The following is a 123,667-nucleotide window of genomic DNA, read 5'->3' as shown; positions in this document are numbered from 1 at the left end:
GCTCCCACAGGCTGCGCTTCAAGGGCAGTATTTAAAATTAAATGCCCATGCACCTGTGGTCCGCCTCTTCTTGGGAGAGGGGGATTTGAGGCGAGACTTCCGCCTTTCAAGGCGGACAGTAAACGCCTTGGTCGAGGCTTTGAGGTGTGGCAAGGACCACGGATGGGGAGACGCCCTGGAGGTTGTGGTCTTCCTCTACTGGCTGGCCAGTGCCACCTCGTATCGGGTGGTATCGGAGGCCTTTGATATCCCCACCACCGCAGTCCACGATATTGTGCATGGGGTGGCAGACAGCATCATGGCCATCTATGCAAGGGTGGTCCATTTTCCTGCTGCAGATGAGCTGGAGGGCATTGGGGAAGGCTTTGCCCACCTTGCTGGCTCCTGTGCCTTCTGCCGTGTTGTTGGCTGCATCGACGGGACGCACATCAGGATAAAGCCACCTGCAGCAAACAAGGATGATTACCTGAACAGGTATGCTGCATACAGTTACAGTTGCAAGTTCTATTTAATCCCATCTTAATTAGGGCTGCAACTAACGATTATTTTTATTATGATTAATCTGAAGATTATTTCAATAATTAATCGATTAGTTGTTTGGTCAATAAAATGTTAAAAAATGTTGAAAAATATCAATCAGTGTTTCCCAAACCACACGATGACGTCCTCAAATGTATTGTTTTGTCCACAAACCAAAGAGATACTCAGTTTATTGTCATAAAGGAACAAAGAAACCAGAAATATTCACATTTAAGAAGCTAGAATCAGAGAATTTGGACTTCTTTTTTCTACTCAAACCGACTCTTTGAGTATCAAAATAGTTGACGATTAATTTAATAATCGATTATTGTTCAATGTATCGATTAATTGTTGCAGCTCTAATCTTAATGTAAACTATTTAGTGATTTTTTTAAATTGTTTTTTTTACACAGGAAGCTTTTTCACTCGATCCAGCTTCAGGCAGTCTGTGATCACAAGGGTTTCTTCCTGAACACATTCACCGGTATGGATGGTAAATCAATATTTAACAGGTTGATAATAGGCCTAATTACTTTGATCTGGATTACATTGATATGTGATTTTAAATTTTTTTTGAGGAATATGGATTGCTTTTATTTGTGATTTAAAAAGGTCTGTATCAGAAGTGTTTACAATCAAGTACTCATTTTCTGTTTTTTTCACGACCACAACTTACAGGCCTACCTGGTGCAGTCCACGATGCACGGGTGCTGCGGTGGAGCTCCATGTATTTCCGACAGCTCTACCCTCCTCCGGGCTGGATCATCCTTGGGGATGGGGGTTATCCCTGCCTGGCGGCACCCATCTCCCTCATAACCCCGTACAGGGAGCCGGTGCAGAATCCTGTGCAGGCCAGGTACAACCGGCATCACTCCAGGGCCAGATGTGTGGTGGAGAGGGCATTTGGGATGAAATCTAATCTATGTAATGTGTGCTGTTTTTAATTTAATTGTTTTTATTTATTGAACTATTACTTGTCTATGATGCTATGTGAAGCCCTGTGAAGACAAACTGTAAAAAAAAAAATGCTATACAAATAGAATAGCACTGCCTCGCCAGGATGTTTTTGTCACTAACTGTAAGTTAAGGAATTTTTGGAAATGTACCTGAGGCTTAATAGTAACCATTCTCAAAACAGTATTAGCAACTAGGCAATTAATGTCATGCATGTTCTCCCAAAATCTTTTTTTTTTTTTAACAATGTGCCTCATCCACCTTCATTGTGAATAAAAATATAACATACAATAACATTTATGCAAGATGTCATACTGTTATATGAATATGTTTTCTGGGATGATATAATTTGAACACCAGTGACACTAGAAACAAATATACCGGTAATCTGACGAATGCAATTTATTTTTGAAAAACCCTCTCCAACATCAACATCAGGGGCTTTTCCCTTCTCTCCTCCCTTTCTGCATTTTCTTTCTCTCTCCGCTCAGTCCACTCTCTACATTCTCTCTCCCTCTTCTCTCTCCACCTGCTCTCTCTCCTTCCTCTCCTCTCTCTCCACCTGCTCTCTCTCCTTCCTCTCCTCTCTCTCCAGCTGCTCCCTCTCCTTCCTCTCCTCTCTCTCCAGCTGCTCTCTCTCCCTCTTCTCTTCTCTCTCTAATCGCTCTCTCTCCTTCCTCTCCTCTCTCTCCAGCGCTTCTCTTTCTCGTCTTTCCTCCCTCTCTATGTACATCCTCTCCCTCTCCTCATCTTTCTCTGCAACCTGGGAGACCAGTTGAAGCCACTCTTTCTCTTGGCCACTGGTGGCTCTGAGGTGGCTTCCCCAGAGGGAGGAGAGGCCACTACCACATCCTGGCTGGATGAGTCAATTAAGACCGGAGGCACAATGCTGGGCCTCCGGCCCAAAAACTCATCCATTAAACTGAACCACTTCCAGGATGCGGCAGTGGCCTCTCCTCCCCCTGTACTTACTCCTTCCACTGAAAAGGCTGTCGTTGGCTGCGCACCACAGAATCAGCCGCTCCGTGTCCTGCTCTGTCCCTAATTAAAAAGAAATTAAAAAAATGATATGTAACGTTAGATTAGTGTTTTGTTGTTTTCTGATCACTCGCGTACACCAAATTAAGAAGTAGAAAATTTAAATCCAGCGCATTGCATTGTGGGAAACAGTAGGCAGAGTAGACTGGTCGGATGCATACTGGAAATACCAGTACGACATCCGGGAACTTTTCGCATACTGCAGATTTTGCTTTTGTTTGCATACTGCATACTACATACTACATTTTGGCCAAATCAGTACGTACTAGCAGTATAGTAACCGCATACTATACTGAATTCGAATACAGCCTATGACTCATGCCAAGATCTCCACCCTTTTTTTGGTCTCTCGTGGCTTCCGTAGTACTAGGATCCCAACCTCCTTGAATTGACTTACTTCCTGCACAAAGTGTCATTCTGCCTGCTATGCTCAATTTCTAAAATATAATAATAATAATTCAGATCATACATATTTAAAGAGCATGTTTACCTCCCAAAAAAAGTTAAATAGCATTAACATTGATTCATGTTATAATTTTCTTTTAACTAATTAATTAATTAATTAATTTTCTCATTAGAATATAGAAAAGATTATAGTCTAGACGGATTTCAGAAAAAAGGCCTTCTATAAGAAGTAAGGAGCATTTATGGGTACAAGTCGGGAACCGGCCTACCTTACATATTTCAAGGGTGCTGAGTCCAAAAAAAACGGTACCTGAGCGAAATTTTGAGTTTTTGACCTTCTAATTTGCATATCAAAATGGCCGCCAAATTGCCCATCTCGCACAGTCATTGGACCATTTCCCCCTAGTTTTTTTTGTAAGTAGGCAATCAAGATGAGGAAATTAAGTTTCTAGATCGATAGTCAAGGGTCAAACAAGGATATAGTGGAGGCTCAGTGCCCTTTTTATGTATATTATTCTGCCCTCCCTGAATGTGATGTGTTTAGTTTGGCAGATAGCTAACAGTTCTTCAATGAGAGGCAAAGTTTTCTTTCTTCCAAGGATTTATTGTCACTCCCAGTTGAAGTTTACTGTAAAACTGAAATACATACAACAAAGATTACATTAATATATCTTCAAGTAACAAATATGTCCAACCAACACAGTTTAAACAGCATTTACACTTACAGTAAAGCTATTAACATTCCCATTATAACAGCTAGGAAAAAGTCCGCTAGCTCAATGCTAACATACAATGCAAAACGCCATAGACAGGCTAACAAAACTAGCATCGTCACAGCGGCAAAAAGATAAAACGGCCGCCGTCGTACACCAATAGAGTTACAGTTACAAAGTTACAGTAACACACTCAACTACATAATACTCATATGTTCTCTTAACTTTTAAGGTGAAATTAAGCATTATTTGTGTCATTTTTTAAGGCCGACATAAATATTCAATTAAAGTTACTCTGAAATTTTTTTTTTTGCAAATTAAGCATTTGTTCTCTAAATTCTAAGACGGGAAAAACCCAGGTGAATAGGGAAAAATATTCAAAAAGAGACCACCATGAAATGTACCAAGTTGAATATTTAGATCAGTACATAGCATGGTTAGTCCCATCTCTGAGGACCCTTTGCCTGAGGTGAATTAACAGCAAAGAGGATCGTAACAGTTTCACACGCTTTGGTAAGTTTCCTGTTTTTTTTATTTTTTTAGACAAAAAATGTCAATATTCCTTAGTTATTGATTGAGCTTGTTAACCCTATTTATCCAAAATGATACTTTTTCAACCATAGTGGGTCAAAATTGTGTATTTCAATGATATTGAGATGGCTAGCAACTGGGAGAAAACTAGCTAACAGTTAGCTAACAGTTTTGGAGGGGAAAAAACAGCTAGCTAGTTTTTTTTTCTTCCAGTTGTGCCCTAAAGATGACCACCTCTGTTGATACAAGTTTATTTCTTATAATTCCAACCCAAACATAGCCCTGTGGCAGCATAAATCCCCCTACTTTCTAGCTAGCTAGCTAGCTAACAAGCTATCATAGGGCAATGGATGCTGGGGAGTGACTGCTGTGACAGGGCTAGATTTGGGGTAAGGAATTATCAAAAATACACTTGTGTCAACAGAGGTGGTATATCCTCAAAGGGCCATACCAGTTATGAAACATTCATGTAGCATTCCTTCATTTTCCAATCTACAGCTGGGATGGAGCCATTCAAAAGGAGGCTTTCACATGTCTGAAGCATTGGGAGTGTAATCTGTGACTTTTATTGTCTTTAAGAGAACACATTTTCTTTAACATTTTAATTTAGATCTTCTAAAGTAAATTTAATGTTATCTTTTTTGTTTAAGCAACAAGGGGAGTCTTAGTAATGCATCTGACCAAGGATTAGCAAAAGCTAGGCATGCTGCCAGAACCAGGAGAAATCTAAATGACTCAAAGAACAGTGTTTTGATTGATCGTGTTGAAGATGTATTGGACTCCACTGCAGACCAGAGTGTTGTATGGCATAAAATGTGCTATTCCCACTTCACTGATAAAAGCAAATTAGAACGTTTGCAAAAGACAGTGGGTTCTGAACATGCAGGTAGCAGCAGACAAACTCCACAAGAACATGCCTCTGAACTTGCAGGTAGCAGCAGACAAACTGCACAAGCACATGACTCTGAACATGCAGGTAGCAGCAGACAAACTGCAGAAGCACAGCCTTGCAGTAGCAGGCGTTCACTGCGAATGCAAATGGATCCAGTAGATTGGAGTTTATGCCTGTTCTGCCAAACAGATGTTTTGAAGAAACCATTGAGATCAGTAATGACAACAAAACTGAGTGATCAAATTATTCAAGCTTCTTCTTTAGACCATAACATTTATGTTCGGCTGGCTGGAGTGATTGATCTAATTGCAGCTGAGGCAAAATATCACTTACCATGTTTAAGAGCATTCATCAGATCTACGGACAAGACAAAGCAGGCAATACAAGAACACTCTGGAAACTCAGACTACCCAGACCTTGCGATGACATGGCTATGCAAAGAGCTGCAAGGGGCAGCAGATAAAGGACATGTACTTCTTCTCGATGATGTCTGGGAACGGTATAAGGTACTCAGTGAAAAATCATCAACCACAATTCCACTCTCTTACTGCAGTAGAAGGGCAACATTTCGTGAAAAGTTGCAGTCACAGCTGGGTGACATCTTCAACTTTTTTCAACCTCTTGATAGGTGTCCATCCGAGCGAAAAACCATACTAATTCCGACAAAGTACGCAAATACGGTGGCAAATACAGCAGTGTTGGAAATGATTGATGAGGATGAGAGTGAGAAAACATTGCCTCATTATGTGCCTACAGATGACAGTTTCTTATCACTTGTACATGTAGCGCTGAAAATTCGTCAAGAGTTGATAGAAACCCCAGGCCATAAAGGTTTCTCTGTAAGTGAGGATGACGCTATTGCATGTGTCCCAGATAGTTTATATATGCTACTGAGACTAATCGTTGGTGGTCAAGAGGCATTTGAAAATGACAATTCTGAAAAGAATGAAGACCTTCTCCGTAGAAAAGTGCTGAGCATAGCACAGGACCTGATTTACTGTGTCAGTCGCGGCAGAAAATGGACACCTAAACATATCGGACTGGCTACTACACTACATCAGGCTACACGATCAAAACAGCTGGTAGAGTTATTCAACAAGGCCGGCCACTGTTTGAACTATGAGCAGGTGATGAAGGTAGACAATGCCTTAGCTGAGAGTACCTTAAAATCTATGGACCCAGCAACCGGTGCCATTATTCCACCAAACATGGTAGCAAATCAATTCATCCACTTCACTGCTGACAACATTGACATCCTTGATGAGTCCTTAGATGGAAAGAACACCTTTCATGCAACCCAAATGGCAGCCTGGCAACGGGGAAAAAAAGATATAGAACTTGACATGCTGAAGCCCTCCACTAGCCGTACACTGGTTGTGCCAGATGTCCTGGAGAACCTGCACCACGTCAATGTGCATTCTGCCACAAGCAAGCCAGTATTCACATCACATGTTAACAAGACCTGGTTTACCAAACCTAAAGGAGACAGTGAGTGTGTGAAACAAGCACAAGCAACAGACATGGCTTTCTTCCTGCGACGTCAGGATTCTGAACCCAAACCTTCTTGGACCGTTTTCAATCAGTCAGTCTCGTCAAAGGAACCAGAGCAGACAGCAGTAGGATATTTGCCAATAGTCCTTGCTCCAGCTCATGAGTATGATACGCTCAATACAGTTGTGAAGAGGTGCATGGCAATATCATCACATTTTGGCCAGGAGCATACAGTCATAACAGTGGACCAAGCTCTTTACTGCAAGCTCATGGAACTGAAGTGGTGTGTTGAGGAATATCAGGGCAAGTTAATCCCTCGGCTTGGTGGACTTCATATTGCAATGAACTTCCTAAAGACTATCGGAGATCACATGGCTGGGTCTGGTCTAGCTGAAGTGTGGCTGGAGAGTGGATTGCTGGGGGAGGGTGCTGTCATGCTTGTCATGTCAGGGAAAGCATACAACAAGGGTATGAGAGCTCACAAACTGACCTTGCAGGCCCTATGGCAGCTTTTGTTGCCAACATTCCTCGCGTTTGCTGCAGAATCAAACAAGGAATGCCATGATGAGATCTCTGCTATGGCTGCTGATGAAAATCCTGAAATTATTCCTCAGTTGATAACATATCTGAAGCAGGAACAGTTTGACAGTCTCCTCAAAGATTTCATCGCAAGTAAATCTGAAGATGTCAACTTTGTCTTCTGGTGGAACTACATGGATATGGTCTCAACACTGTTGCAGTTTACACGAGCTCAGCGTGATGGACTCTGGGAGCTTCATCTTCACTCCTTCAGCTGGATGTTGCCGTACTTCATGCGATATGACCACCTGAACTACGCAAGATGGGGGCCAGTGTATATTGCTGAGATGCACCAACTCCCAGAACCTGTACTATCTGAGTTCCAAAGAGGCAACTTTGTTGTGAAGCGGTCCGATCAACGATTCAACCAGGTCGATCCAGACCAAGCAATGGAGTGGATCAACGGAACAGGGAAAGAAGGAGGGGGGATCATTGGCATTACTAAGACACCTTCAGCCCTTTCCAGATGGACACTCTCCTACAACATGAGGTCCCCCATGTAGCAGAAGAGACACATTTGATGTTCAGCAACACATCTGAGAAAACCTACGTCCACAATGAAGCTACCAAATCCCGTGAAAAGAGAGACAACAGAGACGAAATGGCATTGGTTTTAGTCTTCAAAGGATTCAAGGTGTTTGATTCAGTCTCCTCAGACTCATTGCAAAATCTCGCCACGAAAGACATTGCCACAGAGGCTATCCAAAGCTCATTACTTTCTGCCAAAGACCTAGGACAAGAAAAAGTGAATTCATTCATTGAGAAAAGGATGATTGTTCCTGAGGACAAAGATAAACCAGAGGTCCCAATCCATGCAACCCTACATAAGAGCAAAGCTAAAACATTTGCATCTCTGTATGAAGTGGCCAAAAATCCTAAAATCAAAGACAACAGAACTGTCATAAAGGCTGACCGAAAACATTCTCAAACGCCTTGTTACGGCCTATGAGGCAGGTCGTCCAGTTGACTTACCAGCTGTCCTAAAACACGAGCTTCTGCCAGTTCCCATATCCCTTGCTGAAATGAATGGGACACTTCGCACTGGAAACAAGTCTGTATTAGTAAATAAGTTAACTGAAGACATAGTCTGTCCTGAGGCTATTGAACTTCCCGACATGTCATCTTGTCTCATCATAGATGGACAGGCACTTGTGGTTGCCCTTGGAAAGCCAGACAAAGCAGTAACATTTGGGGATTTGGCTGACACATTTGTCAGAGCAGTGTTGAAAGCAGGATGTTACTATAAAAGGATAGACGTTGTGTTTGACAGATACAGAGAAGAGACCATCAAGGGTGCTACCAGGACACGACGCACAAAAGCAGCTCAACCAATCAGACGACTTGTTGAGGGTCGTGATGTGCCTCTTCCAAAAAACTGGACCAATTTCCTGTCCCTCCCTGACAACAAAGCTGATCTTGCCAATCTACTCTCTGAAGAACTATGTGCTCAGGCACCGGATGATAAAGAGATAGTAGTTGCTGGTGGGTTCAGAGACGAAGAGATGGAGGTTAGGTTATCAAAAGCAACAACCAACCTGACTCATCTGAGAGCCACACACGAAGAGGCAGATACCCGATTGGTATTACATGCAGTGCACTGCCAGTCAGACACAGTAGTCGTGTCATCTAGAGACACTGATGTACTTGTGATTCTGGTTTCCCATTTCCCACACGTAGCATGTAAAAAACTCTGGCTGTTGTCTGGTACCACAAGGAAGCCACAATATATACCAATTGATGCTGTTTTTAACAAACTGCCAAAGGATTCAGCACCAAGCCTTGTAGCATTTCATGCACTAACTGGTTGTGATACCACATCATACATTGCAAGTCACACCAAAAGTACATCATGGAAAGTCTGGAAAATGCACCATCAATTGCTCAGCAACCTCGGAATTGGTGATCTCACGGAGGAGACTCAAAGATCTTCAGAGGCTTTTGTCTGCAGAATATATGATGTGCATAAAACAGACTCTGTTGATGCAGCAAGGCATATACTTTTCTCCAGGACAGGTAAACCAGAAGCAATGCTGCCGACAAGCGATGCGCTCCACTTCCATCTGCTGAGAGTACACTACCAGGCAATGGTTTGGAGAAATGCTCACTATGCCACACCTGAGCTTCCTTCACCCTTGGACATGGGATGGAAAGATGGTGATTCAGGACTACAGCCCATTCTTATGTCACAGAATCCAATACCTGAAAGTTGCCTGGAAATGATCAGGTGTGCCTGTAAAAAACAATGCACAACACGCCAGTGCAAATGCCGAAAATCGGGGCTGTTATGCACTGCAATGTATACATGTCAGATTGATGACCAATGTCCTTGTTTAAATGTGGAGTTGTAGTCCTCAAGCATACAAAGGCAAGGGGTAACCAAAGAACTTGGAAAAGGACTGCAGAAAGAAATACTAATCAAAATGAAATTCCAAAGACAAATGGCACACAAGCAAACTAGAAAGGTATAAAAACAATTTACCAAAACAAGTGACCTATGGAACTTACAGAAGAAGACAGATGAAAGCAAAGCAATTAAGCTAGAAACATGAAAGAAAATATAGAGAAACAAGATGTGATCTGTAGAACTGTTCAAGGGAGGTTTCATGTTTTTTTTCCCCTATTCACTTGGGTTTTTCGATGTTTGAATTAAGAGCATTATGCTTTGTTTGCATAAAACAATGAATTCTCAGACAACTTGCAATGGTGTTTTTCTTAGTTATTATGTAATATGGAATACATCACATATCATATATACACTGGGAACATTTAAGAGTGATATTGATTGAATATTTATGTCGGCCTTAAAAAATTACATAAATAATGCTTAATTTCACCTTAAAAGTTGGTATTTTGCACATAAAAAAGGCACTGAGCCTCCACTATATCCTTGCTCTGACCCTAGACTATAGATCTAGACACTTAATTTCCTCATCTTTGATCGCCTACTTACAAAAAAACTTGGGGAAAATGGTCCAACGACTGAGCAAGATAGGCAATTTGGCGGCCATTTTGATATGCAAATTAGAAGGTCAAAAACTCAAGATTTTGCTCGGGGACCGTTTTTTTTGGATTCAGCACCCTTGAAATATGTAAAGTAGGCCGGTTGCCGACTTGTACCCATAAATACTCCTTACATTCACTTTTTGGGTACATCCCGTCTAGTCTATTATGCTTAAAACTGATTTGGAACCATAAGACTACAAGATATGGATAAGAACAGTGGTTCAATCAATCAATCAATCAAACTTTATTTCTATAGCACATTTCATACAAATCAATGTAACACAATGTGCTTTATACATAGCGACAACATGAATACAAGACAAGTGCAGAAATTCTGTGCAATTTTACAAAGAACCAGCGCATGCAGCTTTTACAAATCTTACAATATACAGAACAGACACATGCATGTGCACGCACAGACACACACATACACATACACATACACACATACACACACACACAGAAACTTAGTCATAAACTTTAGAAAAAAGGAAGGTTTTTAACCTGCTTTTAAAAATGCTCAGTGTAGGAGCGTCTCTCAGGTCCTCAGGCAGGGTGTTCCATTTACTTGGGGCATAGATACAGAAGGCAGCCTCCCCTGCTCTAGAGTTAGTATGAGGGATGGTTAAAAGACCGCTGCCGGTGGACCTGAGAGTTCTTGCTGGTTCATATCTGATGAGCATGTCTTTTATATACTGAGGTGCGAGGCCATTTAGAGCTTTATATACAAGTAGCAGAATCTTAAAATCAATTCTAGTTTTGACGGGGAGCCAATGTAGGGATCTAAGAACAGGTGTAATGTGTTCGAACTTTTTTGTTCCAGTGAGAACGCGTGCAGCCGCATTTTGAATTAACTGTAATCGCTGTACAGCTGATTTTGGGAGGCCAGTAAATAGACCATTACAGTAGTCTAGTCTACTTGTTATGAATGCATGAATTAATTTTTCAGAGTCTGCTTTTGACAGGAAGCCTCTTAATTTTGAAATATTTTTTAAATGATAAAAAGCGGATTTTGTGATGTGATTGATATGGCTCTTAAAGTTTAGATCACTGTCTATGATTACACCCAGATTTCTGGCTTCACTTTTGCTCTCCAGGGACAGAGAACTGAGATGAGCTGCAATTCTCTGTCTCTGAGCCTTTGCACCAAAGATGAGTAGTTCTGTTTTATCTTTGTTCAGTTGTAAAAAGTTCTGTGACATCCACAGGTTGATGTCCTCAATACACTGAGTTAGGGAGTGAATGGGATGTAGGTCATCTGGAGATATAGATAGGTACAGTTGTGAATCATCTGCATAATTATGGTAATTTATGTTGTGTTTCTTTATAACATGTGCGAGTGGGAGCATGTAAAGATTAAATAATAATGGTCCAAGAATCGAGCCTTGTGGTACTCCACACATAACACCTACTTTGTCTGAGACAAAGTCTCCAATGGACACGAAGGACTGCCTGTCCTGTAAGTAAGTTCTGAACCAGTTTAGAACTGGGCCAGATAGGCCAACCCATTGTTCTAGTCTCTCTAATAAGATATCATGGTCAACAGTGTCAAAGGCAGCACTGAGATCCAGGAGCACAAGGACAGATAGTTTATTAGAATCTGTGTTTATATGCAGATCATTCACAACTTTGATAAGTGCTGTTTCTGTGCTATGGTGAGGTCGAAAACCAGATTGATAAAAGTCTAGTAGGCTGTTTGATGTTAGATAGTTGTTAAGCTGGAAGTAAACTGCTTTTTCAAGTATTTTGCTGAGGAATGGTAAGTTGGAGATGGGCCTATAGTTAGCAATAACTGTTGCATCAAGATTGCTCTTTTTCAGAAGTGGTGTAATAACAGCTGTTTTAAGTGCTGCAGGAAATATACCTGATTGAAGAGAGCAGTTAACAATGTTTAATACTTCATGTGCTAAGCAGCTAAAAACAGTTTTAAAGAATTTGGTAGGGAGAGGGTCCAAGCAGCAGGTGGAGGACCTGAGCTGCCCAACGATATCGTCTAGTTTTTTTTGGTCTAACAGGTTCTCAACCTTTTTTGGGCCAGTGCCCCACTATCCATTATCGAGGTCCCTTACTTACTCCCCATCAAATAAAATGTAGGCGACGTCTCTTCCCTGAATTGTTGATGATTAAACTGTTTAGAATTATGGTTATTATGATTATTACTCTTGCAATTATTTATCAAAATAAATTGTGTTTTTCTTATTATATTTTTTATATATATTTATATAATATTCTTATATTGTTATTATTCTGTATCATATCATCAGAAAGCATTAAAAAGCATGTAATTAAATGCCACATAGTCCAGGTCCAACGTTCACTTTTTCATAAAAGCATCAAACTTACTAGAGTTTTACAGTTTTGGGCCTGCACATTGTCAGAGATAGAGCCATCGCAAAAACACCACGTGGTGGCCATTTTACATTCCACCATATCTGAATTATGTATTTTGCATCATATCTCCTGACCTAAACATGACAACACAGGAAAGGGGATGTCTACTCTTATGTTTTGATGGTCAAGAATTACAATGATACCATAAACAACAACATCATAAATTGTTCAGGTGAAGAGGTCATGGTGAATTCTTTTACACTGTGAGGAAGAACCTAGAGACCATCTTGCAATGGGAACACACCAGCCGTGATGCCCATTAACATGTTGACCCATGAGTGCTTAGTAGTTGTTACTACATTATTACATGAATACGCAGTAATCATGGGTCAGACCACACCCATCTTCCAATTCAGCCTTCATTTTGATCTCAACTACACACCTGTAAAGTTTCATGACTGCATCATGCGCAGTTATGGTGCTCACATGATCACACTGACAAAAATGTGTTCACAGACAGAAAGACACATCACCTGGCAAAGTACTCAAACTCAAAACAGCTTCTGTGGCTGGTTCCCACTACAGTAGGTATCACCAGGACCACATTTTGCCATGATGACACACACACACACACACACAAACATTCACACATAGACTGCCAAGGTGAAAACATAACCTGTCATGTAATCACAGTATCTGAGAACCTTCGACAGACTATAATAATATCATGCCTGCATGTATTCACCCCCAGTATTGTTAATACTGTTTTTAAACACACCTGTTTGCAAAATGCATAGCAATGAGTTAATGTATCTATTTGTGGCTATGAAAGATTATTATATATTAGGGATGGGCATTTCAAGCAGAACTACTATTCAATAATCACAGGGAACTAATCGATTATTTTTCGACTAATCCTCAGAGCCAAAATGAACGACCTGGAGGGCCGCTCCCGCAGACTCAACCTCAGGATTGTCGGAATTAAAGAAGGGGAAGAAAAGGGCAGCCCGACTGATTTCGTCTCAAAGTTGATCCCGGAGCTACTCGGCCAAGACAGCTTCAGCAGGCCTGTGAAAATTGATCGAGCCCACTGGAGCCTGAGACCCAAGCCGCAGCCTAACGAACGGCCGTGAGTCATCATCGCCAAGGTCCACAACGAGCAGGAAGTGATCAACATCCTTTGGCTCAGTCGTCAACATGCTCCCCTGTACTACCTGGGCGAGAGGGTTTCCATATTCCCGGACTACACGGCGAAGGTATCGTCACAGCGGCAGGCTTTCAACAACGTGAAGAGGCGGCTAACTGAAGCAGGTGCTAAATGCTTTCTGCGCTTCCCAGCCAAGCTACTTGTCGACCATAACAACACATCTAAGACATTTGTCTCAGTAGCTGATGCTGAACAGTTTGCCAACACCTTAGACTTAGCAGACAAATCCTAGCTCTTGGTACATATTATCTTCCTGGCCTTGCCATCTTTTTAGGCAACTACATTACCAATGATCAGATTTGACAGTATACCATTCAAACCTGTATTGGTGGAGTGTTAATGGTTTCAAAACGCTTTTGCACTGGGAAGCGGACACTTAACCTTTTTTACTTATAATGGAGCACCTTTTATGCACTCTGTCTCTTGATACTAAAACATCCATGGTCATGCCACACGCACAGACATCCCCTGTGTGAGGTAGCTTCTTTCTTAAGTTGACATGGCCCATGGCGGGACAAAGTGGGATTATGTATTTACTTTTTCTACCTTTCGTTCGTACTAGATCAGTGTTAAATATTAAACAGTACAATGTTTGTATCTGAAGAACAGTTTATAAGGTAATACTGCATTTACCCAGGTACATACAGTACACGCTGGGTCACTTTACTTTAATATCCTTGGGACTTAATACTGGCTGACCAGCCCAATGGGTACACTTTTTTCTTTTCTTTTTGTTAATTGAATTAATTAATTAACCTATTCACTTATTTCTCGTCTCCTTTTTTTAAGTTGTATGTTCATGTGCTGCTCCAGCTGTACCACCTTCCCGGGTAACCTACCAACTGTTAGATCTGAAAATTCCCTTCATTACCTGTATGATTCTGATAGTGCAGTGTTAACTAGTGTTGTAGTCAAGACCACACCAACTGAGACCAAGACATTACCGAGACCAGAGAGTACCGAGACCAAGACAAGGCCAAGACATTTGGAGGTCGAGACTGAGACAAGACCAAGACTTTTAGAGGTCGAGACCAAGACAAGACCATATATATCAGAGGAAAATCATAACAAAACATCAAAATGTGAGTTTTCTTCTTTTAGCTGGGGGCAATCTTTACACTACCAATGATTTGAAGTTATTAGCTGTTTTTGAGAGGGTCCTTCTTCACTCTTATCACTAAGGCATGGACAAAAAGCCTATCAGAAGTGGTCTTGACCGGTCTTGTTCAAAAAACCCGAGTCCGCCCAGTCCAAGACCGAGTAATTCCAAGACAAGACCAAGAACCTCAAAAAATGGTCTTGAGACCGATCTCGGGTACTACAACACTAGTGTTAACATTAGTTTACATGTTGGAGATGCACGTGGCGCTTAGTTTAAGTGGGTTTTTCAGCGTGCAGTTTGGCTGGCTCTGTTACCCGGCAGCCTCCTTGTTAACTAGTGGGATGTACCGCTTGGTTCTTTTAGCGAGCCTGAGCGTTTTGGGGTTTTATATGTTTTCCTTTTGTGGCCAAACCATGGGGGGCAAGAGAGTCGAGTTGCCAGACAACGCCACCTGGGGAATTACACCCCAGGAAATACGATCACCACTCTTACTAGAAGGTTACACACAGATTCGTAACACCACTTAATTTAAAGAGGACATGAGAGACGGACTTCCAAATACACAAAATGTATTGATTAAAGAAAAGTATATATATACTAAATTTAAAAGAACACAAAGATGTCAGAGACACAACCTGAGTGTCAAAATAACAAGCACTATAAACGGCAGTAAAACAAAAGGATAAACAAATAGCAGGCACAGGGCTAAGGCTTAGCTGGGCGGACAGACTAAAACAAGGAGACACAAATCAAACCAAAGAAGACCACTGCAAACCACCATGTGCCACACCAAATTCAGGGGAGTGAGAGGGGAACCACCACCGGGGGAGTCTGCCGCGCAATACACCTGCTCCTGTCCTGAAAAAGAAAGAAAGAAAATTATAATACCGTTTTTAGTGGGACACTCAGGCAAATGAATTATACAGTTAAAACCAGTCATACAAAACCACACGACACTCACACCAACAGACAAAGAAATAAACCTAATAACTAATAGAATAACTAATTTGTTAAATACGAAAAAAAACAAATACGAATCTATCAGAAAAAACAAAAGATGATAATGAACAACAGAAACCAAAACTCAGCTGGGGGCAGGGACCAGGCGTAATATTCCCTTTAACTAAAGAAAACGAACCCAACAGCTGAGTAAACTAAATAAATGAACGAAAATATTCAACCCAAAAGAATAACCCAAATAAGCAAACAGAAAGAAATTAATCAAGTAGGCCAATAAGCGTTGTGGTGGTACAGGAGGTCCGAAACTGCGTGGGCACACAGTGGGATTATTGTGCCCCTTTAATCGAGATGTGACCACGCAGCAGCAGAAGAAACGTTGGCGGACACGGAGCGACCGCACCAGAGCTGGGGGCCGTGGACAGTCGTCCTTTACGATGCCCCGCTGGCAGCCCACGTCAGAGCCGTGCCGCGCAGCCCCACACAGAGTGCAGGGAGGAGGAGGGAACCAGCTATGGCCTGAACAGCTACAGCCGGACAGAGAGCAGGAAACTCAGCAAAATGTTCAAGCTAGCGGGTGTTAGTCGTAAAGGAGCAGGCTTACCTGAGTGAAGAGATGCCGGTGATTGGCTGTAACGTTACACGTGATTGCGGCATGCAGGAAGTGGTTGACTGCAAGACGAGCGGACCGACCATCCTCCTCTCAGCACCTAAGTCCGCGGACAGGCAGGGCTCTACAGTGCGAGCATTTCACTCGCATTTGCCCCTTAAAACTGTATGTGCGAACCGTGAAAATGATTTTGGCGTAGTGTGCGAGCAAAAGTCACAAGTTACCATGACAACCACAAGTTACCAGCCCTTTTCACACAGTCGCCGCATTATCGCTGCAGCGGCGGTTCGCCAATTCTCCGCTGTCGGTTGTTCACACAGAGCCGAGCAGCTCCGGCGTAAAGGACGAACCAGAGTGCAATTCACACAGCAAGCCGGCACCGAGGTCGGGAGGGCTGACCGGCGCGGTGATTTTTTTAACCGCGACAAACAGTTGGTGAGTCAAAGTTTTTTCGGCCAGACATGTGACGAGAGTCGGTCGGACAGACAGGAGGACGGAGGCTTATCCTCATATAAGTTGCCAAAGACACGACCAGTTACTACCTTACAGTGGTTTGGTCATGTGACGTTGCTTTGTGGGACATTTCTCTGTTGAGTGATGGACCTGTTTAGTTATCAGACAGTGAACACCAAAACCATTGTTTTGCAAATACTGCAGGGGCCATTAGCTGAAAAAAAATGTTTTGTGTTGCCTTCAATGAAAAAAATGAAATCAAACACTGTAAATCAAAAAAATTATTTTGTGCTGCCTGAAATGAAAAAAAAAAGAACATTGACTTGCAAGTTTTCTTTTGCACTGGAAATTATTCGTTGTTTATTTTTTTCTGTAAGAAAACTGCTTGGAGTGGAAAAATACTAAAGCTGAAAAATCAAACTCAAGATTTGTAGCCTACTTTAATGTGTTATGTAATATTCTTTTTGTTAGAATTGATATTATAAAATTGGTATCGAAAAAAGTATCGTTCAGGAACCGGTATCGAAGTGAAGGTATCGGTATTGGTACCAGTATCGAAAATTTTTGATTGATACCCAGCCCTACAGGTGAGGTTAACGGAGTGGAGGTGGAGCAACAGTCAACCGGCCACACTTTGTTTCTCCCTTGTTGTTGATGTTACTTGTCACACTGCCAGCCCTTTGTATGTCATATGTCAACTTTCACTTTTTGTCCCTCTCTTTAAACCCATGTTTATCACTCACTCAAGTCAGGAATGAGCCCAGTACCGGTTCACCCAATACGCACACTACGCATGTTGCGTAGGGCCCCGCAAACTAATAGAGGCCCCGTGGAAAAAAAACAAACAAAAAAAATGTGACGATGTGACCATCCATTGCGCACGTGTCCCGGATTCCCAGCGCATCAGCCTAGCAAGACAGCGTTTAGCACGCCACGATGAAGTGGAGTTATCCCTTGGGGAATGAAAAAAGGAGGAGGAAACAGCATGACAATGAACTGCAGGAACAGCAGTCAGGTAACTCTCCTCTCCGGGTGGGAGGGACTAGTGGGAGGGACTAGTCTAGTCTGTGTTTGACCTACATTAACAGGGTGGTGAGCCCTGGGTGAACCCCGGTCTCCGTGTGCATCTTGCTGGCTTCTATAATTTTAGTTGTAGTGTAGTTACAACTGCACTTATATAAAATGGAAAGTAATGGATAAATATTGACTAAGATTGAATTTTGTTTGCTTGGATGAATGGTGAGTTATTTCAAACATTAACATGTTTACATGCCCAACATTTAAGACTGTATGATTGTTTGTTTACACATTTAGTTTGATTTGATTTGTTCTGATTTGGTCTGAATTTATTCTTAGTTAGACCAACAGGTGGCGACAGTGCAATATATTTAAAGGGGGGGTGAGTGGAAGCACTGGGTGTCAGGTGCGACTGTTGAACATTTTTGGAGTTCAGTTAGGAGGGCCCCTTAGCAGAATTTTGCCTAGGGCCCCATGGAGGTCTGAACCGGCTCTGAATGAGCCACATCACTTTTACCTCTTGGAATTGTAGGGGTATGGGCAAAGCCCTCAAACGGGGCAAAGTATTTTCACATTTAAGTTCCCTGTCGTCTGACATTGTTTTTTTACAGGAGACCCATATCACACCTTCAGAGCAGAGGCGCTTGAGAGCCATGTGGGTGTCCCAGGTGTACCAGTCCACCTTTTCCTCCAAGGCAAGGGGGGTTGCCATTCTTGTCAGTAGAACTATTCCATTTGTTTTTAAATCCCGGACTACTGACCAGGGTGGGAGGTTCATTCTTGTTACTGGCACGGTCAACTCACTTCCTATAGCTTTCTTAAATATTTACGCCCCTAATTTCGACTCCCCCAAATTTTTCTGTGAGGTATTTAACCTTGTTACTGAATATAATAACCATAACATTATTGTTGGCAGGGATTTTAATTGTTACTTTGATGCTCTGCTGGACAGATCCTCCTCGAAAGGAGCCCCATTGTTGAAATCTGTCCCCATTCTCAATAATCTTGCAAAATCACTGGGCCTGGTGGACATCTGGAGACATCAGCACCCTTTAGAGAGGCAATATTTTTATATTTTTTATATTTTTTTCCCCTCTGCATGGTAGTTTTACCAGAATTGATTATCTGTTGGTTGACTCTAGACTAATTTCAAAAGTAATAAATACCACGTACCACAGTATTTTAGTTTCGACTTCAATCTCCATGCTCCTCATTATAATTGGAAACTCAACCCTTCTCTATACTCAGAGAATCCTTTCAGTAGCTACATCTCAGCCAATATTGCAGATTTCCTGCACATAAATGACAATGGCGCCGTCTCAGACTCTACTCTCTGGGAGTCCTTTAAAGTCGTTATACGAGGCCACATCATCTCGGAGCAGTCATCTTGTAAAAGGGCCAGGCTGAAGCGTTTAACGGACATTGAGACCAAGCTATTAGAATTGGAGGACTCTTATCGAACCACAGGCTCTGAAGACCAGTGTTGTGTTAGAGTACTCTAATTACTTTTTTTGTGTAACGTAATGCGTTAGTTTCGTGCGTCAAGCAATCAGTAACTTCGTTATTTTTTTTTTAAAAGTGATCCGTTATTTTAAGAATTTCTCCGGATAAGGAAAGGAAAATCCCAACTGCAGCCTGCTTTTTGGCAGACAGTACTGTGCCACCTGCGGATGTGTCAGCGGAGGCGCAGCACTGTGATGCGCCTGTGCCCTGCTGCTGACCTACGTTACCTGTGTGCGTGTGTGTGTGTGTGTGTGAGTGTTTTTGAACCCCCGGCAAGATGGCAGAGAGGACAGCTTTTGCATCGTGGAAGTACGCACATTATTTTCAATTCGCCAGCGAAAAGGACAAGAACATGTAACAACGGTAAAATGCACACTCTGCGTTGGTGAAAAGCTTCTGTCGACCGCAAAAAATTCCACTTCAAATTTAAAAAAACATCTTGTATCTAAGCACCACTCTATCACCCTGGTAGCAAAGCCTGCTGAGGAGGAGGACGACGACGGTGGTGCACCAGCTTCAAAGCAACAGCAGCTGAGTTTTAGCTCAGCTAAAACTGTCCCTACCAGTGAAATTCACAAGCTTGTGGCCGGTTATGTGGTTGAGGAGATGCTTCCAATTACGACTGTTGAGTCTCCATCTTTCCGTAAATTAATAAGTAAAATCCCAAGTCAGTGCCTGACCGACAAACCTTTGCAAGCTATCTAGACAAATCCTACCTAGATATGGAGAAAGAACTGAAAAAAACATTTGAAGATCTGGAATATGTTTCTACCACGGCAGACTTGTGGACAGCTAATAGTAAGAGCTTCATTGGAATGACGGCACACTGGATACATCCCTCCACTCTGAAGCGGGAGAAAGCTGCAATCACATGTAGGCGGGTGAGAGGACGGCACATGTATAACGTAATTGCCGGGGAGATTGAACAAATTCATATGTCATATGGCCTTGGTGGGAAAGTGACAGCCACGGTCACTGACGATGGATCTAATTTTGTCAAGGCGTTCCAGGTGTTTCACAAAACAGCTTTGGACTCAGAAACAGAGGAGGAGGAAGATCGGAGTGAAAGTGTCACTTTCGAGGATATAAACAATGTACTGTCCAGCTCTGATGGTGATGACATGATAAGTCTCCCTCCACACCACAGATGCGCGCCTCACACGCTGAATCTGATATCCACCACTGACATAGAAAAATGGCTGTCTTCCAACAGTGACACAAGAGCAGTATACAGGAGTGCCATCACTAAATGTTCTGCACTCTGGACCAAAGCGAGCAGATCAACATTAGCATCAGAAACTGTGGAGAAATTCAGCAGGAGAAAGCTGCTGGTTCCCGCGACGACCAGAAGGAACTCTTTTTATGAGGCTTTGTGCAGGGTCATAGACATCCCTATCACTGACCTGCATAACTTATGCACCCAACTGGGCATCAGGTGCATTACTGACAGGGAGTACCAGTTTATTAAAGAGTACTGCGTGCTTCTCAAACCGCTGGCCATGGCCCTGGATATTCTTCAAGGGGAGGAGAACTGCTTTCATGGAGCTATCCTGCCGACACTGAAGGCCCTGATGGCTAAAACACTGAATTTAAAAGACAGTCTCATATCATAACAAGCTTTACTAAAAACATTGATAAGATTTACACTGCAGGTTTTAAACTAATTTCGATATGCTGTCAGAACTGGCTCAGTTCTCTGACAAACGCAAGAGGAGAAGATGCCGGCAATCATATTTATTTAACAGAGACTAACAAAAAAAAAAATACAACCTATATCTGTAGTGAGAACGATCAGTGGTGTGTGTGGGGGTGCATGGCTGTGTATGGGTGTTGGATGTAAACTAAAACAACAAGGACAATAACAGGTGAGCTGCAGGATGCCAGGCTGGGAATGGAGAGAGAGAGAGAGAGATAGCGTTCTCCACATGGCTTTTAAGGACATGGCCTCGCCTTCTCCAGGACGCACACCGGAGACCCATGATGAATCAACATGCGAGGAACAGAAGGGAGAGCGAGGGGGGCACACCACACACACACACACACATCCAAACAACCACACAAACAACCACTTGGGGTTGTCACCCCCCCTTAAGACGGAACTCCAAAGGGGAACCGTCATAACAAACCCACAAGCTACATTAGGGTGGCTGGGCCAGTTTCATGTTAACCGTTTACAGTTGTAACAATACACTAAGTCACATGAACCATCACATGAACAATTCCCACTGCAAAAACCAACCTAACTCACCCAGTCATCCCAGAACTCTGCAACCTGGTACCGGGGAAGCCTATTTAAGAGACTGAGAGGAAGATGGAAGAGCAGGAGCGTAGAAGCAGGGAAAAAAGTTACAGATCACAAACACACATAGGTTCAAACGATGCACAACTGACCCAATACCCCATCTCTAAGGCAAAGGCGCCCTAGACAAAGCATCTGCCAGGATATTATCTGCAAAAAGAGAGACCACCTGACCAGTCTCTAATTTGGAGTTTAGAGGGAACCCAAGAATGTCAAAGGGTTGTGGTCTGTATAAACAATTAAAGGTGCCGTCCCACCTACGTACACCTCAAAATGCTGTAAGGCCAAAATGAGTGCCAAAGCTTCCTTTTCTATGACTGAATAGTTGGCCTGATGTCGGTTCAACTTTCTTGAGAAAAAACAGACTGGTCTCAACAACCCCTCGTCCCCTCCCTGGAGCAGGACGGCACCGGCCCCGACCTGGCTGGCATCTACCTGCAAGACAAACTGTCTGTCAAACTGGGGAGCAGCCAACATAGGACAGGAACAGAGTAAAGACTTTACATTATCAACGGCCTGCTGGCACTCACTAGACCACACAAACTTAGCTCCAGCCTTCAGTAACTCTGTCAGAGGAAATACAACAGTAGAAAAGTTTCTGCAGAAACTTCTATAATATCCAACTAGACCCAAAAACCGCTGGAGTTCTTTCTTTGTAGTCGGCTGTGGGAACTCAGACACAGCTTGCACCTTGGCCTGAACAGGAACAACATTACCCTGACCAACCACACGCCCCAAGTAAGTAACAGTGGCTCTAGCAAACTCACATTTGGCCAAGTTTACTGTCAACTGCGCCTCTGCCAACCTCTCAAACACATCTTTCACTCCCTGCAAATGTGAATGCCATGTGTCACTATACACAACCAGATCATCTAAATACACCGAACAGCCCTTTAACCCATGCACAACTCAGTTCATAAGCCGCTGAAAAGTGGCCGGAGCGTTCTTTAAACCAAAGGGCATAACGGTGTATAAGTAGAGGCCTGCAGGAGTGACAAATGCAGCAATCTCTCTCGCGCGCTCTGACAAGGGCAACTGCCAATAGCCCTTGAGCAGGTCTATACAATCGTCCATGCGCGGCAATGGAAATGAATCGGACTTGGTGACAGAATTAACCTTCCTCATATCTGTGCAAAATCGCAGAGTCTTATCGTATTTAGGCACCAACACACAAGGAGACGCCCAGCTGGACGCAGACGGAACGGCAATGTCATTTTTCAGCATGTAGTCATTCTCAGTGTTTAAATGCCCAAGCTTCAGGACCCATGCGGTAAAACCGCTGTCTGATCGGCCGCGCTTCCCCCACATCAATATCATGTACAATCCAGGAGGTACGAGAGGGAACGTCACCAAAAAGCTGCAGAAACCTACGGATCAGCTCTACCAACTCGACACGCTGCTCCTCAGGCAGGTGTGCCAACAGGGAATGCAGATTACGCAAAGACTCAGAGTTCTTCAACATACCACTCAACAAACTGTCATCAGGCTCGGGAACGCCGTCTGTCTCCTGCGCCACACTACAGGTGTCCATGGAGAGCGCTGGACCAACTTCACCTTTTACATCCTCACCATGCCCCGAACGCTGGTAATATGGCTTTAGCAGGTCCACATGATATAACTGGGACAACTTCCTTCGACCTGGTGTAGCAACAAGGTAGTTAACATCAGAAACTTTTTTAGACACAGTATACGGGCCAACAAATTTAGCCTGAAATGGCGACGTGACCAGCGGTGTCAGCGCAAGGACCTGGTCCCCAGGACTATACTCATGGCGCACCGTACCCCGGTCATACTGGGCTTTCATTTTCACTTGAGCCTGCCCAGCCTGTCGATCAGGTTTCGGGGCGCCTCGGCCGGAACCAATCCACCTTTAAGCGCTGCCAACGATCCACGCACCGAGTGCCCAAAAACTAATTCGTTCGGACTGAAGCCCGTGCTCTCCTGCACAGCCTCCCGCGCCGCCAACATCAACCAGGGGAGCCCCTCCTCCCAGTCCCGATCCAACTCTGTAGCGTCTGATGGAAACGTTCTAACGCGCCCTGACTTTGCGCATGATACGCAGTGGACTGGTTGTGGCTCACCCCCAGCGATTTCAACACTTCTGCAAACATATGGGAGGAAAAACTGGAACCCTGGTCACTTTGTATGACCTTGGGTATCCTGAACACTGAAATAAACTGTGCGAGTGCTTTAACTACCGCTTTGGTGGTGATGGTACAAAGCGGATAAGCCGCTGGGTAACGAGTACACTGACACATAACAGTCAATAGATACTTACAACCGGACTTGGCACTAGGCAACGGCCCCACACAGTCTATGATCAGATATTGAAACGGTTCACTCACCACAGAGATGGGCTGCAACGGCACCGGCTTTACGCGCTGGTTGGGTTTCCCCGTCAGCTGGCAGACGTGACATGTTTTAATATACGCCCCCACCTCTTTTTTGGCCCGCGGCCAGAAAAAATATTTAAGCACCGACAGATACGTTTTACGCACCCCAAAATGACCACTTTCATCATGTGCAGTTCTCAAGACCTGGGAACGAAAATCCTGAGGCACCACTACCTGAAACACAGGCGCTCCCACAACATCCTCATCACAAGGTAACCACTTGTGGACCAAAATCCCCTCTTGCACAAAATAGCCCTGGGCTACATCGCCAACCTGGTGACACGGCACAACCTGATCCCACAGTGAGGACAACAAAATATCAGATTTCTGAGCCTTAATCCACTCCTCTCTTGACACAAGTGGAGGCAAATCAGGCAGCGTAACCGGTTCCACTGAGGCCGCAGCCTCTGATGGCACAGACGCACATTTACTCTGAGCGCGCGTCATGGCACAAACAGGAAAAACTTCCAGCGCCGAACTGTCAGGCGCCACCTCTAATGGTTCGGACACCACCACAGGTGGCGGGGGACCACTGGGCCAAACCCGGCCACCACAGATATCATTTCCTAGAATCATTGACATGCCTGGCAAAGGCAACTCAGGCCGCACACCCACAGAAAACAGACCTTTAGCCAGATCACAATCCAACACCACATCATGCCGTGGCACAGGGACGAAGCCAAGCTCCATCCCCCGCATCACAATGAAATCTCCAGACTGCGTATCAGAGGAAAAAGGGAGCACAGACTGCACAATGAAAGAATGTCGGGCCCCTGTATCACGCAACACTCTCACACGAACACATTCAGCACTGCCCACCAAGGACACGTGTGCCTCTATGATGAAAGGCTCAAACCCAGACCTGTCACTGATGGTCACCTCCACCGCCTTTTCCTCCCGCGCACTTGCACACAACATAGCAGGGCCTGGGGAAGGCACAGCATTTTTACGCCTGAGCACAGGACACTGGTCCTTCCAATGACCCTCCCCACGGCAAAAATTGCACACGTTTGAACGCCCTGGGCGCACCGAGACTGGCGCGCTACGGGCCAGAACAGGTTTAGAAAAAGGGCTGCGCGTAAACCTACTGTCATCCACTACACGTTCGCGCACCTCAGCAAAACCAGACTTGTGCGTCAGCAAGAAATCATCGGCTGCTCTAAACGCAGTAGCTGGCTCTCTTTCATTTAAGTAGGCGGCTACGCGCTGAGGAGCAACATTTTTAAACTGCTCCATGATTATTAGTTCACACAGACCCTCAAATGAATTTACCTTTTCCGCGGAGCACCAGCGGTGAAAATGAGTAGTTAAATCGCGCACAAATTCCACATTCGTTTGTTTATCAACCTTCACCCACTGTCTAAACCTCTGACGATATGCCTCTGGGACGAGTTCATATGCCTTGAGGACGGCTGACTTCACCATTTCATAAGTCAGACCCTCCTGCGCGCACACAGCCGAGTACGCCTCCTGCGCCTTGCCAGTGAGGACGCACTGAAGCAGGAGAACCCTATCCACATCTGACCACTGCCTGGCCTCTGCCACGCGCTCAAACAACGTGAAAAACGTATCAGGATCCCGCTCGTTAAACTTTGGCACAAGGCACAGACTCGTAGTCAAGTCTCTGCCCTCACGCTCGGTGACAGACCCCGACTCACCGGACGCGCCAGGCCCCCTACCATCGCGGTCCCAAACCCTCAGCTTTGTCTGTTCCAGCTCTAATTGCAACTGCAAAAGGTCTCTCTGCCATACTGCCCTTTCCCTCTGTTGCTCAAACGTGAGCCTCTCAGCCTGCTCTACCAATGCTGACTCTGGCCTCAGTGCCGCTGCAGCACCTGGCTCTTTCTGCAACACCCCTCTTTCAAATAATGACAACAACACAAACATCTTCAACTCATCTTGAAGTATTCCCTCTTGCAACACAATATCATAGTGTTTAGCAATTTCGACCAACTCATCTTTCCTACACGAGTCCAAAAACACAGCACAGGGCGCATCATAAAAAGCTGACAAACCATCCATATTCACCTTAGAGCCGGATCCACACCGCTAGCGCACTTGAGCAACCAAAGCCCCCCAGAGCGTTCCCCTCACTGCCTACCCAAAATCTAGCTAACCTCAACCCTGGTCTTCATGCGGTTCTGCAGCGGGTCGATTAAGCACGAAACCAGCGGGACCACCACAGGCGACCCCATGGAGTGCCCCCGAGATGGTTGCTTGCGCAACTAACACTAGCCGCTCCCCACAACACTACACGAAAAAAAAACAAACAGACACGATCTCAAAGGAGAAAGTGCCCTACAGCCTAACGGGAACCTCCAGAAAATGCGCAACCAGTGTATCACCTAACCCTCCATAGGTGAACAAAAAACCTCTCTACCCTGCAACATCAACTCCAAACAAAATCACGTAACCGAGATGCGGACGAGCCCCCATTTGTCAGAACTGGCTCAGTTCCCTGACAAACAAACGCAAGAGGAGAAGATGCCGGCAATCATATTTATTTAACAGAGACTAACAAAAACAAAATACAACCTATATCTGTAGTGAGAACAATCAGTGGTGTGTGTGGGGGTGCATGGCTGTGTATGGGTGTTGGATGTAAACTAAAACAACGAGGACAATAACAGGTGAGCTGCAGGATGCCAGGCTGGGAATGGAGAGAGAGAGAGATAGTGTTCTCCACATGGCTTTTAAGGACATGGCCCCGCCCTCTCCAGGACGCACACCGGAGACCCATGATGAATCAACCTGCGAGGAACAGAAGGGAGAGCGAGGGGGGCACACCACACACACACACACATCCAAACAACCACACAAACAACCACTTGGGGTTGTCACAATGCCTGTATCTTGCAGGCCATAAAGACACGCTTGAGCTTTCAAACCACCAAGAGCTTTAATGACACTTGGCACCCCTTCTTAGAGTTTGTTGGCTATATTTAAAAACTATAATGCAGAAAAACATGCTTGGGGTAATTTAAAATTGGTGTAATGACATAGTTAGCCGGCGCGATCTGCTCTGTGCAGCTCGTTGCGGCTTCTGTAAAAAATAGACCAGGCAGCCAGAACGTAAAGCAGCCATGCACGGCTTGACTTCACTGTGCGCCGGAGCTGATCGCGGCCGCCTGTGATTTGTAACACACTATCTGCTAATAGCGGATGGAGAGTGATGGCAGGTTAACAAGGGGTAAGCTTTTTGGTAATTTTACTAGCAAGGGGTACGGCATCCCCCCTCATCCCCCCTCAAATCGCCTACTGTCTATAAACATAGAATTAAGAAATCCAAGAAAGGCCTAGTCAAGTAGTATTTTGCTAAAGATGACTGGGAAAATGTTAAAGAATTATGTTGTAAATCAGCAGATTCAATTTCAGTGGAGGGTTCTATTGAGGAATGTGCATCAAAAGTCTCTCACCTAATATGAAATGCAGCAATGAATAGTATACCAGCCAAATCAAGAGGAGGGAAAAGGAAGGTGGTCGCATGGTAGATTGATAAATGTACAGAAGCTGTTAAAGAAAGAAATAACACAGAGAATGTTAAGGAATATTTAAAAACAAGAGAATCTAATTAATTATCAAAAGATAAAGGCTCTAGCTTGCAGAACAATAAAGAATAGTAAACGATCACATGGAGGAATTATTGCTCTAATATAGGAAGGGAAGTCAAAATAGGAGACCTATAATAACTTCAACTTTATTGAACCAAACTTTATTGTAATGTGGCGTCTGTGGCTTGGACCCAAAATGCAGAGACAGGGAGCGTGGAGGCGGTGGTTGAAACAAAAATACAGTTTATTTAGACCTCGGAGGGTTCTTTGAGGGAAGTACAGAGAACTGGGTCTGACTGGTCGGCAGGCAGGCAGGCAGGTGGAAGCTCAGGAAGCCGGGGCGAAGAGGCGCTGGAGTCTTCTGCCACGATAGAGAAACAAAAAATTTACCTTTCGCAAAAACCCGGCCCCAAACGGTCATTGTCCAATCATACATCCTAGCAACCGTTACTATGTAAACAAGGTCCGACAAGCAAAATGGTGAAGCGATGTGCCTATGGCATATGTAAATCGGACAGTAGGTACCCCAAGAGTTTGGCTGGGGGAGTCGTGTTCTTTCCTTTTCCAAAGCCGAAAACACAACAGGAGCGGTGCCTACGATGGATCAAACAGTGTGGAAGGCCCCACTCCCAGCTTAACGTCACGAAAATAAACAAGCATACATACGTCTGCTCCAAGGTAAGGCTAAGCTAGGCTAACGCCATAGTGATAGCTAGCTAGCTAGCTAACAAAACTGGATATCAAAGTTATGGTAACTATTAGCAAATATTGTATATTACTAGTATATCATTGCCAGAACGTTACCCTCTAAGTTTAGCTAGCCCTAGCGTTAGGTAACGTACGTTTCGTCAGTTTACATCAAAGTTGAACATAGCGTCCCAACAGGCAATTTAAACTTATTTTGTTTTCATCTTTCATGTAGCATTTTGTGAATGGACAGCCTACTCCTGAGTATCCCAACCCTTTACTTGCTATACAAGTGCCGAACCAGACTAGGGAGCAGCTCGGAGGCTGTCGAAAGCCACCCCAAAAACGGTAAGCCTAAATTACATGCCAATAACATTTGATTTGAAGTGCAGTATATAACTCTATATTCAACCTGTTAGTACATGTCATATAGCCTAACGTTACTGTTACTGTAAATAAGAACATGTTCTTGACTCGCTGGTTAAATAAAGGTTGATGATGATGATATACAATATACAATGTAATAGAAATAAGGTACTGTAAATTCATGTCCAAAAAATGTATACAGATGCAGATTAAGTGTGCAAGATGCCTCTGGCTCCACCTCCAGCACTGATGATGCAGGAGAGACTCGACAGTATATTGTTGACAGTGGTGAGTGATAAACCATTTTTCAAATTAATACTGGTGTAACAGGAGTGGAATAGCCTGCCCAATCCCATTACCTCTGTATTGTGTTGAATGATAGAATAGGCAGCAAGATGTTTCAGACAGTGGATCAGTTCCTTTATTGGCACTTTCATTCTCTGTTCAGAGGTCAAAACAAACATACAGCAATCCCAGACGCAAGAGAACAAAATAAGAGTCCCTGTATGTAAGAGGATAACTGATTTATCTCACTGGCATGTAACATAGTAGTCAAAGAAAAATACATCAAGCTTGCTCTTCATCTCTTCCCATTTTGCAACATCAAAGTGTATTCTTTCTAGGTGGTAATCTTCTTCACATTTAACAAAAAAATCACACCATGACATACCTGTGAGCCCAAGCTGCCCCATTATTTGATAATGGTGGGCATGACACTCTTTTAGTTTATAGCTTCCATCTGCCTGCTTGCAAAGGTAGGGACACTCTGTGAAGCTGTTCTTGGAAGGGCACTTAATTTCTAAAAGCCCATAGCTTGGGCTTTCACTCCCTACTCTCTCTATCACCTTACGGTCAGGTGAAGTACCAAGGTGTGGGGCATCAGGATTTACAACAAAACCACATGGATACACTAGATTACCTGTGAGCTTCGTGTACTGTGTTGCTGCTATGGGCTCTTGTTCTACACCTCTTTTCATGGCCTTAGTTTGTACTGATGCTGCACTCTTTAAGCTTGTAGCAAGTTTTTCATGGTCAGCTCTCCTAGAGCAGATTCTTTTAAAAGAGGTTGATGTGATTCGGGCAGACCTTGCATGGAACCACAAGTTGTTTGTGCTCTGTTCTCTGGTTTCCTGTTCCAGAGCTATAGAATCAGGCAAAGACATTTTCAGTTCTGTGTAACAACGCATGGCTCTTTCATTCAGAACTGTGCAGAAGCTGGTGGGTTGGGATGGCAGAGGAAAGTTGGGCAGGTCATCTGGTTGGCTGACAGGACTTACTCCAGGGTCAACAGAAAACTCTCTAATTTGGCCAACAAGTGGCAGCTGTAAAAAAGTGACAAAGATAAAGGATTATCAATAACATGCAAACATTTTTTCTTTACAGAGAGTCCTGAGCACCCCCACTTCCTGGATGCCAGCTAGAAAGGGAGCCTGAGGAGGAGCAGAGCACTGAAAAGGAGAAGAAATTAGAAGAAGAAAACAACAACATGAAATTGAAATTGTCTTTAAAGGAAACTGAAATAGAAAGGCTGAAAGCACAAATTAGCACACTTAAAAAGAAAACTCTAACACCTGAACTCCTTGAAAGCAGTGAAATCCCTAAAATGTTGGAATACAGTACTGGGTTTACATATGATCGATTCAACCAACTGTGCACAATATTTGGCATCCCAAATGATCCACACACCACTCAAATAAATGTGCCCCTAAACTACAAGCGCAATGATTGGCAAGTTGCTGAGATGCGCCTCCGTAGCCAGTTGCTGTTTGTTTTAATGAAACTCCGCAACAACGAAGACCTAAAGAGCCGTGCCTTTAGATTTAATATAAACATGCAAACAGCAAGTAATATTTTCAATTCCTGGATTCATTATATGTTTGATGTATTAGGTGAATTACCAATTTGGCCTCACAGAGATGTCATTGCACAAAACATGCCAGAAATCTACAAAGCAGACTACCCGTCCACATTTGCAATATTAGATTGTACAGAGCTGAAAATGGAAAGGCCAACGTCACTGGTGTTGCAAAGCCAGAGCTTTTCAAACTACAAAAGCACAAACACACTAAAATCGCTAGTTGCCTGTGACCCCCGTGGTGCTGTGATTTTTTCATCTGCCCTCTTCACAGGATCCATGTCCGACAAGGAGATAGTCAGACAGTGTGGTATCATCCCGCTACTAGAGCAACTTATAGACAGTGGCTATTTGCAAAGAGGGGATGGCATAATGGCTGATAAGGGCTTCTTGATCGAGGAAGAGATGCAAGCAGTCGGACTGCATTTAAACCTGCCACCGTTTTCAAGATCTAAGAGGCAATTGCCAGCTGGAGATGTGCTGGTGACAAAGTGCATTGCAAAGCACAGGGTGCACGTAGAGAGGGCCATCGCTAAAATAAAAAAGTTTAAGATAGTGTCAGACAAAATTCCTAATACAAGGTTAGGGATCATAAATAACATCTGGTATGTGGTGAGCATGCTTTCAAACTTCCAGCCACACATACTTAAGTAAGGGACAGTCTGGGACAGTCATAGCATCACATGGCAACAAATACAAAGTATTACTACATGACATTACTACTGCTTTAACCTGTTATTTTTACTCACCACTGTGGAGCATTTTGTAAGCCTGAGCTGTGGAAGGTGCTATAGAAATACAGATTTCTGGGTACTATGTGGCTCAATCCTTGTTTCATGTTTTTATGTGTAGGCCTATATAATATGTCAGCCCAGTGATGATTCTTTTTTTACATTGTAAGCACCATTTAGAATTTGTAAATGTCCAATTTTAATGAAACTTTAATAAACCTGTGGGGAAAAATCTTATCTACAACAGCAAATAGTGCTACTTGATTCTGACTGGCTTGCTTGAATCTTCTATAGTTCATCTCACCTGGTGGTTGAGACCGCACCCCACTGCATACTTCCTGCCTCCAACTTCTACCTTAGGTGCAGTTTCATCAGCAATGTAGCTTATGGGTGCATCTGACATCTCCCTGAGTAGACCATACACTCCTGTCCCTAACTCTTTCCTTTAACAAATACATTCAGAGGTGAGTATTATTGTCTATCATGTTACACAGTACACAGGAATATATTCATTACAGTGTGACTGATGGTGTTGCTGTAGAGTACATGGAAAGTAAAATACTTACTTATTGTGGATATTAGAGGTGGGTGCAATTCATCGATGTGGCGATGCATCGCGATGCGTCACGTGACGATTCGGCATCGATTAATTAACGTCGATGCCTTGCTAGGTCCGCGCATTTAGACAGAAGGCGGCAAATTGGCGGTCTGTTTTGGTCTGCCAATTTGACGCCTCTAAGGGTACACTTACTGCCGCCTCCATTGCTATCTAAATCCGAGGCGTCAATGTGCCGGCAATTGCGGGACATGGGCGGAGGTGTCGATAACGTGCACTGTTGTGCGACCCGCAGCCGGGAGTTTTAAAACCAGGAAACAGCTGATCACAGCAGTCAGTTCATCACTTCATCCGCGGATGTCAAGATGAGCAACTGGAAAGCCGCTGAGATCCGGGAGATGCTACCGTCTCCTCGGTCTCTGTAGCTGACAGCTAGCGGACACAACCAAACAGCTAGTAGCTGCTGACTGTCAGCTGTTGTGTAGCGGCAAGCTACGAACGGTCGCTACTTTCAAATCAAAACCCCCCCGCTAAGAACCCAGTTCTAAAATCCAATGGGGTGCAATGTAAAGCTCTTATTTTGAAAACAACTTTGTTGTCACTGATCACTGCCCAACTTCGTGCTTTACGCCACGTCACGTCACATGTTTACGCCTCATTAAATCCAGGGCTTGACTGTTTTCAGTGTTTTACGTCAATAGAGGGGGCTCTCCTGCAAGTGGAGCTTTCCCTGGTCAAAGTTAAGTAGGTCAAAGTGCAAATGTTTACATAGTCATAAAATAAAATATTTTGTGTCTTTGAAAAATACAAGTCAAATGTTCAAAAAACCTTGTTATTTACTTTATGAGTGTAGTTTTAGAGGAACTGAGTTAATTGATAGGCTATTTATTTACAAATATAGCCACAGATGAAGACAAAATCAATCTTGTATGGAAAAAATCATTACAAATTGCAATAATCGAAGAATCGTGGCCAATAATCGAATCGAAGCTCCCATAATCGGAATCGAATCGTGAGGCACCCTTGTTGGAACACCCCTAGTGGATATAGCTGGACATGATGGGTTTCCGCTTGCGGTTGACTTTGGCCTTGGCTACCACCACACTGCTCACAGGTTGTCCAGTTATTTTTTTACCCCTGGCTTTGTGCCACTGCTGGGGCTGGCTTGTGGAGGAGATGTCATCACTTCTGGCACGGCACAGGTCCAGGGTGTGCATAAGGCCCACAATATGAGAGCAAAAACCTGGTGAACTGATTTAAGCCAGAAGTAGCATTAGGGGTTTGTTTTGGAAATGCTATTTGCAGTGACTATGAATTGCTTTTGTCAACCATCCTTATGACACAATGTTACTAGCTAGTTACTGCTACTGCAATATTAGAGTGCCTTGACATATAACCTTACATCCATGGACCTAGTGTAACAAGCTAGACTCTGATGACGTTACTTGTTAGCTAGCTTCTTGCTAGCTAGGATAGTTGAAAGGATGTTGACTAGCTATCTAACTTTACCGGAGCTGTAACTTGTTAGCAACTATCATATTAATTTAAATATTTCAGCCAACATCCTCCTGAAGCATACAAGTGTCCCGAACTTACCCGGCAGTGCAAGAGCATGACTGGTCCACAAGGCTGTGCTCGTTGCATTTGAGGTAGAGATCATGGGGTTTCTCCGATTTTGCCATTGACTGGTATGCTTTCGCCTCGACAGTCGTATCTCCTTCGTTGTTTATTTTAATATTTTGAATGTATCCCTCCGCTGCATACTGTAACCCCTTTTGCCTCGATCTGGAGGATATCGCACAGGTATTGCTCCAAAAAGAGTCACTGACACGCACCGGTATATTTCTCCCCGCCATGACACTGTGTTGACACGCCGTCGGCGTCAAGAAGCTTGTCGGGCTAGCAATGGTAACTAAGGGGGGCGGGGCTTTTGCGAAAGGTCAATAAGGATATGTCCGAAAACACACTTGGAGGTTCGTAGAACGCAGACGAATAGAAAACAGTAACACTTAGTAATCAGCCGTCAATGTGAATATTGTAACTGGTGGAACAATCTGGCGCCGGAGTGGAGATGAGACCGGGGTTATATAGCAGGGGGTGATGAATGGAATGATCTGCAGGTGCGCCTCTCCGCTGCTTGCCGACACTGCTGCCACGCCCACCTGTCCAGACACACAGGAGCAGGTGAGGAGAAAGGGAGGGGGAAGACAGTCAAGGGGGGAAAGAAAACACAAATAAGCCCGACTGCCCTGGTCGGACCATGACATTCATGAATGTTTTTTGTGACAAAGTAGTTTGTGTTTTCCTCATTCCATTACAGACAAATGAGAGCTGTGGAAATCATTGGAACTCAAGACTGCCATGATATATAGTACATGCTCTTTACAAGTGCACGTAAACTTTTGACCGCATATCCCCTCAATGAATGTTAGCATTCAAAAAATAATACCTGATAACATGTCCGTTTAGACAGCAGAAATGATGGCGGTCATCATAGGGCTGCAGTGGGTGGAGGAAGTTAGACAAGACAGAATGTTTTTTTGTTTTGTTTCGGTAGCAGTCCAGCCAAGGAGAAGCTAGGGCAATACTAAAGAAATACTGAAATAAATGGCAAATTAGATGGGATAGGGATAGTAGCCAAAGGAAATATTACAGCATACAGAAAACTGTAAATTTGCACAGGGTGTGTCCAGAAGAAAGAGAAAGGAGGAGACAGTTCTATAAGGTTTGACAACACAGGGCTCAATAAAATATTGTTTTTGATAGGGAAAAGTGTATCAGATGAATGTTTGAATGTAAAATTACAGAAAATGGCGAGCATGCACTGTAAAAAAAATATAAGAAAGGATAAGATAGGGCAGGAAGCCGTTGCAGAATATTTGAGGGATATTTAAAAGAATTTAGGGATTTTTGTTTATGCTTTGTTTTCTGTTTTAATTTATGTAGTAATTTAATCTACTCTATGATGTAAAGTATTGCCATATATCCCCATGCTACATACTCCGGTACAGTAGGTGGCGTTATGCACCATAAAAGTCATAGTTGCAACCCGTCATACAACCAAAGAAGAAGAAGCTCGCAAGTGGAACACAACATTGAACATAAAATATAGCTGTCAGCGATTCAGCGAAGGGAAAACAGAATGAAGTAAACACAGTAAGTTAACCTCAATTTATGGACACAGCGACCGGAGACAAGGACGCTGGAAGACTTTGTTAAGCAACTGTAGTTTTATTTTCAATGACATGGCATTTTATTTTTAGTTTGCAAGTATTTTATCTGAGATAACGCTACTTCTAACTTTGTGACGACCCTGTATGTGACGCTAGCTTGCACGTTAAAGTTACTTTGGCTGATTGCTGTAAAATAGCAATATAGCTACTACGGCTTTATTTGGCTATATGCCCATCCGTTTACAGTCCGCAATGGATCAGAATAGTCCTTGAAAACTAGATTCTAGAAAACGGAAGATTAGTTGGCTAGCATGTGGCTATAATAACTGATTTATCACACTGGTTTAAATACAGCAGTTCAATTAAGAGTAATGATTGACAATTAGATGTCACCCTTTCAGAGAGACTAACAAGCTAAAGTCCCTATTTAGATGCTGTTTCATGTACCAAACAATATAATCACATTGCCTCAATGGGCTTTATAATCTGTACAGTGAATGACATCCTCTGTCGTTAGATCCTCGATTCGATTACAGTGAGGAAAACTTGTTCATGTCAACTGCTTTCATATCAGATATCAGATGAGGTTGCACAATCGGTGCAGGGAGAGGAAGGGAGAAGCAGCAGCAGCAGCAGCAGCAGCAGCACTGTGTTGCAGGTAGGCTGTGCAGAGATGGGTAGAGAAGCCAAAAATTGTACTCAACGTTACTCTATACGCTATTGTAGCTAACGTTAGCTAACTAATATGTTAAACCAGGCGCTTAGCCATCTCTGTTTAAAACATGTGTGCAGCGCACTGATCACACAAGGGAGAGAGGAGGTGAAAAGAGACAAGACTGTTACCTGTTGTATACTGGCCTCAGGCTGTACGATCGCTAAAACGCCAACGACCAGTGAGTAACGAGTTTGAAAGTAGCCTCTAACTTCATGAACGCAGCTCAGACCAACATGGTGCCTCAGCACGGTGACCAAGCTTTGATAAATACACCGGATCCGCGCATCCTCACGTATTTCAGCCGGGTCGCTACCGGAGCTAAATAAAAAAAGATTAATAATAATAATTTAAAAAAAGCCCGGCGCGGTGGAGCTGAGAAGAACAGCGGAGTTTCCTCTACTACAGCTGAACAGCTGACATGTGGTCAAGACGTACAGACCTGTCACAGTCTTTTCACAGTCCCATTTCATTATTATAAACTTCAACCTCAGAGCTCTCTGTCCTCAGACTGACCTCACCTGTCCTGAACATCACACAGGGACAACATGGAGCCATGGAGCTGCTTGTGTGATTGGTTACTGAGTTGTATTAATGTTTACATCAGGCTGCAACAAAACACTTTATGATACTGTGATTTAAGTAGTTAAATACAGTTTATCATCATAGTGTAGTGGTAGGAAAGACCATTTCATCTGTATGTATCAAATATTGTGTTGGTCAAGAACAAGTTACTGCTTGTGTCTGTTGATTTAAAAAAAATCAGACACACTGCACATCCACAGTTCTACACACACATTGCCATCATATGCATCACAGTCAGTATTGCACATTAGTGTCCATTATTAAGTGCTCATAGTGTGGAGTTATTGCATGTGCATGGGCTGTGTTTAAATGGTTACAGTGTGTTGTTTAGAGTGGTGATGGCTTAAGGGTAGAAATTGTTTCGGAATCAGGTGGTGCATGTTTTTATTGACCGATTGCGCCTTCCTGAGGGCAGTAGTTAAAATGGCATGGGGGAATGAGTCCTTTAGAATGTTGTGTGTCTTCTTCAGACAGCGGGAGGTGAAGATGTCATCCAGGACAAGCAGCTGTTGGTTTGTGATTTTCACAAGTGATTTGTGTCTGACTGACTGTCAGTCTGTAACCGACACTGTCTATGGTGCTGAAAGCTCAAGCAGGTTGATGTCTGTCTGAGTCAGTAGCTACCATGTCTTTGTTACAACATAAACATTAAATGGACACAGACAGTCTATAATTAACATGGTAGCTACATGGCTTAGACATGGTAGCCACTGACACTGACAGTGACCTGTGTGTGTGTGTGTGTGTGTGTGTGTGTGTGTGTGTGTGTGTGTGTGTGTGTGTGTCAGAGGGGGTGATCTGTGGCATTGTCTTCTGCAGAAATATTTAGTGTGACTGGCATGTTTAAATAATGGAATAAATGCAATGTTTAAATAACTATCACAAGGGCCCATCGAGAATGCTCCGCCCTCTCTGTGCTGAGACCCACGCTCCGCCACTGGCAGTATGGCTAATGGCAAAAAAGTAGGCTAGGGATAAATGGAAATGGCATGATTTAAGCTCTACGCAGGCAGAAATCGAGCGCACTATGCACGCAGAAATTTGCCATTCCTACTTGTGTCCCCCCCACTTCTGAAACTAAAGTTTCGCCCTTGAAAATCACAGTTTACAAATTGCAGTGGCAGAATATCTGATACAAATTATAATGTATGTAAAGTGTGTAGATCCAAGAGACGACTGAGCAGGCAGAGGCATCGCCAAGTGGTGCCGGACCCACATGACCTCCTCTCTATGGTGGTAACCTGGAAGAGGGGAGGCCACACAAGATAATTAGCAGTAAAACAGAGATGATCAAAGTGAAGAGTCATCAAATTTGACAGAAATACAGATATAAGGAGATAGTAAAACAGAGGAGAGCAAAGACCCAGCAGAGCCCAGGGTATGATGATCCATATCCGTCAATATGTGAGACAGCAGGAGCCAGGAGAGGTAGATGGTCCCAGGGGCCTGTGGTCCATCAGAAGGGAGCCTGAATGAAAAGAGAGGAGGAGGAGGAGGAGGAGGAGGAGGAGAAGAAAGCTGTAGAGAGTGAGAGAGCGATCTTGGTAATTTATTTGATGTGCTGCTCGAAAGAGAGGGTAGGATCAGATGTAACGGCATGTAAGAGTTACCATCACTTGATCAAAGTGGTGTCTCTGTCAAGTGGGGCCAATGACCAACATCTCAGTTTTATCTGTATTCAGGAGCAGGAAGTTTTCTGACATCCACTTCTTCCCAGCATACAAGCATGTCTCTAATTTTGTGATTTGAGATTTATTATCAGCTTTAATGGCCCCTACAGCTGAGTATCGTCTGCATGGCAGTGGAAATGTATTCCATAACTCTGAATTATTATATTATGAGAAACGCATTTGTTCTTTCTGATAGGTAAGACTTTAGCCAAGCGCAAGCCAGGCCAGAGATGCCGAATTGACTTTCAAGTCGCTCTGATGGTATGCCATGATCTATGGTATCCATTGCAGCGCTGAGATCCAGTAACAGAAGCACTGAGGTAGACTTTGAGTCCATAGTGAGTAGGATGTCATTCACCACTTTAGTAAATGCAGTTTTGGTGGAATGACAGGCTCTGGAAGCTGATTGAAAACGTTCCAGAAGATTTTTATTAAGCAGGTAGCCTGAAAGTTGCTGAGACACAACTCTTTCCAAGTCTTTAGAGAAGAAGGGAAGGTTGGATACTTCTATAACTATTAAGAGACCCTGGGTCAAGATGTGGTTTCTTCGGAAGAGGCTTAACCACAGGAGACTTAAAACTAGTAGGGACAACACCGGTCATGAGTAATAACAATATTTCACATTGTGGGTCCCAGTGCTGGCAATAGATCCTTAAACAGTTTTGCCAGAAGGGGCCCAGGACACAGGTAGTAGGTTTTGAGGTTGAGACAAGTTTAGACAATGTCTCGAGAGATACTTTCAAAACTGTTAAGAACTGAGACTAACTGTGAATCAGCTTAAGGTTGGCTGGGCGATAAATCGATATTATATTTGTGGAGTTTGTGGTTTAGGAAGATTTTTAAAAATGAAAATCGGTTTTCTCTTTAACTTCCTCTGCCGCCGCTCCCCATGGGCTCACGTAGTTCATAGTGGGTCCCCCCTCCCCCCCGGATCTAATTCCCACAGAGAGACAAACACAACAACATGGCAGCAAGCAAAGAGTTTGTTCCCAAAAAAGGCACAGTCTTGTCAGTAGTTTGGAACTGGTCTAGTTTTGTGGCGTCAGACCTCGAACAAACCACGGTCCACTGCAAAGTTTGTTTAAAGGCTGTTGCAACATCAACCAGTTTATTTCAGCATCTCAAACAGAAGAATGCAGCAGAGTGGGACACATGTTGTTCAATACGAGATGCACAAGACCGCAGCAGCCAATAAACACTTGCTTAAAAGCAGCCAACACGAGCAAAATCATTTTCTCATTGTATTTTGTATGACAAGAACTGGGCCCAGTGGGCAGCTTTTATGGATGCAGTTATGTTGCATATCGCTAAAGATGATGGTGATGATGATGGAAGATGGTGCCCACATACAGTGGAAAAGCCGGGGGTTTATCCACAAGGGCTGGGTATTGTTAAGAATCTCACGATTCAATTCGATTTCGATTCGTTAGGTCACGATTCGATTTCGATTCGATATTGATTGAAATGCTTCGATATAGATTCAGTATTAAGTAGAAATACACAAGTAAGAGTACCAGAATTTTTAAAAAAATAATTATTTATTTAGTTTCATGCCTTATGAGCAGCCATGGTATAACTCAAATTTAACTTAAATTATGTATTTCTTTCTGCTTGGAAACTGTAAATATATAACTCATAGCATTTTGGGCCAAAAAACAAACATCTGAAAATATAACATCAGCACAATAATACCAGTATGGTATACAAAAGTAAAATATATATATATTAGAGCTTAGATCAGGCCCAAAAAGTCAAGCCCGACCCTACCCGAGCCCGTGCACGTTTTGTCCGAGCCCGGCCCCGGCCACATTAACTGTAATTATGAGCCCGAGCCTGATTTAAACCCGACAATTTTTTAATATACGTGGTGTAACAATCAGAGTTATTCAATGTAGCACCACTAGGTGGTGCCTCCTTTTGTTTAGTGGTTAATGTAACCTGTATGATGAAGAAGAGTAGGTGTCAGGGTTTTCCCTGGGTTTTTAGAGGTCTTAGGGGGGTGGGCAGCTGAAGCAGCGGGGTTAGCGTTCCTCGGCCTTACATTTTTTTAAAAAGCTTTTTTTTTACCAAAGACTGTGCAATTTCACATAATTTTGACCACTATCATTACTATAGGTAACTGCTAATTCCTTTTGACCAGGAAAAAGAAAAAAGTTTGTATTTAAATAAATTTAAATTAAATTATTATTCCAATTCAAATAATGATTAATTCTTTGGTAGATTATTTTCACTTGGTATATTTGTATTGCCCTTTACAGTAACATAACGGGTGTAGCTGTCAGGTCACCTCCAATTTCTACCTGCTTCTCTGTGTGACATATCGCCCTTTAAGAAATCATAATATTGCTGCTGTGTTTTAAACATCACTGTTTCAGATTGAGAGGTCTAATGTGGAGTTATAGAGTTGGGTGGAGGTGTGTGGGCAAATCTATGCTTTCTGTCACGCTCCCTCACTTCATTAGCTCCCTACCTCACTTGACCGCAGCTATGCTAGCTAAAGTAACAGCATACTATAGAAACTTGCTAACGCAGCAACGCCTTTTTATATTTTAACATTTCAAATTGCATTTACGTTTTTTATAACTAACAGTAAAGCAGAATAAAGCTATAGTAGTGCCCCATCGAAAGGACCAAGCAGTAGCTGACGTTATCAGCCTGTTCCTCTCCTCAGCGGTGGAGCTGCTGCTGTCAGAGACACAGGTAGCAGGGGAAAGTAATAACCATAACCGATGGTTTCGGTATATTTTCGGTTATTTGCCCAGCCTTAAAGGATAACTACCGTTTTTTACAACCTGGACCTTATTTCTAGCAAAATGCGTTATATAGAGGCTGCGCTTCGGTGCCCGGATCACTCGCATTATATGGATATACCGGCGCTACACTGGATCTAATTTCGTCCGAACGACTTCAAATGACACCAAAGTTATCTGGGTGAGTAAATGATAATATATTTTGCTAGAAATAAGGTTTTTTGCTAGAAATAAGGTTCTGATGACAGACGTTTTCTGGTACTCTGTTAAATGCTTTTCACTCCGTGTTGTTGTGGCTCGCACTGGCACGCGAACTCGCCTCCCTCCGTCCCGCCCACACACACACACACACACACACATACACAGACACAGACCCAGACACACACGCCAGGTGAACGAAAACTTTTCTGAAAACAGATAGGTGTAAACGGGGTTTTTTTTAAACAGAGAAGGTGAAATGTCCGTTTTTGGAAATACCCGGCAACGTGTAAAGATCAATGGGACGCAATGCGGCTCTTATTTATTTATTTATTTATTTATTTATTTTTTTATAACTTTTATTTATCAATTGTCAGGCATGAAATACATAGGTACATACAAATAGTATTATTTCTTTTTCTTTTTTACATTCAAGAACATAAATGAACATAAATGAACAATTAACGATTAATGGTGGCTGAGGTGATTTCCATAGCAACAGAATTCTTTTGCGGGCAATAAGAGAGGCAAAAGCAATAACGTTGTTTTGGATACCTGTGGTACGAAGGTTGTCTGGAGGTTTGCCAAATATAGCAATATGTGGAGTCGGAGTTAAATTTATGTCTAGTATATCTGAAATTGTTTTGAAAAATCGTAGCCAAAATTCAGACAACCTGGGGCATGTCCAGAACATATGGGTAAGGTTGCATGGAGTCTGAGAGCATCTGTTACATTTGTCATCAAATTTGTCCGGGTAAAGTTTTGACAATTTTTCTTTACTGTAGTGTAGTCTGTGAAATACTTTAAATTGTATTAATGAAAGTCTGGCACAGCTGGATGACGAATTAACGGCCCCTATAGCTCCCTCCCAGAAAGTCTCAGAGAAGCTCAGCTGGAGTTCTGACTCCCAGTTCATCTTAGTCTTATGTGAAAGGGATTCGCTGGATGGAGATAATAAGTTATAAAAGTAGGAGATGTGGCCCTTTAGCAGGGCCTTGGCTTTAAGAGCCAAGTCCATTCCGTTGGGAGTCGGTATCTGTGGAAATGAAGTTGTGTGCGTCTTCGCAAAGTGACGCATTTGAAAGTACCGGAAAAAATCTGATTTATTAAGATTAAAGTTAGAAATTAATTGATTAAAACTTGCAAAAATACCATTGATGTATAAGTCGCCCAGACTACGAAGTCCCTTGTTTTCTAAGACAGAGAATCTTGGATCAGTCCTTGCTGGGATAAACAAATGATTGTTGCAAATCGGGGATGCCAAAGGGAGGGTGAGCCATCCAAAGTGGCGTCTTATTTGCGACCAAATTTTTAATGTTCCAATAACAACTGGGTTAGAAGAAAGACTAGACGGGGAAGACTGCAAGGTACTACATGCTACAGCGCGTAGCGACGAGGAGCAGGAGGCCGCTTCACTCTGGCACCAACTAGTTTGAGGGGACGTGTACCAAGATAGTATTTTATGCATGTTGGATGCCCAGTAATAACCAATTAGATTAGGTAGACCCAGTCCCCCAGCTGATCTATCTCTATAGAGAAGTGAGCGACTAGCTCTTGGTCGTTTGCCAGCCCAAATGAAAGATGAAATAATGTCGTTTATAACTGTAAAAAATGATTTGGGAAGAAAAATGGGCAAACATTGGAAAACGTAAAGATATCTTGGTAATACATTCATTTTTATAATTTGGATCCTACCGGCTAGGGACAACGGTAAGTAGTTCCATCTTTGTAGATCAGACTTGACTTTCGTTGTTAGTAGAGTAAGATTTTGCTCTCGTATTGTTCGTAAGGAACGTGTAATTGCAATGCCAAGATATTTAAATCCTGTGCTGGCTTTTTTAAAAGGTATAGTCGATGGGGGTATGTCGGCGGCCAATTGGTTGATTGGGAAGTATTCGCTTTTGGAAATGTTAAGTTTATATCCAGATAAACGACCGAAGGAGTTTAATATTGTCAGAATGCGTGGAATATTTGATAAGGGATCACTAACATAGAGAAGCAGATCGTCTGCGTATAACGACACCTGATGTTTTATGCCCCATCTATTAATCCCTCCGAATCCCTCCACCAGTTTTAAAGCTACTGAAAGTGGTTCAATCGCGAGCGCAAATAATAGTGGGGATAGCGGGCACCCCTGTCTTGTTCCCCGAAAAAGTGGGAACGGAGCGGAGCGTTGGTTGTTTGTGCAGACCGAGGCACAGGGAGAGGAGTAGAGTAATCTGACCCATGAAATGAAATTGTTATCAAAACCAAACTGTCTCAGGGAAAAGAGAAGATAGGCCCACTCCACCCTGTCGAAGGCTTTCTCGGCGTCGAGGGATATTATGGCCTCTGGGACGTTAGAGGGAGATGGAGAGAGGATGACGCCGAGAAGCCTTCTTATGTTAGAATATGAGTGTCTTCCCCTTATAAATCCCGTCTGGTCTTCTGAAATAATCAAAGGCATAACAGATTCCAATCGCCGAGCTAGGATTTTAGCGAGTATTTTAACATCTACCGGGAGGAGCGATATTGGTCGATAGGATGCGCAGCTAAGTGGGTCTTTACCCTTTTTAAAAATTAGGGAGATGGAAGCTTGCATGAGTGTGGGTGGTAAAGTACCTTGTTCGAGTGAGTGGTTAAACATTTCAAGCAGTAGTGGAGCTAGTTGATCTGAGAATTTTTTATAAAAATCGACCGGGTATCCGTCTGGACCTGGTGATTTACCACTGTTCATTGACTGTATTGCTTCTTTAATTTCTGAAAGTGTAAGGGCGGCGTCTAATTTCAAGTTATTTTCGGGTGAGACTTTAGGTAAGTCCAATTTTTCAAAAAAGTTGATTAATTGGCTTTCGTCTGTGAGGGATTCTGAGGTATAAAGATGGGAAAAAAAAGATCCAAAGGCGTCGTTTATTTTGTCTGGGTCCGAAGTTACCGAACCTGTATCATCAGTAATCTGAGTAATTTGGTTTGATGCTGTTTTTGCCTTCAATTGCTGTGCAAGGAGACTACCAGCTTTGTCCCCATGCTCGTATACTAACCCTCGGGAGCGAAGGAGAAGTTGTTCAGCCTCGGAAGTAAGAAGGAGATCAAGTTCTGTTTGGAGTCTTATTCTCTCTTTATATAGATCAGGTGTATTTGTGGATGAGAGGGAATTATCCACATCCGTGATAGCCTCTTTCAACTCTTTTTGCCGGGATCTGCGTATTTTATTAGCATGAGACGTGAAAGAAATAATTTTGCCCCTTATGTAGGCTTTTAGGGTGTCCCATAAAATGGACGGGGAGGTTTCATTATTTTTATTAGTTTCACAGAAAAAGGTAATCGATTCAGAAATATGCTTACAAAAATTTGCCTCCGCCAACAAGAGAGGATTTAGCCTCCAATATCTGAATCCCTTTGGCTTCATGTTAAAGTGAAGGTCTAAAATTACTGTGGCGTGGTCTGATACTGTTATAGGTAAATACTGGGTGGAGACAATCTCTGGGATGAGCTTTTTATCTACCAGAAAGTAATCTATACGCGAGAACGAGCGATGTGCATGAGAGAAAAAAGAGTATTGTTTCGCGGAGGGATGTGAAAATCGCCAAGGGTCGACCAGTCCATACTGATTCATAAATGTGGAAAAAGCCTGAGACATTTTCATAGACGTGGATGATCGCGAGCTGGACTTATCCAATGTTGGATCAATCACACAGTTCATGTCTCCTCCCATAATTAAAAGGTGGGAATCTAAATTTGGAATGGTAGTAAACAGTGAGCTCACAAATTTATGGTCATCCCAATTGGGAGCATAAACTGATACCAGAATTACCTGTTTTTCGTATAGTGTACCTGTGGCTATAACGTATCGACCATTTGGATCTGTAATTACTTTATCTGAGGTGAAGTGAACGTTTTTCCGTATTAGTATAGCTGTGCCCCTTGTTTTTACATTGAACTTAGAATGAAAAGTTTGGTCAATCCAAGGCCTATTTAATTTCCTCTGGTCAGAGTTGCATAAATGTGTTTCCTGGAGAAACATTATGTCGGCATTCAAGTTTTTAATGTGTGTCATAACTTTTGTACGGTTGATTGCAGCGTTGAGCCCCCCAGTGTTTAGTGAAATTATCCTCACAGCCTGTCCGCCAGCGGCGCCCCCCTTGGTTACACTAGCCATGGTTCGGTGTCCAGCAGTAAAATTGTCAGGTCGGTCTCGAGGAGCAAGCAGCAACAAGTGAGTGGAATCCTCTGTACAGAGATAGCACAATGGAAAATGGATGCACACATAGCACAAAACTCAAAGTAGACAAAATCGAGTGAGAACATTTCCCCCCATCCCTCTTCCCCAATCAACAAAACTAAACCCGAACTGTCATACTTCCCTTTCTGCGTCTTGTCTTCTCTTCTTCACTTGTCTCAGCTTTGCAGCTTAAAGAGATCAGTTAGCACCCCAATAGTAAAAAAAGAAAAAATATAGATCCCAAACACACTTTCATGACATTTGTGCAGTTTGATTTGAATGCCCATAGTAATTCAAAAGTATCTTAATGATAAAAACAAAAAATTAAAAAGAGTTCGTTTTAAAGTTGAAATGAAATACAGGGCATTGGTCACTTAGAGTTATATTTTAAGTGATAAGTGAGGTTAATCACCTATTCCTTATAATAACAGGTTTTAATTATGTAATGTCTTTCCAAACTTTTTATATCAAAAATATGAAATATAATGATATGAGATAAGATAAAACAGGTTATTTATTATTTAACTAGTCACGAATTGAAATCAAGTGTAACCAGCTTCTGAACCAGCTGGGATAGCGTCAATGCTAGAATAACATAGCATTTAGGCTAAATAGTAAACATTCGGCCTGGGCCCTAGCACGTCTGAATAGTCCTCAAGTCCCATTAAACTCAACAGAATAATAAACATAGTATGTTATCCTTAAAAAAACAAAAAAATAATCAAAACAATAAGTGCTAGGGCTCTCCAGGCTACCGTCTTCATTTAAAGACTTGCCAAAACAAAATCAGCTCCTCTTGTGAGGAAACTAGATTAGCATTACTCACATTAGCCACGGGAGAAACAGCTAATAAGCTAAGCTAATCAGGCCTCGGGGCTTGTTGGTATTTAGCCGCGAAGGAGGTAGCTTCCTCGGGTGATGAGAATCTCTTCTTCGCGCCGGTCTCCAGAGTAATCTGTAGGCGGGCCGGGAAGAGAAGCGTTGGCCGGAGAGCTAGGTTGTAAAGTTCGGCCATCACCGTCCGGTACTTAGCTCGTTCTTCGGCGACTTCAGGCGTGTAGTCCTCAAAGATCTGGATTGGTGACCCTCGGTACTGGAGCTTCCCTCGCCTCTTACGAGCCTCTCGAATGATCACCTCCTTGGTCTGGTAGCGATGAAGGCGAATTATTACCGGTCTGGGCCGAAAGCCTGGCGGTGGTTTAGCGGTGAGCGCTCTATGGGCTCGGTCCAGCTCGGGGAGGGACTGAAGAATCTGGTCGCCGAGTACTTCGGTCAGAAGCTCGGCAAAAAAGCTTGTGGGCCTGGGTCCTTCTATTGACTCTGGGAGGCCAATGATCCTGACGTTGTTTCTGCGGCTACGGCTTTCGAGGTCAATAGTTTTAGCTGTTAGCTTGGTGTTGCTATTTGCTAGTGCTACACACCTCTCCTCCAGGGCTTGAATTCGTTGATCTTGCACTTCAGCGTGGGATTCCAGTGAGTCCATTCGCTGACCGTGGTCTGTAATCTTTGTCTGTATTTTGTCGAGCCTTGATTCCAGGGTCGCGAATGTAGCTTTGAAATCGGTTGCAATGCTAGCTCTGTGCTCTTCTAGCATGTTAGCTATGCGCTCTTCTAGCCTGGTAGCTATGCTAGTTAGCACATTGCTATCGTCTGTCGAAGAGGCGGCTGCGTCTGTTTCTGTTTCTTCCATTTCTTCCATTATAGGTTCTTTCTTCTTTCTTGGCATTCGTCTCATGTGTTTGGGGCTCAGTTAAAAGCACTTTTAGTTTTAGTTGGGTGGGGTTTTTTAAGGAAAAAGTAAGTTTTCAAAGTTGTCGCTGCTGGAGACTGAGACAACGCTGCCTTCACATGCTCACCCAAACCGGAAGTCCTCTTATTTATTTTTGCTCACCTGCTCAATTTTTTCGCTTAGGCGGGAGGCAAAAATGCTTGGGCGCTGCGCCTAAGCCGTATAATGGCAGGGAAAACCCTGGGTGTACTTCCGCTCCCCGTGAGAAAGGATACTGCCGACAGAGCGAAGACTCCCCATTTTATTTTGTCTTTATTTCGTAAAGTGTTGGTGCAAGAACCTCGGCCTGTGTTCGTTTGCATGTATGCCTGTAACATTAGTGCCGTAGAGACCTGGCATGGTGTGGTCAGTATTATGAATAAAAGTGCCGTGCTGCCTGCCATCTCTTGAGTAACCGGAGCTACCTGCACTAAAGTGGACCATCACCTTCCCCTTCACCAGGCCACATTACAGTGGGCTGTTACAACTGACGCTCTCAACTCCGAGGTGTTTGAACTACAGAAGTCTGTTTACAATTATCTTAATGAATAATGCAACAAGGACGAAGCATGTACACTACGTTGTTTGTTTATTCAGAACGGAATGGATTGCAAATGAAAAAAGTAATGATTAAAAAAAAAAAAAAACACAAATGCTTGATCAAGGGCCCGGCCCGGCCCGGCCCGGCCCAGCCCGAGGATAGTGGCAGGAGCCATGGGTTGCTGCAGAACGTCTGCATGGTGTCGGCTCAGGTGGTTTCGCAGGTTTGTCGTGTTGCTACAGTATTTCAGAACCGCCTGGCAAAGTTTGCACAACACCTTACTTTTATTTATTTCCTGTGTTCCAGGATTACACGGGAATACAAAATGAATCCACACATCTGCTTTCAGGTTTGAAGGCGCTGGCTTAACGCTGCTGCTACTCACTACGGTCGCCATATTGTTATGGTTTGGTCTAGTGCGGCCCCCGTCCGTACAGTGCCAATCACACGAGGGTGTTGCTCACAGCGCCCCCACTAGCCAGGGGCTTGAATCGATTAAGAAGATTGCTGAATCGATATTGAATTGCAGGGAAAGGAATCACAATGCATTGCTGAATCGATATTTTTACCCACCGCTATTATCCACATGCTGAAAACTTCCAACCCCAGGTATGTGCTACGAAGCCTCAACAGGGCATGCCTCAAGCCAGAGGTAGTAGACAGGCTTGTCTTCCTTGCCAAAAAAAAAAAAGAAAAGTTCAAACTTTCAAACTCTCATTGTGAACAAGCAAATTCGGAGAATTGGCGAGCCTCCGCTGCGGAGATAATGCAGAGTCTCTGTGTCAAAAGGGCTAATGTTGCAAAAGGAGACAAGACCCAGGCAATTTTTCACTGAGTGTCGCTATGATTGCCGGGCTGAAATGACGAGAAGTAAAAACATTTGTGTCGCCAGTACAAGGACAGGCTAATGAAGCTTCAAATGTAATAAGAAAGTGGTCTGACACTGCAGAAGAGACAGAAGCGACATTCAGGATTGATGAATCTAATCCATGGGAGAGGATCAAGTCCAGAGTGTTACCACTGGAATGAGTAGGTTCATGAACAAGATGAATGAAGCCAGAAATATCAAGAAGTGCCAGAAAAGCTTTACTTAGACGGTCAGAAGGCTTTTTTAAGTGGATATTAAAATCCCTAATAATTAGGGCCCGAGCAGGAAACCTGTTGCTCCCTATTGCTTTTGGAATGATTTTTTTTTATTTGTCCAAAATGGTCGCATTTTTCACTGCCTGAACATGGATGAAAATGTGATTTTATTTGGCAAACACATTAGGCTTGGCGAAAAATGTGATAATCTATGGTCGTCGTGAACTTCCACCACTAGGTGGCGCTATAATCAAGGAAAGTGCATTTTGGCTTATAACTCCAATATACTTTGTCGCACATTCAAAAACCTTACATCCATGTGTTCCCTGAATTGCGTTGAATCTTGTGATATAGACCACGCCCATTTCCGGTTACCTAATTTTTTCACAAATTCACAAAATTTCGGAAAACTACTTTTGCTAACTCCTCCCAGGCAATTTCACCAATTTGCATTAGAGATGCACCGATCGATCGGCAACCGATCGCAATCGGCCGATAATGCCCCTATCGGTTTTGATCGGAGTTCTCAAAATAGATCAAAGCAGGCCGATCAGATAACGTTTCAATATAGAGACAGTGCATTGACTGCATGCATTCCCACTTCTCAGACCCAGGTCTCCTAAGGGGGCGTGGCAGTCTCTACATTGAAAGTCGGGCAGGCGAGGTGGGAGGGGGAGAGAAAAAAAAAGCATCAACACTGAAAATGGCGTCGCCGGTATGGGAATTTTACAATGTGTCCGAAAAGGACAACAAATTTGCAGTTTGCAAGGTGTGTGCAAAGGAGATACCTCGAGGAGGAGTGCTACAAAAGAATTTCAACACAACGAACCTAATAAGACATTTGAAAGTTTCTCACATCGCGGAGTATACGGAGTTTTCGAAGTTGGCTGCTGCTAAGTCAGCGAAAGAAAAGGAGCGTGCAGCAACCCAGACGTCACTAACTCAGCTGACTGTAACAGAGACATATAAACGACAGCAACGACAGCAAGAAAAAGAAAGAACTAAATAAAAAGGTAATGGAATTCATATGCCTTGATCATCAACCGCTTTCGGTTGTAGAAGACATGGGGTTCACACGCCTCGTTAACTGCTTGGATCCACGGTACACGCTGCCTAGTCGTAAATATTTCACTGATGTATGCCTACCGGAGCTATACCAAACTATATACAGTCACATCCAAAGCCTTATGACGGACGACAAGATCGTGTCAATCGGCTATTATTTAATTATATTAATAGTTGCACATATGTCAGTGTACATAGTTCTTATTCTCATTTGTATGACATATTTATTTTATTTTTCAACAAAAAAGATGTAGCTAAACTCCAAATTGTGTCTCTAAGAAAGAGCCTCTAGAGAGAGTAAAATGTTTATTGTTGGTGCACATAATCCATTTTTTATTTTAAGATATAATTACTTTTTCCACAGGAAAACTAAGGTTTATAGTTTACAACTTGTATTGACTCTAAGAGAGTGAAATGTTTACTGTTGTCTGTGTTGGTGCACTGCACATGTTGTGTGTTGTTGTTGTACACAATTATTGCCACAAGAAAGCTTAAGCTATTAAGCTACAGTTACTATGTAAGCTTAGTCCAAGTTGTCTCTAAGAGTCTCAGCCTGCAATAAAACAGTGGTCAATTCATGATTCTTTCTCATCTCCTAATTTTTATACTTAATAATACAATGTCAATGTTGTGAAGAAGAATCATTAATTAAATATATGAAAGTTACACAAGACAGCAATATAGAAGAATTTATGGATTTGACGCTGTGATCGGTGATCGGCAATATCGGGATCGGCAGATACTGCTTTCGGTGATCGGTGATCGGTGATCGGCCCCAAAAATCCTTATCGGTGCATCTCTAATTTGCATGAAACTTTGCTCACAGCATCTGTGGAGCCTCCTGACAAAAAGTTGTAAAAAGAATTTTGATATTCCAAAGAATACTCAAGTTACTATATAACAACTTACGTACATTTTGTTCCAAAGAGACAGTCTTGCATATCTTGCTGAAATACGGTCCCATTACCACAAACCCTTTGCTAATTGTGTTCCATGGCCCGATGATGGTTTGTGCAAAATTTGGTGCAAATCGGCCAATAGGTGGCGCTTTTATTGCTAAATGACGAAAGAACCGCTTGACTGCATTCACTTTTGATTTTAAATTCAGGCTTTCTCCAACAGAGGGCAGTGCTGGCTGGCCAATGGATACAAAACTCTATTTAAGAGTCTGTAGGGTCACACAGTGTAGTCCTCTCATTATTTGTTCTTTATGTATATTGCAGGGAGTTCTTCGGACTTCAGCGTACATTTTTTAATACTGACAGCAGCATGCCCTGACGCGCATGGACTGCAAGGGTCCGTTCATCGCTGCTTGCAGCTTTAATTAAGATCTTATCTGAACGAGTAACAAGATCTGCAATAAATTCTTCCAAATTCTTCTAAGAATTAGGAGTAAGGCCCTGGAGGATAGGTTACCACCAGGTGACAGCCAGTTCCCTGGACAAGGCCATTACTACTTGATGAAGATGGTTTTAAAACCAGAGCCTCAAATGAAGTAAATTTAATATCCTGGTTGGAGGTTGATATAAAAATAGATTTATAGATTAGAGCAACCCCTCCACCCTATTTAGAGGCCCAAGCAACATGGGCATAGTTATAGTCAGGAGGGGAGTCTTAGTTAAATGGCAGAAAAATATTTGGTTTCAGCCATGTTGCACATAGGCCAGTCATGTCCAGCTTATACTCAGTAATCAAATCATTAATCAGTAAGGTTTTAGTGGACAGTGATCTAATATTAATGAAGCCAAATTTGAGGATTTTGAGCTCATTGGAGCGGCAGCTTCCGGTGACAGGCCGTTCAATGGAGCTTATGGTAGATAATGTGTTAACTGGAACAAGGTACCTTTTAGTAATAGTATGTTTTGGTGGCCTATGCAGGTAGGGGTGACGGGATGCAGTAGTGATTAACTTTGGTATTTTGTTATTAGGGCCCGAGCACGAATCTCGTGCGAGGACCTATTGTAAGGATTGTTTATTATTATTCTCCTTCTTCTTTCCACTCGACTGCATATTTGGCAGCCTGAACATACCCCAAAACTCACCAAACCCGGAACATACGTCACATGTGCGCTCCCACATCAGAATTCAACATGATTGGGGGTGGTTGTGGCCAGGGGACTCCATAGCGGCACCTAACGTTGCTGTGGAATTTTTGCCACAACAGGAAGTCGGCCATCTTGAATGGCGTGCAGCGAATTTCATTTTTCCGACGCATTTTTCGGGACTTTAGGATGTTCGCAGACTCACCAGATTTGGCCCATAGCTCCTTACCCATGAGTACGTTAATTCGATACCACAACTGCCTTCATGCACAGCACGACAGCTCAGTAGCGCCCCCTGACACCCCCCTTATGGCTTTTCCCATTAATTTTTTAAAATTTCTATGCCTCGTACTTTTTTTAACTTGTCCTACAGATTTAACGCCACAGACTTCACACTGACTAAATATCATCTTTAGACCTTGATGATGACACCTTGTCAAAAGCTTTCGCCTCGGATATACCTGGTGGGTGTGGCGGTGCGGTTCATTTCGATGACCCCCCTTATGGCTTTTCCCATTCTGTACTGACCCGATTTGTCTATGCCTCGTACTTTAACTAACTCGTCCTACAGATTTAACACCACAGACTTTCACATTCACTCAGTAGCATCCTTATGCCTTCAACAGCCTGCGTTGTGCTTGGTGGGAGTGGCGGTGTGGTCAATTTCGATCCTTCGCCATCACGCAGGAAGTTCTTATAACATAAGCATACAATGGCCAATCTGCACCAAATTGGTCACACATGTAGATGGGTTGTCCCTGAATAGGTCTATGCATCAATACTGTGTTAAGTGAAAAGATGGCTCTAAAGCGCCCCCTGGAATATTTCAAACTTGAAGCCCTGCCTCCTACATGCACATACATGAACGAAATTCGGTACACTTACATGTATCATGACCAGACATAAAAAAAACCCTCTTGGACCCATACCCTCAGTCGAACAGGAAGTCTGCCATTTTGGTTCAAAGTTGAGATTTCGCCGCCACTTTCACCCATTTCTAAGCCTCATACATTAATTATCTTGTCCTACAGATTTAACGCCACAGACTTCACAGTCACTAAGTCTCATCCTCATACCTTGATGATGAAAAGTTGTAAAAAAGCTTTCGCCTACGTGATTCCTGGTGGGCGTAGCAGTGCGGTCAATTTCGATCCTTCGCCATAAGCAGGAAGTCCTTATAACTTCTACACATAATTTCCCATCTTCACCAAATTGGTCACACATGTAGAGGGGCTGGCCCTAAATACGTCTACATATCGATACTGTGTTAAGTGAAAAGATGGCTCCAAGCCCCGCCTCCTACATGCACGTACATGAACGAAATTCGGTATACATATGTATCATGACCAGACGCACAAAATACCCCTAGGCACCGAAACCCTCAATCCAACAGGAAGTCGGCCATTTTGGTTCACAGCGGCCATTTTGTCAAACTTGAAGCCCCGCCTCCTACATGCACATACACTAACGAATTTGGGCACGCATGACCAAACCACAAAAAAGCCTCTTGGACCCATAACCTCAGTCCAACGGGAAGTTTGCCATTTTGGTTCAAAGTTGAGATTTTGCCGCCATTTCCACTCAGTTCTATGGCTTGCACTTTAATTAACTTGCCCTGCAGTTTAACGCCACAGACTTCACAGTCACTAAGACTCATCCTCATACCTTGATGATGAAAAGTTGTAAAGAGCTTTTGCCTACGTTACTCCTGGTGGGCATGGCGGTCTGATCTTTCAATGCTTGGCCATTGTAAGAGCCATGTCAATGTATGGTGTGTGTTGGACACAAACTGTCCACTAGGTGGCTATGTTGTGCTGTGGGTCACATGCACCTATTTAGGTAGGAACCTTTCCATGGTAGCACACACTGGACACAGGAAGTCTCATATCAATCAATCAGACGTCATTTATATCGCACATTTCATACAAATACAATGTAGCACAAAGAGCTTCACACAATAAAAGCAAACAAAACGAAACAGAAGTGAAACCAAAAGACACACACACACACTTTCTCTCACACATAAAACATACATACATTTCTTTTTTTCTTCTTTTTCCAATCTGTTTATTGAATTTTTGCAGACATAACAGCATAGCATATCAGATACAATGTTGGTATGATGTCTGTAGTGACAAGCACAACTTCGTAAATATTTTAGCCAATCTGGCATTAGTGAAATGAACTTTATGAATCACCTTGCACTGTAAAAGGCCGTGCCTCGCGCATATAGAAGAGGAATGGACCAGAGTTAAGATATCGCTCCACTGACTGTCAGATATCTTTAAACCCAAATCATGCTCCCATGAGCCTTTCAACGTCGCAGTATTTGTTGGATTTAAGGAGTCAATTTTACTATATAAAATGGATATTAGTCGTTTCTGCTCGAAGTCCAGGGTAATAAATTCATCAATTTCTGAGTCAGGGGGGCGGTTGGGGAAATGTGGAAACTGTTTTTGAATTAAATGTCTTATTTGAAAGAAACGGAAAAGATGGTTGTTGGGCAAATTGTATTTTGCTGACAGGGATGAAAAAGAAGAAAAAACCCCATTCTCATACAGGTCAGCCAGTGTTCTAAGGCCATTGGTAGCCCATTGGCGGAAGGCTGGGTCGGAGCCAGAGGGGGGAAATAGGTGATTATTCAGAATCGGCGCACAGGTCGATGCCCTATGTAATCCATATTGTTTCCTAAATTGAAGCCAGATCTTGATGGTATTAGTAACAACTGGGTTCTGTGAGATCTTGGGAGTTGTAATGGGCAGTTGCGAGCAAATAACTGAATGTAACGAGCATAGCGAGGATGACATTTCTATATGAGCCCAGGGTGGACCAGATTCAGGTGATTCACATTTGACCCAGTAAAGGAGTTTATTAATATTGCAGGCCCAAAAGTAATAGCGAAAATTTGGGAGTGCTAACCCTCCTTGTGATTTAGGAAGTTGGAGGATTGATTTCCTGAGGCGGGCGGGGTTGTTGCCCCAAATGAAAGCGTTCAGATGCTGATCGAGTTTGGTGAAAAAGGATTTATTAATGCAGAACGGGATATGTTGAAAAAGATATAGAAATTTTGGCAGAATGACCATTTTAATAAGATTAACACGACCTACAAGAGATGGGGGCAAGGAAGCCCATCTGGACATATCTAGTTTACACTTATCCAATAGTGGTAAAAAGTTTTTGGAAAATAGATCTTTGAATGAGCTAGTCACAATTACTCCCTAAGTATTTGAATCCCTCTTCAGCAATTTTGAAAGGAAACTTATTTTTGGGGAGCGCTCTTGCCAATTGGTTTATGCAGAGCAACTCACTTTTTTGGATATTCAATTTGTACCCTGATACACTGCCAAGTTGTTCTAGAATTGACAGTATTGGAGGTAGGGAAGATGCTGGGTTTGAGATGTATAAGAGGAGGTCATCAGCGTAAAGGGAAAGTTTATGGACCTGACCAAACCGACTAATGCCCTGAAATGTATCCTGGCTCCTGAGCCAGATGGCTAAGGGCTCAATGGCTATGTTGAACAATAAGGGGGAAAGCGGGCAGCCCTGGCGTGTCCCGCGCTGTAGAGAGAAAGACGGGGAATGCAGGCCATTAGTGTTCACAGATGCAGAGGGGCAGGCATATAATAAATAAATCCAGGAGATAAATTTAGAGTGAAAGCCAAATTTTTCTAAAATAAAAAACAGGTATCCCCACTCCTCCCTATCAAAGGCCTTCTCCGCATCGAGTGCCACTATAACTTCGGGAGTATTAGATGTAGGCGTAGAGCTAGAACTTTGGCAAGTATTTTACAATCAACGTTTAAAAGCGAGATTGGTCTATAGCTACTGCATAAGGTAGGATCTTTATCCTTCTTCAAAAGCAAAGAGATGGAAGCCACAGACAGCGTTGCTGGCGGTTGGCCTATGCAGTAGGAATCATTGAACACCCTCACCAAAATCGGAACCAAAGATGCGGAGAAGGCCTTATAAAATTCAACCGTGAAGCCGTCAGGGCCAGGTGACCTCTCGTTTTGCATTGATTTGATTGCGTCCTGTATCTCGAGAGTGGAGATTGGGTTTCCCAATTCCCTGGACATAGTTTCATCAATTTGAGGATAATTTAGGGAATCTAGGGGATTGGGGGTCATCGTGGAGATTGGGGGGTATTCAGAGGTATATAAGTCCATGTAAAATTTAGCAAAGGACTTGTTGATTTCAGTTGGGTCAACAATGTAGCCACCACTGGGTGATTTAATTCTGGGTATCAGCCTGGATGCACTGACTGCTCGGGCCTGTTGCGCTAATAGCCTCCCAGCCTTGTCACCCTGTTCGAAGAAATGTTGTCTATATTGTCGCAACTGTCTCTCTATTACGTGTGTCTTAAGTTGGTCGTGTTCTGAATGTAGGAGAAGTCGTTTTTTGTAAAGCGTAGGAGAGGGTGAGGCAGAGTAAACTTCATCAATTTCCCCAAGTTCGTCTGTAATTTCCTTCAACCTCGCCCTTTCAGCCCTTCTCACTTGAGAGATATAGGAAATCACCTGTCCCCTGACAGTGGCTTTCAGTGCCTCCCACAAGGTTCCACTACTAACATCAGGGGTATCATTGAATTCAATATAAAAGCGAATTTGTTCAGCAACAAAATCTTTAAACTTATTGTCTGCGAGCATTTGAGAATTAAACCTCCAGAACGAGGGGGGAGATATAGCAGCAGGAAAAACAATGTCCACTGAGGTAGGCGCGTGATCAGAGGTAGCTATTGGGTGATAGTCACAAGAACTCACACAGTGTAATAGTTTATCAATCAGAAAAAAATCTATTTGTGAGAACGTGTGGTGCACATGTGAAAAAAAAGAAAAAGCTTTACTGTGGGGGTTATTAAGTCTCCATGGATCTGAAATTCCCAATCTGGAAGCGCAATTCATCAACACGCCGGCAGATTTGGATTGCTTAGACTGCGTGGAGGAAGATCTGTCGAGGTTTGGATCTTTTTTTTTTTTTTTAAATCTGTTTATTGAGTTCTGTCAACACATATTCACTTTTTTGTTCAACATACACAGAACCCCTTTTTCCCTTTTTTTTACTGAACTACCTTAACAACAGGAACACACAAATACAGCAGGATAGCAGGACTAACAAACAAACAAACAAACAAAAAAAAGTAATAATAAATAAATAATATAAATAATATACATATATATACACACACCACCAGATGTACATTCAAGGTACCATGATATGCTGTAGCCAGCTCCATTGTCATTAACCAGATAGGGCAAAGATTCAGATTGGAGGGGTCCACCGTGTCCAATACTGGTTGCCAGATCTTAATAAATCCGTCCACATTGTCATGAATGGTGTAGGTCAGTCTTTCCAAAGGGAGTATTCTCAGTACCTCCTTATACCAATCGTCCAGTGAGGGGGTGTCCTTAGAAATCCAGAGCTTGAGAATGGTCTTTCTCGCTGCATACAAGAGTATTCCAATCAGTTTAGCATTAGGGTTGTTTCGTGCACTGTCCACCCTAGCTGCCAAAATACACTGAAGAGGTGACAGCTGACAGTCATACCCAATCAGGGAAGACACTTCGTCTCTCACTTCTCTCCAGAAAGATTGTATCTTTGCACATGTCCAGAACATATGTACATATGTACCTGTTTCAGAGTTGCATTTAATACATATAGACGAATTTAGGCCAAGTCGGCCCCTCAACCATGGTGTACAATGAAGCCTGTGTAATATTTTAAATTGTCTCTCTCTATCAATATTACAGCACAGAATCTTATGTGTGTTTTCTATAACCGATGCCCATACGTTGTCCGTTATTTCACATTCTAAGTCAGTCTGCCACTGCCTTCGAATATGGTCAGTAAAGTAGTTCAGATGTAAACCAAAGGTTTCATAAATGTGAGAAATAAATCTCTTTGGCATGGTTTGGTTGAGGAGGTCTTCCAAGAACGACGTGGTTACAGCATGTACGTTTTTTGATAGATAATGCCTTATTTGCAGATATCGAAAAAAATGAGACTGTTGCAAAGAATATTTACTCTTCAAGCCCTCAAATGATTGCATTATTCCTCCTTCATAGAGTTTTGCAAGCCGATCTAGACCATTCTCCTGCCAAAGTCTAAACACTATATCTTGGCGTGAGGGGGGGAAATCTGGATTTCTCCATATTGGAGCCAGGAGTGAAAAATGCTTTTTAAGTTTAAAACCAGCCTTAATCTTATTCCATGTATTCAGTGTATTCAAAACAATGAAGTTATTTTGAACCTCCAATTTCACTTTCTTATGGTTTACGAAGGGGCAATCTTTCAGTGAAAGTATGCCACAGTTTTTAGACTCCATATCAATCCATGTATTTGTAGCTTCCGGGTTCACCCATTCATATATGTACCGCATTTGTGCTGCCCAATAATATAGTCGCATGTTTGGAACTCCAAGGCCCCCTTGGTCTTTGCTTCTCTGTAACTTATTTATCTTCATTCTGACCTTTTTACCCTGCCAAATGAATCTTGTAAACATCCTGTCCAAATCTATGAAAAAGCTATTGGGGATTGAGTTTGGCAACATCTGTAGGGGATACAACAGCCTGGGCAATATATTCATTTTGAGCACGCTTATCCTACCTAACCAGGAAACAGGTAGGGTTCCCCATCTATATAGATCCTCCTTAATTCGTGTTATGATAGGTTGAAGATTAAGTTTGACCAATTTCCTAAGAGAGGGGCCAATCCTCATTCCAAGGTATGTTATTTCCTTGGTTGACCAGTGAAAAGGAAAGCTATTGGGTGGGGCTGAGCCTATCAATGCACCAATAGGCATGGCTACAGTTTTAGATAAGTTCACCTTAAAACCTGATATGTGTCCAAATTTTTGTAGGCAGTCGACCAGGCATGGAATTGTGCTGTCTATGTCCACTAAGTACAAAAGGACGTCATCCGCATAAAGCGAAATTTTATGTACTGTGCCTTTAACATTAAAGCCCTTGATCAACGAGGTAGTTCTTATGAGTTCTGCCAAAGGCTCAATAGCTAATGCGAACAGGAGAGGGCTCAATGGGCATCCCTGGCGGGTACCACGCTGCAATGGGAAAGAATCTGAGCAAAAAGAGTTAGTAATAACGGCCGCTTTCGGGGATCGATACAGTAGTTTCACCCAATCAATAAATTCTGTCCCTATTTTAAATTTCTCCATAGTATAAAAGAGAAAGGGCCATTCGACCCTGTCAAAGGCTTTTAAAGAGTCCAAAGATACTACCAGGCCCTGTACACCATTATCACTGGCTAACTGTATTATATTCAGGAGCCTTCTGATATTATTAGAGGAGCTCCTCCCTTTAATAAAGCCTGTTTGATCAGGTTTAACTAATATTGATATCAATGGTTCAAGTCTCAAAGTCAAAACTTTAGCTAGTATCTTTGCATCTACATTAATGAGTGATACGGGCCTATAAGAGGCTGGGTCTTCAGGGTCCTTGTCCTTTTTCAGGATCAGACAGATGTTGGCTAGTGACATTGTTTCTGGTAGACGGCGCGTAATGTTGAAACTGTGGTCGTAAGTCCTGGCTAGGTAGGGAGTGATCTTACTTTTAAAGGCTTTAAACCATTCCACCGGGAACCCATCAGGGCCCGGGGATTTCCCACTGCACATTACAGCCATTGCCTCTAATATTTCCTTCTCCTGGATGGCTTTCCCCAGAAATTTCTGATGTTCTTCAGTTAATGTTGGTAATTTAATTTTGGAGAAGAAATTGTCGAGTTCCTCTTTAGTGCTATTATTGTCCGATTTATATAATGACTTATAAAATGATACAAAGACAGAGCTAATGGCTTTCTTGTCAAAATGCCTTTTCCCTTCTGAATCTCTGATCCCTGCTATAGTGTTGTTACTCTGCTTTTGGTTTAGTAGGCGTGCCAGGTATTTGCTAGGTTTGTTTCCATACTCATACAGTCGTTGTCTCTGATAAAATAATGACCTTGACACTTTCTCGTCCAAGACTGAATTCAATGCCGCTCTAATCGTTTGCATTTTAATAAGGATTGCTTTAGTAGGCCTAGATTTATGATCTGACTCTGCTGTCTTTAAGTCTCGTTCCAGTTCGTTTTGTCTGAGCAGCAGTGTTTTTTTTCGATGCGACATATATGACATTGTGAATCCCCGGAGATAAGCTTTTGCAGACTCCCAAAGAAATTCAGGGTTCGTATCACTATTATCATTCATCTCAAAAAATGAATTTATCTCTGTTTCCATCCTTTTTTTAAAGTCCTTATCACTAAGTAGATATGACGGGAATCGCCACCTCTGTGTTCCAGGTGTAGCTTCATTTATGATTATTTCTAGGAAGACTGGAGCATGGTCACTCATATGTATAGACCCTGTGCTGCATGTAATCACTTGCCCCATAATCTGTGGAGGTATAGTAAAATAATCAATTCGAGAATAGGAGTTGTGTGGATTAGAATAAAACGTAAAATCTTTGACTGATGGGTTAAGGGTTCTCCATACATCTGTCAGATCGATATCCTCTAACATTTTAAGTAGTGAGACACCCGTGCTCAATTTTCTATGTGTATCTACTGGAGACCTATCTAATTTGTTGTCCAAACAGCAATTAAAATCCCCGCCCAACACTGTAAAAGAGCATTTGTATTCCTCCAGTTCCGCTGCCACCCTGGTCCAAAATGAGGGGGGTGGTGAATTGGGGGCATATATATTCATCATAGTAACACGTGTACCATGGATAGTGCCATGGATCAGGACAAATCTACCCTCAGGGTCTTTTTTACATGTATTAAGTATGAATGGGGTGGTCCTATGTATCAAGATAGCGACTCCTCTACTATTGGAGGAAAATGATGAATAATAAGCCTGGCTTACCCAATCCCGCTTTAGTTTCATATGCTCTTTATCCACTAAGTGAGTTTCTTGTAAAAAGGCTATCTGCACCTTATCTTTTTTGAGAAAGGTTAATATTTTCTTCCGCTTGATTGGATGATGAATCCCCTTCACATTGTAAGTACAGAACCTGATGCTATTTATACCTGACATTTACTACTCTTCTTTGTTGTTATAGAAAACCCCTGTCCTGACATCAATTTGGCCAAACCCAACCTCAGCCCACCCAGTACAAATGAATATCCCTTTCCGGTGGTGCTAGATAAGAACCAGTGATTAAACAAAACCAATAACAAGAAAAAAAAAAAAAAAACATAAACACATACATACCTGCTGTAACCTTGACATTAACATCACCATCATTAACTTGTCTGTGGGGCACATGTGAAACCTTTTGGTCTCTAATATAGACATCAAACTACAAACTACACAAACACTTGTATGATAGAACAGAGCTCCCGGGCTCTATGTTAAATGTACACATATTACCGAGATAGCGGTTATTCAGTATACACACATCACTAATGTTTCAATTTTTGTTTATAACCTATGGCATTGGTTCAGCAGCAGCCCTTTGCTCTCTATGGGTTAACTCCTGACAAATGAAAATGTGCCATGAAATCTAGAATGAATCCTCATTGCCAGTGAGCCTTTCCTTATTACCCCTAATATTAAAGATTAATTAACCAAAAGAGCAGTGGAGTCATTATTTCCTTAAACACAACATAGTAGCATTACTTAATATTAATGCCAGCAAACTTAACCTCAAAATAGACTATTCCACTGAATTGAAACATCAACCATGAAATCTACGTATACCTTATAGGCACAAACCATAACTGGACTCATTTGACTTAGATGTGAATCACCCTGGATTTGTCCATCATGTCTTGTCCTTACGCAGCTCTTCAACATACCTCTTGGCCTCTGCTGCGGTCTTGAATAGTTGAGCCTTGTTATCATGAGTGATGCGCAGCATCGCGGGGAAGAGCATCCTGTAGGGGATCTCCAGTGCTCGGAAAGACTGCTTTACCTCCAGAAACTCGCGCCGCTTCTTTTCCACCGCAGGTGAAAAATCCTCAAAGAGATGTATGCGGCTCCCGGAGACGGCGATTTCCCCCATGTTACGTGCCCGCTGCATGACCAGTTGTTTATCCGCGTAGTTGTGGAGCCGAATGTAGACAATCCTCGGTCTCGTCGACTCCGTCCGGAGTTGTGCGGGACTGCGGTGGCACCTGTCCATCTTGATCCGGTCGTTTTTCACCGTGAGGTTCAGGACTCCTGGTAACCAGGTCTCGAAGAAGTCCTTGGCGTTGTCTCCTTCCGTGCGTTCTGGCAGGTTGATGATCTTTATGTTGTTACGTCTGGACCGGTTCTCCTGATCCTCCAGCCTGTTGATAGCCTCACTCAGGTGCGCCTCGGTGTGCTCAAGTTTAGCTAGCAGCTGCGTCACTGTGTTTTTGTCCAATAATCACGCAGCGACATTACTCTTTCAGTGGTGCCGTTTTGGCAGTATTAAACTATCTCTGAAATGTTAAAAAAACATGCTCAGTCCGGGAGCTCCGTCTTCGCGCTCCTACCCTCTTCGCATCACGTGACCCCTCATCGAGGTTTGGATCTTGAACCAAGTTGAAATCCCCGCCTATGATTATATGGTGGCTATCAGTGTTAGGGATTTTGTAAGAAAAAATGTATGAAAAATTGTTCATCATCCCAGTTGGATGCATAAATGGAAGCTAAAACTACCGGTGTATTTTGTAACATGCCCGACACTATAACAAAGCAACCGTTAGTGTCAAATATAGTATTTGTCGGCTCAAACAAAACCCTCCTACGGATGATGATGGCAGGCCCCCTGGCTTTCTCAGAGAATTTGGAGTGAAATAAATGGCCCATCCATGCCCTTTTAATACGGAGAGTGTCCGATGTTTTGAGATGAGTTTCCTGGAGGAACATAATCCCCTTTAAAGATGTTGCAGACGTGTCAGGACCTTACCAACTTTGGTGACATTATTCATGCCTTTGGTATTCCATGAGATCAGATGAACACCTCTATCTGTTGTCATTCCTGCCTTGTTCATCAGGGAAGATGGTGATGGTGCATTGACCTGGCATTGTGTAGCGGCTTATATACAGCGGGGAGAGAGGGAGCGGGAGAGGAGGAACAGTACAGAGAGAGAAAGAGAAAGAGGAGAAAAAAAAAAAAAAAGAAAGAAAGAGAAAACACAAAACACAGCCCCAACACAAATTATCACAGTGACAGTACCTAAGAAAATACCCGAGACGAATAGCATACTGAGCTCTGAGGCTCTGAACTTACTTCTAATCTTATCTTCCGGGGTCTCTTTCCCATCTTGAAATGGTTAACCTCCTAAAACAATGTAGTATGAACAGCCGGGCACAAAAATTGACAAGTTAACAAGGGGAAACAGGCCCTGAGAAAAGCCTTGGTAACTTAAGGCTAATATAGTCAAGTGAATATTATCAAAATGATCTACAAGTGCAAAACCTTAACCACCAGGTATGAGGTAGAACAAACAAACAGTGATAATCACACTCTCCACATGTGAAACTTAACATTCAAACACTAACAAATAGCTCGGCGGTTGAGGACATAAGTGGTTTAGTTGCAATGGCACGGAAAAGAAAGAGAATAGAAGAGAGCAATAAACATATCAGGATACATCAGCCTGCACTGTGTGCTGGCTCAGTTTTTAGAGAAAATATAGTCACTGTGCCCTGTATATGTCAGTACTATCCTGAAATCAAGTCTTATTTTAGTGTGCCACAGGCGGGGAAGAGCCGCATGCCTCATCCGAGCTGGAATACGTAAAAACATTGAGCTAGCAAACTGTGGAAAGGATCGGCTATCAGTCTCTGCTAGTAGGACTACACAGTCAGAGTATATGCCGCTGTTTTAGCTGGCCATTGAGTCAAGGGTGGGCTAATGTGGCTAGCAGGTGTCAGTTCAGATCTGAGCTAGCCGAAACAGGGTTACCTGGTTAGCATGGCTAATGGTTGAAGGGGCTACTCAGGTAGCATCCGCACGACTGGACGCTATGTACTCATTAGCCTCCGCTGCCGAGGAGAAGCGTTTCCTGACTCCATCCTTCGTAACAATGGTCAGCCTGGCCGGGAACAGCAGCGCAAGCTTCAAGCCCAGGTTGTACAACTCGCCATCACCTCTCGGTACATGCCGTGTTGTTCCATCACCTCCGGAGCGTAGTCTTCATAGATGGCGATAGGTGAGCCTCTGTACAGCTTGCCTCTCCTGGCCCGGGCTTCGCGGATAATCTTGTCCTTCACCTGGTACCTGTGCAGCCGAATGATGACGGGTCTGGGTCTCTGTCCCGGCTTCGGTCTGACGACCAGTGACCGATGAGCCCTATTGCACTCAGGCAGTGAATCCAGAAAGCCATCTCCGAACACCTCCGCAAGCAGCTCTGAGAAGAAGGAGGTGGGGTTGGGCCCCTCCACGGACTCAGGTACTCCAATCAGCCTGATGTTGTTGCGCCGGCTACGGGACTCGAGATCGCTAACTTTAGCCAGCAGCTTAGCATTACTCTCCGACAGCGTAGCGCACGTAGTTTCCAAGGCTAACAGGCGCTCATCTTGCAGGTTAGCATTTGACTCAAGAGAGGTAATCTTCTGAGCGTGGTCTGTGACCGTTGCATGTATACGGTCCAGTTTTTCATCCAGTGTCGAGACGGCTGTCTTGAAGTCCGCAGAAAGGGCCTGTCGGTGCTCCTCTAGGAGGCTAGCTATAGTCGCCATGTTTAATTCACTGTTAGCATCTCCGGAAGGGTCTGGCTTGGCGTGTTGGTCTCTCGTACTTTGTCTGGTTGCGTATGTTGCCATATCTTGGTGGTCTGATATGCAGGAGCAGAAAACTGTATCCCTTGCTAGTAATTTCGTGTGAACCGAGGGTTACTTGGCAGTAGGGCTGCCAAGATTAGTCGACTAGTCACGATTATGTCGACTATTAAAATCGTCAACAACTAATTTAATAGTTGAAGCGTCATTTTTTTTTTTTAACTTTGTTTTCTCTCTCAAAACTGCTGCAGCGCGTCTGCCTTTCTGTCCTTGACACACATGCGCAGTAGTGGTAATCTGGGTCAGCCGTGGTGTCACCTGAAGTTATACCAGACGGGCTCTCTGGTATCATGGCTACCTGGCGGCAACGGAGCTCAAAAGTGTGGGAACATTTTAAGAAAACAAAAGAGAAAAGTGTACAATGCAATATCTGCAAGACAGAACTTGCCTTTCACGGCAGCACAAGTGCGATACACGAGCTCCTGAAAAGGAAGCACGTTGTGGCTGACAACGACGATGAAGAGGGACCGTCGTCTCGTTAAGCTAACTGGCTAGTTAGCTGCTAACATTAGCGTAAACAGAGAGCTAACTTACTACTTACTCATATTGATAGCTGTAAACGTTAACATTAGCGATGACGATTTGATTCATTAGCCTTAGGAACAAGAGCGTTGTGCAGTTTGGGATTATATAGAGTCAGAGTGTAGTAAAGTTGAAAACAGTTGTGAGCACTGAGCACAAAATGCACTTTTGTTATATTCAGTTATATTCAGCTATGTGCTGTGACGACAAACATCATCCAATTTACATGACATTCACAGGTTGTTTTCTCCAAATTAAACACTACAACATCACATATAATTGATGGGTGAGCTCTAGGGCCACATAGTGGACACAGGCAAACTTGCCCTCTGTGTCTGGCCTCCGACGGCGCCACGGCCCGACATACGTGGGGGTGCGAGGGCCCGTTCATTGCTGCTTGCAGCTTTAATGTAAGATTGTATAAGGTGCTTGCTGAAACATTTCTCCACTGTCAGTGGTGGATATAAAAATAAGGTTATTGTGATTTACACATTTAGAGAATGATTCAGTGAACGAGCGGCGAGGGAAGGTGACAGCCTCAATGTTGTAAACTAAGCTATCACTCTGGTATTCTGCACTATTTCCCTGACTAGCAATATTAACTGGGCTAGCAGACTCCACACCAGCATTAACTGCATCACTAGCAGGCTCAGTGTCAAACCTGCTTCAAACACTTTCTATGTTGTTAGATAAACAGCAGCACCGACTCCAGTAGGATAAAGGCCGGCCACTCTCAGCAGGTGTGGGTGACCCCAGAAAGTGGGCCAGTTATCCACAAACCTGTATCCCTGCTCCCTACAGTGATGCGCAGCGAGTAAGCCTAATGTATGTCTCATCATTACCCTGATGGGGTAAAGAACCAGAGACAATAAATCGATGCTGACACATCTTTCTAGCAGCCTGAAAAGACCTGGCTGAGCTATCTTTTGTGATGTGAGACTGCTTCAGATGGATATTGTCTGTGCCAGCATGAATCACAATGTTGCTGTAGCTTGTGGTGCTGTGTGCCTGGGTTCCTTGTTTCTCCCTGCGTGATGCCAGCACCCTAAGATTAGCCTCTGTGTCTGAAGCTCTGGCCCCAGGGCAATGGCAAATAGTGGCGGGCGACGTTAACGTAACGTTGCGGGTAATGGAGTCTCCTATCACTAGCGTGTGAAGTTTAGCCCTGTCAGCGGGAGCCAGCAGGACTAAGCACGGACAGAAAACTGGTTAGCAGTCGGTAGGGGTGACTGCTGACCAGCCCACACAACCGGTGACTTGCTCTTGTGCCCTCTCCCCCACACCACACCAGCTGCTGATGAGACTGAGCCAATGCTAAGGCCTGCTATCAGGCCCGGGGCTAACACTATCTGCAGTGCCCGTGTTTCTAACTAAGAGAAGCTGCTCTAACTCACGGACGCGTTTCTCTAATGGAGACACCCTATCAGCAACTGTAGAACAGTCAGCACAAGCCATTGTAACACTTGTTTATCAAGGCTGTGTTAACAGCGGTGGAAGGTAAAAACCAGTAAGTTAGGCTAGGTTGAGGAAAAGCTAACCGGGCAGCAACAGACTACCCAGTAACAGAAGATCGGTTCGAGAAAAAAGGAACAAGTTAAAAAAACAGTGGGACTATGAAAGACTCTAAGACACTAAGAACCGCTAAGACAGATAGACAAGGAGAGAGACACAGTAAACAACAACTTTCGATCTCATGGAAATTCCGGGGGGCGTCACAGGAAGTAGCATCATGGCTAATATGAGCGCAAACAAAAATATGATAAAGATTTTGCTGTTGGTAGAACAGGGTTTGGACAATAAACCAATATGTTGTACACAATATTGTTATCATGATATGAGACTAGCCGGGATATCATCTTATATTTAGTTGTATCATGATAGTGTTGTCTTTTCCTGGTTTTAAAGGCTGCATTACTTTAAATGCTGTAATGTAAATGCGGTAATGCTTTTTAACTTACCAGACTGTTCTACTTGTTCTGTTAATTGCCTTAACTGATGATTATTTAGCAAAAATGTCATGTGTTCATATTTTGTGAAAGTACAATAGTTATCCTTAAAGTATCTTCCCAATATCAATAACCAATCAGATATTTGGTTCAAATGTTGTGATATTCAATTTTGCGTCTTATTTTTTGAGTACTTTTGAGTAGGGCTGAGGATCATTTGGATTTTAATGATTCTGATTCAGATTCTGTTGATCAATTGCAGTTAAACAATTCTTGATTCCAATTCTTTGGGTGGCAGGGTCAAAACAGGTCACATGGTTTTTCCACTTTAAATCACAACAAGTTTAATAATCGGCAGTTTTCATTAAAAAACATATTTATTGTTCCTGCTTCACAAATGTGAGGATTTGCTGCCCTTTTTCTTTTGGATACTTTTTTAATTTTAATTTATTTGTATTTGAGGTTTGTTGTGTTGGTTGGAGTAAACAAGCATTGTGAAGGTGTCACTTTGAGCATTTCTCACTATTAAGTTTAAAAATACAGAGATATGTATTGTAGTCCAATAATATTGCTATGTCATTTTAAAGCAATATCACCTAGACTAATTAGAGTCACAGCAATTGCGAGAATAAAATGTCAAATTTATCCTGAGGGTAGCTAGATGCATGGTCATCACATATTTAGAGATCATCATGGATGTATTCAGGAAATTGAATGCCACATTTTAAGATGGTACCCTATTAGATAAGCTGCTAAGTGGGTACACATCAAAAGAGTTTTTCAGTTCCATGCATACTTGAGTCTATCTCAGGCAAAGCTTGCTGGCTTCCTTTTGGCTCCCCAAACACACACAGTGCTGGTAAAAAGTATTTGCCCCCTTACAGATTTCTTTTGTTTTTGCTTTTTTGTCACACTTACATGTTTCAGATCATCAAACAAATTTTAATATCAGACAAAGATAACCTGAGAAAATACAATGTGAAAAAGTAATCCCCCCCTAAACCTAATAACTGATACTGCCACCCTTGGCGACAACCACTGCAATCAAGCGTTTGCGATAACTGGCAATGAGTCTTTCACAGCGCTGTGGAGAAATTTTGACCCACTCTTCTTTGCAGAATTACTTTACATTACTTTTTCACATAGGGCCAGGTTGGTTTGGATAGCTTTTTTAACTTAATAAATGAAATCATCATATAAAAGTTGCTTTTTGTATTTACTCAGGTTATCTTTGTCTGATATTAAAATTTGTTTGATGATCTGAAACATTTAAGTGTGACAAAAAAGCAAAAACAAAAGAAATCTGTAAGGGGGCAGCACTGTACATGACTCAAGATATCCTAATATACTGATCTGGCTGATCCTTTTTTCTATTATTGGACCAAATGGACCTTACGATAACAAGACGCTGGCTCTACCCTTGAGCCACAACCGCCCATCTTTATCTTTACCTTGTTCACTGGATGAACGGACTGCCCAGCTGACAATGAACATCCAAAAAGATTACTCCATAGTGCTACTAGTGGTGGAAACAGGGTTCCATTTTGCACAAGTGGTCTTACCTTCTGTTTTAACTGTTTTTAACAGAACACTCCTGACAAAAAGAAGCAGCAGAACAGAAGGATGTGGTCACTGCACAGGTTGGTGACAACTGTTATTCATTCTAAGGCTAAAATGTCAGTCATATTCAAACTGTCTGATCTTAAGTGACTAACTCAGGATTTGGGATAATCAATTATCATTTACCTTTTACAGTTAGACTGACATATGGTATAGCTATGCTTAAACACAAGAGTCAGACACTCAAGTTTTCAGGAGGAGGTAACACTGCATACCTTGCAGCCATGATGAATTTCATGCAGCTTTCTTCCATCACCCATAGTTCTTTCCAATGCTTCTCCTGAGACACTGATACCGAGGAATGTGTGCTTGTGAAGTAACTCTGTCTTAGTCATCATTCCTGTGACAGAGTTTGTATGAAAATGCTTTGACTTGTTTTGTTAAAAAGTTCCCTAATTGTAAGTACCTGAAGAAGTCTGTATTAGGAAGTGTGAATTCCTCTCTTAACTGTTCAAATGATTTGAGGCTGCCACTCTCAAGGAGTTGATGTAGATTAGTGAGGCCATGCTCTGACCATTTTCTGAAGCCTGCATCTAAATGAGAGGGTACAAAATCATTCAATCAGTTTCCCTGTTGCTCTCATTATTACAGTAGGATCCCTGGGGAACAAAGGGATCTGCACAGAAAGAACTGGACAGAAAGTTGGAAAAAACTTGAACTCAACCAACATTAGTGTCAGATCAGTCTTTTGGGACAAGGTCTGTAAGGGAAATTCTCCTTGTTGAAGTAGAGAGTTGCTAATTCTCTGAAGAACTTCAGAATCAGTATCATGAATCAGATCTCTTTAAAACATGCTGCATGGAGAGAAGACCTGAAGTGTTCTCTCCCATCTTCCAAATGTTTCTGACTTTAATACAAAACAGAGTGGGGGGTTACAACATTTCTTCCCAGAACAATGACCCCTTGATGTTTGGTGGATCGTCTCTTTCCCAGGACAGTGACCCTTTTGCTACTTCATTAGAATGTAAATGTCGTCTACCATCTATCTTCCTGTAACACCTCAGACGAGAGGCAATGTCTCTCGTCTGACTCTATGACACTTACAGCAAAAGGGGTTTCTCCCCTTTTGTTCTCACATCCTGATATGGTGTTTACAGTATATTTCTTACTGAATGGAAAACTATTCAATTTCTCACAGGTCCCTGGCTGCAGGTCAGAACAGGCTAGGGCTGTCAAAATTGTTCCAAAATGACGTTCGAATATTCGATCTAAAAAAACCACATAGGTTCGAACCATTCGAATATCTAGAGTTGTGCATTATGTCAATAACAGGAGGACAAACTAATACAACGAGACATAACTACTTGTATAGGTTTTTTTTTTTTAGTTTTAACATGTCTTTGAAAACAAACCTACACATTACAAAATAAGTAAATGAACTAATGGCCTATACCGTAAAACTTTTAGGACCGTAGACCTCTCTGTCTCGCTCGCCCCCCTTCTCTCTCTATCCGCAAACTCCCCTCATGTTGCTAGTGGTGGATTGGTAAGCTAACTGTAGCTTACACAGCTAGCATATATATATTTATAGTGCGACTAGAAGCCGTAGGATTATTAACCCTGTCACTGCCGGTCAGTTCTCTGCTGCCTTCAACCAGCTCTGTGTTCCCTCTGGCTTAACATCTGCAAACACGGAGGTGCTCAGTTCTTGGTTTCACTCCTGCTGTCGAACCATACTGGACTCTGTGGCTCCATTAAAAACTGTGCAGCCCAAAGCTAAACCTGAGCCCTGGTTAAATGCGAGAACTCTCGCAGCTAGACAGGAGTGCCGCAAAGCTGAACGCAGGTGGAAGAAGGACAAGCTGCACCAGGTTTCTCACCAAATCCTAAAGGACTGCTGGCGCTGCTACCAGAGCTCTGTTAAAGACGCCAGAAGAGAGCACCTGTCAAACCTTATTGAGGCAAATTGTCACAACCCACATGTGTTATTTAAAACCATTGAGTCTGTTCTTGATCCCCCTCCGCCTGCGTGCACAGAGGAATCCCCTGAAATGTGCAAGAGCTTCCTGCATTTCTTCATTGATAAGGTTGCTACTGCAAGGGCTCTCATCACTACTCCTGCATCTGACCCCTCTGATCCTGTTCCCTGCTCAGCTGTGTTTGAGCTGTTTGAGCCTGTGTCTCTGATGGTTTTAGAAGATGTGGTTGGCCAGATTAAGCCATCAGGCTCTCCCTGTGACACTGTCCCGCCTCACTTTTTTAAATAGGTTTTCCCTAGTATAGGGCAGTCGGTTCTGGCTATTATTAACAGCAGTCTGTCTTCTGGTGCTGTTCCCCAAAGTTTTGAACATGCTGTGGTGCAACCCCTGCTTAAGAAACCTGGCCTTGACCGTGGTATTTTAGCCAATTATAGACCTATCTCCAAGCTTCCTTTTATTTCAAAAATCCTGGAAAAAGTTGTCCATGCTCAGTTGAAGTCCTTCCTGGATGAGCATGATGTCCTGGAGGTCTTCCAGTCTGGTTTTAAAACACGGCATAGTCCGGAGTCAGCTTTATTAAGAGTTTTCAATGACATCCTCCTGGCAAATGACTCTGGAGACTGTGATCCTTGTCCTGCTAGACCTAACTGCGGCGTTTGATACTGTGGACCACAATATCTTAGTGTCTCGGTTGCAGCACCTAGTGGGCATTTGTGGTAGTGCCCTAGATTGGTTCAGATCCTATCTTGCAGGAAGAACTATGTGCGTAAGCCTTGGTGGTTCTGAGTCCCGCTCTGCTCCGTTGTCATACGGGGTTCCACAGGGTTCAATTTTAGGGCCCCTGCTTTTCTCAGTATATCTGCTTCCCCTGGGTTCCATCCTGAGAAAGCATGGTATCTCCTTTCATTGTTACGCGGACGACAGTCAGATTTATGTGCCACTGAAGAAGAAAGATGCCTTCTGCCTGAAACCACTTCTGTTATGTCTCGAAGACATTAAAGCCTGGATGTCACTGAACTTTTTTACATTTTAATGAAAAGAAAACAAAAGTGATGGTGTTTGGCCCGAGTGGCTCTTGTGAACCCCCCCTGTTGATTTGGGCCCTTTGGCACACTATATGAAGCCAACAGTCTCAAACTTGGGTTTTAAGATGGACAGTGATTTTAAATTGGATCAGCAAATTGGTGCAGTTGTTAAGTCCAGCTTCTTTCACCTTAAGCGGCTGGCAAAGGTGAAGCCCTTTCTTGCACAAAAGCACTTTGAAACAGTAAACCACTCCTTCATTACATCTTGCCTGGATTACTGCAATGCACTTTTCTTTGGAAAAGGACAGGGTCGAAGGACAGAGGGTGTCGTCTCTGTACAGATTGTAAAGCCCTCTGAGGCAAACTGTGATTTGTGAATTTGGGCTAAACAAATAAAATTTGATTTGATTTGATTTGATTTGGAATCAGCCAGTCCTCCCTCACACGTCTCCAGTTAGTCCAGAACGCTGCTGCTCGCCTCTTAACCGGAGTACGTAAGAGGGAGCACATTACTCCCATTCTGGCTTCCCTCCACTGGCTGCCTGTGCATTTTAGAGTTCATTTTAAGATTCTTTTATTTGTTTTTAAATCTTTAAATGGTCTTGCCCCACCTTACCTCTCTGAGCTGCTCCATCCCTACGCTCCTGCCCGGTGCCTCAGGTCAGCTGACCAGCGGCTCCTGGAGGTACCGAGGTCTAAGCGGGAGCTCAGAGGGGATAGAGCTTTCTCTACTGCCGGTCCCAAACTTTGGAACGACCTCCCACTGCACGTACGACAAGCCCCCTCACTGTCCATTTTTAAAACTCATCTTAAAACCCATTTTTATTCTTTGGCTTTCAACCCAGCATGAGACTCTGCTCTTGTTTTAGTGTTTTATCGTTTTAACTTTGTTACTGTTTTTTGTTCTTATTGTTTTTATATTGTTTTATGTTTTATGTTTTACGTTCTATTTTCTCATTTCTGTACAGCACTTTGTCCCAGCTGTCACTGTTTAAAGTGCTTTATAAATAAAGTTTAGTTGATAGTTGAGTTGAGTAGAAACACTTTGTTGTAGTAGTTAGGGCAGTGCAAAACGGGATGAGGGAAGTAACAAGATGAATTTGACACAAAAATAGAAATAATTTATTTACAATTTAAAATAGGAATAAACTGCGTCTTCAAAGTGAAGAGGCCGGTTCACCTACAAAAGAAGAAGAAGTCAAACCACTTGAGCTCCAAAACAACTGTTTGAACAATCTCCCACGTTACCAATAAGGTGTTTAAACACGTACACTAAGCAACTGCTGCCATCTGGCCCACTGGCCCTGTATCTCTCCTCCACTTTTTAAAGCCCAGGCCGTGATTGTGAGTGGGAATTAGGTGCAAGCAATCAGTCACTATCGGCAGAGGAGGAGAACAAAAACTGTTCTACTGCTCCACCTCAGCTCAAGTGACCATGATGTTTCAACATTTGCAAGCATGACACCAGGTGGTACTTTTAAGGAGACCTCGCGACAATTTCCAGCAGTGTTTGTGGCAACATAAACCAGATATTTTTTTATGGGAAGTCAGGTTTCTGTGCTTTTTTTTGTTTCTTAAGTCACCTAATGCTGTGTTTTGGCCAGCAAAGAAACAGCTCCGGGCTATGGTGATAACACAGCAACGTTTATTGTGGAAATTCGGCACGCTTGACCACTCAGGAGAGATGAAGAAGACTCGGGAGACACTGATGACTTAAGATGAAGTAGTTTATATAACTTGATCAAGGAGAAACAACATAACAATACAACTGTATGCACAGTGTAATGCCAAGTTAATTCCTCCCGAACCTCCCCAATGTTAAGGTTTTATCCCTTCAGCTCAGGAGGCCCCTTTCCCATACATGGTTATCTGTTTCACACCAAAATAGAGGAAAGTTACTGCAGAGCTTCTCACCTCTGACTTAGTGAGGAATAGAGAACAAATGTGTGGAAGACATTCAGATAGGTCGAAGGCCATCCTATGAGTTTACAAAACAACAGCCTTCGTTTGTCAGAGATCCATTTGTAAGCATATCTGCAGCTGCTTCAATCTGCTAAGTTTGCACCGACCATGAGTGATATACACTCACAGATCAAGAGGTCACTGATAAAGGCCAGTAAAGGATGCTATACAGTATATGAATGCATGGTAGGGTTTAATCCAGGAAAACGGTATTCCTGGAAATACCAATCAAACTTTCCAGAGAAAAACCCATTGATAACATATTTAGAAAACATGTCAGCCTAAAATGTACCGTCTTAAAACTTACCCTACTCAACAGCTGTATGTGTGTGCACCTGAAAACACACACTGAAAGCTTATCGTAATTAATAAACACAAATTCAAAGCACATGCTAAGGCTCATCCCGATGGCTGTTTGCCAGCCATTGGGATGAGCATGTCAGAGATGAACAAGAGGGAGCTGATCTATTTTCAGTAGCTGGAGAGGGCACGTCAAGAGGCATGACGAGTGCACATTGAGCATGCCCAGCATCTCTGGGCGTGCACCGGCTGCAGCTACAACAATGACCTCAAGTTCAACCTGGCGGTTAACCTGCAGCAGGCTCTCCCTGACCTCCAAACCAACACTGGGAGGAGAAGAGAGAATCGGACTTGGAGAAAACTGTTACCAAAGAATTATAGAAGGCTCGCAGCCTTACACCAACAGCCTCGGTGCACTAATTGAATAATCTGTCTCAGCCTCAAAGAATCACTTGGAAAATGCCGAATGACAGATAAATGTGTTTATGTATACATATACAACACATACACATTTATATGTATATATATATATATGTATATATATATATGTATATATGTGTATATATATATATATATATATATATACATATATATATATGTATATATGTATGACATATATATATGTCATTCGGATTGGACAAGTGTGGCCGGATGGTCTCAAAGAGAGGCAAGATGATCAGGACTGAGTGGATTAACCTACCAGAGGGCAACATAGGTGATATCCAAGGCAGTTACAAGTACCTTGGCATCCCACAGGCTAATGGAAACCATGAAGGGAAGTCAACCACAGTCAAATACCTCCAAGGCTACAAGGTCTGAGCCATCAACATGTACGCACTACCAGTCATCAGATACCCCGCTGGTATCATAAGCTGGCCAAAGGAGGAGATAGAAGCCACAGATATCAAGACTAGAAAGCTCCTCACCATGCACGGAGGGTTCCACCCCAAGTCCAGCACCCTGAGGCTATACACTAAGCGGAAAGAGGGAGGCCGAGGACTAGTGTGCTTCAAGGCCACGGTCCAGGATGAAACATCGAAAATTTGAGAATACATCGAAAAAATGGCCCCGAAGGATGAACTGCTAAGTGAATGCCTCAGGCAGCAGAACCCTGAAGAGAGTGCAGAGGAGGAGGAGCAGACAACCTGGAGGGCAAGCCCCTACATGGTATGTACAGTAGGTACTACTTCGTTGTGGCCGAGTTCACGCGTGATTCTCGCGTGAATCACGCGAGAATCACGCACCTTTTTAGTGGAGGATCAATTGTGTTTTCATGAGAAGCTGCAATGTGCCCAAACAACCACCAGGTGGCATCTGTGAGCAGGAGGACGACAACATGCAGCAGCAGGGAGCAGTGACCATGAACGGGAATGGACAGAGTTGCCTGATTTCTGTTTCTGTTCGTTGTTGCTTAAATACAAGAATGTAGCTAATAATGCCTCACCCACTCCACACCTCATTCCAACTCCTTCCTTCAGCCTGTCGCTACAGGGTCCCTCTAGCAAGGACAAACTTAGTGAGTTGTTGATGATGTTGATGGCGGATGAGATGAATGATTTTTTTCACTATGAAGCCTTTTAAATTACGCACAGCCTACATAAGTTTCAACGTCCATACAAGCATTTAAGAAATGATTCCTTTCAGTTCCATAATTCAGCGAGAATTTTTACTCAACGAAAAAATGTATAAAGATCAGTTTTTAGGTTGAAGACACGACAGCAGCACGTATGTCCAGACGCTGGTGTGTCAGCTGGGGCAGCGGGTCGGTGATAAATAAGACACGTGAACACATTGTGACTGACGTATAGCTCCCCTGGTAGAGCAGCTCCCTCAGTAAGCAGAATCACCCGCTGATATGAGTTCGAATCTCCGTATAGGCTGTAACTTAAGTTAATGTGTTTTCTTTTCTCATCATCATTATGATCACATATGGCTCCAAGTTTGCGCAAATAAATGAGCAAATGAGCATTCATTCTCCGCCGGCCGCGGCACCAGCTTTCCTGCTTGTGTACATAAAATACATTAAATTCTGACACCACAACTGTAGCGTACCGAATATCAATAGATGATAACCAGAAAAAAAACAAAAAACGTTCTATTGATCTGATTCACCGGCTTCATGGACGTCGGAACTATTTTCTGAGATGGCGGGATTTTTGTTGGGAGGGGCGGCGAAAGCACTTTTATCAATGATTAAGGATTGATTTGAAGTTATTTTTTAATGGCGTGCAGTTATAAGAGAACTAGATGGATGAACACGGCATCTTTATTGTTAAGAAAATGAAACTTTGATCACTAAATCAAGCCATTTAAGGAACATAACAGCATTATTTGTACCCTTGAATGAAAAAAAGAAAAGTCTGCGCTCCTGACTCAGGGCTTTCATGCATATCAAAAGTGGACCTTCTCTCAGTTGACCCACTGATGAAGAATCTAAGCAGGGTCGAGACATCGCTTTCACCCATAAGGTCACTGTGAACGTTCATAACGGTCAAATGTGTTAGTCTCTCCTGCGTCATGGTGCGCAGCCAGGTATTCAGCCTGCGCAGGGCTGAGAAAGAGCGCTCGGATGCCACGACAGATATTGGCAGGGCCAGGCACAGCTTAATGAGCTTCTCCACCTCTCTCGTGGAAAGGGGGTCAGTTCCGAGGAACCCACATCCACTCGTTTCCCCTGAGCCGCCTCAAGAACTGCCTGCTCTCGCCCTGCAGCTATGCGGAGTCCTTCCTGATCAAAACGCCGCTCCGCCTCGGAGCGCACCAGGTCCATATGCACATCCTGGATGGTGCTTACTTCTCGTATCTTCCCGTGGGTAGGGAGGCTGATGGGGTGCGTGAGTTCCGACGTCTATGACCGGCTTTCTTTCTTTCAGTTGTGGTGTCAGAATTTAACACAAATATTTGTGCTTTCTATTCCTTATATTTTCTACAACAGGCTTATAGAAAGAAGAACGACGCCACGTCATGTCAGACAGTTTTCTCTAGCTTTATTAAAATACATAATCAGCAGCTTCACAGTAGTCGGATATACAGAAGGTTATTTAAAGCGGAGTGAGTCCCTGAAGCCGTCTCCCTGCAGGAGGAGATCCCTTGGCCAAGTGATCAATGTATTTGTTGCAGACCTCTTTGCTGTCCTCAGCGCGCGGGGGTGGGGGTGGGGGCGCTGGCGTAGCAAGCTTTTCAAAAGTGTGGGGGATGGATGTGGTCTTTCCAGTTAAGCGAACTTGTTCCAGATGCCTTAACATTTGCATTCCCCCATACTGAAGAATGTGTGTAGGGGACGAGAAGTAAGCACCATCCAGGATGTGTCCATCCTGCATTCGGAGGTGGAGAAGCTCATTAAGCTGTGTCTGGCCCTGCCAATGGCCGCGTTTCCCAGATTCGTTAAGAAGCTCTTAAGTGCTAAGATCTTTCTTTTTTAGGAGCGCTCTTAAGAACGCTGTGAAAGAAGGATGTGTTTCCCAGAGTCGCTCTTAGCTTAAGAAGATCTTTCACTATGAAGGAAATGTAAGATCGAGCTGACCCACTCTTAACAGCCTTCTTAGCGACCAAATGCTCAGTGATCAAGCGCGTCAGGGAAATTTATATCCTCCACTTTTCGAAATAATAAAACAATGCTCAATGTTGAAATGCGCTCATAGCTGCGGACCACTGGCGCAAGAAACATAGGCTAATAGTAGAAGAAAAAAAACTTTTTATTGAATTACACGTTTAAGTTTTCCACACACATCTGCATATGAGTTTATAGTACTACACATAAAAATACAACAACCCTGTGGCATTTCACAGATATCAAGGAAACAGATGTATTAAACTCAGCTGAACCTCATCCAGAGAGGCTTCACCTGCTACTCTATATAAATGCGTTGCCAAAGTCCGCACGTGTGAGAAACCATGGCTGCAATACAGCACACCTGCTGCGAACTAACAGCGTCGCCGTGCGCGAAGCCAGACGGTTTACATAAATGCATACGTGCGTCAGCACTTCTCCCCGCTGGACTTGCTGTCAGACCGGGCTGTCCAGGCAAAGTACCGGCTGCCCCGTGCGGAGATCCAACGGCTGATCACTCTGTCTCCACACATCCAGAGAGCAACCCGCTGCAATTTTGGCCTCAGCCCGGAGGTGCAGCTCCTGGCTGCGCTGCGTTTTTACGCAGTGGGGAGCTTCCTGGAGTTTCATTTTCTTAACAATAAAGATGCCGTGTTCATCCATCTAGTTCTCTTATAACTGCACGCCATTATAAAATAACTTCAAATCAAATCCTTAATCATTGATAAAAGTGTGTGCTTCCCCCCCTCTCAGAAAATAGTTCCGACGTCCATGAAGCCGGTGAATCAGATCAATAGAACGTTTTTTGTTTTTTTCTAGTTATCATCTATTGATATTTCCGTACGCTACAGTTGTGGTGTCAGAATTTAATGTATTTTATGTACACAAGCTGGAAAGCTGGTGCCGCGGCCGGCGGAGAATTAATGCTCATTTGCTCATTTATTTGCCCAAACTTGGAGCCATATGTGATCATAATGATGATGAGAAAAGAAAACACATTAACTAAGGGTAGTGCCTTTACAGAGATTCGAACTCATACTAGCAGAAGATTCTGCTTACTGAGGGAGCTGCTCTACCGGGGGAGCTATGCGTCTGTTATAACACACATCAGCGTCTGGAGATACGTGCTGCTGTCGTGTCTTCAACCTAAGAACTGATCTTTATACATTTTTTCGTTGAGTAAAAATCCTCTCTGAATTATGGAACTGATAAGAATCATTTCTTAAATGCTTGTATGGACGTTGAAACTTCTGTAGGCTGTGCGTAATTGTTTCTGCCTCCGCTTATTAGCCGTGGCTGCAGCGAGCGAGCAAAATCACAACCTCAGATGTCTTTAGGGTATCAGATTTTATTATAGGCTATTCTTATATTTAAGCAACATCCAGTCAGGCCGTGATATAGGCTCACGGGGGCGGACTGGGACAATAATTCAGGTCGGCAATTTTACCAGTAAACAAATGTTCCTTAAAAAACGACTAATGTAGTTTAGCTCTACTGTAAAACAAAGAAAGCACAAGTGATTATCCAAGGTCACCCAGATAACTGAGGTGTCCCACCGCTGTGAAACAATCAGTCTGAATCAATCTGATACGGTTTAGCAGTCCCCCTCTCCATTCACTCTACCTGTAGCCTAAAACAGCGCCACTCTCCATTGCAGCTACATTGTGGTCAAATGTGGAATTGTCCCAAAATCGTTTGAGCTGCAATTCAGTACTATGCTTCCACCTAGTGGCTACAGTTGTCACTGACATTTCACGCGTTGCGTGAATCTCGCTCCCCGCGAGTGAAATGGCCACTTTGAAGTAGTACCTACTGTACCACCGTCAGATAGAGGAAGTGGCTGATATCAAGAAATCCTACCAGTGGCTGGAAAATGCAGGACTGACAGACAGCACAGAGGCACTAATCATGGCAGCACAAGAACAGGCCATACGCACAAGAGCCATAGAGGCCAGGATCTACCAGAGTAGATCAGACCCAAGATGCAGACTGTGCAAAGAAGCCCCTGAGACAGTCCAGCACATAGTAGCAGGGTGTAAGATGCTAGCTGGATCAGCGTACATGGAGAGGCACAACCAAGTGGCTGGGATAGTACACAGGAACATCTGCAACCAGTATGGAATAAAAGTACCCAAATCCCAATGGGCCAAACCACAGAAGGTGGCTGAGAACAGCAGGGCCAAGGTTCTGTGGGACTTCAGCTTCCAGACTGACAAACAGCTCCTGGCTAACCAACCGGACATAGTGGTGGTGGACAAAAAGCAGAAGAGGGTGGTGGTGACAGATGTGGCGATCCCAGCTGACGCCAACATCAGGAAGAAGGAACACGAGAAACTTGAGAAGTACCAAGGGTTGAAAGAGCAGCTGGAACAGATGTGGAAGGTCAAGGCTAGCGTGGTCCCCGTTGTAGTGGGGGCACTCGGGGCAGTAACCCCCAAACCGGGAGAGTGGCTCCAACTGATCCCAGGAACAACATCTGAAGCCTCAGTCCAGAAGAGCGCAGTCCTAGGAACAGCCAAGATACTGCGCAGAACCCTCAAACTCCCAGGCCTCTGGTATAGGACCCGAGCTTGAGGATGACACAGATACCACCCCACCAGGGGTGAGAAAGAGATTTTTTTTTAAAATTTTTTTTATATATATATATACACATATATACATATATACACTGATCAGGCATACCACCTGCCTAATATTGTGAAGGTTCCCCTTGTGCAGCCAAAACAGCTCTGACTTGTCGAGACATGGACTTAAGACCTCTGAGGGTGTCCTGTGGTGTCTGGCACCAGGGCGTTTTATAGTGGATCCTCTGGGTCCTGTATGTTGGGGGTGGGGCCATGGATCAGACCTGCTCCAGCACGTCTTACAGATGCTCGATCAGATTGGGATCTGGGGAATTTGGAGGCCCGGTCAACACCTTGGGCCCTTTATTGTGTTCCTCGAGCTGTTCCTGAGCAGTGTTTCGGTGTGTCAGGGCACATTGTCCTGCTGGGGGACCACTGCCATCGGGTAGTGTTGTTGTGATGAGGGGGTGTACTTGGTTCACAACAGTGTTTCGACGGGTGGTGCGTAGACACGCACCCCGCACCACCCGTGCCAGCACCCAATGTTTCCCAGCAGACCATCGGATTGTGATGAGACAATCAATGTTTTTCACGTCACCTGTCAGTGGTTTTAATGTTTTAATGTTGTAGGTACTGTGTAAAAGTTTTAGGCAGGTTTAAAAAAATGCTGTAAACTAAGAATGCTTTCAAAAATATAAATATTAATTGTTTATTTTTATCAATTTACAAAATGCAAAGTGAGGGAACAAAAGAAAAATCTAAATCAGTATTTACTGTTACTACCCTTTGCCTTCAAACTAGCATCAATTCTTATAGGTACACTTGCACAAAGTCAGGGATTTTGTAGGATTATAGTCAGGTGTATGATCAACCGATTATACCAAACAGGTGCTAATGATCATCAATTTCACATGTAGGTTGAAACACAGTCATTAACTGAATCAGAAACAGCTGCATAGGAGGGTTAAGACTGGGTGAGGAACTGCCAAACTCTGCTACCAAGGTGAGGCTGTGGAAGACAGTTTCATGTCACAGGTCATACACCATGGCAAAACTGAGCACAGCAACAAGACACAAGGTAGTTATACTGCATCAGCAAGGTCTCTCCCAGACAAAGATTTCAAAGCAGACTGGGGTTTCATGATGTGCTGTTCAAGCTCTTTTGAAGAAGCACAAAGAAACGGCGACGTTGAGGATCGTAGACGCAGTGGTCGGCCAATGCAAAACACATCAAGCTTATTTCCCTTCGAAATCAGAAGATGTCCAGCAGTGCCATCAGCTCAGAACTTGCAGAAACCAGTGGGACCCAGGTACATCCATCTACTGTCCGGAGAAGTCTGGCCAGAAGTGGTCTTCATGGAAGAGTTGCAGCCAAAAAGCCGTACCTCCGACATGGAAATAAGTGCAAGCAACTCAACTATGCACAAAAACAAAGGAACTGGGGTGCAGAAAAATGGCAGCAGGTGCTCTGGACTGATGAGTCAGAATTTGAAATATTTGGCTGTAGCAGAAGGCAGTTTGTATGCCGAAGGGCTGGAGAGCGGTACAATAATGAGTGTCTGCAGGCACCAGTGAAGCAAGGTGGAGGTACCTTGCAAGTTTGGGGCTGCATTACTTCCAAATGGAGTTGGAGATTTGGTCAGGATTAATGGTGTCCTCAGTGCTGAGAAATCCAGGCAGATACTTATCCATCATGCAATATCATCAGGGAGGTGTATGATCGGGCCCAAATTTATTCTGCAGCAGGACAACAACCCCAGACATACAGCCAATGTCATTAAGAAGTATCTTCAGCGTAAAGAAGAACAAGAAGTCCTGGAAGTGATGGTATGGCCCCCACAAAGCTCTGATCTCAACATCATCGAGTCTGTCTGGGATTACATGAAGAGACAGAAGGATTTGAGGAAGCCTACATCCACAAGGATCTGTGGTTAGTTCTCCAAGATGTTTGGAACAACCTACCATCCGAGTTCCTTCAAAAACTGTGTGCAAGTGTACCTAGAAGAATTGATGCTGTTTTGAAGGCAAAGGGTGGTCACACCAAATATTGATTTAGATTTCTCTTCTGTTCATTCACTGTATTTTGTTAATTGATGAAAATAAACGTTTCCATTTTTGAAAGCATTCTTAGTTTACAGCATTTTTTCACACCTGCCTAAAACTTTTGCACAGTACTGTAGATATAGTATTATAACAATTAAACTAAGATGTTCTTGTCACTGAAGTAATTTCTTCTTCTTCCCATTTACCAGCAATAAAGTACCTTATTTCAGAGGTCTTTTTTTGTACACAGCCCCGTTTTCTCACCTTCCAGTGCTGGGCAGGTCTTGGAATTATTTGAAGATGGTGCTGATCTCTGCCTCCTTCCAATGTATCTCCCAACACAAAAAAGTAATGTTAGCCTAATGTTCACCCACAAGGCCAAGGCTGGAAAACCCACATCAGTAGGCTATAAGTTTGTGTAAGTTGCAAACTCCCGATTATGCTCTGTCACTGCATCAATGCAGAATCTTCCATATTTGCATCACAATGCCTCTTAGAATTGAGGCATTTCCACACCTCTGTTGTTAACATGTTTAAGATTTTGTCTTTCTGGGGTGCTGATGTGTCACTGTTGTGTTTACAACTTGACGGTCTGCCCTCAAGTTGCGAAAAATAAATAAATAATAAAGCCTTGAATTTACATAGGACAAGATTTCTATGTTAAAATGCTTCAATTAGAAAAATAAATATAATGGTATCCATCTCTAATACAGTAACTGAGGTGCTGCATATTTATGAACCTAAATTCTTTCAGGTTTGGAAACTAAGCCATTACATTTATCCTCTTATCACTCATGTCTAATCTAAATAACACCCTCATAGAGTCACAGACTTTGATGCATGTTTTGGATAACTCGCTAGGTTCTTATCGGGTTGTCTTTCTGTTTAATTGACAAGTAGCTGAAGGCTGCCTCTCTGACAGTATGAACAGTTTGAACTCTTAATACACTCTTTGAGTAAGTGCACAAACCTGTCCAACCTCAGCAGGCCTGCAAGCTTCAGAACAAAATGGAAGAAGCTGCCTGGAGGTTTATGTGTAATCATGGTGTGATGACATTCTCCAAAAGTTTTTAACATCACAAAACACTTGTTACAGTCATGGTTGTAGTGGTAGGTGGTAAATAACAGTCAAATAACTTAAAAACAATAAGTAACAATAGGGAATATCAGATCACTTTATTTTTTAAACAAATTCCTGGTGCCTTCTGGGGAAAAAACCCATTCATTATATTGCTTCATATTCCCCCTCCATTCCATATATTGCTGTACAAAGAAACTCTTGTTAACCTGTTGTGAATGTCATGGAGCAGCATTAGACAAATCTTAGTTGATTTCCTGGGGGCAATCGTGTGTACTTGCTTAAATGTCAGTCCCTTGAAGGAATGTCAATATACCTGCTACAACCTGCAGACAGCCTAATAGCAGCCTCTCTCTGCCAATAAACTGCCATGTGAGGCAGATCTAGAATCAGTTTGACATTTTGAGCAAAGTGAGTCGTTGACTGTGGGACTGAAGTAACCTTTGTAGCTCGTTTCTGGGATTTGCGTCCTATACAGATTATGAACAATCCCAACTGATCCAGCCTGTGTGATGTTTTGTGTTTTCCAGAAAGCTGAGTCAGCTGCTCGGAGTATGGCGGTGGAGAAGGATGGAGTTTACTCTCTTCCCACCCACTGGCTTTCACTGCAGCACCCTCCGCTCCACCACTTCAGAGCCAGGTGCAGAATTCAGCTAAAAGCTTTATTTCTGTGTGACAATCATGACAACACATTGCTTTCATTTATACAACTACAGTGGGTCCAAAGAGTTCTTCAGCATGAAAATGAATATTGTGGGCGCCTCACATGGGTTCTCAATGGAGATGGCAGCTTAAAAAGTTGCTCTGCGTACCTATTGCTAAAGACAAAGCTGCCAATAATTACACTGACTATTTAGCACACAATATTGTACGTAAAACATAAACAACATATCAGCTCCTTCCAACCGAATTATGGTGAAGGAAATGAGAATTTTGGAAACCTCAGTGCCTCAAAGATTCACCAATGTAGGGCTGGGCAATATAATGAGTATTTAAGATGTATCAATGTATTTTCAAGTGAGACACAGTTTTAGATTACCATTTGCAGTGACATAAGATGAAGTTGCGCTTCATTATGCTTTTCTGTATAGCCATGCCAGTGTGCATCTCTGAACACAACTAAACATTTAGCCCACTTCGTAGAAAATACTGAGATATACACTATCTCAAAATTAGTTAGGGATATTGGGATATTTTAGTGTTTTTCTCTTCATTATTATTCCGTGACATATCTGAATTTTTATTTTGTGTTCTGTGAATATTTTTGGTCTCTCAAAATACTGTGACACATTTCATTTGACTTTATTGCATATCCGTGCACATGCATATATGCACGTATTACAAAAAGATGGTGGGTTAACTGTTTAACACTGGCTTGAGTTGCAAAGAAGATTAAGGTGCTTTTATTTACAAACTTTTATTAACGGTGAAAAAACAAAACTTGGACATCCAAAGCAAAAAGGAAAAAACAAAAAAATATACGTATATATATATATATCACACAAATTTCTCTTTTTACAGTACCTGTACGTTTATAGCCACCCTCAGACTGACTCGCGAGACGTGTTGGCCAGAGGCATATAACTGTCGAGCCCCTCCCTCTTGACCACCCAATGGCTGATTACATCAATTATTTCATATTCCTTTCATTTTTATATAATTATAGCACTTTCCTGCCATTCCTATAATAAACAAATATTACTCATCATAAGATTTACCACTTACATTCCTAGATTCCAAGATACATTCCTTTAATAAACCCACACCATTTCATAAATTAAAGAAACATACCCCTGACCTACTTAAAGGTGGTATCTTCCACCATCAACACACCTTAGCCTAACCTCCTCAGCCACTTTGTAAGGCATCAGAAAGCATCAGCTCTGTGTCCAACCCTGATGCTGTGGAGGAGAACAACCTTTTGAACCATGACAATTTGGCAAAACTTCCCTGCAAGATAAGTATGAATAAACTTATCTGAAATAACTAAACAATGTAGTAGTTCCAAGTGCTATATTGTAAGCAACTGGACTTGTTTCAGTTTCTTGAAGAAGTTTCACCTCTCATCCAGGAGGCTTCTTCAGTTCTAACTAACTGGAGGGGAGTTTGCAGGCTTTTACACTCTGTGGGTGTGTCTTTACAGTGTCGACCCACTTGTGGGTCGTTGACCCAACCAGCCTTATGTGGGTTGCTAGGGCTAGGTGAGCCCAGGTGTGAATGGTTGTTAAGCTGCCTGGGGAGGGAACTCTGTACTGCATTGTATCTGGGCAAGGGAGTAGGTTTGATTTTGAGATTGGTGGGGACACAAAAGTGCTCCAAGGCAGCACTCCTGAAAGTTGACGTTTTTTTGCATTAGCAATCATAATTTCACGTCATGCAGATGTTATGGGTTAAATAAGGAACATACGAGGAATAAACCACAATATAAATTTGACAACTGTATAGCAACTACTGTAAACACACACACACACAATGCATAATGAGGCCTCTTTGAACACCAGACTTGATATAAAGCTCTGATTTTAAAGCTACATGGGTGAAGCATTGCTATTCAGATCATCATCACACTAACATTTGTCACAGTGCTGAATCTCATGACTAACATATCCATCATTATTTAACCTCCCCTGTGAATTTCCAGCCTCTCTTTCAGCTTCTCCTCCTCCATCTCCTCCAGCTTCTCCTCCTCTATCTCCTCCAGCCTCTCCTTCTCTACCTCCTCCTGCCTCTCTTCCTTCATCTGCTCCAGCCTCTCCTTCTCTACCTCCTCCTGCCTCTCCTCCTCCATCTCCTCCATCTCCTCCAGTGCTGTCTGTCACCTTACAAAAATATGTTGATGCATGACATGAACAGATACATTAGGGATACAATGATCATAGAGCTTGATGGTACAGTTATTGCCTGAGCAAAAAAGGCTTTTACTAAATATTAAGATTACTTAAATTAATTAATTATATTTTATAATTATAAAATCACATGATCATCTAGAATCTGAGGTTTTATTGTATTTCCACCACAAATTTTCTTTATGTGTTTTTAAACCGTTGTTCCCTTCTACACAAATACATGAAAATAAGAATTAAAAATAACTTTAAAAAAGTGTATCTCTTTGGCATTAAATATTCTCTTTTATTCAATATCTGTATTGTTGAGCCTCTACCTATAAACCCTTGAAGTAACTTACACTTTGACTCCTAAAGAAGTCTCTTATATCCAGTTTTATTTTCTTTGACATCCTTCAAATCCTATACAGCACCCACGCACGCACACGTATATGCACGCAAACAGACACAAACGCAAATGTAAAAGACACAACTGATATTAAAATCCATCTAGCTGACGTGACCCAGGAAGAACAATTGCCGAACATGTTGACAACTTACACTCGAAGTTGCAGATAACATGCACTGCCTCTCGTCCAGGTTGAAGATAGTGTTGACAAGCAGAAGGAGTGACAGTGGGGACAGCCAATCACATGTAAGTTAGCGAAAAAACCGGCAGCCGGTCAGGGAGCGGTACTTAGGTTAGAGGCGGGACTTCTAGCAGACACCGACATTTAACCCTTTGTGTGCCATAATCATTGACTAAACACTACGGACAGGGGTTGTATTGATAGTGACTACACAGTAGCGGCCGAATATTGGTAGGGACGTGTCCCTAGCGTCCCTACCCAATTCTACGCCCTTGTATCTGGGTGATAAGTACTGTCGTAGGCCACCTCCTCTGTTCAAAGACAGTCGTTCCAGTTTGACATAGATGGATTCTTTTACTCCTTTACACAATATAAGAAGGTGATTTCAATCAAATCCTAGACCAGGATCTAAACAAATCAATACCTAGAGGTAAAACAGAGAGGAGATCTCCCTCACTTTAGGTTTAATAGACATCTGGAGACTGATGCATTCAGATAGAAGGGAGTATTCTTTCTTTTCTCCACCTCATTACGTCTACACTTAAATTGACTTTGTTTAAACTATTTTCATCAGTTGATTACTCAGTAGCTAGCTCAAGTATAGGTAACAGAGTTATCTCAGGTCATTCTCCAGTTTTTCTCTGCCTAACTAAAATTTCACAGACCCCTTGAAACCATAGATGGCATTTGAATGTATCAACACTAAAAGATGACACAGGGCTGCTGCTTAAAACAACAAAATATGAATTTCATAGTAGGTATGTGACAGTCTGATGGGACCATCACTTATTCCTCCCAGCAGATAAATGATAGTTTAAGATCTATTTATAGCTCCCTTTACTTAGACAAGCAAAATACTTTTTTTAACCAATTTCTACCTTCTACAACTCACCACTGAGAATAGAGGAGATCTCTTAGGCAATTAAAAGTATGCCTGTGAATAAATCCCTCTGGACAACAGCCTCCCTGCCAATTTTTACAGATCATTTAAAGATATTATTTGTCCCTTATTGCTTGAGGTATATAATGACGCATTTCAAACAGACCTATTACTGCATACCATTGTTATACTATCTCTTAGACATAAAAAAGGGAAATATGCTTTAAACCCTATTGGTTATCTGCTTATTTATCTTCTTAACTGTGACAAAAAACTCGACCAAAGGTTCTCGCAAACCACATGTCAAAGGTCATTGGCAGCATAATACACATGGATCAATCTGGCTTTATCCCAAATCATTACAGTTCTGTCAACATTAGACAACTGGTCAACTTGCAGTACCTGGTATATGACTTTGTTTACCCACCAGTCATCTTGTCATTGGATGCAGCCAAGGCATTTGACTGTGTAGAATGGTTTTACCTTTTTGAAACATTTAAAATGTTCAGCTTTGGAAAAATCTTTATTACATTGATAGGGGGTTTCAAAAACGGTTCTTATGTTTGCATCTCATCATCTCATATCTGTTTCTTGCAGACCTGTTCCAGATGCACCGGGCTGTCCTTTAAGTCCAGGACTATTTGTGCTTGTTTTAGAGCCCTTAGCACAGACACTGAGGAGTAATACACACATCCATGGAATCACAGATGGCAATACTTGCCGTTTTGTTGTTATTTTTGACGCTAGCAGAAAAATCTATACTCATCTTATTAGACTGTATTGAGGATTTTACACGATTATCTGGATATCGAATAAACTGGAATGAATATGAGGCTCTGCCTCTGTCTAGTTATTGTCCATACACTATCCTTAATCAGTTGAAATTCCCTTGGTCCCAAAATGGCATCAGATACTTGGACATTCATTTTACACTTGATTATAAAGATATAGTTCAGGAGAACATTAGCTGCTACTTTATGAATGAAAATTGATTTTGGTAGATTGGCCAAAATAAACTTTCTTTAAGGAGGTGTGGAGTTTTAAAAATGTGTGAATTTTCCAGGCAGGATATCTTGGCCTCTGCTGCGTTGACCATTCTGTTTTAATCTGTCTTTTACAAGTGCTCCACATTTAGATTTATGGTGCAATGTTGATAGATATGTGTTCCATTTCTTGAATCATGTCAGAGAATGTCTAAACAGTAAAGTAGGAAGGCTGGATACATTTGCTCGAAGTTTAAAAACACCCATTTTTTCCCTCTTATATTAGATCCCTTAGAGATCCACAAGAAGAAGCTCTTCCTGTGGTTCAGCCACCTTCCTCAAGAGGAGAAACAGTTTGGTGGTTACTTCAGCCCAGAGACCATGCATGTGGATCCACTGATCCTTGAAAGAAAGGCTGACGAGAGTGCAGGACTGCTCAGCTCCCCTCTCCAAATCCAGACCCCTGGCAGCCCTTCTGTGACTGTGGAACAGCTGTTTGAGCCCGCTGATGCCTGGAGTGGGGGTCAAGGGCTCAATGTGCTGCTGTACGGGGCTGTGGGAACAGGGAAGAGTACAGTGGTCCGAAAGCTGGTGCTGGATTGGTGCGCTGGGACCACCCTGACCTGCTTCAAGCTTCTAGTTCCTTTCTCTTGTGAGGACCTTGGCCAACTGTCAAAGTAAGATATCTTTATCTTAATGCCCCTACACATCAGGCCAATGGTCGGCTGTCAGGCATTGTCAGCACCTTTTGGCACTGCGCAACTCTTTTCAGAGGTGATTTAGCCGATTCAGCATGTAGAATCAGAGACGGCTCGTCAGTGAGAGAAATCACTGTGATTGGCTGTTCAGGTAAGCCGATCAGTGCACGAAAAGAAAACGGGAAAAGAAAGGGAAAGCCCTTCAGTCTGTTTCTCTAGTATTTCACCCATTTAGTGCAGTGTCTCCTTATTTTTGTTGATGTAGATGGCATCGAATTTGCAGAAATTAAATTATGCCAGACCTTCCAATATGAGGCCCAATGGCTCCATGGACCAGAGTGCAGCCAAGAGCCCAGTCCAAACTACCCCACACCCCAAAATTCTTAATTGATATATTATCAAACTATGGTTGGCATCTCTGGTACTATACTGAAATGGTTCACTTCATACTTATCTGACAGACACTTTAATGTTCATATTAACAACAATGTGTCTTCCTCTACTCCCCTCTTTGTGGCATCCCACGAAGGTCATTTCTGGGTCCTATCTTGTTCTCCTTATTGTGATACCTTTTACCACTGCTACGCTAATGATACACAGCTGTACTTCTCATTTAAACCAGATAACCTTAGTTAACCTGGTTGTCAATCCCATATCACTCTGTTGAGGAACAAAGGTAGGGCAGGTGTGGTTATAATTACAAATAGTAACTATTAATATTAATAATAAAATGATTAATTAAATCAATTAAACTGGGAATCACGCTAGATTCAGGGACCAATAACCAGACCAGAAAACTGACTCAAAAAAAGGGTTCACTTTAAATGTAAAGGAAAATGACGCCAAGTCGATGTCAAAACTGTGTACTGTGTCATACAACCTGGTCATGAAACAGTCTACAGAGTATGTTGATATCCAGGCCGAACTCAGTGTGAGGTCAGTCAACTGTGGCAAAGTGTGAGACGCCCAGATCAACTTGTGATACAAACACCTGTATTGACCGTCGATCATGGTTCAATGCAAAGTCCAGACATGTATCTCACACTTCTCAAGGTGTAAAGATGAATATCAGAAGGGAGAGGATGACTTCTTACCAGAAATTAGGGCAGGTGTCAGCAACCTTTACTATCAAAAGAACTATTTTTGCCCCCTGTCCCTCACCACAAAAATCTGTCTGGAGCCGCAAAACATATTTGTGACTTATAATGAAGGTAACGCAGCCTAGAAAGTCTAAATTAGCCTATCAAGATTCTTAGAGGCCTAAATGAACATTCATTTATATTTTCACATGATGTTGCAACTCTGCAGAGGACTACTTATGCTTACAGTATAAGGTACTTGAACTTTGCATTTCCATTTCAATGATGCCATGTTTTGGTGCATTTATGAAATAAAAGAACTAGCCTACAATTAAAAAAAAAATTGAGTAGCAATACAGAATTATATATGCAGACCTACCTAAGTCCTCCCCGTGTTTGTGAAAATGTACACAATTTAAAAAGTAGCCTCATTTGATAATAAATAAAACACATAGCGGCAGGCTGGATTTAAAAACACAGGACAGTTTAAATTTTATTTTAGTCCATTTCAGTGTGAGTTAATCCATCTTTTTTTATCCTCAGCCACATACAGCGATCAACCCTCGGGTTTGAGCATAAAACACAATGCCGTTTGCTCAGGATCATTCAATTAATCACAACTTGATAGGACAGACAGACAGACAGACAGATAGCTAGCTTTATTAATCCCTGAGGGGAAATTAGGTTACCATAGCAGCGGGTACATTCAAGTACAAATACAATCAAAATGCCAGGTATAGAAACAATAAGAAAACAATAAAGTACTATATACAATAAAATGCTTAAGTATAAAATAAAATAAAATACTGAGGTAAATAAAATATAATGCTGAGGTATCGTGGAGTAAAGGTAAGTGGAACATAAGGTGCAAGAGGATAAGTTGCAATTTTATTTACATTAATAATAATTTAATGCGCAAAAATTATTTGTGTGTTTTGGAGTTATAAAGTCTGATGGCACCAGGTAGGAATGATTTCCTGTACCATTCCTTAAGGCAGTGGGGTTGAAGGAGTCTGTTGCGGAAGCTGCTCCAGAGTTTTGTGGAGGGGGTGAGAGACATTGTCCATGATTGCCAGCAGTTTTACCAACATCCTGTCCTCCACCACCTCCTCCAGGGTGACAAGCTTGGAGCCAACAACAGATCCTGCCTTCTTTATGAGTTTGTTCAGTCTGTTGGCATCCTTCGTTTTGATGCCCGCACCCCAGGTTACCACAGCGAAGAAGATGGTTCTCGCAACAACACACTGATAGAACATCGGGAGCATCCGGTTGCAGACATTAAAGGACCTGAGCCGCCTCAGGAAGTAAAGCCGGTTCAGGCCCTTCTTGTAGACTGGTTCCATGTTTGTAAACCACTCCAGTTTATTGTCCAGCACCACACTCAGATAGTCCACAATGTCAACATCTGTCCCACCAATGCAGACTGGAGAGGGCGGGGGCTTGTTCCTCCTGAAGTCCAGATACAATTCTGAGTGTAGGCTACACATTTTATTGTTGGAGAATGTAAGAATCAATGTTTTAGGCCTACAGTGAACCTGGATAACCTGGACACTGCGCACTCAATGCCACAGCTAACAGTGAGCTCCACTTGGTGGTAACTTGAATTTGGGAAATATTTGGAATTTTCCATACAAATATCTCCTTACTAATAAAGTAAGGAAAGTTTCTTTCAAAATCATACATAGATATTATCCTGACTAGCCACTATCTTCTTAAGTTTAAGAAATACATCTGTGTTCACTGTGCGAAATGTATCAGTGCTGCACCTGTTCTGCCAATGTTCCTACACAAGCAAATTCTGGAGAAAGTATCTCAGTATATTTTTGACAACACTGACTCTGAATTTTCTCTCTGTTGGACAAATGTACTGTTTGGTTTTGCACAACAAACGTAATAAACAGATGCTTATATAAATTCTATATAATCAATTTGGTGATAATTTTAGGAAAGTACCATATACACAAAGCCAAACTTAGCCACTCTAAACCTCTATTTCTAGTTTTTGAAAAGGAAACCAAGCAGTACATTAGTTTAAAATATTACACGTGTACTGATCATAATTGATCTCACTTTGATATCTTGAAATACCCTTCTTAAGGTAAATTTGAAACATCTTAGACTTTCAGTCCCTTCAGACCAAGCATGTCTACACAGATTCTTATGTCTTATGATTGATGATTATTTATTCATCCTTTTATATAATTTTGTTTTTGTAAGTAGCATAAATAGACTGTAGCTTTAATTTAGTTGTACAATTCTGGTTTTATAATGATGATTAAATTGATCTCGAATCTTGTAATGATCAAATCACTGAGTGTACCTCATCAGACTGCTATTAGTAACAACGCAAGTGACTAATCTCCTCCCACATAGGGTGGCTTCCTTAAGGGACCTGGTTAGCAGGAAGTACCTCCACCTGAGAAACCACCCCCTGCTGAGTGGGGAGGGAAACGAGGCCAAGGATGTGCTCTTCCTCTTCAATGGCATGGAGAAGATGAAACTGGACTTCCGAATTGGAGCCACAGAGCTTTGCAGCGATCCTAATGAGGCACTTTCCCCAGGGGTTGTGGTGGTGAACCTTCTGAGGAAGTACCTCCTGCCCGAGGTAAGGGACAGTCTACCATCAGTACTATGTTATTTACTTTTCTTTTTGTCTGAAATTTGTTTTACATTTATACTTAAGGGCAGAAGAACAACAAATAGAATTTTTGCTAAAAAGAGAAAGTGTTCTCAGCAAAGTGAAGGGTATGACATGACTCTGGGTGCATCGCAATTGCCTTAAATTGCATCCACGTTTGCCTCACTTGCGTCTTTTCGTTGTGTCTTAGTCCCTCACACAAGGATGCATACAGGGACACAGGGAAACCATGTGAGGAGAGAGGAAATTAGAAAATGTGTTTTCAGAGAAATTACAGGTCTTTTGACCACAATCGCAAAAAGGAATTGGGATGTACCCCTGTTGTTGTACTGGTGGAATTATTGCTGTGGAAAAGCACATTTTCCCCATCTCAATATGTTTGAACTGGCTTTCAATGGCCTTAATTTGCTCAGATGTTCTGTTCCTGCCCAAGATAAAAATCAATGAAAGTAAAGTTTTGAATTATATCAAAAGTGTGTTCATCTTTATTTTTGTGATTGGAGGTTATGGAAGTTGGCTACTGTTTGTTTCCCAGGCCAGCATTTTGGTTACCACCAGACTGTCTGCCCTGGACCGTATTCCTCAGAAATATGTGAGTCGGTATGCACAGATTTGTGGCTTCAATGACCCAGACCGCCAGCGGGCGTACTTCACCAGCCGCCTACTGCAGCAGTGTGGAGAGACTGCACATAACCACGAGGCCCAGGCTCTTATAGAGCTGCTCTACCTCAACCTCCAGAGAGAAAGCCAGCTGGCTGCAGCCTGCTTCCTGCCCTCATACTGCTGGCTCACATGTGCTACCTTGCACTTTCTCCATTTCACAGATGCCAAAGCACCCATCCGCACACTGACTGGGATATACACCAGTTTCCTCAGGCTGAACTTTGGGGGTGAGGTTCTAGGGACTGGGACTGGGACAAATTTGCCCATTCAGGAGCACCCCAGCTCTCTGATGTTGTATGTGGTCCGTACAGTTGGTAAACTTGCCTTTGACGGTGTGACATACAAACGCATGTCATTTTCAGAAAAGGAACTGGAGCAGTGGATTGGAGGGAAGACCAAGACAGATGAGGAGCTACGTCAACTGGCCATGTTCCGGACTGATGTGCTAGACTTTTTCTTGGCTCCCTGTGTAGAAAGTGGTAAGCATTTAAAAGAAGAACCCAGCGAGAATGATGAGAGGCGGTATGTTTTTGCTGTACCAGCCATGCAGGAGTACCTGGCGGCTCTCTATGTGGTTCTAGGAGAGAACAAATCAGCTCTGGAGAAGCTGACCAGGCAGGTGTCTGTGGCCATCGGTCAGGCGAGTGAGGATGTTAATGCCATCGTCAACATCCTCTCTAAGTTCATCCCCCTCCGAATCTTTGCTGTATTCAACCTCTTAAAGCTTTTTCCAAAATTTTATGAGAAAATAAGCAGTCAAAACAAAGGCAGCATTGCCAGAACCATGGCAGCTGAGATGTTCCGCACTGAGGACAGCTACAATGAGGATGTCCTGGATCAGGTCGAACAAAGCCTCCTGGGAGTCCATGGCCCTCAGCCAAAGCAGTACAGTGAAGGCCAGCCTTTTGAGCTCTACCCTATCTTCATGGGCGGACTGTTGCATTATGGTAACCGTGTCCTTCTCCAACAACTGGGCTGCAGCATTCAGAGCACCACTGTGGCCCAGATCACACGGGCCCTGAGGAAGTACCTTGTCAGAGGTAACATATACGATCTCTCCAGTTTTGCCGATGCAGTACACATAGTTTTCATGTTTAAATAAGTTGAATTTGCTTTAGTTTAAAATATTACATGTGTACTGATCATATTTGAAATATGAAATACCCTTCTTTGGGTAAAAATTACACACCGTCTTACAAAGTTAAAATGTAACTCTAGTGATTCTAGAGTGTTTACACCTTTGTTGTTAACATTGACTGGACTGATACTAGGGAAGTGCATGATTTGTCGACTAGATTAAATGTTGCTATCCTCACGAGTTGGCACCAAAAATATTAGTCAGTTAAACCTATTATTAATGTTTTTTACATTGTATATATACAATTTCATATTGACGTCATTTGCTCTAAAATGTCATGTGTTCTTAGTAGGATGTTGTTTTATAAACTAAAATAGCACTCAGTAGAGCACATACCTCACTCATAGATACCAGCACCACAATGTTAAAGAAAGTGAGAAAAAATTACTGGATCAGTCCCTTTATCCTGATCTGCACCAAAAGTTAATGAGGTCTGTTCTTGGCTGAGACCCATCCTCCATCCAATTTTGTTGGAAACAACAATGATTAGCTAATATTAAACATTATAGATGAAATTGTGCTCAATTATGACTGTTTCCTGAGTGAGTTAGTTATCTGATCAAAGTTTAAACATAGGGAAATTAGTCGTTAGGAACATCCCTGACCGATACTGAACATGTTCAAATATAGCTTCATGTGTTGTCATGGGTATGAAGGTAAAAAATGGCGCACTCCAGTCTTTTCTCCTCCTAGAGCAAAAAATGTCTACCTTTGCAGAATGAGTTCACCAGTAACAACTGGGCAGTATAAGTTTTGACAAACCACAAAAAAATAAAAAAAGAAGAAGAAGAAATTATAGGTGGAATTGTGCTCCAAGACTGTGTACCAGGAGTGATGACATATTTGTTTAGTCAAGAGTGGAGGAATTTGGTTCATTTATTTTGATTGTCTAAATTTTACAGAAAGCCTATGGATAATGAGAATATTTTTTTCTTATTTAATACTAGAGCTCAGCAAGCCACAACCACCAGAGGAGCTGATGGATCTACTAGTCCTTCTGTATGAGTTTCAGAACCCACGACTGACTGCTGAGGTTCTGGCCTCAATCAGAACCATCCAACTCACCAACATTCGTATGACGTCACTCAAATGTTTCGTACTGAGTTCTGTGCTTTCATGCGCTTCTCCAAGGTAACTATGGACTGTGCCTTTACTGGCACCTGTTCAGTATGAAAGGTTTTTCCTCTTTTTTTCTTTCTTTTTTGCCACTCTGGATGATATTTTTATTTATAAATTGATTTTCAATTACTAAGTGGATCCAAAAGAATATATCTCTGAACTCAAGTTGCAGCATCCCTTACTGACCATAATGAGATAGTAGTCTTTCCCATACTTACTACTGGAAAATCTCTTTTTGCACTCAACAATTTGAAACTTGATCATTGATGTTAGCATTTAGGTCAAAGCATTGCTGTGTCTCCCCAACTTGTGGATAGATTGTAATGAAATTACTCTACAGTGTAGCTGTAGTCTGCGTCTTGTTTTGCAGTTTGTGGTCGAGGCCACGTTTTGGTCAGACAGACAAGAAGTGCTGCTTGGCAGCTGTGTTAAATAGAAAGCACTTGAAGACAGAAACAATGTTATGTTCTGAATTGTTGTTGGAATAAAGACATTTATTTACAGAAGTAGAAAACAGGCCAGGGCTGCAGTCGAATAGTCACCTCCTAAGTCCTTTCCTAGCAGCTTTTCCCCCTTAACCCCGATGAAAAATGTCATGAGGTCGAGGAAAGGGGAAAAGTAAATGCAAAGGACTTGGGAAAAGAAAACTCCTGTGCTGAAAGAATCCAACTGCACTTACACAAGGCTATGTAATTAAGTCATGCGCCGGCAGATGTTACTGACATGGGTCTGCTGTGGTGAAACTACAATCTGAAGATAAACTACTGAAGATTGATGTTATATATGCTTGTCTCCTCTATTAAACATGTGTATCATCACTGTGCTGCAGTATTATAAACTATGATGAACTGTTGTGGCTCACATCCCCAGCCCCAAAGCGTCCAGGCACTGTCTCTCCCTCTTCAACTCATTGCATTTTTCATGCATTAGTTTGGTGTGTTGCTGTGGCATACAGTTGGAATGTCTGCTGTAGTGTAAAATGTCCTCAAATTACAGAATCATGATTGGACAAAAATATTTGTTAAAATGATGCAAGTTAGGCATAACGTGTCTGGCAACGTGTAGGTGTAGGCAACTATTACTATATAATTTTCTTACATTTCAACCGTGCTTATTTAAAAACACTCTCTCATGTCGCTATTTCTTTCTGATTATGATCTGATTATAACCTTGTGCATATAATAGCCACAAGTTGTTATGGCTGATACAAAATGTGGATGTGTAATGTGAGAAGTTGATCGATTGTTTTTGTGAATGCCCGAGTGGTGCGCTAATTAAATGTTGCTGCTACATGGGTCAGTTCCTTTTGTAAAGGATGGTCCAGTGTTTCCTATTTTGAAGGAGATGCGAAAGGAAGCATTGAGGCACCCTTTTCTTTGAATTTAGGGAATTTGAACAGCTCTTACTTTGGATGCAAGTGAACTACTTGCGGGTCAAATCACTCAGTTAGGAACCTTTCCTCAGTCAAAACAACCATTCAACTGCAGCCCAGGTCTTTTTTTTGTAATTATTTAACTCTGGGTAGACAAAACAAGTATTGAAATACTTACAGTGTTTCTAGTCATTGAAGTCCTGAAAGATTTCCTGAAATTAGGGGTGTTAATTGTGGCCCTTTTTGTGGAATTTAAAAAATGGAAAAAATTAATGATGCATCAAAATTTTTTATTTCTATGTATGATTTAGTTGATTGATGATCAATGATTGATGATGGCGAATGATTTTTGTTTATATATATATATATATATATATATATATATATATAGCAAGGCTAGAGTTGGCTTGTGCATCTGATTATGAAATGCAAAGATGTTTAATGTTACACTTGCAATAGAATTTTTAAAAATGTGTTATGTCTCCCTGTAGTTATCACCTGGAAGAGCTGGACCTGTCGTCTTGTCTCCTGACTCATGACATGCTTCAGGTGCTGTGGCCTGCCTTCAGACACACATACAACCTCAAGTGAGACACACTCAGTAGTACTTCTGTTGTGGTTTGCAATGAAGATCCGAGAATAACAAAAAATAACATCATTATTATTATTAGAATGCATCTTCCCTTGCCTTCTTTCCATTACTGCCAGTAAACAAAGTGGACATGTCTCCTCATAGAGGTAAGCACTTTCTCTGTTGTTTTTTGTTGTCATTCTGCCAGTGATTTAAAGCTCTGGTCTACAATCTGAGAAAGATTTGAAAAAAGCATCCCCCCCCCTTAATCCCTCCCCTCAGAGCTCGTATCGCTCTCCCCTCGGAGCCTCATCGACACACCCCCTCACGCAAAACGCAACAAGAGCAACAAGCCGGCAGAAACCAAATACGGAGCCAGCTTTGAATGCGAAGTAACGATGTCGGATTCACAGGTAAAGTTTTTACAATGCACGTTGAAACTAACGTAAATCTTGTAAGTCATTACAATGTCCACAGCTAAGCTCCACAGCCAAGCTAGCGTAACGTCATTAGCATGTTACAGCTACGTTACGTTACAGCTAGGTAATAAGTTACAACAGCTAAGTTAGCCACTTCTAAAAGTTATTGAGGGCCAAGAGACTAACAGATGCTGCCGTCAACTTTCATCACAACGATTGCTTCCACATTATGGCCTAAAACTAAACCTACATGAGCCTCGGACCAGCTGTGTCCCAGCTGTTGTCTGAATAGCACCAGACCGCGACACAAACGTGCCCCGTAAACAGTAATCTCTTGGTTATGACAGATAAGACCACACAAATACACACATGGTGACGCTTATATGATAATCCATCATATTGATTTAGCAAAGGCTTCGTTGAAAACAAATGGACAAGACCGGGAGGAGAGTTAGCAAAACAGTTGAGTAGTGACCGGGCAAGAGGTTGTTATGGAGAAATAAATCCGGACAGGATGAATGAAATGACATGAAGCGGAGGGTTTCATTCATTCATCCATCCATTCATTCATCTTACTTGCATTACTTGCTGCTTCATTTAGCTGCCATGAGCAAATAAATAGGCAGATTTGGTGTAAACATGATAGCAATGTTAGCTTGTTGTTAGCTTACAATGCTAACATAGAGGCTAACGTCTCCATTAGTGTTGACAATACTGCAGAGACAGAAATTGTCTCGACACCGTCTAATAACACAGAAAAAAACTAACGGCAGCTTTCACAGTCATAAGCCAGCATCGGCATGAAAGTTATCTGTGTCACAACATCCACAATAAAGGCGAAAGATTACCTGCTCAACAGAAACTCCTCTGTATCAGCATCGCTTTTCACGGAGCTTTCGCCACCGTTCAAATGATGAACCGATGTTTACTCGGGTTTGAGACCTCATTGTTTCACATCTCCGCTTTGTGTCTTTTCAGTGACAGACCTTCGCTTTTTCTTCAGCCTTTGCCGGTGGGGCAAGCAGAGGCCGCTTGCTGTCGCTCTGCTTTCCCTCCATACCTGAACTGTTCAGGGCAAAACAAACCTCTTGCTCGCTTGTAGTTTCAAATGCGGAAGTGGGTCGGGACGAGGCGTGAGCAGGAGCAGGAGAGTTAGCGAGGGGAATGGATGAAAAAATTGACCAATAAGAGCCATGCGACGCATGGCTCCTATTGGTCAATTTCTTTTCAGTTTTGCAGGCACTAGAGAGAATGGATTTGTTTGGTTCCTTTTACTCTTCACATTGTGTAGGTCGTACTATTGGACATAACCACCATCTAAAGCAACACTAGGTAGTTTGGACTCATTACTACCCCCGGCTGGTTGAGAAACGCAATTATCTGTTGCTAGAGTCGTAAATACTGTCCCTGTATGAGCATCCCTGGGGAAAATGAATACACGTGAATTTGTTGACAGAGCCGGCGAATCACGTAATCGTCTAAAAAAACCTCAACCGAGTGCCAACAACAAGCTAGATTGCTAGAGATAGCAGTTGGTAGTTTGTTAGCATATAGGCTGCACAGCACATTAGCATGCTAGAATTACTCTCATACCGAGTTGGTTATAGTGATTGCACCGACTAAATTACTTCCAAAACACGACGCTTCGGCGCGAATGTGTTTAGTAACATCTGAAAATATAACTACGTTTTCGGGAGTTACTAAATACAATCGCAAGTGACGTTGTGTTCGGCGTAATAACTACAACCAACTCGGTATGACAACAGTAACAAGCATGCTAACGTTACCTCCCGATCACACTGTTCAACAATTACGTTGATTATCTGCATGAACTAAGGAATCCGCAACTTTTCAAGACAAGACGTTCATAGTGTTTTAGTAAGTTAGTCATCGTCTACAGTCACTACATGAAAACTTGCAAGCTGACGTTGTGTTCGGCGTAATAACTACAACCAACTCGGTACAACAGTAGCTAAGTAGCGTGCCAACGTTACCTCCCGATCACACTGTTCAGCTATTACGTTGATTATCTGCATGAACTAAGGAATCCGCAACTTTTCAAGACAAGACTTTCATAGTGTTTTAGTAAGTTAGTCATCGTCTACAGTTACTACATGAAAACGTGCAAGCTGACGTTGTGTTTGGTGCAATAACTACAACTAACTCGGGACGGCAACAGTAGCTAAGTAGCATGCTAACGTTACCGATAACAACAATAGCCTGACATTACCTCCCGACCACACTGTTCAACAATTATGTTGATTATCTGCATGAACTAAGGAATCCGCAACTTTTCAAGACAAGACTTTCATAGTGTTTTAGTAAGTTGGTCATCGTTTACAGTCACTACATGAAAACGAGCAAGCTATCGAAACGGACAGCATTAGCTTATCTCCCGGCTTTATTATGGTTATAAACTGTGGACAAATAGAGCCCCAAAACACCACATAACAACAAATCAACTCAAAGTAAAAGTCGGTAAGATAATAAATATGTATATATGTAATATATGACTTACAAATCCAGTAGCATCTAGGCTAGGTCGCCATCAGTTCTTTCAGCTCGCACCACCAAGCGTAAGCTGGTCCAATATTTATCCATGCTCATGTTATATCACTTTCTCTTTTTCTTTTCTTCACCTCCTCAGACAATACCTTCTTGGGTTTTTTAGCTGGCTTGGCCATGGCGTTGGTTTACAAAAAATCCAAGTAGCTGCTGGCTAAATCCACCCACAAATAAACATGCCGTAAAACAGGTCGCACTAGACTTCTTTACGTCAGGTATGTCCCTACCCGCTCTGGGAAGTTACACAGTGCGGTTTCTGCCTGCGCGACCCCCCTCAGGCTGCAGGGGCATCACCGTTCACCCTATTAACCGTTATTCTACCACTTAACTGAGTTTAGAAATATTATTTTAAGGTCGAAAAGCTACCTAGTGTTGCTTTAATAATAATGACAAATCTTTCAAATCGTAGACCATAGCTTTAATGGTCAGAGCACATTTTTTTTACCCTCTAAGGCTGTGTTGTCGACAAGTTATACTACCTCTCCTTTCCTATCGGGAGGTTTCAAGAACCTTGCCTTTGTTCTAGCTCATTCAGCAGCTACACTAACTATCTTATATAGTTGGTTGTGCTATTGAATTTTTTTCCCCTCCGGATGCTAGATGTTCCGGTTGCATGCAGAGGTCAGCCCACAGCTCTGAGGGGTATACTATGAAGCAAATGCAACAGAGCCAAGCTTTCTTTGCGTGAGCTTTGCAACAAAGCCAAAAACTCCAGTCAGAGATAACAGGTATCACAATGGTGGTTATAGACATTCCCAAAAAAAATGCAAAACATGCATGTGTGCTACTGTACAACAGCTTTGTTTGTTGACATTAATGTAACACTACAGCTCAATAGATTTGCTTATAACGTCTAAAGCTGAGAATATGTATTGCTCATGACTATTGATTATAGACTATTTCCAGGAGCTGATTATTGAAAGGTGCTTTTTAGCCAACTTCAAACCAAAACTCTGCACATGATCTGGTCTGGACCAGGTTATGTCAGCAGCATAAAACAGAGGGACCATGTTACATTGCTGTGTCCATTTCTCTCCTCTGCTCACAGTTTATCATGGATGTGTGGAAAGCTTTGTGTTTGTGTGTTCTTTTAACCGAGGGCAAGGCAGAGATACAGACACACAAAGGCAGGGTTGACATGCAAACAGTGGACAGGATGAAGCCGGCACTTGCACTGCATTCACCCAAAATCTGCACAGTTGAGTGTGTATATGGGTATCATTAGCATACTACTACTGCTGTGACTGATACTGCCTATTGAGCCGCTACTTTAACAGTATTTGTATTGGTTGTTTGTTGTTATTAAAACATTTAAATGTAAAATAAATGAAATAAACAGTTAGCAACTACACTGCTGAAATGTTATTCTCTTGTATGAGATGTAATTTCGCTCGATGTTGAAAGAAAGAAAGATTGCTGGTTTTTTGAACATTTCCTTCTCTCCGGCTTTGAGACTAGAGCAGTTTATTTGTTCTGCCTCTCTTCAATCACTCTCCAGTTCACGTGACTTGACTGCTCTGCCACGTGACATTTATCATTGGGACACACTGGTAGCATGAGAAGACATATCCACTTTGTTTACTGGCACTGGCAGTCATCCAGGAATTTACAGAACCATATTAACCTCTGTTACACTTGTTTCATGCATGATACTAAACATTGTAATATAACTACTGCTTTTTTAGTTTTAAGAAGTTAGATGTGTCTGTATCACATTATATTAACCACTTGTTGAGTCACAACTAAGTAAATACATGAAAGTCACAAAGAGCAAAATCCATATACAAACTTGTAGTGGGTCATAATTGATGATTGTGAGAAAGTAGTTTTGTATGAGGCAGAGGGTAGCCATTGCTTCTGGGGAAAATCCTACTCCTTCTGCCTAACTGAAAATTGTTCATCAAAAACTTGTGACCAAGATACAGTTGTGCTCAAAAGTTTAAATCCACTTGTAAAGAACACGTATATCATGAGAGTCTTGAGGTCCAATGATTTCTACAGCTCTCATTTTTTCTGTGATGGAATGAGTGGAACACATACTACTTTTTCACAAAAACATTCATGAAGTTTGGTTCATTAATGAATTTAGGTCTTAAGGTCTTCTGAAAATGTGACCAAATCTGCTGGGTCAGCAATATACGTTCAATAATTCTAATATTTGGTAAAATGTCCCTTGGCCATTTTTACCTCAGTTAGGTTCCTTTGATGGCCATCCACAAGCTTCTGTCAGTCGCCTGGCTGAATTTTTAACCACTCCTCTTGACAGAATCGGTGAAGTTCGACTAAATTTGTGTCCTGGCACAGACTTGTTTCTTCAGCACAGTCCACATGTTCTCAATGGGTCAGGACTTAGGAGGACCATTCAAAACCTCAATTCTAGACTCCTTTACCACTTTTGATGTGTGTTTGGGATCATTGTCCTCTTAGAAACACCCAGCTGCACCAAAGAGCCAATCTTCTGGCTGATGATTTTAGGTTTTCCTGAAGAATTTGGAGATAATCCTCCTTCTTCATTATTCCATTCACTTTCTTTAGAGCAGCAGAACAGCCCCACAGCATAATACTACCACCACCATGCTTGACAGTAGGTATGGTGTTCTTGGGGTTAAAAGCCTCACATTCTCATCTCCAAACATATTGCTGCTCATTGTGGCCAAACAACTACATTTTTGTCTCATCTGACCACAGAGCTTTCCTTAGTCGAGCTTTAAGGTGCCGCGTCTGAAGCAAGGGCTTCTTTATTGCACGGCAGCCTCTTAGCCCATGGCGATACAAAACACTCTTGACCACCCTGACCAGCTCTCTCTGAGCAGCAAGTGATAGTTTGCATTCTCCTCCTGATCATGGCAGTGACACAACTGTGCCATGCACTTTATGCTTACAATTGTTTGCACAGTTTGTCGTGGGACCTGTAACTGCTTTGGTATCCAAGTCACTTTCCTAACTTGTTCAAATCAATAATGTGCTCTTTCAGATCAATGCTGAGCTCTTTAGACTTTCCTATTGTAGTGTGTGTGGCTGAGTCTAGTGGGTGTATCAAACAAGCCCTATTAAAATGGGCCCAGAAAAGTCACCAGCTGTTATCGATCAGAATCACTCGGAAGTTAATGGGCCATGCTACAATGAAAATTTGGATAAAACAACTTTCTACATCACCAAAATTAACTGTTCAAGTTGCTGTTTGTATATTTTTGAACCAGCAGATTTGGTCACATTTTCAGAAGACCTACTGTATAATAAATAAATTACTGAACCAAACCTTATGAATGTTTTTTGTGACAAAGTAGTTTGTGTTCCACTCATTCCATCACAGAAAAATGAGAGTTGTAGAAATCATTGGAACTCAAGACTGCCATGATATACATGTTCTTTACAAGTGAATGTAAACTTTTGAGCACGACTGCATGTAATGAACAGGACACTTGACAGACACTAATGTATGTCATGGAGATACTGTTCGTAAATGGCCACAGACATAAAAACAAAATGTAATCAATGCTGTGTTAATATTCTAATGAATTATATTCTTAACCTTAATCTTTAAGTAAACCCCCATAGGGTCAGTGCTTACAGATTCATTGTGGTTAGACTGCTGCCTTCCCCTATTCTTTAACTGTTGCATTGCGGCACTCAACTAGAGGATGGGAGTACAATGAGCAGGAAGCTCAAGACTAAATAATTCACAAAACAAATTACCAAAACCAAAGTCACTCCAGACTTGTAGACATTTATCAAACAGAATGCATGGCTTATAACAAAAAACATTTTAAAGTGCAAACATGCTGTACTTCTCATCCTTAATTGTGTGTCAGTCTGCCATGCCTTCTGTTAGGAGGTTCTAATGGTACAAATTGAAAATAAAACACCAAAAACACAATCAGTCCAGCACTGCAAAGTTGAAAATACACTGAGTTGCTAGTTTATTAGGCCAAAACCAAATTGATCTAATCCAAAAGTCCTGTAATAAATCTACCCTTCATGAAGTTAATAATCTTCAGTTTTTGTTGAAACTGTTTTAGGAGAGGAGCTTTTAAATGCATTTGTATTGATTTTGGATGACTCCCATGCTCGTCTTGCATGCAAATGCAGTGTGTTTGTGTGATTGTTGTGTCTGCCTGTCTCTGTTGTCTTCAGCCTGCAGTTTAACAGCCTGGGACCTGAGTCCTGCATCCTCCTGAGAGATCTGCTTCTAGACCCCAAGAGTTCTGTTAGATCTCTACAGTAAGACTACACGTTTGTTAATGTGTCTATGTATTTCTTTACATTTCCACACCAGCAACAGTGTACATTATGTGTCTTTCACATAAACGTGGAACGCCTTTTAGGAATTTCATCAAAATTGCGGGACAGCGCACCAGGAACCTATCCCAGCATCCGACACTGAGAGAGGCTAGTACCAGGACCAAGTTTGACTCCTGGCACCCCTAGGCTGAGTCAGCAATTAGAAGCGCTAGCTCCGTGGCCAATTTATTAACGGCAGCTAACTACAGTTTACATTAGCAACCAGTAAAACTTCCCAAATCACCTTGGTACTTATTCTCTGCGGTCAAACCGGCCTAACAGTTAATAAATAACAGTTAATGAAGATTTAAAGACGAGTACAAATCGTATCACATTTTCTTGAAATCAAAAATGATTTATGATAACACTTTATAATAAGTCCAAATTGTACCACTGTGATTGAAGACAAGAAATACTGATGGCATAATTATGATGGTATTATAGCAGCCAATGTCAAAACCAATCACAGCTTTGTGTAATATTAACACATAAAGCTAAATAGTTGAAGTTTGATAATTAGGCCTGCTATGACATGTTTGTGCTGTCTTGGTTAATGTCAGATAGATAATGTCATAAGACATCTCAAACAATGTCAGCTTTGCCTTAAAAGTGACATATTGGCCCGATTACACTTAATGACAGCAGTCATAAACATTTATAAACACTCCTTCCTGTTCACTACAGGTGTCATGTCATGGTCATATTAGTCATGCAAACACCCCTTAAAAAAAAAGTATAATAATTATAATAAGGTTGTTTGTATAGCACTTATCAAAACCAGCATGCTTCACAACAAATTAATGAATGAATGCAAATTTATTTCAGACATGTCGAAACAAAACAAAACAAAAAGTTAAATTAGTTCGACAAATAAGCATGATAAAGTGACAAAGCATTGACATGCCCGAAAAGGAGTAGGAAGAAGTAAACACTAATTTGATCCTACCCCTTCTCCACAACTCAGTAATTAATCATAATTAATTTACTTCCATTCCCAAACCTGTGTACCTTTGTTCTCTCCCATCTAACTCTATACAGTACTATATACTATATGTACAATTAATAAATCACACATTATATATAAATATATTTGCATACACACCCATATATTCATCTATACATATGTGCTGAAGGCACGTACATACTGTATACTTACCTACATGCGCACACATCTACGTAACACAAAAACGCAACAATAAAATACACAGTAATAAAATTTAAATAAAACTAATAACTATGGCTGATTAAAACCATAAAAATACTGAACATCAAGAATAAAGCACAGTGTTATTAAAAAGAAAAAATTAGCCGTAAAGGTCCAGTGTGTAATGTATGAAGTATTTAGCGGCATCTAGCGGTGAGGTTCTAGATTGAAACACTCCCTTGCTCACCCCTCCCTTTCCAAAGTCAAAGGGACAAAGATATTGTAGAAGCTCCAGAAGCTGCAGTGGCCCTCAGGGACAAGAAACTCATTTTCTAAATATGGACTCCCCAACAGCGTTGCATATTTCTACTAATTCAAGTGATGAGGTGAAGATGTATTTAGATTTAGATTGTATCTATAAAACTAAAGGTTATAATAGTCAACATCATATTCATAGTCCTGCAACCTATGCTCTGTGAAGTCAAATCTTTTCAACATTTGACTTTCTGGCTGTTCAGGCATAGGTTATCCAAACATATCCGAACCAAGAAGCCTCTTGGATGAGAGCTGGAACATCTTCAAGAAACTGAAACATGTCCAGTTGCCTAAAATACAGCACTTGGAATTACCATGACCTGGATGAATGAGAACTTTTATCTACATATCCAAACTGTATGCTGCATGTCAATTCTCCAGGGGAGTTATCCCTCAAGCGACACTAAATCAGTTACTATGATTTTATAGATGTAAGGGTACCTCATCAGACTTTTCAAGTGGAGCCTTAACCCCTGTCATCATCTCGCAGACTTGTGTTTTCTTCCTCCGGGTACTGGTGGGCTGCCAACCTGCAATCTGCAGCATCCACTTCAGGTCTGGTGCCTCAGCAGGAATCTCCATGCTGTTACCAAACTTATGTAAACCAATTTTTAACAAAATGAACCAAAATGTGGGACTTTTTTTTTCATACAGCAGTTTTTGCACTTCCTTATACTTTGCACACTCCTTGAAAACACTTTGTTAGAGTAAATCCTCTGATCATTTACCTGAATGTAGTGTGTGCATGTTTAAGATTAGATAGAAGAACATTTGTGGAGTTTTCTGTGTGTTGCGCAACCCGATGTTGAAATCGGTTAGGATTTTAAAAGCTCTGTAGTGTGAGCCCAGCTTCAGTGTGCAGAGCCATGAAGCCAGAGCTCTGAAGCCATGCACCTGCTGCTGCACAGAGCGCTGTTTGCTGTTATTAAAAATGTATTCATACCAATGTTGTGTGTCCAAATTGCACACTGGACTTCCTTAAGTCCTCAGTAACACACCTGCCAAGTGTGAAGTAGATTGAATGAACGGTTCGGTTATAGTTCGATGTTTTCAGATGGTGGTGAAAATAGGTACTAAAACAGGTAATAACCATGAACAATAATCTGAACTTCATGAGCTAGCAGAAAGCTTTTATTGTGTATTTTTTGTGATAACTGAATACAAAACCATATCTTCCAGACACATCCAATACACAACAAAGTGGTACAACTATCACAAAAAAACATCACATCTCTGATTGTTGGCTCCTCATCTATTTACTGTCATGTGCGCAATGTATTATCTTGCTGATGAGGGCTTACTGCTGAAACGCATTCATTTTTTGCCTACAATAAGACATAGGATATGTTCTTTGAGAATGCCAGAGTTTTGTTCACTGTTGATTCCTGCCACTTAGGTGCTCCCGTCACATATATTTTTTAAGCTTTGGAGAAGTGCGGGCTGCTATTTTTTTTAAAGACATTCAACACAACCATTTGTCAGATGTCATCTGCAGTCACAGGCTATGTGCCATCAGATCACTGGTTGGTGTCAACATTTTCACATACAGTGTGAGTACAAGACCAGAAATGTTTAATTAATCCAATGTATTCTCAGATTGTGTGACAACCCTCTGCTGGAGTCTGGAACCAGCACCCTGTTGAAAGCACTTCCAGAGAACCAGTCTCTGACACACCTGTCCCTGATGCACACTGGACTGGGGGACCAGGGGGCCCTGGAGTTGGCCCAGAGGCTCCAGCATCACTCACTCCAGGAGCTCAACGTGGCCTATAACAACATCGGTGACAATGCTGCTCTGACTCTGGTGGATGCCTGCAGGGAACACCCCACTATTCACACTGTGCAGTAAGTTACTCTTTACTAATCCACAGCAGTACATATTCGTGTAATGTCTAAAAGCCACAGACAGAAATAAAAACGTTTTGCCAGCAAAAACATTTCGCCCCCCTTAAAGCTGATGTCACAACATTGTTTATATCAAGTTGTCCAACTAGACTATGTTACCGAAAAATTACAGGTAAGATTGTATTACCATAGAGGTAGAGAGAGAACGCAAGTACACATTATTAATCCCAGCAAATATAATAATTCTCCTTAACTAAAGTACATAACATTGCTGGCTTCATCTCTCTGTTAAAGTGATGCTTTTGTCATTCAGGTAGAGAAGACTCTTATGACAATGTTTGTTACAGTTTCGTTCAGACTTCTTGTGTGATAGTTGGCAGCTGGTGTACGAGAGGAACAGGCTTTAAAGCTATGGTCTACGAGTTGAAAGATTTGTCATTATTATTAACATCATTTAGATGGTGGTTATGGTCCAATAGTACAACCTACACAATGTGAAGAGTAAAAGGAACCAAAAAAATTCATTCTCTCTAGCGCCTGCAAAACTGAAAAGAAATTAACCAATAGGAGCCATCCGGTCCAATGGCAGGGCCTCCGATTTATCCCAGTTGACTTTGTACCCTGAAATCTTAGAAAATATATTAATTGTATTCAATAGCGTGGGTATTGATACTGCAGGGTCTGACACCAGCAACAAAACATTGTCCGCAAACATCAATAATTTATTGGCCGTCCCATTATGTACCACCCCCGGAAAGTTATCATCAGACCTAACTGCAGCTGCTAGGGGCTCCATCGCTAAACAGAATAATAAGGGACTAAGTGGTGATCCCTGTCGTGTCCCCCTCTCCAGCTTAAAGTATGGGGAGGTGTACCCATTAGTTAACACTGCTGCTTCTGGCCAATTATATAACAAACGGACCCACTTAATAAAGACCTCTCCGAACCCAAAAGTTTCTAAAGTTTTAAACAAAAAACCCCATTCCACCCTGTCAAATGCCTTTTTGGCATCGAGTGATATTGCGGCAATTGGCAGGTTCAGGTTTGAGACTTCCCACATAATAACTAATAACTTGCTCAGTGAACGAAGTGAACAAGTGCTGACCCATTCTTATATGGATCCTTTTATCTTTGAACAATGGTTATGTCTTGTTTGCACCTCTGTCTTAAAATCAAACTTCATATTGTCCGATAAGTCTCTTGTCATGTTGCATGCTAGACTACACTCCAAAACAGAAACACCTAGCAACCTTGAAATTACTAGGAAAAGATTTCTGTTGTTTATTTTACTCTTGATTTCTGGTATCCAGCCTAATCCTGGTCCTGGTACAGCTATTTGTAACACACCTGCTGAATTTAAGGATAGGACCGGGCTAGGTTTAATCCATCTGAATATTCGTAGAATGCCATCAAAGATTGATATGCTGCACATCTGGGCAAACTCAACTGATGCAGATGTCATTGCTCTGTCTGAAACGTGGCTTAGTAAATCTTATTCTGATAAAGCCATCTCCATCAAAGGGTATAATGTATTTAGGGCCGGCCGTCCCAAGAAAGGGGGCGGGGTTGCAATTTATTGTAAATCAAAATTTAATGTAAATGTCCTGCAGTCCAAATCAATCAGTAAACAGTTTGAGTTCTTAGCCATAAATCTTGAAATTTCTAATGGGTTTTTCATTACTGTTGTGGGCTGCTATAGACCCCCATCAGCTACCGTTGAAGCGCTAACTTCTCTGAATCAGCTATTAGCTGATCTGAACTATAATGAAATACTATTAACTGGTGATCTCAATTGGGATTGGCTAAATTCTAAATCCGACGCCTTCAAAGATTCCTGTGTTTCATTAAATCTTACACAGCTCATTGAAAGCCCCACACACCCTAATTTGAAGTGTCCAGAGAAATCATCTTTAATTGACTTGTTTTTGACTAATGCTCCACACAAGTATTCTATGTCAGGTGTCTTTGCAAACGATATAAGTGACCACTGTGTGATTGCTGCAGTCAGAAAATCTCTGAGGGTTCTCTGAGAAATTGTTTTACCTTTCTTATCAAAAAAGCAAAGTCCAGTTTTTATCTTTCTGCAATAATGAAAAATTTGAACGACCCGAAAAAATGTTGGAAAGTGATCAAATCTATCTCAGCCACTGATAATCATAGCGAACTCCCATCCTGTATTGTTAATGATGCTACTACTGTAACTGACAGGGCTACTATTTTTGATTTTTTTAATAATCATTTTTCTGCCTCTGGTTCCCTATTCTCTAGGTCTTCTTCCACGATTGTTATGCCTGCCCTTGATCTTGTGTCTTCTGCCCTAGATGTTGGTAACATGTCTCTAGGCCATATCTCTGCTGGTCAACCTTCCTTTGTTTTTAGGTTGTTCTCAGTGGAAGAGGTCCGTAAAGCTCTTTTCTCTCTCGACATTTCTAAATCTGCAGGCCCAGACCACTTGGAACCATATTTTTTAAAGCTAGCTGCTGATTTTATTGCCAAACCTCTCCGATATCTTTTTAATCTCTCTATCACTACGAATTGTATTCCTGAAATTTGGAAAGTTGCTTATGTCCTTCCCCTTTTGAAAGGAGGGGACCCTACTTGTTTAAATAATTATCGACCTATCTCCAAGTTGTCCATCCTGTCGAAGGTCCTTGAAGGTCTAGTAAATGACCAGTTGAAGGGTTTCCTTCATACTTACAACATTCTCTCCCCATATCAATCCGGCTTCAGGAAACAACATAGCACAACTACAGCCACCCTCAAACTCACCAACGATATAATAGAATGGCTGGATCATAAAAAATTTTGTACAGCTGTCTTTGTTGACCTTTCTAAGGCCTTCGACACAGTCGATCATTCTATTCTGAAGCGATGACTGCTTGACATAGGTTTGTCTGAGCAGGCCGTTGGTTGGTTTGATAATTATTTGTCTAATAGAAAACAACGTGTTTATTTTGAAGGCAGCTCATCCACACTGCTAAATGTTTCTACCGGTGTGCCTCAGGGCTCAGTTCCGGGCCCGATTTTGTTTGTTATTTATGTAAATACATTGGGCAGAAACATCCCAAATGCCAAATTTCATTTTTATGCTGATGACATGGTTATATACTGTTGTGGCTCCACTCTTGCCGAGGCCCTTGGCAACTTACAGACTGCTTTTAACCTTGTGGAAAGTCAGCTCATTGAATTAAGACTCGTCTTAAATGCTGCCAAAACTAAACTGATGATATTTTCCAGTTGCAGGGAAGTACCTGTGTCTCCTCCCAGCATTTTGTCATTACAAGGGTGTGAGATTGATAGAAAACCTGGTAAAAAAATTAAGACTGAAACTGGGATTCTTTTTCTTCCAGGAAAAAGTTGGTTGCTGCCACTTTCCTCCCTGTACTTTATTATGGCGACCTCTTATATATGCGTGCCCCTGCAAATTGTCTGCGTTCTCTGGACACCGTGTATCATGGTGCCTTAAGGTTTGTCACTGGATGTAAAGCCCTCACTCACCACTGCACTTTATATGCTCGAGTTGAGTGGCCATCTCTGGCAGCACGCTGCCATATACATTGGCATATTTTTATTTATAAAGCCATCTTGGGTCTGCTCCCCCAATATTTATGTAATTATTTCTTTAAATCTCAAAGCAATTACCGCTTGCGTTCTAACGAGTTTTATGTATTAAACGTGCCCAAAGTTAATTCCGAATTTGGTAAGCACTGCTTTAAGTACGCTGCACCTGCTGCTTGGAACGCACTGCAGAAAACACTAAAGTAAAATGAGCTCATCAACCTTGGATCTTTGAAAACTCGTGTGAGAGAAATTGGAGCAGCTTCATACCGCACATGTTCTTGTTTTAATGTGAATCCGGAGCTTTAGTCCTGTTGCTTCTATTTTGAAATGTATTTTATCCATGTTGCTGTGTGATTTTTGTGTGTCTTGTAATTGTTGCAACTTTTCTATGCTGCTGTCTTGGCCAGGCTTCCCTTGAAAAAGAGACCATTGTGTCTCAACGGGACCGACCTGGTTAAATAAAGGCAAAATAAAAAATAAAAATAATTTAATAAAACGTCTAATGTTATCTGCAGAGCTACGTCTCTGAATAAATCCCACCTGATCTTCATGCACTAAGACATTACCTTTTCCAGCCTATTTGCTAGGACTTTGGACAGGATCTTAGTATCCAATGGAATAAGGGAGATTGGACGATAATTCTTACAATAACAAGGATCTTTTCCTTTTTTAGGAATAAGAGTAATTAAAGCTTTTGATAAAGTAGCTGGTAAACTCCCTTTTACAAATGCTTCATTGTACATGCTAAGAAGTAGTGGTGTCAACTCGGTGGCATAGCATTTAAAAAACTCAGCTGTAAAGCCATCTGGACCAGGGGCTCTGCCACTGGGCAGATTTTTAATTACCTTTATAATTTCATCACTAGATAACGGCTGATCTAAATCCATCATTTGGACACTCTAGGAAGATTCAGCCCTTGAAAAAAGGATGTCACGTAATCCTCATTATGCTGAGTGTCTGCCATATATAATTTTTCATAATACTCTCTGAACATGTTATTAATATCTACAGTTTTAACTCTTAATTCCCCCTCCTCTGATCTAATAGCTGAGATAATAGCTGATTGTTCTTTCTGTTTTAAAGAGTTTGCCAATAGTTTACCTGCCTTATCCCCTGACTCGTAGTATCTTTGTCTCATTCTGAAGAGTGAAAAGTCCACTTTCTGTGACACAATGCAGTTATACTCATATTTAAGTTTAGTTAGGGTTTTCAAACTCTCGAACTTAAAGTTCTTTTTTAGCTCAGTCTCACACCTCTTAATTTTCTCTCCAATCTCCACTTGTTTTACCATACACTTCTTTTTTTTATAAGAGGAATATTGGATAATATAGCCTCTCAGGACAGCCTTCAATGCTTCCCAATTAATCCCTGCTGATGGCGCTGTGGGCTCATTTAATTGAACATAAATTTTAATTTGGTTTCCACTTCTTGTAAAAGAGACGAGTTAAATCTCCATCGTGGCGTTCTACGCCTGTCACTGAAGGGCAACAACTCGAGGTAAACTGGGGCATGGTCAGAAATCAAAATACTCCCAGTAGAACATGAAGTTACTGATTGAAGGAGGTTCTTAGACACAAGAAAAAAATCTATACGAAAAAATGTCATATGTGGGGCTGAAAAGAAAGTATAATCCCTTTCATTTGGGTTAAAGATTCTCCAAACATCTATAAAACCTAAAGATTTAGCTATACCCCTCACAGCTAATACTGCCTTTGGTGTCCTAATTGGAATAGCACTGCTTCGGTCAAGGGTGGGATCCATCACCAAATTAAAATCTCCTCCAATAATGGAATTGTAGTCCCCTGCCTGTTGCAGTTTGGTCTCCAAATCTACAAAAAACTGTGGCACGTCTCCATTTGGAGCATAAATATTTACCAACATTATCACATGTCCTTGTATTTCTGCTATTACAAAAAGAATCCTTCCCATGTTGTCTTTCAACTGTTTAATACATTTAAATTGTAGCCTTTTATTAATAAGTGTTATTACCCCCCAACTCTTGCTAGAGCCTATGCTACAATATACATGGCTCACCCAGCCCTTACATAGTTTCTCTGATTCTTCAGCAGAGAGGTGTGCCTCCTGTAAGAACACTACATCAAGTTGTTTAGATTTCAAAACAGAAAATATCTTTTTTCTCTTGACTAGGTTCCCCAGGCCCTTCACATTCCAAGTGGAGATGCGCAAAGTATCAATTTTACCAGTCATAAATGGATTTTTGCCATAAACAGTAAGGCGACAGCCACCTCATAGCTCTATACATGCAATCTCTATCATCAGACCCCTCAAACAAAAAATCCACTATGTCCCCAACACAACCCCTTTGTGCACCCTCCCCCTTAAAAAAAAAACATTGATGGTCCATGAACGTCGATTGACCAAGTGGCTGATCGACCAAAGCATCCTTGTCCCTTTTTTTTTTTTTAAATTGTGAAGAAGATATATTTACGATGGAAAATTTGGCCTTTTGTCTTCGAAGATGTAAGGCCACTGGGGGTCACAGAGAGAGGAAAAAAGAAAAGAAAAGAAAAAGAGAGAGAGAGAAAAAAAAAGTGTCACTATAAACAAAATTATAGGACTCCTGTACACAGTCCAGCATTAATCTCTCCCATTGTTCCCCCTGTTTACTCCCTCCAGTCAATCTCTTCACTGTTGCAGTGTCTCATACCTGAAGTTTATAGATTTTTGTTCTCATCCCAGATCAGGCCAGCCTTACTTCGGGATCCCTTGAATGTAATCCATTGCTTTCTTCGGGTCCTGAAAGCGCCGTTGTGCACCGTTGTGCACCGTTGTGCTCGATCTTCAACACAGCCGGATAAAGAAGAGCAAACCTAATATTGCGCTCCCGCAGAGCCTTCTTACATTCCCTAAATTTGTCCCGTTTCAGCTGCGTGGCTCTGGAAAAAACGGGGAATATCATGATGTGACTACCTTCCCATGTGAGTTGGGGTTTGCTCCGTGAGGTGCGCAGGATGAGCTCCCTGTCAGCCGAGCGCAGAAAGCGGACCAGGATCGTTCGCTGTCTCTCCCCTGGATTTGGACGAGGTGTCGGGGTCCTATGCGCCCGGTCTATCTCCAGTGGTTGTGTATCATCGTTGCAGTGAAGGATCGATATCAACAGTTTTTTCATAAACGATCTCATGTCTCCACTTCCTTTACCTTCAGGGATGCCCACCACACGTATATTATTCCGTCGATCCCGGTTCTCCATATCTTCAAGTTTATCTCGCAATTCATCCACCTCCGCTTTTGTTGCGAGTGGATTGGACTCCAGCGTTGCCTTGAGTTGTTTGTCGGCGTCCTCCAGCCATTCCACCCTTTTCTCCACCTCGACCACCCGCGAAATGAGAGAGGATAGTTTTCCCTCCATCGACGCCGTAGCTCGGCGTATATCTTGCAGGCTGGCCATATCGGAGGATATCTTTTGTAGGGTGGCGAAAATGTTTGCAATGTCTTGGCCGACACGTGTGGCCTCTGAGCCGTCGGAGTTGTCATCGCCGTCATCTGGGCTCCGGCTCCACAAATATCTCCCACTTTTCGGTTGTTTTGCCATTATGTATGTAACCAGGATTCTCTGAGTGCCAATGTGCTCGGTATATTATACTATGACACTAGTTTTAGGATTTAAAGTCAGCGATGCCGGTCGGAGTTACGGCTCAGGCAGCCATCTTTACCAGCCGCATCACGTGACTCCGGGGGGGATGCTTTTTTCAAACCTTTCTCAGATCGTAGGATCGTAGACCAGAGCTTTAAGTAGGTGCAAACTTTAAAAAAATGTCTTTACACTGTGCAGTTTATTAGCACATCCACTAGTGTTTTGAGCTGCTCTTCTTCACACTAAAGTATACACACATAAAAACAAACATTCTTGTCACATGATGGTCACATGATGACACTGCTGAAACAAGTGATATTGCATACAATTACATGTCAAAAAATACATATATACAAATAATATACAAGACTTGGTAAGCTTCTCAAGGGACAAAAGAGTAACATCCGCCTAGTAGCCATCATAACTTCAATATGGCTAGATCTAAGTAGAAGTGCCTCTATATTCAAAATAGAGCACCACAGGAATGAGTCCCAAAACCCAGAATTAAGTTCGCATTTTTGCACTTTCTTGTTCCCTTGTCTTAAAGTCATTGGGTTTTTGAATATGTTTTTGGATAGATGCCTTAAACTAGGTCTGTGGTTAACACAGGCTGACGATATTTTTACATTTTGTTCTGACGTACATGTAAAATACACACATTCATCTTAAATTGTTAAGGTGTTTTCATTCATTTAGTTCAGTTCATTTTGTTGGACTATCTAAAAAATAATGACACATTGTTGCAGTTTAGTTGTGCTCTGGTTCCTGTTCACATTGACATTACAAATAAACCAAGAAGACTAAACATGAAGTCATACAGACTGTATGTATGTATGTAGGTAACTCATTGATAGTACAGTATTGGCAACTGTCACAGTACATGGAGTAGGAAACAAACTTTTGACCTATTAACCAGAGAAAATACCGCACTGATATGCATACATGTTACCATATTAAATTATTTTACATAAATATATGGCTTGGCTACAGATCAATTATAAAGATGCTTCCTGTACAGTTCATGGTCAGCAGACCGATTCATTAGTAATGAAGTACTTGAAATCTTGCCAAATTACATGTCTATTAGCATAAATTCCCACTTGGTAGCGGACCCATCTTTTAAAGCAGTCTTGGTCCGGTGGTTTGGTCTGCATCAGGGTTTGAATGCTTTCACACCAACCCAAGTAAATCGCAATAAATAAGAAAATGCACCGGAGTCTGTTTTAACCGAACCAAACAGATTGGTGTGAAAGCACCCCTTAAGAAAGGAGGTTGCTAACAAGTGGCTAAATGAGACTACAGAGGTTGTCTGGGACATTAAATGTTATCACATTGAACACACAAAAACATTTTTTAAAGGAAGAGGAATTTGCAGCGTCCAGCTCACTAATACTCATGAAGGAGGGGAACAACAAACATACACTTGTGGAGTAAGCCGAGTATACAAAGAGTATACTTTGGATGAACTGACAGGATACGTAAAGGGCCAGTATAAGATAAATAAGGCAAGATATCCCGACTAACACATTCAGTGGTTAATAAAATTTTGGGAGAATAAGCATTTAAAGTGGCAACAGTCAACTTTTCCCCCATAGTTTTTCAACTTGGTATTATTGTTGGCAACACTGTTGCAAAGAGAACTGGATCATTTCTGTCTTCCTGTGAGTCGCTAATGACAACAACACAGGACAAAACGTGAGCTTATTCAATCATTCAGTCTACAATAGAAATGAATGGTCAGTTAACCTTCCTTTTCCCAGGTGACCACGTGCCCGATGGCAGACGAAATTGGACAGTGATAGCAAGGTTTATAGGAAACCAATGTAAACGTTTATGGTTTTGTTATTATCTATTACATTGTGGAATCAACATTTACTTTATAATAATACGTTGAAGCAGAAAACTTGCTTATTACCAGTATTTGAACTTTTTAAAGGACAGTATTGGTAATAATCTAAGGCACGGAGAGTCAAGTGAAATGATAAAGGATAACGAGTTGAAGGAGTCTATTTTAACCCACCTGTAAATCATATTAATTAAAACCTAATTTTCAAGTATAATCCTGAACAATGCTGCCTATAAATTTAATCAAGTAAATGTAATTCCTGATTACATTTAATAAGACATACCATTTGCTATTACCACGGTAGTAATGCATGCATCACAGACATCCATGGATACTGCAGATAATTTGCAGATTGGGAGGTTAACCATTCTGGTTAATAGTGGATGGGTTGCAGGTGGGAAAATAATATATAATTAATGAGGAAAATATTGCAATACCTGAAGCGATCCACCAACATCTATAGAAACTTTAAGAGCTGTGCAGATTTACACTCAAGGCACAGCAACTTAATTTTATTGATTGTTTAAATCTCCTGAAATGCTGAAAGGATTGGTCAGGATCTAATGTTAATTAATGTTTTGTGCTTCTTTACACATCCAAAAGGTCATACACACACACACTCTTCAGGTTCATACAGTCAAATTGTTAAGAGTAAATTAGCCATCCATCTTATAAATCCTGAGCTTAATCAGAGCTGTCTCTCAAAAACATTTTCACAAGCTAAGGTTACTTAAGTTTCCTCTTGAGAGTTTCCTCTGTCACAGTCAAATAATTAGTTTACCCCTTATTACTATAGAGCAAGGCATTACAATAAAGTATTAGTTCTGTGTTACTATAAAAAAATAATAGATTACATTTAATTCCCTTCACGTATTCTTGGCTACAGCCACTAGGGGGTTTAATGAGCCCCCTCAACTGACGCAAACTGCACCTGTGCTTTTAAACCATTAAAAATAGCAAACCAACACAGATGTCCTGTTTGTTTGTCTAGCTTGTATCTGAACCCTCTCAGTGACGTCGGGAAGCAGTCCCTATATGTCCGAGGTGTTCCCAAGAGCCACAGCGGCAGTGGTCGGCGGGTCAGAGTCCTGGCTTCAGTCACTGAGGGCTCAGATGTCTCAGAGGACTGGCACCCCATCCTCAGTGTGATTCGAAAGAATGCCTCCTCCTGGGACCGCGAACGTGTCAAGCAGCAGCTTAAGGTACACACTCGATGCCCTCACTGAATCCCCTTGAGTGGACAGATCATATAATAAGCCGTTAGTAGCACTGGCAATGCATAACCTGTGCATACAGCATAGAGCTACGTAGTAAATATGAGTAATAGGCTTAATTTGAGCATTAAAATTTTTATATATTTTGAATATTAAAAATAAGAAATAAAATTAGTTGTCTATAAGAGTTGCCATTATTTAGTTTGTCATTTAGAAATGGATCCCCAGTTTGTCAGGCTTATGAATAAAAAATATATATATTTGTACAGTGTTATTGTAAGTGTTATTTTGTCTGCTGATTTCTGACAGCTCCCACAATTCCTATGTAACACTTTGTGACTTAAACATAGTCACAAATTAGCATAACAGACGGACTTATGACAATTTTAGGGTTTTTAATCAAGAAAATTATGAAATCTCGCTGACACACACCTCCTCATGATTTATGATGCAATTTATGAAGTTAATCATAACTTGTTACAACAAGCTAGAGTTCAGGAGGATGAAAATATTCCTCTATAAGGTCCATTGTTAGGTATGTGTCAGTCACCCAGTCCCCTTATGTACAGGTTTTCCTCAGGGATCTGGAGTGGGGCCGTCAGCAGCAGCAGAGCTTCTGGAAGAGGCTACATTTCCGCAGGGTGGAGAAAGGAGTCCGGCAGACTCTGCAGATGTTGGAGAAGGACACTCTATCTGCGTCCAAAGGATACAGCAACTAAATACTAAAAACTGAGAAGTGAAAGGGCAGTGTATGTCTTGAGCAGAATATTAGGTTTGGATTTGAGTGTGTCCACATAGGAGAAAAATCTGGAACCTGCTTAAGCTGGAGGTCCAGGAGATGTAGCTTCATTATTTAAAATACACTGCCTTGCTTTGTTCTCACATTTCCTCAATTCAGACATTTCAAAACCTCAACAGAGAGCTGAATCTTCCCAAATTGCAAGAATTATACATAATATAACTATAAATCAGTCAGGATGGTCTCATCAAGGTTTTGAGCATTTATTGCAGCAAATCTGCATTTTAGAAACTGGAACAAATCTGAGCAGCATGCACAGACTGTACCTGAGCTCACTTATGTCCTATAGCTCATATCCCAAATTAACACGTATTGAAAACATTCAAATTCACATATAATTATGTACTAACACAAGCTGAAGATTTGGAGGGAGTTAAAGGAACAGTTCACCAAAAAATGCAAATTCAATCATTATATTATCTGCCCCATGCCATGGAAAGTCGGGTTAAGTTTTTTAGTCCACAAAACATTTCTGGAGCTTCAGAGCAAAACAGCATTGTAAAATTTCCTAAACAACTGAAATGGTTTTTAAAAATATAAAAAAACTGAAAAAAAAAAAAAAAGTCTTCTTAAGACATAAATAAAATAAAATGGCTCTATACAGTTGTTCAGCATTATACAAGTCTCTGGAGGCCCCAAGATCCCAATTCAATTTAAAAAGACTTTATTTACACCCTTTTAAATACCAAATCTTCACTGTAGCTGATTTGCTTTAAGCTCCAGGGCCCACCCCATCTAGAGAGGGTGCACGAGTTCAGCCATGCTTACATCACTTGCACCACCAAACGAGATCACCCAGAACTCGCAAACTCTACATACTTCAGTGTTTACCTGCTACCCGGAAGTATACATCACATACAACAGAGAGCTCTTCTAACATTACATTTTTGGTCTTTGATCTATTATCAAACCGTTTCAATGCGCTCATACAGTATATAAAGAGATGGCTTAAGTGTGTCCTTTCGTAGATGCTTCAAAGGGAGTGTGTGTCCTACTGTACAGCATGAATCACTGCATGACCCACAAAGACTTCATCTGTGTCTAATCTCTCTCTGTCTGGATCGTCCTCCGTTGAATCCCTCAGTGCAGTTCGGGTGTGTACCTTTTTATCATCCAAAAATGCATGGGCCAGATGTACCTGTGTACCTATTTCAGACAGGGTGCATTCTAACATTTAGCAGCTACAGTAAAGATTTTGGCTTTTAAAGGGTGTTAAAAAAGCTCTTTTTCAATTCAATTTGGGATCTCAGGGCTTCTGAAGACTTGAATTATGCTGTATACAATAGAAAGTGGGCGGCTGTAGCTCAGTGGGTAGAGCAGGTGACTAGCAACCAGAAAGTCGCTGGTTCGAACCCCTGGGCAGAACCGAGCCACATGCCGAAGTATCCTTGAGCAAGATACTGAACCCCGAAATTGCTCCTGACGTGCAGTTGGCACCTTGTGTGGCAGCCTCTGCCGTCAGAAAGGGCCCTGCAATGAGCTGGCGACTCGTCCATGGATATACCCTGGCCTTCGCCCATATGAAAACTGGGATTGGCTCCAGTAACCCCCGCAACCCCCTGAAAGGGGGGGATAGAGCGGCAACATCCCTACGACCCTCATGGAAAGCGGTTAGAAACGGAACACGGAAAGAAAATTAGATGAGATCAGATGAGACAATAGAAAGTATGTCTACGGTTATATTTTAATATTTAAAAAAAGGAATTAAAAAAAATGTATAAATTTGAAGCAGATTAAAAATTTGGAGCAGATTTGGGGCATTTGACCAAGGTGAAAAAAAGCCATACATGTTAAAACCCAGTAGATGGTAATGTTCAACCTCATATTACATCCACATCCACAGGTACCAACAATTATCAGGGGTCGCCTACACATGAACTGTAGCTAAAACTACATACAGACAGCAGTCTTCATGGAGCAGTTATGACAGAACAATTATAACATCACTGCTGTAACAACGCTTTTCTTAAACTAAGGTGTGACTTCAATAAAAAAGTCTTCCTAGTGAACATAGTTTATTGTAACCACTGTTTTTTAATAAAACAAGCTGCCATGTTCCTGATTTTTTTTTTGTCAGTCAAAGCATTTGATATGTTTTCTTTTTCATATACGGTATGTTCATGAGGATTAAATGTTTTGTGGTTTTCACAAATGTTTGTTAAACATGTAAAATATTGCCAATGTAGAAGTGCATGTTAAATGCTCAGCTGAGTTGATGCTTCAGCTGGGCACAACATTAGTATTGGAAATATATCCAGACTTGTATTGTGGTAGTTCTTGCGGATCTGCTTATCATAGTAGAGTGGACTTTTGGCCTCTGTGGAGGTCCGCACTCTCCAAGTGCCTTTCTTGTTGGAATATTACAATGATATTATTTAGTGCTATAATTTGAAATTATAGCTACAGAAAAAATGCTTTGATTGTTTTTTTCTCAAAAGTCAAACAGAAGCAGGGGACTTTCAGGTTTAACCTCATAAATGTAAAAAAAAAAACACTTTTTAGTATAAAAGTTACAAGTCAGTATTTATGAGTAAAAGCATTGTTATTGTTAAAGAGCTGCTGCAGCAATTTGGCATTGCACTTCTTTTAAAGGTACAATCAAATTTGCCACCTGTCATATTCATAATCCAAACAATTACCAGAGTAACTACAAACTGCTGCTTAACGAATAATGTGAGTTTATTTGCTAATCTTCAGCTGCAGTCCATTAGTCACTCTAGCAGCATTCTCTCAGCGGAGGCTGATATTATCATGTTTATTTGCTGCTGACATTAACTCACTATTTCCTGTATGTGCTTTAAAATAAATACATTTTCATTGTGAAGGCAGTAGTAGGCCTTAATTGTGCAACCATAGTGAAAGTCTTGACAGTGAGTTATTAACAAGTGAGCTAGTATTATACATATTTTTAAATAATTGGGGGAGAAAGAGCACTGTTATGGCATCAATAGTCAGAATTGACAGTTTATCTGATTTGATCTGAAATCGTATTTGGAGAGAAAAAGTCAAATTGGTGTATCCCCATAATCTTCTTGATTTTTAGTTGGTGTGTTATTTGGAGCCACATTAAAGTAAAGCAAATTAAGTATTAAGTATATTTACCGTGTTTGCATTCAAGTGTCATCTGTTGATGTTGTCATCTCATCTGCCAACAGATTTGTCTAACTCTGATACTTTTCCATTCTGGAACCAACTGAAATGTGTCCTTTGCAACAAGTATCCAAAATGGTCAGACACCAAAACCTGGCATCAGTTATCATCTAGATTTGGAGCCTTCCCTAATGGCCAAGTTATTGCACAACTGCTCTTGTTTCGGTAACATGTGAGAGCTTTGGATCTTTGTAAATGAACAAAAGGGTTTTGTAGGAAAATATGTTAAGGTGTCAAAAAAAGAATTGGGTATCGGAACATTTCAAACAATACCCGTCCTAATGGCAGACCTGCCAACCTGTACGCATTTTGCATAGCAGCACACATTTTGACATCAAAGTACACTGGTACATTTTGTCACTCTAAAATACGCATAAAGTTGGTGACCCCTTGTGAATTTGACCAGTTGTGCAGCAGTACTTGTGTAAAAGCAACAGCCAGCAGCAATACCCCGAATAAGCGTGGAAGTCTGCCAAAAACATAAACAAGAAAAAGATTCTACCAATCATAACCCGGATTTGTTTCCTATGCCTTCACCCACCTATACTGACTGATGTCTGTTGTTTTCATTCACTGAGTAATGTGATGTCAGGAAAAAAATATCAGTTTTAAGGCCATTAGTTGTTTTTTTTCAATAAGATACATTTGAGTGTATAGTGACTTTGCTGCTGTAACAACTACTGTTGCTACTCTAGAATATAACTAACATTTAGTTATATTTAAATATAAAAAAAACTCTTACTTTCTTCAAGGTCGGCAGGTTTATAGCTGGTTGTTTTTGTCAAAGGTGAATATTAGACAGTTGTATGATGTTTTGCACATATTGTGAAATAGATCATGGATTATATATTCCTGCCTTATTTTGGCTTTTATTTCAATATCAGTGTCCTCCATAAACAAAATTATGTGATGCATGTCCTGTGCTGCATATGATCAGATTTTATGACTCACCAGTACTGTAATATTGCTGATGGAGTGTTATTTTAACCTGTTGGATTAAATGTTATACTGCAAACAGTTTTCTGGTAGTTATTATTGTTAAAATATTTTCAAAAGCAACAAAATGTAACTTCCTGGAGAAAGATAATTTATTGTTGAGTCTCATCCCCATATTGTCAAATACTGACACATTGGATTGGCAGCTCAGGTCAAAAGCCAACCCAAAGCAGCATTTGATGATCTGGAGATAAGACTAAACAAAAAACTGACTCTCTCCAGGAAGTCAATTTTTGTTGCTTTAAGATGAATTTTAACATGAGTTAAGTGTCTTAAAAGTAAAAGTATTGGGGAAATTAAAATGTTATTCTGATAGTGGTGCTAGACAAGTCAAAAGATTGCAGTCATGGCCTAGAAACCATGAATGTCTGAGCCAAAGTTCACCATGGCAATGATGTCAACTCTGACCTACTGGTGGTGCAGGAGCTCATTTTGAATAAGATATTTCAAAGGTACATTTGACAAACTTTCTTACATTACACTAAATTGCTGCTACAGTTGAGTTAATTAGTGAGAAGAAACTCAAACCCTCAGTAATGTCTAACACACAGCACATAAGGGCATTACACGTACAGCATA

At 42.0% G+C, this 123,667-nt stretch overlaps 2 protein-coding genes across 6 annotated transcripts; one reads left to right on the top strand and one right to left on the bottom strand.

Moving 5' to 3' along the window:
- The first annotated feature begins 16,670 nt into the window (after nucleotides 1–16,670).
- nlrx1 (NLR family member X1) lies at nucleotides 16,671–123,111 on the top strand. Of its 5 annotated transcripts, XM_084350250.1 has the most exons (13): nucleotides 34,824–34,899; nucleotides 68,332–68,384; nucleotides 83,336–83,445; nucleotides 88,367–88,757; nucleotides 92,231–92,462; nucleotides 93,031–93,385; nucleotides 93,521–94,198; nucleotides 95,244–95,427; nucleotides 97,279–97,374; nucleotides 104,477–104,563; nucleotides 107,679–107,927; nucleotides 117,921–118,131; nucleotides 118,713–123,111. In XM_084350250.1, exons 2-13 carry the CDS (start codon nucleotides 68,368–68,370, stop codon nucleotides 118,860–118,862), a joined length of 2,760 nt encoding a protein of 919 aa, XP_084206376.1. In that variant the 5' UTR covers nucleotides 34,824–34,899; nucleotides 68,332–68,367; the 3' UTR covers nucleotides 118,863–123,111. The 5 variants fall into 5 exon arrangements, with proteins under 5 accessions (XP_084206374.1, XP_084206376.1, XP_084206372.1 ...); XM_084350248.1 differs by lacking the exon at nucleotides 34,824–34,899 and adding an exon at nucleotides 16,671–16,767 and having other exon boundaries at nucleotides 93,031–94,198; XM_084350246.1 differs by having other exon boundaries at nucleotides 93,031–94,198.
- On the bottom strand, nucleotides 29,064–35,780 carry LOC311255625 (uncharacterized protein). The gene is made up of 5 exons (XM_084350251.1): nucleotides 35,760–35,780; nucleotides 34,193–34,242; nucleotides 33,340–33,905; nucleotides 32,879–32,994; nucleotides 29,064–29,923 (listed from the first exon to the last, which is right to left on the bottom strand). Exons 3-5 carry the CDS (start codon nucleotides 33,401–33,403, stop codon nucleotides 29,132–29,134), a joined length of 972 nt encoding a protein of 323 aa, XP_084206377.1. The 5' UTR covers nucleotides 33,404–33,905; nucleotides 34,193–34,242; nucleotides 35,760–35,780; the 3' UTR covers nucleotides 29,064–29,131.
- Nucleotides 123,112–123,667: the final 556 nt, after the last annotated feature.

This window comes from Pagrus pagrus (assembly GCF_965226575.1).
Source record: "Pagrus pagrus genome assembly, chromosome: 4".
NCBI lineage: Eukaryota > Metazoa > Chordata > Actinopteri > Spariformes > Sparidae > Pagrus > Pagrus pagrus.
The sequence above is the reverse complement of the archived record's forward strand: the minus strand, read 5'-3'. Positions and strand labels throughout refer to the sequence as shown.

Coding starts and splice junctions, on each gene's coding strand:
- nlrx1 (XM_084350248.1), top strand. Junction 83,446..88,366: donor CTCCACCACTTCAGAGCCAG/GTGCAGAATTCA, acceptor CTCTTATATTAG/ATCCCTTAGAGATCCACAAG. Junction 118,132..118,712: donor GTGTCAAGCAGCAGCTTAAG/GTACACACTCGA, acceptor CCTTATGTACAG/GTTTTCCTCAGGGATCTGGA.
- LOC311255625 (XM_084350251.1), bottom strand. CDS start 33,403: ATGATCTCTACCTCAAATGCAACGAGCACAGCCTTGTGGACCAGTCAT. Junction 32,995..33,339: donor TCATGCTCTTGCACTGCCGG/GTAAGTTCGGGA, acceptor GGCTTAAATCAG/TTCACCAGGTTTTTGCTCTC. Junction 29,924..32,878: donor GCAGTGGCACAAAGCCAGGG/GTAAAAAAATAA, acceptor ACTTTTTTACAG/CTGCCACTTGTTGGCCAAAT.